General features: G+C 38.4%; 6 protein-coding genes across 12 annotated transcripts in view; 2 read left to right on the top strand and 4 right to left on the bottom strand.

Moving 5' to 3' along the window:
- The window catches only part of phf11 (PHD finger protein 11), a 19,209-nt gene extending 2,164 nt beyond the window's left edge, over positions 1-17,045 (bottom strand). The window contains exons 1-19 of one of the 4 annotated variants that reach the window (XM_079821664.1): positions 16,623-17,045; positions 16,388-16,492; positions 15,953-16,086; positions 15,829-15,869; positions 15,630-15,712; positions 14,668-14,690; positions 14,519-14,553; positions 14,181-14,254; positions 13,952-13,980; positions 13,787-13,818; positions 13,531-13,622; positions 10,509-10,531; positions 10,365-10,420; positions 10,155-10,240; positions 9,734-9,762; positions 9,537-9,568; positions 9,418-9,449; positions 8,395-8,485; positions 7,772-8,305 (exon numbers count right to left, since the gene is read on the bottom strand). In XM_079821664.1, coding sequence (XP_079677790.1) covers positions 7,772-8,305; positions 8,395-8,485; positions 9,418-9,449; positions 9,537-9,568; positions 9,734-9,762; positions 10,155-10,240; positions 10,365-10,420; positions 10,509-10,531; positions 13,531-13,622; positions 13,787-13,818; positions 13,952-13,980; positions 14,181-14,254; positions 14,519-14,553; positions 14,668-14,690; positions 15,630-15,712; positions 15,829-15,869; positions 15,953-16,086; positions 16,388-16,492; positions 16,623-16,781 — 1,690 coding nt within the window. In that variant the 5' untranslated portion in view covers positions 16,782-17,045. Of the gene's footprint in view, positions 1-7,771; positions 8,306-8,394; positions 8,486-9,417; positions 9,450-9,536; positions 9,569-9,733; positions 9,763-10,154; positions 10,241-10,364; positions 10,421-10,508; positions 10,532-13,530; positions 13,623-13,771; positions 13,819-13,951; positions 13,981-14,180; positions 14,255-14,518; positions 14,554-14,667; positions 14,691-15,629; positions 15,713-15,828; positions 15,870-15,952; positions 16,087-16,387; positions 16,493-16,622 lie in introns of all 4 variants that reach the window. The other 3 variants (XM_079821665.1, XM_079821666.1, XM_079821663.1) reach the window with 3 other exon arrangements.
- Positions 17,046-17,887: 842 nt separating this feature from the next.
- On the bottom strand, positions 17,888-37,214 carry mcf2lb (mcf.2 cell line derived transforming sequence-like b). Of its 2 annotated transcripts, XM_079821386.1 has the most exons (30): positions 37,037-37,205; positions 33,115-33,198; positions 30,927-31,041; positions 30,759-30,849; positions 30,504-30,617; positions 30,294-30,410; positions 29,389-29,538; positions 29,160-29,284; positions 28,282-28,396; positions 28,056-28,175; positions 27,721-27,915; positions 27,242-27,433; positions 26,545-26,689; positions 26,390-26,454; positions 26,160-26,239; positions 25,977-26,043; positions 25,753-25,868; positions 25,494-25,563; positions 25,287-25,379; positions 24,571-24,663; positions 23,757-23,882; positions 23,422-23,643; positions 20,659-20,751; positions 20,458-20,536; positions 20,299-20,356; positions 20,128-20,228; positions 19,954-20,019; positions 19,611-19,685; positions 18,944-19,053; positions 17,888-18,860 (listed from the first exon to the last, which is right to left on the bottom strand). In XM_079821386.1, the coding sequence occupies exons 1-30, from the start codon at positions 37,116-37,118 to the stop codon at positions 18,783-18,785; spliced, it is 3,237 nt and encodes a 1,078-aa protein (XP_079677512.1). In that variant the 5' UTR covers positions 37,119-37,205; the 3' UTR covers positions 17,888-18,782. The 2 variants fall into 2 exon arrangements, with proteins under 2 accessions (XP_079677512.1, XP_079677513.1); XM_079821387.1 differs by lacking the exon at positions 19,611-19,685 and having other exon boundaries at positions 37,037-37,214.
- Positions 37,215-38,315: 1,101 nt separating this feature from the next.
- cpap (centrosome assembly and centriole elongation protein) lies at positions 38,316-47,900 on the top strand. The gene is made up of 15 exons (XM_079821366.1): positions 38,316-38,418; positions 39,571-39,960; positions 40,275-40,389; positions 40,576-40,723; positions 40,821-40,902; positions 41,071-42,373; positions 43,102-43,225; positions 43,387-43,552; positions 43,656-43,910; positions 44,134-44,209; positions 46,491-46,681; positions 46,855-46,995; positions 47,199-47,283; positions 47,377-47,497; positions 47,592-47,900. Exons 2-15 carry the CDS (start codon positions 39,595-39,597, stop codon positions 47,782-47,784), a joined length of 3,366 nt encoding a protein of 1,121 aa, XP_079677492.1. The 5' UTR covers positions 38,316-38,418; positions 39,571-39,594; the 3' UTR covers positions 47,785-47,900.
- Positions 47,901-51,361: 3,461 nt separating this feature from the next.
- rnf17 (ring finger protein 17) lies at positions 51,362-116,553 on the bottom strand (the record flags this gene model as incomplete). Its single annotated transcript, XM_079820701.1, has 36 exons — positions 51,362-51,457; positions 52,327-52,513; positions 53,188-53,326; positions 53,551-53,674; positions 55,428-55,535; positions 55,636-55,692; positions 55,773-55,895; positions 56,031-56,111; positions 56,493-56,612; positions 56,726-56,889; positions 59,841-60,088; positions 60,181-60,293; positions 60,390-60,480; positions 73,095-73,207; positions 73,294-73,438; positions 73,530-73,754; positions 73,909-74,020; positions 77,850-77,964; positions 79,833-79,948; positions 80,051-80,204; positions 80,293-80,425; positions 89,861-90,027; positions 90,350-90,476; positions 92,274-92,445; positions 93,592-93,750; positions 93,878-93,985; positions 94,104-94,291; positions 94,370-94,444; positions 94,595-94,671; positions 103,274-103,442; positions 103,556-103,659; positions 103,936-104,016; positions 104,153-104,240; positions 104,426-104,523; positions 116,154-116,269; positions 116,499-116,553. 36 exons carry the CDS (start codon positions 116,551-116,553, stop codon positions 51,362-51,364), a joined length of 4,548 nt encoding a protein of 1,515 aa, XP_079676827.1.
- A 2,009-nt stretch (positions 116,554-118,562) lies between these two features.
- On the top strand, positions 118,563-131,252 carry arhgap20 (Rho GTPase activating protein 20). 2 transcript variants are annotated; one of them, XM_079821900.1, is made up of 15 exons: positions 118,570-118,874; positions 120,827-120,903; positions 121,498-121,665; positions 122,276-122,425; positions 122,849-122,890; positions 122,982-123,066; positions 123,156-123,233; positions 123,340-123,403; positions 123,532-123,684; positions 124,516-124,697; positions 124,996-125,160; positions 126,059-126,189; positions 126,432-126,612; positions 126,762-126,873; positions 129,082-131,252. In XM_079821900.1, exons 1-15 carry the CDS (start codon positions 118,800-118,802, stop codon positions 130,206-130,208), a joined length of 2,790 nt encoding a protein of 929 aa, XP_079678026.1. In that variant the 5' UTR covers positions 118,570-118,799; the 3' UTR covers positions 130,209-131,252. The 2 variants fall into 2 exon arrangements, with proteins under 2 accessions (XP_079678027.1, XP_079678026.1); XM_079821901.1 differs by lacking the exon at positions 126,762-126,873 and having other exon boundaries at positions 118,563-118,874; positions 129,082-130,925.
- On the bottom strand, positions 130,930-139,321 carry fdx1 (ferredoxin 1). Of its 2 annotated transcripts, XR_013816904.1 has the most exons (5): positions 139,037-139,321; positions 136,680-136,804; positions 136,078-136,207; positions 131,386-131,574; positions 131,138-131,248 (listed from the first exon to the last, which is right to left on the bottom strand). XR_013816904.1 is itself a non-coding variant. In XM_079821902.1 (4 exons), exons 1-4 carry the CDS (start codon positions 139,189-139,191, stop codon positions 131,445-131,447), a joined length of 540 nt encoding a protein of 179 aa, XP_079678028.1. In that variant the 5' UTR covers positions 139,192-139,321; the 3' UTR covers positions 130,930-131,444. The 2 variants fall into 2 exon arrangements, 1 of the variants encoding a protein (XP_079678028.1); XM_079821902.1 differs by having other exon boundaries at positions 130,930-131,574.
- Positions 139,322-144,179: the final 4,858 nt, after the last annotated feature.

Here is a 144,179-nt window from a genome sequence, read left to right as displayed (position 1 = left end):
CGAGAGTAACGATCCGATTCCCAAAACGATTCTTAACATACATTTTTGGTAACTAATTATCCTGCTGTGCAAATACATGAACTTTATATTTTAACCAAAATTGAAGCTAATATGTGTTTTGTTTTTAGTTAGAATATCTGTTCGACAGTATTGCCATATTAAAAATGATTATAAAGATTTCTTTCAATACTTTTATTTTATTAACAAAGTTATATTCAAGATTAACAAGCTCTAATGAAACATAGTAAGCCATATATACAATTGCAAAGAACAATCATTAAGAATAAACAGTTCTCTTACGAGAGGTTCTCTCGTATTACGTAAGTTCCTTACGCTACGGGAAAGTATTCTTTCTTCGAGATTTCTGAAAAACCCAAAATTATCCTTAATTTTGTAACATTGTCAACGCAGTGCGGCAGCCTGGCAGACCATAGCAGGCTATTCCAGCGTGCCATTGGCTGCTCTGCTGGCAACTGCAGCAGCCTATCGGTGAGCCCGCGTGACGTGGCGACCAATGAGGGCGCTTCGCGCCCACCTGGCTTCATTTGCCTACAGGTGGGGCGTGGCCACGTGTATATAAGCAGGGCTCACGGGCTGCATATTCGATTTTCTTTTCTTCAGCGAAGCCCTTCGCATCGCTGGATCTGGAACCCGCCGCCGTTGAACGTGCAGACGAGCAAGCAGAGGACAGCGCCTGAAGAAGCCGGCAGCATCGCGCCACCTTCAGCCATCCGTGCCTGCTCTGCTATCCGGCAGCATTATATCCTTTTATTGCTCAGTGTTGTCGCCGCTGCGTCACACTTTCACAAAAAGAGCCGAGCGTTTTTCTAAAAATGTCTCGTTCCACCTGCGGCTCGTGTCACGCGCAGCTCAGTTCCGGGGACCGCCATGTGATCTGCGCTCTCTGCCTGGGCCGTGATCACGCCGCCGCCGCACTTCTCGCCGGCGGATGCCCGGAGTGCGAAGAACTAACGATGTCGACCCTGCGGGCTCGACTCGATCAGTTCGAAGATGACATCCCTCCAGTCTCTGCTAAGCCGCGCAGGAAAAAGCGCCGCTCGCAGCGGACTCCGGAGTTGGCCGAGAGAAGCTCGCCGGAACCCTTCCCGCCCGCTTCACTCTCGCCTTCCCCGCCCCCACCCCAGGCCGCCATTTCTGTTGCCGCCTCTGGGGATGAGGCGGATGCGGCCGCGGAACGCGCCGACAGCTGCTCCATCATGGCTTCCGACAGCGAGGAATGGTCTTCCGCGACCTCTTCAGTCCGAGCCTCCGGACGCTCTCGAGCGGGTGAGGACGCCGAACTGTTGCGCCTTCTCACCCGGGCTGTCGAGCAGCTAGGCCTCGAATGGGCCCCGCCTAAGGTGGCAGCGCCGAATCGGCTCGACGGATGCTTCCTGAACAGTCGCCGCCGTGCGCCCACCGCCAGGACTGCACCCTTTCTGCCAGAGCTTCACGAGGAGCTCGCGAAGTCCTGGAACGCGCCATTCTCCGCGAGGGTCTCGTCTCAGGCTTCTTCGACGCTCTCACAAGTTGACGGCGCGGCTGAGAAAGGCTACAACGCTATCCCTCCGGTGGAAGAGGCGGTCGCAGCGCACCTTTGCCCGCCTTCTGGTTGGCGCTCAAAGGCTGCCCTCCCGTCTAAGGCCTGCAGAGTGACGTCATCGCTGATCGGCCGCGCTTTCGCTGCCTCCGGTCAAGCTGCGTCTGCTCTGCACTCTATGGCCGTGCTGCAAATCCTCCAAGCCAATCTCCTCCGTGATCTGGACGAGAGGAGCTGTGACGCTGAGCTGATCACGGATTTGCGAAGCGCGACGGATCTCTCCCTCCGCGCTACCAAGACCGCAGCACAGGCCCTCGGACGCTCTATGGCCTCCCTCACGGTAGCTGAGCGCCACCTCTGGCTCACGCTCGCGGACATGCGAGAAACAGAGCGCGCGGCCTTCTTAAACGCCCCGCTCTCTCCATCTGGGCTCTTCGGACCAGCGGTCAAGGGGATCGTCGACCGTTTCTCCGAAGTACAGAAGACGACGCAGGCCATGAACCTCTTCCTGCCTCGACGCCCAGGCGCCAGCGGTAGCTCCGTTGCTCGCCGTCCTCGCGACCAGCCAGCACCGAGCTCCGCGCAGCGCCCAGCGCGGCCCCCTTCGTCTCAGCGAAGACCGAGCGGCCGCCCCAGATCGCGCTCCTCCAGCCACGGTAAGCCGCCTCCCCCTCGGGGCCCCCGGCCTAGGATCGTGCTGAAGTCTGAGCCTCCAAAGCCCTCCTAGCCAGAGGCAAGAAACGACGGTTAAGTCCCGCTGCGGCCGGACCACCGTCAAAACTCTTTTTCCTGTCAGCCCCCACCACTGTGGCTGCTGCAGAGGAATTTCACGCAGCCAACGAGCCGGCAAAAACGCCCTCTCGCCTGTCAACCACCGCCGTTTTTACGGCGAACCAGAGAAATCACAAAAGTTGCATTATTTCTGGTTGCACGGCTCACGCCGTATGTGTTTCAAATGCAGTAAATGTGCCCACTTTTCTGTGTTCACCCCTGCACATAAGCACTATAAACCCCGTGTCCCCCACTCACATAAAGCGGCCTCCGGCCGCTCGAGTGCTAGAGTTAGGTCACGTGTCCGCTTGTCTGCGTCCACGCCTAGCCACCACACGCGCTGTCACACAGCCACTCTTAACCGGTCATGTTCCACGCGTAAGAGTTGTGCCCGCTCAAACGCGCTCACACATTTTCGCGAACATTATGCCCCAGGCGCTACGCGCCGCGCCACACACCATTTGTTTTCCGCCCAAGGTGGCCGAAGCGATGAGTGTAGGGCCACACACAAGACATTCCCCGCTCAAAGCGGTAGAGACACAGTGTGTAAGGCGGCCAGCCACCGAAAGCGAGCGGCTGGCCCACAGCACAGAGAGCGCGCGCACCGCGCCCGCCCCTCTTATACGGGCCGTCAAACCCGCGAAACGCGGCGTTTCGAGCCCAGAGGCCGTTCTGTCCCGTTTGGCACACGCGAAAGCGTGGGAAGCCATTCCAGGTGTATCAGAATGGGTGCTGAGAACAGTGAAGCACGGCTACACTCTGCAGTTCGCTCGCCGCCCTCCGCGCTTCTGTGCGCGTATAGAGACGAGAGTGAGCGAAGAAGTAGCACATCTACTTCGAGCGGAGATAGCCACGCTGCTGGGCAAAGGGGCTATAGAACCGGTTCCCCATTCTATGAGCGAGTCAGGCTTTTACAGCCGATATTTTCTCGTGCCAAAAAGGGACGGGTCGCTCAGACCGATTCTGGATCTGAGGCGTCTGAACAAAGCTCTTTTGAGGAGATCGTTCAAGATGCTTACGACCAAGCAGATCCTCGCGCATATTCGCCCGAGAGACTGGCTAATTTCCCTAGATTTGAAAGACGCATATTTTCAAATCAAGATAACGCCGCGTCACAGGCCATTCTTACGATTCGCCTTCGAGGACCAGGCTTATCAATACACCGTCCTTCCGTTCGGCCTGTCACTAGCACCCCGTACATTTACGAAGTGCATGGACGCGGCCCTCGCTCCCCTGAGAAACCGGGGGATGCGAATATTGAACTACTTGGACGACTGGCTCATCCTGGCGCAGTCAGAGGCCGAGCTCCTCGCCCACAGGGCAATGCTGCTCAGCCATTTGGACAGCCTGGGGCTCACGGTCAACTGGACCAAGAGCTCATTAGTGCCCACGCAATCAACCTCATTTCTGGGTTTGAATCTGGACACTGTGGCTATGTCTGCCCGCCTGTCACCACAACGCACACGCCAAGTTTGGCGCATGGCTGCGTACTTCCGGCCGGGCAAAATCGCACCTCTCAAGCTTTTTCAGAGGATGCTGGGACGTATGGCCTCAGCTGCAGCTGTGCTCCAGCTGGGCTTAATGCGCATGCGCCCGCTGCAACGCTGGTTAAACGCCCGAGTGCCTCACAGAGCCTGGGCTGCCGGAGGTTTCAGGATCAGAGTGACTCAGGGCTGTGTTGCAGCCCTAGAGCCCTGGTTAGTAGCCGACTGGTACCAGCGGGGAGTGACAATGGGAGCCATCTCACACCGCAAAGTCATCTCGACGGACGCCTCCACCTCGGGTTGGGGCGCCGTTTTCGAGGGCAGACCGGCCTCGGGCCTCTGGTCGAGCGGAGAAAAACTCCTACACATAAACTGTTTGGAGATGATAGCGGTAGAGAACGCGCTCAAGCAGTTTCTCCCGTTTATACGGGGACACCATGTGTTGGTCCGGTCGGACAATACCACGGTGGTGTCCTACGTGAACCGGCAGGGCGGTGTCAGGTCCAGGTGTCTGGGCAATCTGACGGAACGCCTGCTCGTGTGACAAGCTGTCCAGGGGCCTCATTCTCCCAGGAGAATGGTCCCTGCACCCCCAGACAGTCCAGCTGGTATGGCGCCTATTCGGCAGAGCGGAGCTCGACCTCTTTGCAACAAAAGAGAACGCCCGCTGCTCGACGTTCTTGTCCAAAAGCGAGGATGCGCTGTCCCAACTTTGGCCCAGCCTCCCGCTGTATGCTTTCCCGCCGATTTCCCTATTGACCCAGGTTATAGCGAAAATCAGGGAAACGCGCCGCCCGGTGCTCCTTATAGCGCCGCGCTGGGAGAACCAGATTTGGTACCCAGAGCTGGTGAAGCTGTCGCACTCACCCCCCTGGCCAGTTCCGCTGAGAGCAGACCTCCTCTCTCAAGCAGGAGGGTCAGTTTGGCATCCCCATCCAGAGCGATGGTCTCTGCATGTATGGGTGACCAACGGATACCCGTTGACCTGCCCGAAGGGGTTATGAATACGATCTCACACTCTAGAGCCCCCTCGACGAGGCGGTTATATAGTTCTAAGTGGTCGGTGTTCACTGAGTGGTGTGCTTCCAAGGGATTGGAACCGCAGCAATGTGGGGTCCAGCGGGTGCTCTCCTTCCTCCAGGAGCTCTTGGAACTGGGCAGGTCCCCTTCCACGCTCAAAGTGTATGTAGCGGCTATAGCAGCGTTCGCCCAGACGACGCTAGGCAGCACGCTAGGAAGGAACAAGCTCATCATCCGTTTCCTCAGAGGAGCTAGACGGATGAATCCCCCGCGGCTCCCATCGGTTCCTATTTGGGATCTGGCCTTGGTCCTAGAGGCCATGAAGGCTCATCCCTTTGAACCGCTCGAGACTGTGGAACCAAGGTTCCTTTCGCTAAAAACCGCGTTCCTGATAGCTCTGGCTTCAGTGAAACGCGTGGGGGATCTACACGCGCTCTCAGTGAGCCCGACGTGTATGGAGTTCGGTCCTAATGACTCTAAGGTCATTCTCAGAACGAGGCATGGTTATGTCCCCAAAGCGATCGGCACTCCTTTCAGGGCGCAGATTATCTCCCTCTCGGCTCTGCCAGCATCCGACGAGGGGGACGGTGGCAATATCCTCTGCCCTGTCAGGGCATTGAGGGTTTATGTCACACGCTCCGCCGCCTTCAGGCGTTCTGAGCAGCTATTTGTTTCGTTTGGAGGGCGCGCTAAAGGTCTCGCCTCCTCGAAACAGACCCTGTCCAGGTGGATAGTGGACGCAATTGCAACTGCATACGCTTCCAAACACCTGCAGTGCCCGCTAGGTGTCAGAGCACACTCCACCAGAGGCATGGCCTCTTCGTGGGCTTGGGCCAGAGGGATTTCCATCCACGATATTTGCGTGGCGGCAGGCTGGGCCTCCCCGTCTACGTTCGTGAGATTTTACAATCTGGAAGTTCCTGCCTTACAGGCGAAAGTGTTATCAGTTCAATAAGGCTGTTGGTTCTGCCCGGTGATTCTGCGCAGACATAGCTCACATACTGGTAGTAAGTTCGGTACAAGGCTTATGTAAATTTGAAGGAGACTGGCGGTACCGTTCCCTCATTTACGAAAAGAGCTATTGTGAGTTTGAAGGTGACCGGCGGTGCCGTTACCTCACTCATATGACAAGATATTGTGAATTTGAAGGCGACCGGCCTTGCCGTTCCCTCATTCATGAGACAAGGTGTGGTGAATTTGAAGGCGACCGGCAGGTGCCGTTCCCTCATTCATAAGGCAGGGTGTTGTAACCACCCGTTGTAACCACCCGTCAGTTCAAACGAAGTGTCCGTATATGTGGTGGCCCGTTTCCTTTACCGGCCACCCTGCCCGAGCAGTGTTATGGTCCCCGGTTCCCTGGGATACATATGCTGTATGCGAGGCGCGCACGGCGTTGACAATATGTTCCCGTAGCGTAAGGAACTTACGCAATACGAGAGAACCTCTCGTAAGAGAACGATACTCGGTTACTTAACGTAACCTCGGTTCTCTCTAGAAGAGGGAACGAGTATTGCGTTCCTTGCCGTGCGCCCCGCGGGCTTTTACGCTTCAGAACTACGAAAACCGAATATGCAGCCCGTGAGCCCTGCTTATATACACGTGGCCACGCCCCACCTGTAGGCAAATGAAGCCAGGTGGGCGCGAAGCGCCCTCATTGGTCGCCACGTCACGCGGGCTCACCGATAGGCTGCTGCAGTTGCCAGCAGAGCAGCCAATGGCACGCTGGAATAGCCTGCTATGGTCTGCCAGGCTGCCGCACTGCGTTGACAATGTTACAAAATTAAGGATAATTTTGGGTTTTTCAGAAATCTCGAAGAAAGAATACTTTCCCGTAGCGTAAGGAACTTACGCAATACTCGTTCCCTCTTCTAGAGAGAACCGAGGTTACGTTAAGTAACCGAGTATCGTTCTCAATTTACAACTGTGATAATTTTTCAGTTTCTTTAGAACATTTTAACAAAAAATGTCTTTAAAGCAAAAAAAAGTTTACTTTGGTTAGAGCCACAAAAAAATATTTAAAACATAGGCTAATGCAGAAGAAAAACAACTTTAGCGCTCGCTGAGAAGCCAAATTCAGTGTGTGCGCATAACATCTCACATGAGAAAACTTGCCGAGCTGCAACAGTCATGTTAGAGACATTTAACAAATCACTCACCAAAACGAAGTATTTGTTCAGAAATTTTCATTCGTTTGAAACATTGTGCAGTAGTTTAGCAATATTCGATAAGTCATTCCAAAAATTATGCCACAGATGTTGGCAGTTTTATGTCCCGGCCACCGCATCAGAATTTCGTTTGTTGGAAATATGAACTTAATTTAGAAATGCTTTTGAAATTAAAAACTTCATTTAATAAGCAAAATACATTTTTGAAATGGGGAGGCAGCCGCAGCGAGCGCAGACACAGAGCGGCTAGAGAAACGGAGGAGCGACTAATGCAAGGCGTTTGTGCAAAACTGCGGGAAAACTGCATAAAACGTGCGGGTGTTGAACCCTCTCACCGGGAAAAGTGTCCCACGGGTGCGACGCCCCTGAGCAGGTCGTAGTTTGTCTATTTTATCTTAAACAAAGCCAATTCACCAGCATACAAAAACGTTCGCCTCGGTTTTTCTGTTTGGCCGGTGATCGCGCGCGCACGCACAGTGGTGAAGTGGCCGTCTGAATTGAACACAGAATCGATTCTGAATTTTTGAGAATCGATTCTGAATCGTTGGATAACGAATCGCGGTGCATCGATGCACCTTTTCTCCCACCCCTAGTGGCTATACTATTGAAATGAATATTTTCATGTCTATGAAATTACCTTGTTCACTTGCAGATTTTTGCTTTCTTTTAAAAGGAGGGACAAGTGAAACTTAATGCTTGTGATAGTATGCCACAAATGCTGTTGATTGAGCTTAACTTGTATTGAACCTGGAATATTCCACAAAACCGGTCTGAATCAAGGCTGTTCTCACCCTGGTGGCTGGCTTCCTGTGATTGTACTCTTTCTCCCAAGCTGCTCAGCTGAGACGCGAGCTCCGAGAAGATTTCTTTAGTCCACCCGGCCTGATTGCATCTAGTCCAGAATATGCTGGCATTGGACTTGGAGTTTCCTGTGCTATTCACATCACAGGCATCTGATGCAGCAGCCTGATCTGGTGATGTAGACACCCCAGCCGGAGGAGAAGGTTTTCGTAGTTGTTCGATTTTGAAGTCAGATGCAGGGAGTGTTTGCACTGCGGATGTTATCATCATTGGAACGTCTACAGTGGGCCTTGAATGCTGAAGTAACCCTGGTTGACCTGAGGGACTTTTGCTGTCATGGTGCCTGCCTGGAATAGAGTCAACACCACCTGGTGAGACTGTGTCAGTAGTTGGAGCTCTAGGCACCGGGGAGGTTCTACTTGTGGATGGCGTTTCCTCATGTTCAGGGGCAGCGACAAACACAGGTGTGGGGCAAACAGCCTCTGGGGCAGCACCGACAGGTGAACCAAGTTCTAGACTGTACTCTGAAACACAGAGAGAATATATTGCTACAAAACATTCACACCTCATTGAAATGACTGCTGCAAGAACAACGGAAGAGAGATAAACGCACCTGATTCTGCTGAGGGTCCCGAGTCCATAATAACATTACAGGGGACAGTGATATGATACATTTCTGATGGTAACAAACTCTGAGACTCCTCCTGAGAGAGAGAGAGAGAGAGAGAGAGAGAGAGAGAGAGAGAGAGAGAGAGAGAGAGAGAGAGAGAGAGAGAGAGAGAGAGAGCACTGTAAGTAATCACACCGCTAACTAATCCAGGCTAGTTAAAAGTGATTGAGTATATTGTAGTTTCCACAAAAATATTAAGCTGTATTCAACACTTGTTTTTTGTGCAGAAAATCAGCATATTAGAATGATTTCTGAATGTGACACTGAAGACTGGAGATGATGCTGAAAATGCAAAGGATTAAATTAAAATGTTCAAATAGCATAATTGTTTTTTCTTATTACAGTTTTTACTGTATTTTTGAGCAAATAAATACAGCTTTGATGAGCATAACAGACTTTGTACAAAATCATCAAAACATCTCCAAAATCCCAAACATCTTAAAGATAGTGTAACTGTACTGTGATGGATTTGCCATACCGAACATACAACATTTTATATGGTATTGGATGTATGTATAAAGTTGTTTATTGTTATTGTTTGGAGCGTTTCATTTCACAGGAAAACAACCATTGTGGCGGCAAATATTAAAAATATAAAATTTTTGTTACTTTTGGTGGCAATTTTTCCTGAAATCCCTGGTCAATTTGTTACTCTATACTCAATGTACAGAGCTGGCCTGATGGTTTGTTACAATCCCAGGCTATGGAGAAGTTTTCCAAAAAGGTATAGGGGAACTTGGTCTCATTTATATATCTTCCTCAAACCTTCAATCTTTCTTGACATGTATCGGACTGATATGTATGTAGCAAACAATGCCTTTGTCCCAATGTGCCATTGAGGGTTTGTGTTGTTTTTGTTGTCATTCATTTTCCTGTCAAGTGACTACATAAACACCCTAACACGAACCCATCCAGACTTGTTTCTGGTGTGACGTGAGTGTGATGTATTCTTACAGATGTACTCACTGAGTCAATGTCAGTGTCATCATCGTCAGCTCCTGAAAATAATTAGATGTTTCTTTACAATAAGGAACAATAAATAATACTTCCTGTATATTTAATTTTAAAATCATAAGCAGTTGTACCTGTTGTTGATTGGTTGAGTTTTTCACAAGGCCTGCAGACAAATTGAAACTGTCAGGGAACTTTTCCCCACACAACTTTACTATAGTACGTTTTGCCAAAATACCATGGTAAACTGTAGTAACCTTGTATTTGTACTGCTTTAAAAAAATACAAATGTTGCCTATAGTAGATTCTGAACACATAATCCAAAACATACCTTGTATTTTCAGGCACAGGAGTGGAAAACTATTAAAAGTGAACAGAGGAACACTTTATTGCTATAATGTTACTCGTACTAAAACTGACAAATGCTTTTAAGATTCATATGCACTTAGCATGGTGTGATGCAAATACGATCTTAAAGGGATAGTTCACCCAAAAATGAAAATTCTGATCTTTACTCACCCTCATGTCTTTCCTCTCTTGAACAAAATAAAATATTTTTAATTTGTTTGTTCATATTAAAAGTCAATGGGGTCCAGTCTGACATGAGGCTGAACAAATGATGACAGAAATTTCATCTTTGGAGTAACAGTCTCTTTTAATTTTGCCTAGCAGTTTCAGTGAAGTTTAATTATGAAACTTTGTTTGTTTATAGACGCATATCAAACAGTGAGATTTTATGATGTGAGACTCACATTGGGCTGTGTTGGAAGCACAGACTCCTCCAGATCTGAAACAACAGGAGCTACTACAGGGTCAGTATGGATGGGACTTTCATCATCTAAATAGAGACATATTATTCAAATTGTTTTGATTTAATGACGTGTTTTATGCAGGTAAGGTAAATATCTTTAATTCATATTCTCATTTTTAAAAAACAGAGAAATAAAATAATCAATAAACACCTGAGTATACAATGTTTTTTGTTTTTTTCCTTCTGGGTGTTTCCACTTCTGGTGAGCTAAAAGAAACCAAACATAAGATAATCACAACAAGTTCGTGATTACTAACTAGACAATATTCTGTAATTACAATTTTATACTACTTACCATGTTGGTGAATTAGGTGCGCTCTGTTATTAAATAATACAAAATATAAGACAGAAAATAAGAATAAGCTATACATTTATGTTAATCAGCATTATTCTTTAGCTGAGTTTGTCTAATTGTCTTCAAAAGGCATTCTAATAGGACCCGATCTGTTTGATGGAATAATGCAATTAATGTCCATTGCTGCAAGTACAACTCTGCAGCTGCTCATCTCATATTCTGACACATTTATTATTGTTTTGTTTATTAATTTAAATTAATTAAGTTAAGTTAGGGTTATGAAGTGATATTTAGTGATATTAGTACGGATACATTTTAGATTTTTAAATTTTCTTGATGATGATGATGATGATGATGACTGCAATGAAGAAAACATCAATAGGTGTTTATGAGAAGGAAAGTTTAAAGGGTTAGTTCACTTAAAAAAAATGAAAATTGTGTCATGATTTACTCACTCTCATGTCGTTTCAAACCCGTTAGACCAGGGGTGTCAAACTCATTTTAGGCTGAGGGCCGGATGGGAAAAAATATAACCATGTGCGGGCTGAATTACCTTTATTTATTTATTTTTTTAAACCTTAGTGCGCTGACAGTTACATTACTAATATTAACCATACAAACTACAAAATAATTAGCAAGAAAACTAGAAAAACACTGCTATTTGTTTTACAGCTAAAAGACTATTATATATTTGTAAAATATTTGTTATTAGTGATGCAAGGATTTAGATTTTTCGTGGCCAATTCCAATTTACAGCATCATCAGCATGGTCTGACTTTGGCTTTGTGAAATTATGCTACATAAGACTAGTCTGGGTAAACCCAGCCTGATCTGCCGGTGATTTGATTTCGCCCTGCAGCTCAGTCTAGAAACCTGTACATTAATTTCTACTGCTTCTGTTACACTTTTGCGGGAACCAATCACAGACTGGCTTATCCACCTGGCGCGCTATTGGCGGGTTTAACACGATGACGGATAGAGAAGCGATGGATCGATGCCCGTTGATCACGCCTCTTGTGGTCTGATTGGTCGAAGGACTATCCAATTGCGTACAGAGTTTTTTTAAATTATGCTCGTTTATCACGCCTCTTGTGGTCTGATTGGTCGAAGGACTATCCAATTGCGTACAGAGTCTTTTGAATTATGCTGGTTTATCACACCTCTTGTGCTGTAGAAAATACATAGCAGACTAGTTGTTAGTGTTAAATCTTAACACCAGACCAATGTTAAATCTTAAATCGAGCTTGGTCTGGTGATAGCCAGACAAACATAAGACACCTGTCCTGCACAAAACAAAAATAGCAGACAGACTGAATGAATGAAAATGCGAATTCATTCTTTGCCATTAGGTGGCGTAGCGTTTCCTTGGTTACCACTGTACACAAAGCAGCACTGCACTTATTAACAGGCTACTATACGGAGGTAAAAGGAAAAGAAAATGCCATCAAAACTTTTCTGAAGACAGACAGTTCCCATCAGAGATACATTCATATAAACCCCAATTCAATATTTATATTTTTCTTTCTTGAACAGTGAGCTTGTTCCTGGTAGACTATAGTATTTTCTCTGCTGGCGCATCAGTGTTCTCATTTTTGCGTCCGTATTCAGCGTGTGGATGTGTTAATGTCCTCCTGTTTACAGACTTCGTTATATTTCCACAAACATGACATTTTGGAAAATGATTGCAAAGTAGTTTGTTTGCAAGTCCGGAATAGAGATCGACCAAAATAAAACTAAAAACTTTTCGAATGGCTGGTGCCTGTGGACTAGTCAGTGCATCTCTATTTTATATTATTGTTCAAATCATACCCCGGGCTAGCCTGACAAGCCAGACCCACATCAAGATGTTGGGTCGGTTGTCTTTCAAATTCCCTCTGCACGCAATAGGATAGAGCTACAACCAACAAGAGCAACGAAGGAGGTGAAGCAGAGTTAGTTGATAGATTAAACTTTTGCAGTATCCAGTCAGCAAAACTCAGTAGACATCTGCCTTTTTTTAAGAATGACTTAAGTCCCGTTCTTTGTTCTTTTCCCAAAGAAAAGCTTAATTTCAAGTCTTCCAGAGTTGCGGCCAAAGCCGATTTGAAAAACTGCTGTTCACCAGCTTCTTTGTTTTCAAGTAGCATGCGGAACCGCCGCAACTGTGTCATTATGTTAAGCCTGCCCACCGACTCTATACACGATGTGATTGGCCTGACTAGAGTTTGGTTTTTCCAGCTCGCAAGGCAACAGAGAATTGCTAGACGCCTTTGCTGCAAATTATATTTGCTGCCGCTAGGGTGCGTCTTGATTTCTAGGCTAACCCCGGGCACCTTATTGGGCTGTATTCGGCCCACAGGCCGTATGTTTGCACTCCAGCATTAGACCTTCATTCATCTTCGGAACACAAATTGAGATATGTGTGAGTCTATTCATGTGAGCACCACAATGCATATGTGTGGTGCTGACGCAGGAGCCGGCCAATACTGAGCTGTCATTCTGACCTAGAACCTGCACTTTGTTTAGAGACTGACAGGGGAAGAAAATACATTTTTGAATAAAGTAGTTATTTTTGTTGTTGTTTTTTGCGCACAAAAAGTATTCTAGTCGCTTCATAACATTAAGGTTGATGAACGAAGGTCTTACGGGTTTGGAACGACATTAGGGTGAGTAATTAATGAATTAATGAATTTTCATTTTGGGTGAACTAACCCTTTAAATGTGTGTGGTTCAGGTAAAACCTACATTATGGAGACAAAATGTCCCACACAAAGATGTCAATATCCGGAATCGTTGTCCTTGTGGGGACATTTTTCCAATTGTATTAAGGGTTAGGCCTCACTTTCATCTCACAGCAAGAAGGTCCTGGCTAAGCTTCTTTCTGTGTGGAGTTTCTCCGTGTCTGCATGGGTTTCCTCTGGGTGACCCCCCAATCCAAAAACATGCAGTATAGGTGAATTGGAGATGCTAAATTGTCTGTAGGTGTGAATGCGTGTCCCAAGCCATGTAATGGGGAGGGTTGGTTTAAGACCTTGCAACCTACCCCGTAAAAATCATTTGTGCCATGCAATTCTCCTGGATTGTCTGCTGATCCACAAGCCTTCTGATCAGACGTTAATTTCCCATTTAATGAACCTAACAAACACATAGAAGCATCTCATACTAGAAAATCAATTGTACCGATGAGCCACTGTAATATCAGTATCATCACTATCTCCTGAAAATAGTGAGCAAATGTTTCTTTACTGTAAGAAATTCAAAAATGATCCTTCTTTCACACACACCGTGGTCATTTGTACCTGTGGCTGATGGATTGAGTTCGTCACGTGGCCTACAAATAGATAGAGAAACTTGTTCAAGGAATTTATAGGCAAGGATTTTATTAGTACAATGGATGACTATAGTCCTAATCACATCTCATACTTTCGTTCTGTAGATTAAGGAGTGAATAATGGTCAACATACCTTTTTCTTTTAGGGTCAGGAGTTGACTGCTATTGAAAGAGAACAGAGAGTATTTACTACAACATTACTAACAACTACTATAACGTTACAAGACACTGAAACTGTCAAAGAACCATTTCTTTGTTAGAAACAACTGTTGTGAATTTGCAGTTTGAATTAAATGTTTATAAGATAATGTGCAATTAGAGATATTCACATGATACACACAGATTATGTCATGAAAACTCACATTGTGCTGTGTTGGAGGTGTATACTCTTCTACATCTGATTCTACTGGAGCAAACCCGTGATCAATGTCATCATCTAGGATAAAGTTGGACTTTTACACATCGTAATAGTCCAATTGTATTAATGTTTTACATTTAAATTACAATATCTGTCATCAACATGCCAAAAGCAAGCTATTATTCTCATGTTGATGAATAAACAGATGTAATGAACTGTGAATAAACACTCTATTACCCTGAACTGTATTGGGTTACAGAGTGTTAATGTAGTACTGTGTAATATAAAGCCATAATAAATTGTATAAACGAATACCAGATTCTAGGAAAACTAGTGACTTACTGTTCTTCTTTCGGGACAAACTCACTTCTGATGACCTGAAAAAGTGCAAACACAAGATAATCTGTAGTATTCACACTGTGATTATTAATATGACAATGTTCTGCGATTAAACCAGTTCAGATGAGGAGCAACACACACTGCACACTTACCCTGTAGATGAATTAGATTCACTCTGTTATTAAATGAAGAAAGAGAAGAAAATCACATCTAGACTTTCACATTGAAACCAAAATGAATGTGCCATAACTGTAGGGTGACCACCCGTCCCGCTTTGCGTTGTACCGCACAGCATTTTCACCCCTTGTCCCGCATGTCGCATATTGAGAAAATGTCCCGCATTTTCATCAGTCTGTTAGTTTTAATTATGATATTAAGAAAACATGCATGCGTTCCTTTGCCTTTTTAAGAAAGCATATTATTTATTCTTTTTGCGGCATCGTTTTTCACCTATATTTAACAGCGCTTCGTCAGAAGTAACATCCCGCCTTACACAAATACAACTGCCGTTTTTAAAGTCCTATCCAAGACCAATGGTTGAAAAGAAAGGAGTAAACACGGTCACTAGTAGGTTGTGGCGGCTGTCAATCAAAATGTGGAGTGGTGATTCGTTCCATGTGTTCCCTGTCAGAAAACGATTGGATAATTCGGTAAATTGGTTATATTCTTAATATATAATATAAATTAATATATAAGACTGTCAATTAACTAATTTCATGTTGTTTTATATATTATTTGTTCATTATTTATTTTTTGGGATTTTAGTTGGACTTGGTGAGAACTGTTTCGAAAATAGTTATCTGCATGATGCCTTTGGGCTCATTGATGTTGAATTTAAATGACAATAAAGATTATACAACAGTTTCAGGTTATGTTTTAGTGTTGGTAATGTGTCCCACATTGTCCCACACAAACTTAGTAATCGTCCCACATTTGGTTTGTTTGATGGTGGTCACCCTACATAACTGCCATAGCCATTCATTTGTCTTTATTTCAGTAGTGTGCAGTGAACTTTTAATATGAACTGTGGTTAAGTCAATGTGTGGGTTTATAAAGAGGAAATATGGGCTGTAAGTGTGCGTGTGTGTGTGTGTGTGTGTTTGTGCATGCTTACCCTTCGCCCATGACTGTCTGCTGACCTTTGTCTCTTAGAGCCATTAAGACCAGACGTTGAGGCCCCTTGAAAACTTACTAAACCTAAGAAACAAACATCAGAAAACATGACAATTTTCACTAAATAAAGTTGCTTACAGATTTGCATTAGATACAAATAAAATTGCAAAAATTTATAATTTCTTAAAATTTAAACTTACTTGTTTCTTTGGATTCTTGATCATGCCATTTACAGAGCAGTCTAAAAGGAAACGTTGGTTAAGCTAATTTTACAACATTTTCATTGTACGAAGACATCTAAAACAACAGATTAATTCATCTTACGTATAACGGCCTTTAGTAATGTCTTCAATGGCTCTGGCACTGGCCTCTATGGCGCAGGGATAATGGTACGAGCGCATACAACGCTTTAGATCACATCCTGCTGTAGCCCCATTTTTCTTGCAGTGGTGGCAAAGCTGAAAATAATGGCACAGAAACTATGCATCAACAGAGAAAAAACACCAGAATATGATGGTCACATTTTAAAATACTCTGCTGATGCTGAACAATATAAATTACTAGTACTGTACAGCATATTGTCATGTTTAATTAGTTTTGGAATATAACACATAAAATGCCCCTGACTAAAATTATTATGTTAATATCTATTGTATACATTGTGTATAGACACTATGTTATGTAAAGTGTTACACAAAGCTATTAAGATGTTATTAAGTATGTTTGTGATTGTGCAAATATTTATGCAACTATACGCACTAGTCTTTTTCCTCTCCGCTGCTCATCTTCTACATCTTGTACCGCGAATCCAAACAGGTCGTCATAGGTGGGCGAATTCTTGCAGTAGATCCCTGAAGAAAACAGCTGAGGACACAACAATATATAGTCTTTTGGAAACCCAATTACCCAAAATATAATCGACATTCAGCCTTACCGAACAGCACTAATAATACATTTATGTAAGGCTTACAATATGAAATCACAGGCTACTTACCAAACAGTTCTGGTGTGCGGAGATATTCTCTTTGGATGAGAGAGGTCCGGTGATATCGTTTTCGTCTGATTTCCTGCACAATGCACAAATAATTTTGCACGGTGATCGATATTGATCCGATCCCATTTTGAGCTCTGCGGGACGGGTAACGTTAGACATTCAAATGCGACTCATGATTTTATTGGATTGTTTCTTCCAGTAGTACTAAGTTTCGATTTCCGTTTATTGCGTCGAAGGCGGGTCACACCGTCGTCATATTCGACATGCATGAAACCAAACCAATCTTTGTTAACTTCCGCGAACAGACAGAAATCTCGACTATCTCTACGTTCAATCAAACATATCCCCAACTCGACAACTTTAAACCTCAATTTGACTGTAGCATTTGTTTTGTTGTTGTTGGTCTCCCTGCAGGGGGCGCTCGGATTCTCAGACAAAATTAAAATCTTGGTACCTAACAAACAAATCCGATAAAATAGAAATATAGATAAAATAATAATAAAATCCTGATCCTCTAATCACAAACGGTAGTGATTGGTCAATCCCGACTAACACTGTGAAAAGTAACAAGTGCCACGTAAACAGCTATTATACGATTTAGACTAAAGTCCCTTATCTGAAGTTGTTGTTTAGACCAATCCAATCATGTTTATGTTAATCAATACTTATCTACCATTGTCTTTCATAATATTACATTAGATAATACTTAATGGGTCATTATCAAATATTACCAAACATTATCATATCAAATAGTATCAATATAAATAATCAAAAAATTAGAAATGTAATTTGAAACACGATGCCTTAAGAGCCGGGGGTGGAAACTTATGAATAAGATAAAGATGTCCAAATATTTCTTATTTTTTTTAAAGATTTTTTATAAATTCAGTCATTTTGTTTGTCTTGTTGACTGTATGTAAACATCTTATTATCTAAAATATCTTATTCAGGACAGTACTAAATATATATATATATATATATATATATATATATATATATATATATATATATATATATATATATATATATATATATATATATATATATATATATATATATATATATATATATATATATATATATATATATATATATATATATATATATATATATATATATATATATATATATCTCAAGCATTTTGTATGATCCCTCTTATTTTGTTAAAAATTATTCACATTATCACAGATTCTGCAAGGGGCAGAATTTAGAGTCAAAATGTAGAATCCTAATACATTTAATGCCCAATCAAAATAGGCAAAACTCATTAGTCAACTATGGTTTTATTTTTTGATATGCATATATAAAACAATATTGATTTGTAAACATATTTAACATACAAATGGCACAGGGTGATCACAGTCACTTTGAGAAATAATATCTGCATATATGATATGCTTGTTTTACATGTATGTCCTAGTTTTCTGCACACAATGGTATAACAACTGTCACATGCATTCACATTGGAGATCACAGGACTTGACAACAGACATGCCATATCCCAGTATAGACACAATTACTGTGGCACAAATTACTACTAAGTTTTAAGGGATATGAAACATGTATCACAGCATACTATAAGACAGTGTGTAAAGAGACGGCTCAGGTATCTGAGGAAATGCATTATTTTGGTGGATTCTAAGACTACACTCTTGAAAATAAAGCTTCTTCAATGGGTCTTTGAGTTATGAGAACAAAAGTCATTTTCCATTGTATATAGTCAAAAAGTTCTTGCTGTTACATTATAGGTTTTTACATCTTAGTCTAGAGATGGTTTCTTATATATTTAAATAATAAAAAGCTCCATGTGAAGGCTGATAACCATTTTTTTTTTTACACTAACCTTTTGGTTTTTGAGTGGTTATTATGACCCCTGCTGGTAGATGTATGGTTCTAAAATGCATTTTTCTCCATTGACAACGATTTAAAATGTGTACTCTCAAAAAAGTTTTTTTTTGTCACATTAACATTTAAATGAATGTAAATGCTAATGGACAGCTTTCTCCAGGTATTCTAAACCACGCGGTTCTATCAGGAACCTTTATGTTTAAGAGTATGCAAAACTTCAAAGTTAATGTTTCCTCTTTTTCAGAGTTTTGCATGACACATAGTGTATATGCTGTACATTGATGGCATTACGGACACATTCACACTCAACTCTCATTCCTCAGGATCCTCAGTCTCTTCAGGAAGCTGGATTTCTTCCTCTATTCTCATAGACTGCAGCTCATCTTCACACTGAAATAAAGATGAGGACATGCTTAAAACATGACACCGTTTTTTAAAAGTCTAACAGTAAAAAAACAGACATGGTCTTGCACCAGTTTATCTTCCTTCTCCTCTTCAGGGTCAGAGTTCATCTGCTCCTCTGCACTAAAGTATCCATCATGCTCCACAGAGGCATCCAGCGAAAGAGATCCTTTTGACCAACCTGAGACAAACAGAAGAAAATGAAAGAAGTTAAAAGGATGGGGAACAGAGTTTGTATTGTAAGGGTGAACACATAAATGAGGGCCACGTAGAGATGACAGAGAAAGTACCAGCGAAGCCTCATTGTGACGTGATCGACAAGGGACAGACCAGTGACCGTTTCCCAAACCACACAAAGAGCATGCGTGGGTGTGTGTCAGTGGAATGTTCCGGGTTCAATACAAGTTGATGTCTATCAACAGCATAAATAAAAGGACTTTTGTTTTGAAACCCTCTGTAATGTCTTGCTCCATTAACTTCCGTTGTAAATCTATTACCATAAACACGTTTTTGTATGTTTTTACAAAAAGAGGGACTAGTCAAAATGATTTTTTTGTGTAACCGATGCTGTCGATAGAGCTTAACCCGAAACAATCTTGTATAGACAAAGATGTGGTCAGAACCACTCGGAAAGCATCAGATTAGACACACATACAACCTACAAGCACATGCCACTCTAGTAAGACCTCAGTGGAGTATGCATGAGTGTGCACATACGTGTGTACTCAGTATGTGTACCTCTCCTACGATTCTGAAACAGGCTTGATGTACTGAACCACCTGACTCCGCCCAAGTTAGGGTGTGGCCCTGTTTCTGGGAGGAAAATAACCAATCAGACTACATCTACGCATCTTCTTAATATGGCACATTGCCTGAAGTACACCTGACAGAGTTTTGAGTGAGCTATTCCTTTGAGGATCAGCTAATTTTCTGCCTTTACACTTTAGAGAGCTTGGTGGTAATGAATTAGCTGTTTTTAGCATCAGCCATTTTCCATTTTTATTTTTAAAATCTCTTGAAGAGAAGATATCAAGAACGTGTGAACTTCATGTCTGTTTTTCAGTCTGCTGAAATAGGTCACCTAGAGGTGTAGGGTCACTTCGGATATCCTGTCGTTTTGGTTTCGTCTCAAAGCTGAATGAAGACCCTGTAAACCACCAAAAGCAACAGAAAGAAGTTAAAGGGGAAGTTCAATCAATCACACTAATGACATGATGTATGCATGCATGTAGTAGAGTTGGATTTCTTCACTCACCTTTTGCTCTCTGTGTTGTTCCAGGTTCTAGAATGTTCTCAAGTTCTTTGCCTTCCTCTTCTGTCTTCTGTTTCTTCACTCCTCCACTCCTGAGGTTAGGTCTTAAGATGTGATGAATTTCATGTTATAAAATAAGATCCAATATAAATGTGATTGTGTGTGTAATCGTACCTGTTAGTTGAGCTGGTATCTGAGGTGAACTGTTCAGGTGCCCTCTGTTGACTTGCCTCTACATAACAAGAGCATGCATTTAATGCATCGTTGTGTTAAATCGGTCATCTGAGTGCATCACATATTTCTTTCCAAACAAACATAAAACCAGACCAATACCTTTGTAGGCCTCCAACTGTCCTGTTAAAAGTTTCCGGATTTCTGTCACCCAGATGGTCTTAACCTCCTCAGACACGGCCTACCGGATAACATACATCACAAAGCCACATATAAACCAGATATTTGATAAATCCAGACTTAACACATGTAACAATCTTTTTAATAGAAATATGAACTCAAGATGCACACTCTTGTGCTCACCTGTACTGTGTAGACCTCATCCCTCGAACTGGACCAGATCTCAAACTTCTTGCTGTCCCCTTTAGCATGCTCTGTTATTCCAATAGCAGCCATCTAATGAAGACAAAAAGAGACCATCAGGTAAATAGGCTATTAAAGTATGAAAAAATTATTTATACAGTGAGGAAAATAAGTATTTGAACACCCTGCTATTTTGCAAGTTCTCCCACTTAGAAATCATGGAGGGGTCTGAAATTGTCATTGTAGGTGCATGTTCACTGTGAGAGACATAATCTAAAAAAAAAAATCCAGAAATCACATGTATGATTTTTTAACTATTTATTTGTATGATACAGCTGAAAAAAAGTATTTGAACACCTGTCTATCAGCTAGAATTCTGACCCTCAAAGACCTGTTAGTCTGCCTTTAAAATGTCCACCTCCACTCCATTTATTATCCTAAATTAGATGCACCTGTTTGAGGTCGTTAGCTGCATAAAGACACCTGTCCACCCCATACAATCAGTAAGAATCCAACCCCTAACATGGCCAAGACCAAAGAGCCGTCCAAAGACACTAGAGACAAAATTGTACACCTCCACAAGGCTGGAAAGGGCTACAGGGAAATTGCCAAGCAGCTTGGTGAAAAAAGGTCCACTGTTGGAGCAATCATTAGAAAATGGAAGAAGCTAAACATGACTGTCAATCTCCCTCGGACTGGGGCTCCATGCAAGATCTCACCTCGTGGGGTCTCAATGATCCTAAGAAAGGTGAGAAATCAGCCCAGAACTACACGAGAGGAGCTGGTCAATGACCTGAAAAGAGCTGGGACCACCGTTTCCAAGGTTAATTTTGGGAATACACTAAGACATGGTTTGAAATCATGCATGGCACGGAAGGTTCCCCTGCTTAAACCAGAACATGTCCAGGCCCGTCTTAAGTTTGCCAATGACCATTTGGATGATCCAGAGGAGTCATGGGAGAAAGTCATGTGGTCAGATGAGACCAAAATAGAACTAATTCCACTAAACGTGTTTGGAGGAAGAAGAATGATGAGTACCATCCCAAGAAAACCATCCCTACTGTGAAGCATGGGGGTGGTAGCATCATGCTTTGGGGGTGTTTTTCTGCACATGGGACAGGGCGACTGCACTGTATTAAGGAGAGGATGACCGGGGCCATGTATTAAGAGATTTTGGGGAACAACCTCTAACCTTCCCTGAGTTAGAGCATTGAAGATGGGTCGAGGCTGGGTCTTCAAACATGACAATGACCTGAAGCACACAGCAAGGATAACCAAGGAGTGGCTCTGTAAGAAGCATTTCAAGGTTCTGGCGTGGCTAGCCAGTCTCCAGACCTAAACCCAATAGAGAATCTTTGGAGGGAGCTCAAACTCCATGTTTCTCAGCGACAGGCCAGAAACCTGACTGATCTAGAGAAGATCTGTGTGGAGGAGTGGGCCAAAATCCCTCCTGCAGTGTGTGCAAACCTGGTGAAAAACTACAGGAAACGTTTGACCTCTGTAATTGCAAACAAAGGCTACTGTACCAAATATTAACATTTATTTTCTCAGGTGTTCAAATACTTATTTGCAGCTGTATCATACAAATAAATAGTTAAAAAATACATTGTGATTTCTGGATATTTTTTTTTTTAGATTATGTCTCTCACAGTGGACATGCACCTACGATGAAAATTTCAGACCCCTCCATGATTTCTAAGTGGAACTTGCAAAATAGCAGGGTGTTCAAATACGTATTTTCCTCACTGTATATGTATATGTATATATATATATATATATATATATATATATATATATATATATATATATATATATATATATATATATATATATATATATATATATATATATATATATATATATATATATATATATATATATATATATATATATATATATATATATATATATACACACACACACATTTTTGTGACCTAGCACATTTTATTCTATAAATATGTAAATTAGGCACAATCTTATGCACAAATTGAATTATATAAAAAAGCACTTTATACAAAATGTTTTCTGCAGGGCATTTCACCAAAAAAGTTTAAATATTTGAGTTTGTCCATGTTATAAATGGTTCCTGCATTAAAAAAAATATATATAATAAATACATCAGTATTGCTGTACATGAAACGGTATGCAATAACAGTGTAAATTATTATATTTATAAAAAATGATGCCTTATTGAGAGAATAAAGCCCTCCCTACCCCTACCGCTAACAGATAAACACTTAATTATTAAACACACGTTAAATACTTTATTTCCACTTTTAGAGGTTTTTCTTTATTTTTATTAAAAATAATTGCCTTTCTGATCTGATATGTGTTGGGAAAAGGGAGTAGAGTGAGTTGAGCAGCAAAGGTAGATTTGAACTAAGGTCTAAAACTTTCTGCCATGCCTACTGCTACTGTCAACAATCCAACGTCTTCTGTAATTTTGTCTATCCCAACCAGACACCAGTGGGCGGAGTTAGAGTAAATAGCCTCTGCCAACAAGGCAGGCAATTTGCAGAGTGTAAATAGACACTCCGAAATAACATGCTAATGTCCCATAAAATATACCTGAAATATTGCATTTGCTATTTTAGAAAAACGTCAGATCTGGAAAAGGGCCTTTGAAAGATGCAACTCTGGTAGTCACAACATTTTTTCTATATAGAGATTTTCCTCAGCATGGGAGAAATGCTATGATTAATTGAACATCATAGAAGTGATGGCAATCTTTAGCTAAGCATTATTAAATGTTAATATACTCACGCTGAGCTCCTGTTTGAAGCTATATGAGGGGGCTTTCTCATATCCCTCTCCGCTCTCCTCTCGTCTCTTGCAGAAGAGCACAGCTTTCTCATGCAGGAACAGGTGTCTCTGCATGGGCTTAAACCTGGCCAACTCTATCACCTTCACATGACCCCTCTTATGCTCCGCCCACACACTGAATGACCCCTGCATCAGCAGGCGACCCAGGTCCCCAAGGTTACCCTGCATGGAATCAATATATATTGCTTGTAAATGTGGAATAAATAGGAGTGACAAAAAACATTAATGAATATTGATGAGCAAGATGAGAGTAAAGTGTGAGTATGTTTTTTTACCTCATATCCTGTGATGGCAATGAGATGCATTGAGTCATTTACAGCCTTCAGGATCCCTAGTATGGAGGAAAGAGCTGCCTGCAGCTCCACTGAGCCCTCGCAGCCTTTACTGTACTTAATCATCTCCTAAATCACACACAAACACACATTTAAAAGATTTTTTTTATTACATAATACATATAAATTTCACATCTTTCTCTCTTCTGACCAACTTAATCAATCTCTCTATATTTTTCCCTCATTTGGAAAGTCATGGAAACGGCATCACAGATGTTTTTCTTTTGCTACTGGAGCAAATGGAACTACAAAAATATTATATCCATTCACCAATAAAGAAATTTACCCAACTATGGCGACTTTGGCTTCTGAGAACCCTGGAAATGTGAAACAGATTATCGAAAAAAGAAAAAAAGTATGGCGGGGACTTGGTTCTTTCCTTTGGTTGTTGATTGGATGGAGGCAGATCTGAGGATGGAGGCAGATCTGAGTTTGCAGTCGATTGTAAGAAAGGAGTGGGGTTTAAACAGACTAAATTATAGGAAAAATCCAGCATACGTCACCAGAGAGAAGTTGTTTTCACCAGAAGATCGAGAAGACATTTATTATTGAAGATTACGAGGTAAAAACTAATTTAAAAAAAATGAAATGCAAGGAGGAATCGTTCAGAATAAGATCAATAACAAGTATTTAGAATACAGAGTAATTCATACTGAAATGCAGTGCTTACCATTTATCTCATATTCAGATGTCTAAAACAAACCCTTTAGTTAAAACATCTCCACACACACACACACACACACACACACTCTAGTACCTTCAGCAGGAGCTGGTATTTAGTGATCCTCTGCACAGGCTTTAGTAAGTATGAGTCCAGCCCCAGCTTGTGCTCTAGTTTCTTCTGACACTCCTGATGAACAAACACAATGTGGTAAAGTTGTTCAAATGGCACTCTTTCATAGAGAGGGCCTGATGTCAACAACAACTTGTGGTTAGTGTGTATGTGTGTGAGAGAGTGTGTGTTTGGAATAGAATACTAGAGTATGCAGTATGCACTGCGTGTTCCACAGTATTTAAAAAAACAAGCATGGAAAACAGTCTTCAATATTCACATATACATGTTTCAAACATTTCAACAGTGTTCATTTTGCATTTTAGTCCAATTTTGTAAAAATCTATTGGAAGTCCAATCAAATAATGAATGAAGAAGATGATGGTAAAAATCATATTACTTCCGGATTATTTGTCACTCTGAATATGGAAAGTCAGGTGTGGGACATTGGTTTGTGGTATATAGTGTTTCACACTGTGAACTACATTTTTGGCAAATGTAGGTCTTCCAAATTTTACATGCAAATTGAACATTGTATATTATATATATATATATATATATATATATATATATATATATATATATATATATATATATATATATATATATATATATATATATATATATATATATATATATATATATATATATAGTATGTAGCAGTAGTATGTTGTTTTAAATATGTATGTGTGCATGCATACCTGGAAGAAGGCGCAGTCTGAGCACTGCCTCCAGAGGCTCTCAGAACGAGGCTTGTTGTGACAGTATTTCTCATAGATCTGCAGCTCCCTCATCTAAACAACCACAATGACCAAAGGCCTGAGCATCACTGAGAAAAATAAACTTTAAAAAGTTTGTTTCATACGTCAAAAAAAAAAAGCTTTTCTTGCTAGTTTTATAAAACTCACCCAGTCTAAAAAGCAGCGGCCCACAAGCTCAGGACAGTCAGTGTAAGTCTCCAGCTCTTTGAGGAATATTCTGAAAGAGAGGAATTTAAAATGAATTGTGAAATTTATTTGATCTGGATTGGTTTAATCAGTGAAATCTGCGAACAAACAATTCTCAAAAAGGAATCAGGCTTTACATCCTAACTAATGATTCTACTAACTATTCTGCAAATACTGTTTACATTTCAATGTTGTCATTGCCATTTTCAATGGTGCTCACCTTTTGTGGAAATTATAAATCTCTTGCATGTTCCCAAATAACACATCCTTCTTGTTCTGCAGGGCTGCAGGGATGAGAGAAGCCATGGAGGGGTTGTCCATATCAGCAGCATATCCCTACAGCACACACACATTTAAAGGAATATGTCCTCCCACATAATACAATTTAGTTTCTTGATGTGAAGATGAATAAATATTAATGAAAGAACTGACAGATTCACTCACTTGCAAAACACACATAAGCTCTTCCACATATGCTCTCTCTGTTTCCAGTAACTCATTCATTACATGCCTGTGAACAAACACAGAACAAACGCACAATGAAAAACAGTTAATTACTACACTGTAGAGGGGTGTTGATGGTCTAAAAAGCCACATTCCCCCTTTCCCCTTTGACCCTGGACTGACCTGCGTAGGATAGCCAGCGTTTCCTCCTCCTCAGATACAGAAGCATTGCGACTGCTCCTGTCAACTTGATCAAAGCTTACCTACATAGTGAGGATCATTATTGAGTAACTTACATAGAGTTCACTACACAAGAGATAGAGTAAGAGGTTTATAGCATTTGTTTATACAAAGAGAGGGATTTAAAATGATTGAAAAATACACTGAGGGTATTATAGATTAATTAAACACACTTCTTTACAGGACACCCTGCTGTCTGAGTCCTCACTAAGACAGATGTTCTCATGATCCCTGTGAGCTGAAAGAGAGAAATAATCCAATTGCCTCAATTTTACACGACAGACAGGCAGATAGACAGACAGACAGGCAGGCAGATATACATACATACCAGGAGATGAGAGTGACTCTGGTCGAGGGGCCACAGGCTGGACAGGGCGTGTTTGCTTGGCTGCTAGTTTTTTTAGGCTAACCCTCCTCCTCTCAAACATCTCCTGTAGTGAGGCTTTCTTCTCAAATGCACGCTTCACCTGCTCCTGTATCATGACAGATTATGCAATATAATATAACACAATATATAACATTATATTATTTTACATTTACATACTATATACTTATATATTAATACTATTTGCTTATATACTAATTGACACATATATACTAATTGACACACACACACACACACACATACATATATATATATATATATATATATATATATATATACATACATACATACATACATACATACATACATACATACATACATACATACATACATACATACATACATACATACATACATACATACATACATACATACATACATACATACATACATACATATATATATATATATATATATATATATATATATATATATATATATATATAATTATTCATTATTTGTAAAAGATTTTAAAGGATTTCTTAATACATTTTTATTTATTTACATTAATAAAAACTGACTGGCAGTGGCAAACAATAATTTTTCCATTTACTTTTATGCTGTTGACTAAAAATGTAATTGAATTGAATCTGAATTATAAGCGAGTTGCACATATTGTTATGAATTCATATTGCCTCACCCTTAGCTCATTGTTCAGTATGCTCTCATATTCCAGCCAAACTGTGCTGATCTCCCACTGCTGTTTCTCATTGGCTGTCTCCAGGTAAAACTCCAGCTCTGACAGTGCTGACTCCGCCCCCTCCTGTGATTGGCACTTGTCAAGAGGCTGTGATGCTAGCATGTAAATCCCATCATCACACCATTTACACACCTAAAAGAGAAAAAGTACAGAAGAGGATGTGGTTGAAACAGATTTGCATATACAGTAAGAATGTGTGGTACACATGTCTGTGCGTGTGTGTAGAGAATTTGCATGTAGCTGAGTGAAGGTGAGGACTTTATGCACCATCACTCCAGATCTCCCCTGCTGGGAAATTAAACTAGTTCTGTCATAAAAGCTTTATGGGAGGTGTAAATTAATGGTTAAACTGGTAATTGAAAGATTTATATAAATATATTCAAATATAAATATGTGCATGTTTGTGTATTTCTAGTCACCGTGTCCAGTCTTCTATGTAGCTCCATAGCCTGTGTCAGCATGTTCCTCTTGTCTTTTAGCTCTTGGATGAGGTTATCTCTCGCTTTCTGTAGCTCACTGCATTTTACTGCAACACTGTCATCAACATTCTGAGAGCTGTCAATCAATCCTTGGCCTTCGGCAACCAGAGATTTTACTCTGTCTAGCACTTCCTGCTGAAAAAGGAGGTGTGTTAGAGAGGAGGTATTCATCACAAGGCTTACTGAAATCTTTCATATCAATTAGACTGACACATCCATGCATATATGTGTGGATGAATGATTACACAATAATTATTCTGTCGGTGGAGACTCACACAGACTTTCTTTTCGTGATTGGTCAGTTCTTGAAGGAGATGTTCTGTTTGGGCGGGGCTTATTCCAATATCTGAGAAAGTATTCAGCATTTCTGTTGCCTGCTCCAGCTCGGTTTGCAACTACAACACCATAGCATAAGAAAACAGAGTGCAAATATTATTAGTAAATGCTAATGTATTTCAGTAATAAGAATAAGCAGTAAATTATGTATTTTAAAAGCAAGACCTGTTGAAAGCTGTGCTCAAACTGGCAGAGTTTCAAACATAGCTCCAATTTATTTTGATGCTGAATCCAGAACTCATCAAATGCTGTAGAACTCTCATTCAACTGGGATAATAGCCTGCAAGTTGGCAGGGAACAAGAGAGAGAGGGACATATGAGTTGATTATCATTCAGAAATCTGATTGAGGAAATAATTGACAGTGCATACATTAAACAAAACAAATATTACATGTATATTGGATGAAATATGAAATTGTGTATAAACTTCCAGTGTTGTTATTGTTAACTAAAACTATTCAAAATTGTTGTCGGTATTTGAACTAAAATTGAAATGAAATAAAGCATGAATATTTAATGAAAAGTTTTCATTAGAAATGTTGCTTTGGAAACTAACTGAAACAGCCTAAATAGGTTTAAGTTAAAATACTAAAATGACTAATAAAATAATTAATAAAATAATAATAATTGATTAAATCTACATATAAAAAACTAATAAAAAGACAAAAAAGAACAAGTAAGTTCAAAATATTAATAAATACTAAATAGTATTATAGTCTATTATTATATAAATAATACTAAAATAACACTAATCTCAATTATGCTGTATATATTGAGGTCCTAAAGCATGAGGTAACGGTGAGATACAACCGTAAAATCATGTGAATCACTCTGCCAATGTGATAATGCTTGTCCATTATGTTTCCTGAATAGGTCAAACCATTAAAATTCAAATTATACATTGAGAATGAGCATGTCGGGATGATATACTGTGTATATATATAATATATATTTATACAGTATTTTTTTGAGATTCAGATGCAGAACAACAACTAATAACAAGAGAAAAAGTTATATCTACTAAGGAAGAGTCACAGATTTACCTGTGCACTGTAGCAAGATTCTCAAGCTGATCGGGGTTGAGACTGCTGTCCGGATCTCTGCGGACCGGTTCCCTGATGTTCTCCAAGAGTTTCCGTCCTTGGCTGAGAGCTCCTGCCATCTCTTCCTAAAGAGAAAACAATGAAGCAAAGAATAATTTTGTAAAACCCAAATGAATGTGTGAGGTGGCACATTTTGAAAACTGAACATATTGAATGCTTTTTTATATACTTTCAAACGGTCTTTTCTGCTGGTGTGTGTATTGAGCAGATTGCCGGCTGTTAGGTGGTTGTTAGGCAGCTCTGTTTCTGCCAGCTCTCTGCCGAACACTTGCAGTCTCTGAGCCATCCTCTTCACAAATGCAGCAAAGCTTTCTAGATCCTATGAGCACAAAGAAATCATAATTTCACATATGATGTATATCACTGGTGTAGCTTGATTGATTTTGTGTATGCAGTGAGGTTTTTAATGTTTTTAATGTACTCAAATTTTTCTCCAATTAAAAACATTACACATAAAACGTAATTAAATTCACTTTTACAATATTTCAATCATATTCAATGAAATGCCAGAAAGTTTTATTGATAGCCCAATGAAAGATGTTTTATGATTGTTCAGCAAATTTTTGCAGGCGAGATCCAGTCATTTCAATAGAAATCCACTTTTTCCCAACACAGATTTCGCAACAGCTTTAAGTTGGCCAAGTGAATTCACCATGTTGACCAACAGAAAGCTACTTGCTTTGAAAGTGACTTCTGTGAGAGCTGTGTTTCTTTGCTACACTATTGACGATAGACAATAGACCTTTTTGTACGCAGAATTTTGCTGTAATTACATTAATGTGAGCGTACCTTTACAGTACATGAAGCAGGTCATCTCATGGAGGCCGCAATGTTGCAATCACATAAAAAGCTGTACATTATTAACATTATGAATATGATTTCACTTTATCCCCCCGATTATTTGGCACTGTCACTCATTAAATAAATTAAATCAGGGTTGACTGCAAATTATGCATTTCTACAAATAAATTGGAAAGCAATTCGATTTCAAGTGATGCTGACACCACACCACACCACTAGGTATAAGTGTAAAAAAATACAGAGTGCAACTTTAAGATGTGTGTTTGGTCTTACAGTGCGATGAGAAATCCAGGTCTTGTGGCAGTAGTATTGAGAGCCATCCAGTTCTTGTGTCAGTTGACTCCGATCAATATAAGAGTGCAGATCAGCCACTGAACTTAGCATGATGACCTTCAATACACGCAGGCTTCGTTATTTACAACGACATGACACACACAAACAGATGTGGCCTGTACAAACATAACACACATTTGGGTTACTTACCGGTACTTTAAAGTCATCTCTGTGGAGTTTGAAGAACACATCAGATAACGTTCGCTGCAGGATAGCACTGGGTCTCAGCACCAGAACAAGCCGAAGATTAGCAGGAAACCAGCCCTACACACAGACACATAAGAAAGCACACATATATATTATAGACAATAAAACAAAATATCCAAATGTGTGTGAAGTATTTGCAAAAATATTATTGAAGACAATATTTATGTGCGTCTATGTGTGAGATTCAGTTAGACTTACTGAGATACGCAGTAATGTTGCCTTTAAACACGTCCACCGATCTCGACGCCTATCAATCACTACGATAAAGCCCACACCTGCTGCACTCAGACTGATGTAGACACATGAACATGTGATACTGCTGTCAGCATGTATGATATTCAAACGTGTGTTGATGTGTGCATTTACCTGGGAATACTTGTCAGGTAAGTAAGAACATTACGAAACTCTTGGTCTCCAATTTCACAAAAGGAAGAGAATTCTGGGAAGATAATGATAGGGCTTCCATCTTGTCCTCTCCCCCCTAAAATAGATAGACAGAAATATGAAGAATCAAAGAGGAAAATCCTGCTCCTATAATCTGTTCAACGAGCAAACAGCAGGGGGCAATACAAATCAGAAACTGTGCTGCGTCTGTGTTGGCATGCATCAGAGATCTTAAATTAGCACACAGGCAAGCCAATGAAAACCAATGCTCACACCACCTGTATGCTATGCCACAGTTTTCATATTGTGTGCTACTGCTATTGAACAACAGTGTTTGAGAGGTCTGTGATAGACAAACTGTGACATAATACCAGATCGGCTTGTTAGTGTTCTTATAATCTGTTTGGCAGCTAGCATCAAGAATTTTGGCTTTAAAACCCTATTTTATCCCTGCTGCACCATTGACAAGACTGAGCCTCAATTACCAAAAAAAAAAAAAAAATGTACAAGCCATATACACTACACCACCTGCCTTTGTAAAACTATAATGACGCTAGCTTGTTATGGGTGATAACCACGCTGTTGCTATGCAGTTGCTAAGGTGTTCTGTTGGTATTTTGCATGTAGCTACACTTAAGTTCAAAATTTTGAGGTCAAAGATTTTTTTAATGTTTTTGACCAAGGATTTGGTTGATTATTATATTATATATCTTTTGATGAAGTTGTTTTTTGTTTTTTGTTTTTGCAGTAATGTAAAAGTCTTTACCGTCACTTTTGACCAATTGAATGCATTTTTACTGAATGAAAAGTATTAATTTCTTAAAATAAAAGGATATCTTAAGGACCCCAAACCTTTGAACAATAGTGTACTTTGCTACTAACTTGTCATATTGTTAGTCAGTGTATATTGTTACTTACTATATTGTCAAAAGAGACTAAGTCTCATTGATATCCTGATTTCTAGGTTTGGGTTTGGGATTGTTTTGCCCATTTTACTGCTTAGAAAAGTGATTGAAAAGTAATTGGTCTAATATAGTGAACCTAGTATAGTATAGAGCCTCTCCTCACCAAGTCTCATTAATAAATATAATAATAAACAAGATAAAATGAAGAGATAAAGACACATAAGTGTTGTCAGTATTCCCTCAGGATAGAAACTATGATTATACCAATGTATAAAGCGAGTCTCAAAAACGTCACTTTATTCTTCCCAACTATTCGCTCCTTCAAATCAGGATGAATATACAAAGTGAAACATCGGTGATAAGACAGAGAGAAGACAGCGGTGATGGAATCGAAAGAGAAATAGAGAGACAGAGAAAGCCACTGGGTGAAGATCCCAATGTGACAAAAATATAAATTTGGCAAGTCATGCCTTCTTCTCCCTGTCTCCATGACAACAGGACAGAGATTGTGCAAGCATGTTGACTCAGTTCAGTTTCATGGTAACAACCTGTCATCAAAAACAACACATATTCAGATGAAATCCTTAAAGCTGCAGTCTATGTACATACCCACATCTCACAAAAGTGTTTTTAAACACCAGAATATATTTTTCATCTCCATCGTTTTTACTTGCTTTCCAGAGAAACACATTCAGTTCAAAGAAATTATCCAACCAGCGATTATAGACAGAAGCAGGAAATAATGGGAAGTGAATTTTGACTAACAAATCTACACATACGTACATGTGCACTAACGTTTATGCTGTTACATATTCAAATACATAATTTTGTGTGCTCTTATTGAAGAACTATTTTATACTACAATCTTTTTTTAAATGGATTGCTTACCCTCATTTAGATAAAGGAAAGTATTACTATTGCAATATACAATAAATGTGTTGTATGAGTAAGATTCCTCCTAAAATAAAAATGTGGCTGGCATAACTTTAGTCATGGAGGAATTTGATAAGAAATATTTGAGTTTGCATTGAAATATCTGACTCCAGATTTTAGTATGTTGACAACCTTGGAGACCTTGTTGAGATCTGATTTGAAGTTTTTTTTAGGAAACTTATCCAATAATTAAAAATGCATAAGCAAAAGTCTCCATCTGCTTTATATGACACACAATTGAGATATAATTTGTTTTAGTTTTTTCCTTGTGGGTCCTTACAGTAGGTCCCTGGATAATATTTCAGTTTCATGGATAAAGAAAGAATATTTACCTGACAGGAATGCAAACTGTCTCTTGAGCTCAGTGATGATGTCAGCAGCAAAGAGAGGACTGGACTCCTTCTGCATGATCTCATCTGTAACAAACACACAGAGACACACAAACATCTCATCAACAGTTGACCGGGACAGCATCGTTCATTATAACAGGAGTGTTCTAGTTCTCCCTGTAACCCAGGGCAAGACAATGATCCTGCAGTATCACCCTTTAAATTAAGTGTAAAACACTCTGCTGCAAATCTTTTACAGTGCCCTAACTTGAACAACAGCAAATAACACAATGAAAAATAGCACTTATCTTATTGTTGTTAATTGATAAGATGAAATAAACCACAGGTAAGAAGACCCTACAGAGTCTGGACACACACACTAATATATTACTGGCTGTCTTGAATGTATTGTGTCTTTGGCTGGTGTTTATTACCATCTGAGGGAGGTGAATCTTGCCCAAAGCAATTCCCATGCTCTGGTCAATGGCACATCAGATATGTTTAGAAAGAAAAGAGCAGGTGATTTCCTATCTCAACCAAAACCACCTCTGGATATAGTGCCACAAAGTGCATACAACTAATTATCTGCATGCCCACACCTTCTATTGTATATTATATCATGGTCTCAATGTTTTTTAACTTCATTTTTTTTTAAAACCTAGACGCCAATCAGATATTAGAAGCGGTACTTAAAAGTGAATGACAGAAGAGGCCTGAAAAGAGGGAGAATACATCCGTTGCCGTCTTTTGTTCTTCTAAAACAAGAGTGTGCTGTCCCATTGGAGTCAGATTTACCCCCTTAGGATATTCACACACACTGGACAGAAAATCAGCTGTCGCATTTCAAATGTGATTTTATGGTAGCCCTTGTTTGTTCTATCTCTCCTGCTCTCAGTTCTAATCAATTATAATCAATACTTTATTTGTATGACAAAACTGCAAAATTTGTCAGAAATCTTTGTCAGAAATAACAATAGTGCAAATGGAGTAAATAACAAATTAACAAATCAAATAATTGTATAAAATATTTAAAAACAATTCAAATAAAATATGTCCTCACTTACTTTCGAGCCAGTGGCAACATCTGGAAAATTGGTAATATTTCTCAACCTCTGTTAGAGGAATGCACACAGTTTTCCCTCTGTTCTGTACATCCATTCCTCTGTTTCTCTCTTCCTCTTGTTTTCCAATGTCTCACTAAATCCCCGGTTGTCTTGTAACCATATGCAGTGATCTCAGAATGAGCTACCTGGGACAGGTGCACCAGTTAATGACTTCCTGTTTCTCTCTCTCTCTCTCTCTCTCTCTCTCTCTCTCTCTATCTCCCTCTCTCTCCCCGCTCACTTCCAGACTTCCTGGAATGAACTGGTCCCCTGACGCACATACACAGGTTCCCTTCACCTGTAACATTTTTATAACTGATAACAGTGATGGATCACTGACTGTAAAGCACTGTACTTCCTTTGTTTTCACTCTTTCCATGTCTGTCTGTGTCGGCACAATCACCCCAAAAAGAGTCCGCCGCCCCCCCAGGAGCCCCTTCCCCCATCACATTGGTGTATGAATGAAACCCTGTGTGAGTCTGTGTTTGGTTGGTTTCTCCCCAGTATAAGAGGAATCTGAGTGCCATCTGATCTTGCTGAGGAGGGAAAGATAAAAGCTGAATTCAAAAGTCACTCAGTAGCCATTCAAACCAACAGATAACATTTAAAAGAAGAAAACAGAGTCTTTTTAGTCTGGTAAATCTCTCTAGCACTGGTAAACCTCTCTCTCTTTCAGACACACATACAAATGTAAATACACACTTTTCCTTAGGAGTCTGCGTGGGCAAAAATATTGCTCCAGTCCAGGGCTGTGTTTCCCAAAAGCATTATAAGCCTAGATCATACTCATAGAACTATTTCCACCAATGGTCTGGTCAACTTAGCTTGCAATGCTTTTGGGAAATGCAGCCCAAACTTAGTCAAACTAAAGTTCAGACGCACACATATATAATCTATTTCACAATAAATGGCTGTAACGTTTTAGTACACAATATTACGAATATCACTGCACACACTGTATAGCGGGGTCCAAAAGTCAAAGGCTATTTTGAAATATAAGATTCAAAATCTCAATTTAAACCTGTAAATAAACAAAGTTGTAGGATTTTGAAAAATGTAAAAGAAAATAAATAAAGATTTGAGACTATTTCTATAGGTTACAAATCAAATAAGCACATTTGTGACTTTACCACAGATAGTTAGATGTTCTTCTTGAAGCTCAAGATGTATTTAAATATAATATTTTAAAATATAAAATAGTTATTTTAATTTTTAATTTTTGATTAAATAAATGCAGCCTTGGTGAGCATGAGAGACTTCTACCAAATATGAAATATTTAATATTCTGAAAGGCATTGCGCTGTACAATCATCTAAATTGTGAATTTTTGACAGTGTAAGCATGCTTTCACTCACTCTGTCCTTGTGTCAGCGGGACCAGAGGAAGCTCTCCACAATCACTGCCTTGTTTGGGACGCCTTTTCCTGGATTTCCTCAGCATAACTCTCCCCTTTCTTGCCGTCTGATACCTGACCTCACAATGTTCTTTTAGTTATGCTTTACGATCCTAACACTACATGATACTAAACTCAAACGGTTGACTGCAATTGTTAAAGCATCAGCTACTAAACTTAATTTCAGAACAGCTCTTAGTTAAACGACATACATGCTTCTACCTACAGCCTGTGTAGTAACTACTGCAGCAAGCCGAGCTACTACTGTGGAAAACTGTGTTTTATGGTATCTGTTTTTGTACTCAGCAGTAACTCTGCCAAACACAAACTCACTTTGGTCAAGTCACCCCCCAGCATGAATCTCACAGGACAGTTTTTGGAATTCTCTTCCTGCCTTTGGCTTCTGAATATGTTCTGAATCCCTTTTGTATCATATTTGATACATTCATTACTAAGGCCTATAAATGATCAACATGATCAATCCTTTGCTGAAAAACATGTTGTACACAATCTTCTACATGCCTTCTGCCCTAGTTCACACTTTTTAGTTTTTAGCAGATTGCCCCCATAATCAAAACTACAGCATTTAAATATCATCTTACAACGACATATTATTGATACATATAGAGTGACATATTCTACTGATATTTATATTCATGTTACACCAGTAGTCTGTTATAAATTTTTTTTTATAAAAATCTATTTGAATTACATTGCAAGCAATCAGAATTTCATCATACTTTTTGGCCAAATAAATAAAAACAAATGTACCAAATTGCATATTTTTTTGCTCAGTTTGCACCTTTGAAAAGAATGAGGTGTTGTTTCCTCCTCAAGCGTGAGCACCATATTCTCACTATATGGGCCATACATGGATGTATCAAATTTGATACAACACAAAACATATATGCAAACTTTTTTAAGGTTTTCATTTATATTTTGTATAAAGGTTCAATAAACTGTTCCATTTAAAAAAAAAAAAAAGATTAAAATAATATCATAAAATAATATCATAAATATAATATAGTATAATTAATATAATATAATATAATATAATATAATATAATATAATATAATATAATATAATATAATATAGAAAATAAACTATTTTTTCACATGTCAGGGTAAATATTTTAACTAAACAATATCACACAAGCAGGAGTGTCGTTGTTCCAAACATCACCTCGGCTATGATTTGGCCGATACTTTGCCCATGAAGTGACCAAAATTTGTGGCTACGTATAAAATTATTCTGTAGTACTGCTGTAATATTCAAAAAGTGAATAATCCTTACCACTGAAAAACAGGACCGAAGATATCAATAAGCCACTCAATGTGTAGAGGCATTTAAACAGAAACAAGTAGCTCTTTAATAAATGGAAACTGACTAGCTGAGTGACAAACATACTCATTTTACAGTTCTTCTTACCAATGTTGTGAGAGGCATTGCTCAATCTGCGCTGTAGCTCTTGCACGACTGCCTTCTCTGTCTGCATCCAGATCATCGCCATCCTTCACTCCAGAGGGAAGAAGGACGGATAGAGTGGACGTTATGAGAAGAATATCACCCTCTGCCCTTCAGTGATGGGCAATTCGGCAGCAGCATCACAGAGAGAGACGGGGGAGGGGCTCTTCAATGACACCTACACAGTCAGACAGTCTATGAATATAAACAGTGGAAACCTTACACGCATGTGCACACAGAATGGCATGATGCTGCTCCAGTTAGGACTTTGGCGCCATCACTAGTACTGTTTCTGCTACTACAGCACATCACAGTGCACCTGGAGTGGAAGCAAGAGGGAAACATTGAAAGAAAGAATTGAATTAACTGTGATTGACTTGAATAGCATATACAGAAGTGAACAACAGTATAACAGAACAAAAAGATGCTCAGATGTTTTGTCACATTGATCAGAACTTATAAGAGTCAGTGATGCAGTGGGTTTGGGTTTAGAACTTTACAGGAAATAAACAGAAAAAAAAACTTCACAGCAGTATTACAGCAGAAATATAGAGATGGATTATTCAGTAAAACTTTTGCCTTTTTCAGTATATAAATCTGCTGTAGGTTATATAAGTGAGCATGTTTCATGGTTGTAATCATAGTAGCTGCTGCATATAATATAAAATGCATTTTTACATTTTCTGAGAGAAATGTGTGTGATGCTCACCATAGGGTAGTTTGTTACTTTCGCTGGTAAATGTGGTATCGGATATTGAAGGTAACGTTAGGCCTAATAGGCTAGCTCATGGATATTCATCCTCTGGTAACGTTAATCGTTTAACGTTACTAAATGAAAAATAATTAGCTAATATGGACGTCGCTTGGTTTTTTTCAAAGCTCGTGAATAATAACTGTCAAAGTATCTAATTGTTTCCACCACGGAATAAAAAAAGGGTAATTTGACTTTTTATGTCACAATTCTGACTTTTTTTCTGGCAATGTCGAGTTTATATCTCACAGTATCTCGCGATTCTGAGACCAAATTTGCAATTCTGAGGAAAAAAGTGAGATATAAACTTACAATTGTGAGAACAAACGTCGGAATTGTGGGATAAAAGTCACAAATACCTTTTTTTTTTTTAATTCCGTGGCGGAAACAAGCTTTCATAGCAGTCCTTTAAAACACGACGGAGGGGAGGAGCACAAGAAAAACATTCTGACTGCAGCTCCCATGATGCAACGGTGCTTTCGTTTTCATGTCTCGCGGGCTATGCTTTGTTATGGCGGTATCGTTCGAAACTTACCAAAGTTCAGACGTCAACTGCTGAAATCTTTAAATACCCGCTCTGGAAACCCAAACCAAGGTATGACATACTCATTCACAGCTCTTTAGCGACTTTTTAAAACTGGAATTATATAAGAAAATGCTTACAATCTCGCTGTGTCAAAATACTGTTTTATAACGTTAGTTGTCGAGCAGATTGAGTTCAAACTTAATGTGCTGCCTACCATACAGGATTTTGGTCGACACTGGCAGTTTCTTTAAGTAGTTTCCATTTATGTCAATTGCAGCTGCTTCAGAGGCACTGGCAGACAGACAGAGATTGTTTGATTGAGTGTGTTGTTTATCTTTGAGTGAAACTGAGAGCTTACAGAATTGGATAAAAGTCAGATGCTAATAGCCACTAACAATTGGTCATGCCCAGTAGTTAAATGACCTGGCTTAAGACAGTAGGACCAGTTATTCACTTAATGCAGAAACATTGAGGGCAGCTTTAATGAATATTTAAACATGCACATTTATAATGTAATTTTAAGTATACCTTATATAATAAATGCCATATCTGCTGCGTTCTAAATGTAATATGATTGTACTCTAAATGCAATAATAACTACATTAAAATGTCATGGGGTAAGATGTGTGCACATTTTGTCATAGGCTATTTCTATGGTGGCCACGTATACAGAGATGCTCATAGGAAAGTGGAGCTTTTCATGCTTGAACAAAGTACATTTTCCACATTGCAGGTAAAATGCATCTAAAATATGCAAAACAAATTTCATACAATGTAAAACATTATCCAAGCAAAAGACTAGCCATGAGTTACTTAATAATTTGTTTCCCCTAAAACCGTAAATGTAGGTTAAATCGAGCCATTTACTCAACTAATAGTGATACACCTTGCATTCAAATGCAGGAGATAATGTTATGAATACTCTTTGAAAAAGTCTAAATAACCCAAATATTAACCCTTTCCCAGGATGGTTTATGAAAAGTGTGCAGCAAAAGAATTCTATGAAATGGTACTATGCATTAGTTAATTGTATACATTTTTCTTTCTCTAGCCCCTAACCCTAAACTTAAGCAAAATATGCCACAGCTTACCCCACTACATGTAGAAATAAAAGTACTCTACTCTCTTATATTACTATCCCTCTCTTTCTGAATAACTGCACACAGTGGAGTTAACATGACCAACAGTTTAAACGTAAATCTGTGAACCCACCTTTTTTAGGGTTTGAGAGGGGCCAACACCATCATGATGTCATCTCCAGCTGGACTCCAGCAAGGGCAGTTTCACTTCCTCTCCCAGTGGATGCCGGACAGCTCCCGCGCTGGGGTGATATTAAACGGGTCCCCAGGAGAAGCCGGATCGGGGTCAGTCCGGAGCAGCGGCAGTCTGGTGGTTCGGGATCCCGATGACTCCTTTAGCTGTCAGTTTGCCCCGCTACCTATCTCCCGAAGCAGCAGCTGTGCCAGCGTGGATGTGTGCGGTCCAGGAGGAAGTGGCAAGACACTCGGGGAAACTGAGTTGTTTGATGCATCTTTAAACAGTGAGATGCAAAGTATCCAAGATGTTTTAAGAAACACACGGGATCTCCCATTAATAGCTAAGCTTGAACAGGTGAGTTATTGGTCCACAATTAATGTGAATTTTGCAGAGCTCTTGCTTTAATAAATGTGTCTGCTTCTTTTCTTCTTGGGTATTTTAATTAGATTAGATTTCATCTCATATGTCAAGATATAGGGATGTTCTGTTAGAATTGCTTGATGGTATTTTACCTTTTTCACAATTATATGTCAATTGATTTACATATAATTGCCCAATAATTTAGATTTCTTATTTAGAATGTGTTGCTTAGTCACAACATTTAAATCAACAATGTTTCAGGTTTAGTTTTGTAAATGATTTAATGGTTTGTTTGTTTATTTATCCAGCTGAAGCAAATGCAACATCGCATGCAGGAGCAACTAAAAGCCCATCAGCAGGGACAGCTGCTTAGATTACAACATGAACCACAAAGACTTCTGGGAAATCCACAGAATACTGCAGGTACATGATTTGTCATTCACCTATATTCCAAGAGCATTTAACCTGGGTTGAACTGCAAAATTGAGCCGAAGGCACTGCATCTCACTTTAAATACATAACACTGTGTGGTCTAAACTTCATTTTATATGGTCGATAACCATCAAGACGGGTTGAGCTTTGACCAACTTTCTTCATATGCTGCTCTAGAGACCAGTATGTTGAACCAGGAACAAAGTGAGGTGGAGTTGAACACTGGACACGATGACAGTGATCCTGATTATGAAGAATCACTTCAATCAATAATAGAAGATCAAACTCTGTATAGAAAAGAGTGCAACTCAGAGCCACAGGACAGGTAAACTTCAAAACTGTAAGATGGAATACATTGCTTTGACAATGGACAAATGTATTGTGTCAATCTGGTTAAAGTATTAAGTGTATATTTGTTTTAGACCTATCAAATCAGGTTTGAGAACATTTGAGGAAATACTGGAAGAGCAGCTAAAGATGGAAGACCAGAGACTGATGGGCAAGGTCAGTTACAGAAATGAGGTTACTTAGTGTACAAATTAATGTTCATGTTAAGAATGATGTGTTCAGCTAAAGACTGAGGAGAAAAGCATTTTTCCTGATGTAATGTGGATTGGCCTCATCTATCTTCATAACTCATCTTCTCATCTTTTTTCATTTTCACTTATGCAGAATGCTCCAGCTGAAAGCGTGAAGGTAAAGAGACCCTTTCTTAAACGAGGAGAAGGTCTGGTCAGGTTTACCATGGGAAAATCAGCTGTGCCATCACACAGAAACAGTCCACCTAACCGCAAGCCCTCCTCATGCCCTAATCCAAAACTTTCCCAAGGCCCAGACATGAAGTCCAAGAGGAAGTCCATGATAAACAAAACCGAAGGCTCAAAATCGACACACCATGTGATCCAACGCAAGACTGCTGTGCTCAACAAAGAGAACTTTCCTCAGAATAAAACCACAGCACCAGTAACCAAGATGACCGTTCAACCTCATGTTCTTTTTGCACACCAGGGTCAGAATATGGGCTCCATCTCGGCTCAGTTCCAGCGAAAACCTGATCCCTTATCCAAACAGAAGATCAACAGTGTCACCACAACAAACGGCAATAAAGAACGAGCAGGTAAACGTGTGGAGGACAAAGCTTGTAATGGAGAAAACTCATTTGAGGTGTGGTTTACAGAGCGGAGGCAGCACTGGGAACAAGATAACCAGCGTGAATGTGCCGAACTCGGAGAGTTTGAGTTGCTAGAAAGAGCAGCAGATGAAATATCCTTTTCCAGCAACTCGTCCTTCATCAGCACCCTCCTTCAGAGAGACCGTAGACGTCTCTCCTCCACACCCATCAAATCAACCCATCAATCTGCACAAGGGCCCACAGTAGCTCCTGGAACCTCATTGGGCCATAGTGTACCAGTGCCTCCTACGAACACTGCAAACTTCACAGGGCCGAATGAAGTAATTAGAGAGTTCTCTGAAAAGGAAACAGATGAAAAGTTGGATGACAACTCATTGTGCAGTAACTCAGAGTTGCAACCCCTTCCCAGCATGTCCAATCCACCCATAAGCCACTGCTTTCAAGTCCCCACCACTCTGCCTTATGATAAAAGCACCTATCAAGACAGGGACGGAGCCAGCAGTCCAGAGGAGGATGAAAGGAATTCGAGTAACAATGGAGACTCTACTCTTGTAGAATCAAGGGCCCAGTTAGAGTTTGATGACGATGATACCTGGAATGAACCTGAGGATGAGTCCTGCTGTCCTGCAGAGGGGTCCTTATCAGAAAGGACGCTGAAAAGGAAGGTTGCTTTCTCTAAGGGGGTAAAACCAGTAGGTGGTAGTCCACATGCAGTTGGAAATCAGGAAGAAGCCCCACCAACATGCCAGTTGGTATCAAAGCTTTTTCCAATGCTAAAGGCTAAACCTTCTCCTCCAGTAACTGTGCAGGAACCACAGTACATGCCCAGTGAAGAAGGAGCAGGTAACAGTCTGCATACAGCTACTGAATGTGCTTATTTGCTTACTGAAATTTTTTGAATATTTTAAATCATTGTCATCACAAACAACATATTAATTACATTCAAGATCTTCAAACCTGCATCCTAAAGGCCATTACATACTCCACAAGAACAGAGAAAAAAGTTCTCCCTTCCAGGGCTGCGAGAACAAAATTACGTCATTTTGTTCTCGCAGCCCTGGTTTGGGAGTTCTTGTAGCTAGTTCTCAACACATCGTCTGAGCAGAACTTATTTCTTGTGGGTGTCCGAGAACTATTGCGTGATTGGTCAGAAATTTAAACGTGTGCTGCAGTGGGCGGGGCCTCTGAGGACTCCCTAAAAGTTTGGCACCTGCTTTTCTCGTGAAGTATGGAATGTCCTGGCCAGAACGAACTTTGTTCTTGTTCTTGCCACCTCGAGAAAACGAACACATTTCTTTGTTCTTGCGGAGTATGTACCAAGCTTAATGAAGTAATGATCATAATCAATGCAGTGTAAAACTACAGATAAAACTAAATATTTTTGCTAGGGATGTCTTCAGTGTCACATGATCCTCCAGAAATGATTCTAACATGCTGATTTGGTGCTCAACATTTCTCATTATCATGTACGTTGAAAACAGTTTGATTAAATTTGGACAAGTTTGATCAATTTAATGCATCCTTTCTGAATCAAAGTATTTATTTATTTACAAAACATCTTCCTTTTTTAGCTCAATCGAGACTTCTTCGTGAGCGTTTGGTAGAGCTGGAAACAGAGATCGAAAGGTTCAAATCTGAGAATGCTGCACTGGCCAAACTAAAGCAGGAGAACCAGGAAACAAGAGATCATCTCAAGTATGGCCCTTTACCTTTCTTCTTTAAATTCTCTGTATATTTTGATATATTTTTCAATATTGCTCGCAACTAAATTGCAAATGCCTTTGGCAACATGAATGTACAGTTCATGCCAAAAAATAAATACAAAAATTAACTGAAAACGTAACTTTCCAATACAGGAAAGACCGGGCTGAATTTGAAAAGAAGAGGATGGAGGAAATTGCAAAGTGGGAGGAGATTAAAATGGAGGAAAATAAGAAACTGCAGCGTGAAAAGAAGCTTTTTGAAAAGCATGCAGCAACTGTGAGAGCAAGACCTGACAAACAAGAACGAGATGAGATCCAGGTCCGGTTTTATTATCGTCTATTGAAAAAGTATCATTTGGACACTATACTACTTGTTTAATTGTTTTATGTGTTTTAAATGTGATGGTTTATGTCTGTATCAGGCTCTAAAGCAGCAATTAAACGTGCTGCAGGAGGATCTGCGCAAACGAGAGGCTCGTTGGAGCAACACGCAGAGCCGTCTCCGGCAGCAGGTAGACTCTCTGAGGGCAGAGAACACGTCCCTCAGAGACCAAGTGCGGACACTGGAGAAACTGCGTCTCAGTGTGTGGAAGAGTGCTGAGAAAGAGAAAGAAAAAGGAAGGTTCTCTGCGTCCAGCAATAGAACGAGTTCTGGATCCAAATGTACAGATTCAAGGGTAAGTGTGGAGTGGCAGGTCTGAAATGTTTTTGCACCCTTCCCTTCATAGACATGCAGATTCAATGCTTTTCTTTTACATACATAACACTGAATTAACTGAATATACATTTTTCCAAAGGATTGCTTGTTTAAATAACTTAAAAATACCTATAAACATGTTCATTTGTGTAAGTTTTCACATTCTTACTAGGACAGTACGTCTGTTTTTTTTGTGTGTCTAGAGTCCCTCCCTGACTTCACAAAGCAACAGCAGCAGAAAGGGAAGTCCAGAGACACAGATTCCTCTCACAGACTCGGGTAGGTATTATTTATCAACATCAATAGCGCATATTTATAGTGATTTAGGGTTGGGCATCGTTTTAATTTGAACGATTCTGATTCTGCTTATCGTTTCCTAATATTGATTCCAATAAAGTAAAAAACATAGTTATCATTCACATTTATATTCACAAGTCTTATTGTAAAATGTTTCATTGTAAGCTGAATACCATGAACAAAAATCAACAGGCTAAAGAACACATACACGAAACTTTTGCCTATGGTTTTGCAGTAATCTAGTAATCCTAGATTACTGACACGAACAAAGTTATTTCATCATATTACACCTGTTTTAGCTTCTTTACATTGGTTACCTGTTTATTCAAGGACGATTTAAGATTTTATTGTTGACATATAAAGCTTTAAATGAGTTTATATATTTAACTGAGCTTCTGAGACCTTATGAATCAGGGAAATGTCTGAAGTCCTCTTTTAACAAGCTTCTGGATGTTACAAGAACTAGATATAAAACTAAAGGAGATTTGCAGTGAGGGCTCCGAAATTATGGAATAGTTTGCCAATTGATATTAGAACATCTGAATGTGTCTGTTTTTAAATGTTGTCTGAACTTACTTGTATAGACATGCTTTTAGTATTTGGTGATGTCTTTTGTGTAGTTTGGGTTTTGATACTTTATATTATATTTTGTTTCTTCATGTATTGTGTATAGCTCTTCATTAATGTATTTCAATGATTGTGTTTTTATTGTGTAAAGCACTTTGTGTTTGCACTTTGTCATTGTTGCGTTAGAAGTGCTATATAAATCAAATTGTACTTACTTTAAAAATACCATAGCAAAAACATCTAGCCTAAATAATATACATTTCAAGCATTATTAAAGACAAGTAAACAGCCAGTTATTTAAAAAAAATTGCATAAACAACTTAGCAAGCGCACATATAAATACAACTGGAAAAAAAACTGTTTTAAGCAGGGGCAATTCTAAGATTTTCATTTTAGTGAGGGTATGAAAAAAAAATTGGTAATTTACTAGTATGCATATTAGGATATTGGCTGTTTATTATTTCGTTTCGGGGCATGGCCCCTCGAGAAAATTTTGATTTCTATGATCTACATATGTGCATTTTAAGATGTTCTGAACGCCAAAAAAATAGATAACAATAGCTTGAAAACCATGTCAGTGGGCAGATATGACTGATAAAAGTTTTTCCATTTTTGTCAGTGAAGAAAGTAAACGTATGTTTAACTGATATTTATATGTTTTATGAATCATTTTCAAAGGCTAACAGGAAAGCTAGGTAACTCAATTTATTAAATTAATTCACAATCTGCACAAATTCATTACTATTAATCTTATGACTAATCTGAAGAAAACGGCTTTGTTAATATTTATTGTTTGTTAATTATTATAAATGAGATTACATAGGCCTATTTCAAATCAAAATGGCGAAATTAGACAAGTTTATTAATTTGGCTAATTAGTTTAACATTTCTGACTTGAAGAAGCAGCTGTCAAATATGAAACGTTTAGTTTAGCTACATATCTCGCACTTGACGTTGAGTCGTGCTGCTAAAATTCGTGCTCAGCCTCAGCAGCTTCTGCGTACATAAAGCCCGCCTAACGTTACTCTGATTTGATTGGTTTTGTCAAATATTTTGACATTGACGAGCGGTGACGGACCAATGAGGCTCAGATCAACGCACACACCTCTGCTTCTGACGTGCGCCACAGCGGATTGAAGTACATGCTGATTAACGCAGATTAAATAATGGGACGAAGCCGAAGCCTCCCGCCAGTTTCATATGTTTGAAAGGTTAATCACAATTTTTTTTAGGGGGGCTGCTGGACAGAATTTTAAGGGCTGAAGCCCCCCTAAAAAGGGCCTAGTGACGCCCATGGTTTTAAGATTTTCAGGTATTATGGTACAGAAACTGTAATCAAATGTAAAAACACTGCACTTTATAAATAACATGCAAACATATAAAAGTTATTTAGTTAAGAACAGTGACTGAATTTTCTCTTTTGTTGTTTAATTAACGTTATTATAGAGACGGCAGCACAGGAATATTAGGCTGATATCACTTTAAGAGCTGCACTGATCCAATATATGCATTTTTGGTTTAAATGGTTTAAAAACATTAAAATGCACACAAAGGAATCGATAAGAGAATCAAAATATTAATTGATTCCTGACCTTAAGTATCCGATTTCGGACTTGGAATCGATTTTCGATTCCCAACACTAGTGTGATTTACCATGTAGATTTACTCACAAATAATCAATCACATTTTGCCACAGCTTTTTTCCCTGAACAAATGAAAGAGGGCATCATCTTCAAAAGGCAGCACAGTCCAGTGGGAACTCAGTGTTCAGATGAACTGGTTATGTCTCAGAGGAACCATGATGCTGCACTGATTAACTCTCTCCCTAATAAAGCTGTCATTGGACAGCCAGAGGAGGAACAGGAAGAGATCACCCAGTCAGACAAGGTAATCTGTCTTGTTTAGTTCCAATAGTACTGGCATTGAGGGGAATGCTATTTCAAGCAAAACGGAAAAACACAGTTCCATTAAGGAAATGATGGTCACATTACTAAAGTTATCAAAATAGCCAATTTCAAATGGAATTCGGGGTCTAACTCAAATATTCATGTATGTTTCAGATTGAGAAGGTTCTTCCTGATGGAAGCCGACTTGTTGTTTTTCCAAATGGCACAAGGAAAGAGCTCTCTGCCGATGGACAGACTGTCAAAGTCATGTTTTTCAACGGGGATGTAAAACATACAATGCCTGATCAAAGAGTGGTGAGTTATGGACTCGGAAGAGTGTTGTTTCCATCTCTTATGAAGTTTACACTGTGTAATGCATCGATAATTTAAGTGTGAAAACATGTCCTGCCATTTTAAATGCTGTATTTAAATGTTTGGCATTTGTGCTAAGGTTTTTTGGTGTAATTTACAATTAAAACTAAGTTAATTTAATTTTAATTAATGTCATTCTCTTTCAGATTTATTACTACGCAGACGCTCAGACCACACACATCACCTACCCTGATGGGATGGAAGTGCTTCAGTTTCCTAACAATCAAACAGGTGGGCCTGAATTTCTTTGAAAATGAATACTTGCAGGTCCAGTATTATGTCCAGACTACATTAAGTCTAAATCTTCCCCCATGCCTATTTTAGAGAAACATTTCCCAGATGGTCGTAAGGAAATTACTTTTCCTGATCAGACGGTCAAGACTCTTTATCCCGAAGGAAGAGAGGAAAGTGTACTGACAGATGGAACAATAATACAGCTGAATCCGTGAGTACAACTTGTGGCCCTCCACCTCAGTGTGGCATGATAGAAACTCCTAACAATATTGAAGTTGGATCATTTTTATTCTGCTTTCTTTCAGGGATGGTAGTAAAGTGATCCAGTTTAACACAGGCCAGCGGGAGATCCACACTACAGATTTTAAAAGGCGTGAATATCCAGATGGTACGGTTAAAACTGTTTACTCAGATGGACGGCAGGAGACACAATACCCAACAGGACGTGTGCGGTTAAAAGATGCACAGGGTCATGTCATTATGGACACTAAGGCATGAATGAAGCAAAATTCTGTTTTTATGCCGTGAATGAATTCAAGTGAAATATGCGTGTATTTTGTAAATGTGTCTAGTATTTATTTCTGTAAAAAAATAAATCTTTGTATGTTGAGTTCAAACAGAGTTATGTGTGATTGGTATAGATCCAAATTATTCTTTTTAGGGAAATAAAATAGGCTTGATGCTATTGTTATTTGTAATAAACGATGATATATAGCCTGACAATGTGGGTATCAGTAGACCAGGGGAGTATTCCAGAAAGCAAGGTTAACTTACCGTCACATATACCTTGAACTCTCGGTTGATTGACCTAAATATTGCTTACTCGAGGTGTGCTGGTTACAAAATCGAATCTGTGATTACGTTCAAACAACCCAGAGTTCCCGGTTAACACAAGACATTCACCATGGAAACAGGAAAAAGCATGCCATTCTACTTCCATCTGAATACCTCAAGCAAACTAACCCTGGAACCTGCTCTGGAGCAGGTTATGTTCAGAGAGTGAGTTGCTATGGCTACTTGCATACCATGAAAAATACCTGTTTTTGGAACCAAAAGTTGAGGTTATCTGCTTACTTACCCAGATATGTCACAACTTGCTTTCTGGAATACCCCCTGGTCACTACAGTCATGGCCAAAAGTATTGGCAGTGACAAATTTTGTTATGCAAAGTTTGCTGCTTTAGGTCAACTATGATCATTTCTAAACCTACCATCATTTCACAAGTTTTAAAGGCTTTTATTGGCAAAAACATTTAATATGCAGAGTCACTATGTACAGTGTTGACCTTTTTTCTTCATAACCTGCAATTCCTTCAGCCAAATCCATGACTTATTTCTGCTTGTCTGGTGTGATTGGTCACAATTTGTGGACTTCTGCTTGTCCTCTTGCCTTTTGTGAATTGACCATAGGTTTCTATATGGTATTTAGATTCAGGGAGTTGCCTGGCCACGGATCCAAAATTTCAACGTGATGATCTTTGAGCCACTTAATTTTAACACTTACTTTGTGAAAGGGTGCTCCATCATGCTGGAAAATACACAGATCACCACCAAATTGCTCCTCGATCATTGGGAGAAGTTGCTCTTGCAGGACGTTTTGATATTATTCTTTATTCATAGCGGTAGCACTACTTGGAGTTTTTGGGCTGAATTGTGAGAGCCCATTCCTTTGGATGAAAAACAATGCCACACATCAATGGTCTCAGGATGGTACACAGGACTCATGGTAGCTTTCACCTTTTCTTCCCAGGATTATCAGTTTTCTAGAAGTCCCAAACAGCCGGAATGAGGTTACATCAGTAAAAATATATTTGCACCAGTCTTCTGCTGTCCAATCCCTTCCTGCAGAATTTCAGTCTTGATGGAGAAGTAGCTTTATGGAGAAGTAGCTTTTTTTGCTGCCTTTTGACACCAGGCCGTTGTCTAAAAGTCTTGGGCTCACGGTGCATGCCAATGCACTTGCATCCACCTCTGGTGCTTGCTGGACACTCCCAAAGCCTTCTTTACTGCAGTTGAACCTCTCTCCTTGAAGTTCTTGATGATCCAGTAAATAGTATTCCCGGGTGCAATATTTCTGCAGTAATTTCCTTGCAAATGAGGCCATTTTGATACAAAACGATGATGGCTGTCCATCTTTCTTTGGAGGTAACCATTGCTAATATAGGAACACAGTGATGATGTGCTGATGATATGAGTAGTGTAATGATATTAGCTGGTCATTTTGTGTAAGGGCCAAAAAACAGTGAAATTCATATTTTAGTCAAAGTAAAAAAAGAAAATATTGGCCAAAAAAAAGTACCATTATTTAAAATGCATCTTTGATCACTCAGCACAATAATCTAAAAACAATGGGAATAAACAATACAGTTCAGTTATTGTGGTGTTTAAAGCGCTATATAAAAGGTGACTTGACTGCGAAAATTGCCACTGCCAATACGTTTGGCCACAGTTGTATATAACAATTAGATAATTCAGCTAGTTTTAAATAATTAATGTAAAAATGTAGCTTAGTTATCTGTACTGGTACCGTTTTTACCAGACCAGCATCATTCTATGCAATTCCGCAGAAAGATAATGGACATATTTGGATCATAACATGTTTAAGGTACTGACACTGTAACTTTTGGCCCTCTACCGATTAAAAACAAAATAACAAACATGACCACATTGCTTTTACAAAATTTCAAATCCCTCAGTTTCTGCCATCTCCGAAAAGCCAAGCCAATGATGATTTGTTTCATTACAAACTCTACCTCGTTCTCTTTTTGCCAGCTGAGTGTCCTCTGTTCAGGGTTTTATTTTTATTTTTTAAATGGGTGATTCCCCAAAGGGTCAAGATTTTGTGTGCTCCATGACGTACTTTCTCGTTCGTTGTGACAACTAACCTATGCCACTCCCACACCATACATGCTTCAAAATAGCCGGAGCAACTTTTCTCTTTTTACGGATATGACGAGACACGCATGGGCGAGTGGTGCATGTCATAAAATATCAACACTTACAAAAAAAAAAAAAAAAGCATTTTGGAAGGAGGATCGATGGTGTATTGTATTTGTTAATTTAAGAAAATGTACATAGTGTACCTTTAAAGGACAACGATTTAAGATTATGTAATGTAAAGGTTCTTCAGGATGCTTCTGAATCCATGTATCATTCGTTCAGTCGATTTTTTATTTAATATTGAAAGTAGTCAGAAAGTAATATTGAAAGTAACCCGCCCGGTACGGGTTGTGTCGAGCCATTCGTTAGTCTGGTTGTTTGATGAGAAAAATATGAAATGTAGCTGCATTAAACGCGTTATGAATCCATACAGCTGTAGAAGCGCAGGACTTCTATTCTGCCGAGCGGAACTGAGGAAGAACCGATGACGGAATAGTTTGATCTTCGGCTGACCAATCAGCAGAAATGGGCGTATAATTACCACCCATGTGTAGAAATCGAATATTCAACCGGTTACTCATTTTTCGGCCTCTGAACGAAAAATCAAGTCGAAATCTCGTTTTTCTGGAAATCGACTGAACGAATGATACACGGATTCTTCTGGTAGTGGTCTGAAGATAAAAGTACATCAGCTGGTCAATTTAGTTGTTGACCATAAATGATGTGCAAAGATGAACAATTTGCAAAAATTGTCAGTTATGATTTAGTACAAACACTTGGGAGCCAATAAGTCACAATAAGACTTGAGAATCAACAAGAGTTTTACTTCAGCTCTGCTAACAGAGATCTTAAACATCAACAAAATCTTTATGCTACTTTGAAGCAGCCTTAAACTTGAATACAAATATTTAACATAAAATTATGCATGACTGCACAAACATAAAACAAGCCAAATATGTAAACGATTGCACAAATAAAGTAGCCTAAAACCCCAAATGTGTTAAAATAAAATAAGACTACACCAACATAAAACGTTTTGCAGTTTTAAAGCTTCAATGAAGGCTGACGATCAACAGCATCACTGCCACAACCTACAGAAACTGAAAATAAAACACAACAAACACACGTTTAGAGAAATGTCGTCCCCCCCCCCCCTTTGATTAATTTACTTTCAGTTTCATACTTACCTTTCTTAGTTATTCATAATCAGCAAGGCCTTTCTCCACCAGACGTGTGTGGACAAGTGATCCAACCGTATTATACAGAAAAACAGTCAGCCGTGGTTCAGTTTCCTGAAATACACAGAAAAGAGTTTACCCTGTTTACAACTAGTATTAAGATGCGTTTTGGTTGATCGGATCACAAGTGGACGACACTAAATACAGGTGTAAACAGGTCTAAAAAGCTGAGCTTGTCCTCTTTCGACCACTAGATTATTGAAAACGCATTGGACCGGATTGCTTTCATAGTGTAGACGCTCATGTGTTGGAATGCGTTCACACAGCCACAAAAGACCGCTTACTCTCTGTCTACTGACTTGATGCGTAAACATTATAGGAAGCGCTCTAACCAAATGGGATTTACACTGTCGGCTGAAGACCCAAGTTTGGTTTGAGGACGAAAAACACCAAGCACAATGTTCTCTCCCCGTTACTGACACGTACTCACAGCGCTCGGCATAGTCGTGTGGCGTTCAGAGCAGAAACAATCTTGCTCTCCGTATGTTTTTCCGCCATCTCCCTTCACGTTCATATGCAAGTTGCCTGAGCTTATTTTATCCATTAGATCAAAAGATCTGAAAAACCCTCCCCTCGAAGAAATCAGGACAGAAGTGGTTTAAAGTGGACAAAAGAGAAAGATTAAAACACCATGTGTAAACGGATATGTCTCCCTCGTCCACTAGTGATTTGATTGACTAAAACGCATCTTAACATTTAGGCCTTTTTTACACCGTGTATTATCACAATTTGGTTCCCTTTATACCTTTGCTTGTCTGATTAGTATGGGAACAACTTTAGCTTTTCATTTACACCATTAAATGTGATCAACTCCAATATTTAAACGTGGTCAAAAACGATCAGATCATGATGCCATCACCAAAAATGCATGTTATAACAGGTGTAAAAGGGGACACATTTCTGAAGCTATGAATGAGGCATACCGTGACCACTGCAGTGAGCTCTCCATTCAACAAGTCGATCATCTCCAGCATGGCTTTCATACTCCACTCGGGCTGATAAGGTATCCGCTCCATCTCCATGCTCACATTTGCCGGTTTGAAGCCTGCTAACTTGACACAGACAGCTGCACAGGGGAAATGATGGAGGGATGCGGGGAGCTGCCGCAATCTGTAGTGACAACACACGTGTATGTTTTTTGATTTGTTATTTGAGTTTGAATAGGGTTGTAATAAATTAATTCTTTAAATGCAGTGGTTCTCAACCGAGGGGATAGGACCCACTAGGAGGCTTCAAGCTGACATAATGATTTAAAACAAGACAAAACAAAATTAGCTAAATTTAATAAAATAAAAATTAAGAGCAAAAAACCTATAAAAAATATTTTAAAGTGTAATTTCTAGAACTGGAAAAGCCATGGGCAGTTTTATAATGTAAATAATGTCTAAAATAAAATCTACAAAAAAGTAGAAATGTCAATTTGTAAGTAAGAAAAACATTTTAAAACTCCCCAAGAACACCCTAGAAAAGTCATATAATTTAATTGGTAATAAAAAGTGTAAATCTTGAAGAACAGTCAGTTATTTAAACTTCTGGAATTATGAAATGTAACTTTTGCAAGTTTGTAGATGAGATTTTTCCATTAGAGCAAAAGTACTAGTAATATTTGGGGGGCCTTCAAATATGGTCTTGGAAAAAAAGGTTGAGAACTACTGATTTAATGTGAAGTGAATTAGGGTGAATAATTTTTTAACATTTCTACAAGAACGACACCTTAATGCAATTACAAAAATGACCTGCACAAAGTATTGCAATGCCAATAGTTGTATAATCCACAGTCTTACTTGTATATTGGTAAAATGTCATCCGAGCCAAAATCCACATGTCTCACAAGGAGCTTGACAGAGGGAGTGAGTTCAGAAAAGCCCAGTAGCTTCGCACGATAATATTTACCATCACTGTATTCGGCCAGACAGGGACACTCTGCATACACAAAATGAAAAACATCCATTCATCAATCCATTCTACAAATCGCTTGCTTTCTGTAGGGTCGCATGAATGCTGGAGCCTATCCCATTTTGGGCCACAGGCGAGGAATAAAAAAAACTTGATCTTAGATTTTATTTTTTAAAAATAAACGTATATAAAACCACTTAAGTCTTTGATCACATTGAAAAAAACCATAACCAATTGACAAACATAAGCACCAATGGGGAAGTCTGTCAGCATGCTCAGGTTTTCCACATTCTCATTCACATGCTCAAGAGCTTCCTCCAAACTCTCTGCGTGCTCCAGTTTTCTCAGAGTCTTATCCAGCACACACAGGAACACCTGCAAGCACACATCATATTCAATGAAAGCAATGTGCGGTGATTGGCCATCCGCAAAGGCAAAACAAACGTCATACCGTCACAGAATTGCGAAGACGTTGGCTCTTAGTACCTCACCGATGCGCTAATCCTAAACTTGACATCGTTTAACCAAAAATAGTCGTACAACAATAATCCATGTAGGAAAAACAAAACGAAATTTTTGACAGTTGAAAGTTGAGTGGACCTTGAATTAATGACTGACTGAATCTCTGAATGTTTTAAAAACGCTGTATCCAATGTTTAGATCTGTTGTGGTATTTATGCAAATTAGCACATCTGTAATTAGATTATGCACCGTTTGTCCATGTTAACAAACAATTGAAAAAAAAACTTGTAATACATTTTTTTGTTTGTCTTGATATAAGTAATCAATTCAGTAATTTTCATGGTGATATCTAAAGATTACATTATTCATATGAGAAAAATAATGAATAGGTGTATAAATAGGATATATTTGGGTCTTTTTCTGAACTTTCCCCTAATGGGATTCTTCGGGGCTTTTTTCCCCCTTACTCAGGACATATTAAGGATACAAAATCAGTTGAGTTTGATTCTGTTGCAATTTGTTCACCCTTTTTTCCTAAAACGCCTGCTTACTTCAATAAAAATTAATAGTTATGATGAAGCTAACTAGTTACTAGCAACCTAGATATAATGAAGCTAACTAGTTACTAGCTAGCTAGTTATTAGTTACCTAACATTAAAAATTAATGTACAGAAGTAGCTGCACTGCTTAAATACAAAATTCAAGTTTTTGAAGGAAAATATAAGTAAAGTCACTCTGATGACAATTTTTATATGAAATTTGCATATTTACCCCCAATTGTCATGGTATGGGGACAGTTTTTTTTTTTTAACTTGAAACCAATTTTATTGGATTCCCTGACCCCAAAAATGTACACTTTGACACCAAATTTGTCATTATAGCGATAACAGAAGCAAAGATATGGGCTCTAGCCCCCATTTTTGAAAAAACCTGTTTATTTCTGATACAAAGTGTGATCTCACTTGTGTCTTAGGATAAATTTATTTGTATGACCCTAAGGTACTTCAATACCAAAGGCGACCTTTGCATCATGACTTGAAGTCAAAGGCCTATTTTTTGGGCTTAACCTCCCTACGATCACTAAACATCTACATATTTGTTGGTGAAAAACACCAAACAGTCAACTTGACCTGCAGCGAGTGCGGAGCGTTTTTTGCTGAGGTATGATCAAGTATGTCTTTGCCAGCTGCGCAATATGTGGATACATATATACCGCATGATTTTTGCCACCAACTGAGAGGATTTTCATCTGCAGGTAGCGTATCTTCTCTTTCATTTATATCCATCTCATGCTCCAAAGCCCTGATTGCCTTCTTCTGCACTGCTCTGTGTCTGACTGAATACGCTGTTGAACAGGTTGCCTCTTTTTTACGCCTTTTTACAGCGCTGTACTGGATAAACAAACCGCGTCAGTTACGTCATCATCATGTCTCGCGTGCCTCTATCAAAAATTGGAATGCAAGTTTTTTTTGTAAATTTCGACGAATATTCGAAATTCCAATTTTTTTTTGACAGCCCTAGTGTGAGCTGTGTGGAACAATTTTTGCCTGCAAAATTTTAATATAATGTAACTGGTTCTTCTAATACATTTTTTCTACACAAATGAATGTCTGATATAAACATGTTACAGAAATTTTGAACATAGAACATAGATCAGCTCACATACCTCATTAGGGGTACGGATATGCTTGACCTTGGCGGGGAAATGTTTTCTTTCTTTAGGAATCTGGAGTTCTTTATAGACCCCTAAAACAGGCTGGGGCTCTTCCAGTCCCTGAAAACACAAAATCCTGCTACTAAACCGGCCTTGAAATTTAGAGTGATTGCTATGAAATTGAAGAACTGTACAACATCAACAGAAATAAAACTTCTACCTCTGTGTTTAAGTCCCAGTCATCCAAATCAAGAACAGGAGGCTTAACCACATAATCCTGCACATAAACACACTGTCAATATTAACACCTCGCACAAGAAAAACAAACCCCCTCCCGCTAATCTCCACTGATCAAACCTCCTGGCTGCTGATGGCAGGGTCAAAAGTGGCATATTGGTGGTGCACCATTATCTTGCTAAGTGCCATGCCATCCACCATTATCTCTACAGTAACACAGCCACATGGATCCTCTGGGTGTTCCTGCAAAAACAACAGGTTTACTGGGAGAGAGCGGACTGCTTGTAAACAATTTTTTTTACCTTTTAGTGATTAATACAATTCTGCTGATACATGCAGCGGTGTAGATGTAAACAAGTACATGTAAATTTACTTTACCATAATGTAGATATTGACTGAACGCCCAAGTAGCAACTCCTTCATAAGCGCCACAGCATCCCACTGCCATCCCTTCCCAATCTGTAACAGTTAAAGCCCAATGACTTGCTGAAAAATAGACTATTTAAAAATCACATTCAACTAATGAAAGGATTAATCTCAAAAAGAAATGTATGGGTCATATTTCACAAAAATCAATGTTTTTTGATTTCATAAAAATAAATAATATTTTGTATAATACATAAATGATATCCTGTTTATAGGATTTTTATATTTTTGCATTGAAAATTCTCATTAAAATAAATGTCAGATTGCAAAACCACTTTAATGGCTAAAAAAATTGCTTCATTTTCTTTATCTAAAATTACATTTTGCATTACATTTTTGCACTGCGAAGATGATCACATGTGGCCCAGTTTACATTCTAAGTGATCAAATACAAACTACCACACACACACACACCGGTATGACTCCATTTATCTGACAAGGCACACAGAGCTGTGGCACATCCTCACAGAGAACCACCGGGTACACGTGACAAACCGGGATGCTCTCCACAAGTCCCTGATCCACATATCGGACCTGTAACAATTGCATCACAAACTGGTCACAAAACAATATAACCCAAGGTGTTAAGCCAATTATATATGATCAGAATATTTGGGATTTTTAAATAAATTCACTAGCACACTGACCTTCACGTGTCCTCCAATCACCTCCTGCACCTGACCTCTGTACCAGAACATGTCGGTTCCCATGACAGCACAGCCCAAAACTCCTTTCCAGTTGTAGTTCTTCGGTCTTGGCAGAGTTTTAATGTGCTGTTGCAGTCGCTCCCGTAAGCGATCAAACTCACACACTAAACACAAAAGAAAAAATTAGTACTGGGAATTAGTTAGAGGACATCTGATGAGATGAGATGAGGGGTGTTAATATCATGAGAAACAAATGTTCCTTGCCCATCGTTAACCCTCTCGAGTCGGCGTTCCAAATAAGAAGAGTATTTTTTGCAGTGTAGTCAAATCTTTTGATCATTTCAAATATAATAGGCCTTTGTTGACTACATTCCAAATAAAATAAACTACAAAAAATATATTTCCTTTGCTCCGTTGCTCTCTGTCACATAGGCCTACCTGAAGCTCATTCATTATGCAGCTCATTATGTAAACTATTATGTTCTTTTGTTATCTCATCATTATTAATTAGCTATCGCGCCTCCTCGCATATTGGCTTTGTGAAGAGAAACTGTCTTACAAATTGTAAATGAATATATTGTTTTATGTGAATGAGTAGGCACAATGATTCTCACATCAGTTTAAAGGGAAAAACTCTATGCAAATACACACAGGGGTCAAAGGTCTTGTGAACACATCTGTTTGTTTTGAGGCTTTAATTAAAAAAAAAAAAATTTGGTTTTGTTTTTCAAAAACCGTGCATAAACATTTTTCTCTCAAAAATACAAGCATGTACATACACATTGCTCACATATTATGGTAGCCCAGTTTGTGCTGAATACAGTGTAATTACACATTGGCCATTAATGTGTTTATAAGCAACTGAAAAAAACACAAATGTCAGAGCATGTCAAAACTTCTAAAGGGCCCCAAAAGAGCTCAGACTTCAGAGGGTTAATAACATGACTGTGGCGAGCAGCGAGGCCGAGGGACCGTGAGGGCGGGACGAGGCGGCGCTCATCAGGGAGGATGAGCGCCAGCTGCGCGCCGCAGCGATCTCGGCCCTCGCAGAGGAGTGAGGGACTATAAAGGAGGAGCGACGACAGTGAGGGACGAGAGAGGACCAGGCCTGGATTTTATGTTGTATTTTATTTATGTTTTGTTATGTGTTGCTGCAGTCGACCGTGAGGGGCTGCAGCTTATTATTTTCATTTTGTGTTTATTTGTATGTAGGCGACAGTCGTCCGCGAGGGGCTGTCGCCGCCATTTTAGTTTGTGTTTGTTTAATTAAAAGTTATTTTGAATGTCCGCCGGTTCCCGCCTCCTTCTTCCCGTACAAACAACGTTTACTACAGTGGTGCCGAAGCCTGGGAGGAAGGAGGGACACGCTGTCGAAGAGCCCTCGCAGCTGAGGGGGATCGCGGTGCCGCGGAGTTCGGGCAGCGTGGAGGAGAGAAGTCCGCGAGCGGCTGCCCGAAGCGGTGGTGCTGGAGCGGATGAAGGTCGGTGGGACGGAGAGCTCGCTGCCGTGCCCCTGGGTCGAGGTGGGGTGGCTGCCGTCCGCGAGGGGGCGAAGGAGTCCCCAGCGCTTGCCCGGAGCCGAAGCCTGCTGCCGTCCGCCATATTGGGGTGGAGCCGGAGCGCTGCCGTCGGCCAGTTTGGGGAGGAGCAGGGAGCGCGGGACGGGGACTCGCTTCCGGCCGCCCTCAGAAGGAGGAGCCACCGCCGGCCGCCAGGGGGCGGAGGAGTGTCGAGCCGTCCACCGGCCGTCCAGTACCACCGCATGGCACCGCAAGGAAGAGCCTCTCGGCTGGCTAAGGACCGAGCGGCAGTGTGTCTGGGAACCGGACCAGAATTTTTTTTTTTTCTCCTCTCTCCACTCTCTCGTCTCTGTCGCTCCTCATGTTCCTCGCTCCGTTCTCTCACCTCGCTGTTCTTACCCCCAGGTCCCGCGGCCGCCGTGATCGCCCCCCCCCCGGGGAGGTATGTGGCGAGCAGCGAGGCCGAGGGACCGTGAGGGCGGGACGAGGCGGCGCTCATCAGGGAGGATGAGCGCCAGCTGCGCGCCGCAGCGATCTCGGCCCTCGCGGAGGAGTGAGGGACTATAAAGGAGGAGCGACGACAGTGAGGGACGAGAGAGGACCAGGCCTGGATTTTGTGTTATGTTTTATTTTGTGTTCGCTGCAGTCGTCCGTGAGGGGCTGCAGCTTTTTATTTTCATTTGTGTTTGTATGTAGGCGGCAGTCGACCGCGAGGGGCTGCCGCCGCCATTTTATTTTGTCTTTATTTTGATTAAACATTTTGAATGTCCGCCGGTTCCCGCCTCCTTCTTCCCGTACAAACAACCTTTACTACAATGACCATAGTCATCTTTTCCAACTTGAGAAATATGTCAATTGTCAGCATCACTTGGCCATTGAGTGTAGTTCGGCCTCCTTCTCATTCAAGCTATAACTAGTAGTAAAGAGATGATGATCTGTTCACGTGCCGCTTCAACTGATGCACTAGTGATCTGTCCCACAGCATTAAAAAAGCACCAAAACCATATTTACGGTTTGCATTTCATGATAAAACTGACAGAAGTTGAAAGCTGAGATTTTGTTTATTAAAAGTAACAAACTCATTAAAAGTAATATTTGAAGTTACAAAACAGTACAAATGACTGTTTGAAAAAGTCAGATATTTTTCAGTTTTTACATTTTTCTGTTGCGTAAAGCTGACCCTCGCTTTCCTTGTATGTATTTTGCTGCTCAAACTCAGCAAGTGAAACCGGTGCACAGTCTCCTTTGTATTACGGCAACACAACAAAGGATGTGATGGACTACTTATTACAGAACATGCAGATAAAAAGGCATTACATGCACATTTTTAAATCATAAGTAAATTTATATTGTAGCCAGTGGCAATCTCATAAAAAATATCCCTATCAAATTAATATTTTTGGTCGCAAATGCAACGGTTTTAAGCACAGCCCTGCACATAAATGGCTTTTCAGTATTCAGTAACTTTGGAGGGCAACTGCTACTCCTTTCACATGCAAAGAGATTAGCCAATCATAACAGAAGTCATTTATCTTGAAGGCTGAGAGAGATGCTGGAACGTTACTGTATTAGCTACAAATAAAAACTGCACACACCTGCTTGGTGTGTCATTGCGTAAATGACACCTTGTTCAGAGATGGCTGAGATGCTCATGAGCGTGTGTCCGCAGGGAGGCAGCTCTGGAGGGGGGTAAGAGCGTGTCTGCAATCTCTCTGGCGGTGGGTTAATGCGAGGGGTTGGTGTGGGCGGAGTCTGAGATGGGCTCACGATTCTCTGTGGCTCAGGAATTTCCTTGCTCAACACACACTCCTCTGAAAAGACCGTCTCAGGTGTGGAAGCAGGCCTAGGAACACAGTTTACTTCAGTATACGCAGGGCTTGGCATTAATGCTCGTCTGAATTATTACCGTACCCTGTAGAGACACATTTTTCTTACTTTCTCTCCTTTAGTGCAAGTCCTTCACTGATGAGAAAATCTGTGAAATTGACGTTTTGACCTGCCCGGTTTGAACAGAACAGAGAAACAAGCACTGGCCTGGCGGTTGGCTCCTGAGAGGGAAAATACACACGTAGAATCAGAGACAGGAACCGGCTCTAATAGAGTTAACTTCTATGGTTGAAGAATCCCTTTCCATTCATACTAACCTTTATGTTCATTACAGCCATGGCACCAGTTAAGTAGAGTGAGATAAAGTCACACGCTGTGGCTGTCCATGTAGAGCGACCACCAGCTGGCCTGAGAGTTAGAGAGAAAGAGAAAAATGTATGGGAAGGAAAGAAATCAATATGACAACGTGAAGAAGTTGTTTCTGCACTTTTATCATTTTATGTAATACTAAAAAACAAGAACAGTAATATATGTTACAAATGTGACTGGAGTCTTGGTTGAAGTAGTTGCGAAATAGCAAGTTTACATCAAGCTTGGCGAATCTGCAAAATGGTGATAAAAAAAAAGAAAAAAAAAAAAGAGAGAGATCGTAAAATTTGAGGGATTGTAATTTTTTTTGCATCTGCATCACTTTTCCTGCCGGGGCTGAGTGGCAGAAGTGCAGCTGTGTGACTGGAGTTAATAGGGGAAAACGCGAGTAAAGCAAATGATTATCAGTTTAGTGCTACTTACAACTTACCAAAGATCCAGTGATCCATGGATAATGACATGCACCCAGGAATCATGTTTTCCTGACATTTATATGAGCCTGATTTCGATACATAAATATTTATCACGGTCAGTCATCACAATTTCGAAAGTGAATCCCACATGTATAATGCGGATGGGTCTATGTAGTGCAGCATGTATGTGGCCGCTTGTCAAGAATGGAAAACAAAAGTTTTATTCAAATTCTGAATACATTATAGACTTATATCTATATTGCCTAAACAGCGCGCAAAGATGCTCCCTTTATAATCACTGAAAGCGGTCACTCATTCAATTACCGCAATCTCACAGAGTTTCGTTACATTCATCCGTGAAGCTGACGACACAATGAATCTCTGATTTACATTAATCCTCTCTAAGTGTGGATATTGTGCACGTGCAGAACTCAGCACTGGACCAACACTTGAGCGGTGAGTGGATTCTAACTTCAACACCTGTGATTGGCCAATTGCGTTGTAGAAATCAACAAACATGTCTGTGATTGGCTACATTACACACCAAAGAGAAAACATGCTGGAAATTGAATCATTTGACGAGTGCAAATACAGATACGCACTTGATATTTTGCCAACTACTTTTCGCTAATAATATGCTATTATTACGAATTCTTACAGAGGGTTACAGATCCTAGGCCAGCAGTTATGGGCAGCTTTTCCCTCTAAAAGCCATCAGTAGCAGAAGCAGCAGCTGGGGGAAGTGGTTTGAGTAAGAAAATGACACGCTATTATCAAGTCCGTCTCCCTCGGTCCAGAGGGGGGAACAGGGATGTCAATGGGGTCCATGGCGAGCCTCCCCCGACCCCCCCTCTGGACCCGGGCCTGGTTTAGTGCGTTTTCGCTGCATTTATGCTGTAAACCAATGCTGCCTCGCAGTCTTTTTACCACTCAGTGGGTCGTAATCGCAGTCACTCCAGCTGACGGCGACATCACGTTCATACCCTTTATAATCAAAAAGACAAAATCATTCAAAATAAATAAAAATTATTAACCGTACATAAGACAAATAATAGCTGATTTTTTTTGTTACATATGCTAAATTATCACAAAACAAGACACTTTTTCATGGATCGAGTCCCTTGTCTGTTCTGATCAGTTAACTGCCCACTGTTCTTCAGAAAAATCCACCAAGTTCTTTGGTTTTTCCAGCATATTTGAACCCTCCAACAGTGACTGTATGGTTTTTAGATCCATCTTTTCCTACTAAGAACAATTGAGAGATTCCAACGTAACTATTAAAAAAGGTGCAAACATTCACTGATGCTCAAGAACACAACTAAATGTATTAACCCCTAGACGTCGGAGCTGTTTTGGGGCCCTTTAGAAGTTGACATGCTCTGACATTTGAGCTTTTTTTCAGTTGCTTATAAACATATTAATGGCAAAAGTGTAATTACACTGTATTCAGCACAAACTGGGCTACCATAATATGTGAGCAACATGCATGTATATGCTTGTATTTTTCAGAGAATAATGTTTATGCATGGTTTTTGAAAATACAAAATAAAATGTTTTAAAATTAAGGCCTTAAAACACACAATAGATATCGGTCACAAGACTTTTGACTAATGGGTGTTGTTGTCTAGAGTTTTTGCTTCAAACTGATGTGAGAATCATTGGATTCTGTAAATGATCAGATACACACAATACTCAAATATAATTTCGAGCTTCAGTTAATTTATGAGACCTGCGTTAGGGCTGTGCAATTAATTGAATTTCGATTTCGGCTCCCAACGATCACCAAAATAGTACAATCTAGAAAAAAACGATTATTTTGCCATGTTCAGTTTGGCAAGAACACTCTTATTTTGTCTTGCGTTCTGAATGAAACGCGCACGCGCACATCCGCCCCTCCCGAAGCCACAAACTCTCTCAGGTCGTGAGTCTCGTGACTCGTGTGCATATCATCCACTGGAATTAAAAAATTTGGCGCGAGTAAAGATGGCAGAAGGAGGGTAGTTACAGCAGCGTTTGGTGAGCAAAAAAGGCAAAACCAACTCCGTTGTCTGGGAACAGTTTGGCTTCGAGGAATCAGACGACGAGCAGAAACATGCTACGTGCAAGATTTGCTACATGGTAGTGGCTGCAACGCAAGGGAACACCACAAATTTGTTTAAAGGGTTAGTTCACCCAAAAATGAAAATTCTGTCATTAATTACTTACCCTCATGTCTTTACACCCGTCAGACCTCCGTTCATCTTCGGAACAGAAATTAAGATATTTTAGTTTAAATCTGATGGCTCTGAAAGTCCTCCATTGGTTCACTCTCAAGACCCTTAAAAGGTACTAAAGACGTTGTTACAAAGTCCATCTCACTACAGTGGTTCTAAAATAACTTTATGAATCGGCGACAATAGTTTTTGTGTACAAAAAAACCCTAAATAACGACTTACATAGTGATGACGATTTCAAAACAAAGCATCATGAAGCTTCGAAGCGTTATGAATCACTGAGTCGATTCAGTGGTTTGAATCGCCAAATTTCAGCAGTTTGGCGGTTTGACACGCGATCCGAATCATCATTCGGCTCAGTGATTCATAACGCTTCTAAGCTTCATGATGCTTTGTTTTGAAATCGTCATCACTATGTAAGTCGTTATTTAGGGTTTTTTTGCGCACAAAAACTATTCTCGCCGATTCATAAAGTTATTTTAGAACCACTGTAGTGAGATGGACTTCGTAACGACGTCTTTAGTACCTTTTAAGGGTCTTGAGAGTGAACCGTGCATTGTGCCAATGGAGGCTTTTCAGAGCCATCAGATTTCAACTAAAATATCTTCATTTGTGTTCTGAAGATGAACGGAGGTCTGACGGGTGTCGAACGACATGAGGGTAAGTAATTAATGACAGAATTTTCATTTTTGGGTGAACTAACCCTTTAACCACTTGAAAATTAAACACAGAGTGACCTATGACAATCTAATAAAGAAACAAAAACTGACGAGAGCAGGGGTGCTGTGTAAACGTCATTTATTTTCGTTCATATTTTTCAAATAATTCTCTCTTTGTAAACTTTGTTCAATGCATGCGAGTGCTGCCATATTTTCGAATATGACCAGTCATTTTTGCTGTCATCACCCGGGTTTAGTGCCAGAAGACGCGAATGAGAAGTCGCACGCTGTGAGAAAATGTGTCTCTGTGCACTCATCCGAGAGCGGGCACACGTCTCACAGCGCGCAAATATTGAGTTCTCTTTCAAGTCTTGCTCTTGAACGGACAAACTCACACAAAACGTATGTCAACGTCCATCTTGATGAATATCCTAGCAGACATAGTCTATATATGCCTTAAGTAAACTCTATACAGTCGAGAAAGACGACGCATATCCGAGCATTAGGTCTTAAAGGGGCAGTAGCCTTTACTGCTGTCTGTTTAATGTCAAACAACAAAAGACAAGGACATCACTCACTGCTCTAGATTGAATAGCTTTTGTAAGTTTAATAGGATTAATCTTTCATTTATGCACTCAAATATGCAATGTTATTTTACATTTGATACATTTCTGTACCTGAAAACTAATGTTAGACGTACCTGAAAAACCTGAAAAGCATATCTAGCCGAACCATATTGTTGATCTTATTTATTTGTGGTTAGCATTTTTACTTGAATACTTTTATACTTTGATTTGAATATATGTTATATTATTTATCTTAATAGTTCAAAAAGTACAACAAATGTTACAACTTCAATTGAATTGTTGAAAGGTGTCTTTTTAATAAATGCAACACATTCCCAAAGTCATGTGAAATAATCGTGTTACATAATCGTGATTTCAATATTGACCAAAATAATCGTGATTATGATTTTTTCCATAATCGAGCAGCCCTAACATGCGTGCAATGCATGATCGCCAGCGCTAAGGCTATTGTCTGTTATAATGGCTTCTTATTAAATAAGAAGCAAATATAATAAAAACATTGATTAAAATTAAGATACAATTTATACAAAATTAAATTCCCTTTAAAGAAAGGCTTTCAACAAAACTCCAGAATCATTTCTGACAAACTTTGATATTAAATAAAATAAAATAAAATATAAACATTAGGCTATAATATTTAAACATCAATATGATGCCAAATACATTTTAATTGTTGGCTATTGAACACAAAACATTTGACTGGTACTATATTTACAGCATCTGAGCAGACATTTGCGAATAAAAGCTTTATTAATGTGACACTAGTAGGGTTGGGTATCGTTTGGGTTTTTGTCGATTCCGGTGCCAAACCGATACTTTTAAAACGGTTCCGGTGCCTAAACGGTGCCTGAACCGATACTTTTTTTTTTTTTTAAAGGCCACCAAACGAGGTGGATGACATTAAATGGCTTTTTATTTATTTATTTATTATTTAAATTGAACCATTTATTAAAAGTTTAATGTATACTTAAATGTATGAATATAAATAAATACAAAACACAATTTACTTATTTACAAATTATAATTGACATATTTACAAATTCACAGTAAAACCTAAGCCACCCAACTACAACAAGCCTAATATAACTCTAAACAGTTACAGTAATAACAGCAGTAGTCTGTATTCTTGCTCTGCTACAAACCAGCTTCGAGCTTCAGCTTTATTTTGAAATATGATCATATTCTCTGGCTAAATATTTTTGAACGCATCGCCTTAATGTTTCCATGGTGACGCGTCATGTTTCAGCAGCCAATAGCGCTGACAGCTCAGCTGTATCGGGTTTATTTAGTTTTTTCTTTTTATTCAAAATATTCACAAACTTCTTAACTGTGTCACGAACTATCTGATGTTCAAATGTGTGAGTGAATGTGTGTTAGTTGATCTATAAAGCGCAATGGGCGGCGCCATGTTAGTTTGCGCCTCAGAATCGGATCTGTCGGATTTAACGTTACAACACTTGAGATCATTCTCGTCTCACGAAATACATGAAAGTAAGTGACCAGTGAACTGGAAGAAGAATAGAGTAAACGATATAGTTACTATATAATGTGCATTTATCTTATGTGAATAAAACACGTAACGTTAGTCAAATTATAACCGTCTGAAAGGATTGTCATTGCCGCTTTCATAGACATCAGTGTGTGTTTTTTGCTAGTAGCCTACTTATGAACATTTAAATGTCTGAAACCTGAAATAAACATGATGTCGTTGAAAACACTGAATAGTTGTCATGAGTTGTGATGTGACCAGCGCTGAGCGTCTGTCTCTGGCTCGGTGCAGCCAAAGCGCGAAAGCACGTTTGAATTTTGGCACCGAAATGAGGAACCGAAATCTGCGTTCTGATTCGGTCCGGTACATACCGGTTATATAAGTACCGGTGCCATATTGGAACCGGATTTCGGTACCCAACCCTAAACACTAGGCTCTTTTACAATAAACACGTTATAATCTGTCCAAAACAGGCCAAATAAATCTTGTCTAAACAGTCTTGCATCTATGACATTTTATGTTGCAGCAGGATTCATATTTAAAGGTCTTTTTGCATTTAATATTCACAGATGCTAACAGAATAAACTTAACCTACCACACTCAGCGGCTGAATCCGTTGCTCTGAACATATTTTCATGAGGAGAATTATTCCAGGATTATTCCTCAACGCGTCTCAAAACGATGTAGCTGTAGCACTACACTTGATGTGTTTGTTTGAGTTGATGTGTGGGCGTTGATGCATGGATCGCTTCAGTATTTGAATCTCAAAGAACGCACACTCCGTGGGCGCATTAGCGAATAATGAGACGCCTGGGAACGACTGACACCTCTCTCTTTTCAAACTGATTACATAAACAGAATATTTGTTTTTGATTTGCATTACTTAAAGGGGTCATAGAATGCCATTTTTGTACAAGTTAATATGTTTCTTTAGTGTCTAAATGAAAAGTTTGTAATATACTTTAATTAAAAATTCTCATTAGTATTTTAAGAAAACAAATTTTACCTGGTCAAAAACAGCTCTGTTTTCAGCAAGCCATTTCAGTGCATGTGACTTTAAATGATAATGAGCTTTGCTCACCTCTGCTCTGTGGGGCGTTCGGTTCGACCCGACACAACACCACAACACACGTGGAGTGTTGCCTTGACAACAGTTAAGGGTATATTTTCGAGAAATAATGGCAACGGGAGTCTCTGAGGACACATCTGAGCAACCGTATCATTTTTAACCGGAGTCGGACCAGGAACAAGATGACAAACCCAACGAAGTTCGAACAGGACGTTTCTGAATGGTTGGTTAACGTCATGTCCCTTTGATCTATCTTTGTACTGGCAGAGTAGCCTAGTGAGATACGAATGCTATGTGTTTACTGATGTATACGTTAGTTCATTGACAGATTGATGTTATAAGATTTTTTTTTTGACATTACTTCTTAATCAGTAACAGACACCGTTATAAACCATCTACAAAAGTAAGCTTAGTGTAGTGTTACCAGGTTAACTTTATCACCCGCGTACACAGTTTGTAATAACAACCATAACGCGTTGTTCATTATAAACGTGGGATTATTAATTATATTGAGAACGTCATACACAGAAAGCATGCCGTAATGTAACTTACCCTGTAAACTTTAGCCTCATTCATCGTGAAGCGTACAAGCGATTTGCAAAGATTAATATAAAGGTTAATAAAACGTTACACTCACATCTTCTGAAGGTGCAGCAGGAACACAATCCTTTTTTCAAGAGCAGCTTATTAGCAAAACCTGCTTTATACTGACCCTCGTTTATAAAGCAGAAATGATTTGCGCAAACATTGACGTTGATCGTGGGGAATATTCCCTTCGAAAACAAAACTCATTTTCTGAAGAGAATCAGATTAGACATCATTGAGAGAGAGGCTGCAGATGGCGCATCATGTTTGTTTTCTTTATTTTGCAAAAAGCACAACATTTTGTTTTTATTGTGACTGTACACTATTTTTTTTAAACTTAACAGATTATAATGATGTATAACACTTGCCTGAATGATAAAAAACGACAAAGTTATTTGAGTCTCTTTGGCACTGATAAGAAAAAAAGCAAGTCGATCGCACCGGCGCGACCGCCGACTCGAAGGGGGTTAAAGAGCCAGGGGTGTTAATTTTTAAGATATTTTCCCATTTAACACTGCTCATCAGAAGATAAATACAACACTTCCATGTAGGGTTGTAACGGTTTGAGATTTTCACGGTATGATAATCTCAGAAAATATCACCATTTCACAGTATACGATATTAAAGCTACACTGTGTAACTTTTTTAGTTTATTCTGAGCTAAAAACACTTAGTTCTTTCAAAAATATGTGTGCTCATTAATGTATATTTACTTCTTTCAAGTAATAAAGTATTCTCGTAAGTTTATAATATGCCATTGAAAATACATACGGGTAATGGGTAGGGTTGGGCATCGTTTTGATTTGAACGATTCTGATTCCGATTCTTAGTTTCGATTACGGTTCTTTTCGATTCTCGATTCCGATTCTTTGAGGGGTGGAGTCACAACATGTCACAGGCTCATTTCACAGAGGAAAATTGTATTTTGATTCAATAATGAGTTTTAATTTTGGGACTTTCTCCGCTGGCATTTTCACTTGCTTTGCTGCAAAGGTGAATGGAGTTCCACACCGAGTCCCGGTTTAACAATAGCATTAACAGCAGTCATTAGGACTGCTACTAGCGTGGGCAATTTGCGTATAGCTACATTTATCTACGAGGGGGAAAAATAATTTCAGTAACGTTGTTGTTCACCACAATTCGCAATTTGGTCAAGGGGTTTACACTACAATCACTTACCTGATTATGATGAGGTGGGATAATGTTAGTTCACCCTGAAATGAAAATAAAGCCATCTTTTACTCACCCAGCTGTTGTTCAAATGCGCGTGTTCCAGTGTGTGCGCACTCCAAGCCGCAGTAGCCTCGTGCAATATTGTCATGACAACCGGTACACAATATTCACTTAAGGAGGTTATATTATTAGTATTATTTCTTATCATATACGTTATAGAAAAGACGAGAATCGCGTTTTTTTCTATTGAGCTTGATTTCTCAAAATGGTGCGCGCGCGCGCGTGTGTGTGTGTGTGCTTATCGTGGGTGCAATGACAACAGTGCGAGTTATTATAGTAGGCATGAGCGCCTCATAGTGTACACAGAGGAGCGCGCTCAGAATAACGGCCGAGCTCAGTGTTTTGACTGAATAATACGGTTTCTTTCTCGCAAAACCTATAGTGTGCCCACTGAACACTATCCATATGGCGCGCGTCTCCCTGTATCGTTGCGTGATACATTTGTTTACTTTTTGTAATGTTTTAGCTGATCGCCATTCACTGCCATAATAGGAAGGCGCGCGTGCAGGAACAGTATTTTAAATGTCATAGGACATAGGGCACTGGGACAACATCAGGGTAAGTAAAAGAAGGCTTTATTTTCATTTCAGGGTGAACTATCCCGTTAATAACGTTGGTTAGCGCAGGGTTGCCCGAGGGACAGACCTGCGCAGCATTTCAAACACGCTACACTCGTTAATTTATAGCTACACCACATATTTGTAGTGCATCCTCCCGTGCAAGAAATAAGTTTGTCATGTGTTGCACTGTGCCGACCCAGGTTTTTTTTTTTTGTGAAATAAAGCCACACTTTTGAGCGCTGCTTACCGTGCTCCATGGCTGCAACAGAACAAACGGGCGCGGCAAGCACTTCCGAAAACTTGCGCGTTTGGAACCGATGATCGGAATCGAAAACAAAATTTCTAAACGATTCCAATGGCATCGTTATTTTTTAAACGGTTCCAAGTTGGAACCGGTTCTCGATGCCCAACCCTAGTAATGGGTTCGAATGCGGGTCGCCATGTTGCCCCTCCATCTTGAAAGTATATCAGCCAAAGAGGGACATACCCGTGAATTCGCCTTTCGCATTTTAACACTCGATGGCACCGTGTTCGAATTTGGACGAGGTCGAACTGGAAGCCATATTAATCTTGGACTAAATCGGCCACCGTAGGAGTTAAAACGAAATCGGAATTGAGAGGAAGAGAAACTAATATTCACTGGATGGTCATATACCTTTTAACCGCTAGATGGGGGAAAATATCACACAGTGTAGCTTTAAACAATCAAATTTTTCTTCTTCAAATTTCATTAATCTAAAACATAAAAAAATTATAGATTAGTTTAACTTAAATTTATCATTAAATAATTTATAATTTTTTGAAAGAAATTCTGGTTCTACTGTTTTAATTCTTCTGGATTCTGTACTGATTTAATACAAACATACTATCAAAGATGGTGGTAATGAAATTAAAGCATAACATTTTAATATAAATAATGTTTTAAAATGTAATCAAATGAAAGTAACTTATACGTTCATGTTTGGCTGCACAACAGATATTTACTAAATGAAAATATGGGGGAGAAATACATTCCTTAATGTTTAAATAAATTGTAGTAGCCTACTGTTGATGATGATTATTATCATTTTGATAATTCTATTCATTCTATTGTACAATCGTAATTTCTTCGCATTAAAAAGCAGACTTATTTTGATGGGTTGAGGTGAAGAGCTTTGAGTTTCATGGTGTATTTGACAGTAGTTTCTCAAATAAAATAATAAAATTATTTTTAAGCGTTCTCTTAGAGCAGGTCTGGAGATGTGTTCATGTCCTTGTATAGTGAGACGGCAGATGCTGTAACACACAGAGCATCGCGCATACTTGAGTATGTAGTACATGAAGCGGCGCCGCTCATTCACAGAGAATCTCCATGTATCCCCTGTAATGTTAGTATCGTGTTGTCACGAACGCTCTCTGACTGTCACATAACAAATGGGTGCTAGAGGTAATTCGGCCTCTTGTCTATCAGCTTCCAAAGTTTGTAGCTCCTAGTCTGTGTATTCTGGCTCAAAACGATATGGTTCTGGATTTTGGTTTGATACAAAGTAAAAATCCTCTGACAATTCCTCAAAGTCAGCCATGCAACAGTCACGTTTGCTACTATCTTCCTAGTTATGTTGGTTTTGTTGACAGACGTAACAGCGGGGCTTCTCCGGTCCTGCGAGCAAATCACTCCGCAGAAGTAGAGCAGTGCTGCGCCTTCTGAGAATATAGTCCCCAGTGTGTATAAGTTTATAATACAGTCCTTCCAGAAAAATGCGGCTTTTTTTTGTGATTGTTGCGGGCAAAAATCCTTGATTATGCGGCACGTTTTCTTAAAAAATGCGATGAAAAATGCGGGATATTTATGCAATTTTATGCGATAAAATTGCGGGAACTTGCAAAAACTGCGGTTTGATGAGAGAGAAAAAAAGCACTACATCACAGAAAGTGCTGGAATATTTAAGTTCTCATCTTGTTTTATTGAAGACCTTAATAATGGCTCAAATTTACAAAACATTTAATCAATCAAGTTCTGTAGCTTTACAAAAGGAATATGCTACAACTTCTGAAAAAATTAATAAATAACTTCCTGTTTTACAGATGTCGCTATACAAAACAGACATTTGAGTGCTTCCAATGCACAAAGTGCAATCTCTTAAAGGGTTAGTTCACCTAAAAATGAAAATTCTGTCATTAATGACTTCCCTTTATGTTGTTGGACACAAATTAAGATATTTTAGTTGAATTCCGATGGCTCAGAAAGGCCTCCATTGGCACAATGTACACTCTCAAGACCCATAAAAGGTAGCCTACTAAAGACGTCGTTACAAAGTCCATCTCACTACAGTGGTTCTACAATAACTTTATGAAGCGACGATAATAGTTATTGTGTGCAAAAAAAACTAAATAACGACTTATATAGTGATGACTGATTTCAAAACACAGCATCATGATGCTATGAATCATCGAGTCGATTCATGATTCGGATCGCGTGTCAAACTGCTGAAATACGTGACTTTGGCGATCCAACCCGCTGAATCGACTCATTGATTCATAACGCTTCAAACCGCTGTATCGACTCATTGATTCATAACGCTTCAAAGCTTCATGATGCTGTGTTTTGAAATCAGTCAGCACACAGGGAAACTGCTTTGCTCTTTTGCTGTTATTTTTGTTGGCCAATGGGAGTTTGTGCTTCATCATGGTTTCACCGGTATCTATGGTTTCTCCACGGGGTTTGAAGCTTTTCGATGACGTTCGCGTCGGGTAATCACGTCACTTCAAAACGTTCCCATGGCAATAGGCGGAAATGGCGGCTCTTGTGTGAAGTAAACGAAAATTTTTCAACTTTCTGCTAATATATATGACTTTTTTTGCAACGAAAATGCGGGGATTATGAAATCATGATAGCCCCGCATATTTTGCACGCGGAAATAGGCAATTTATGCGGCGAAAGTGCGGCGTATTTGAAAAAATGCGGCCCCCGCATGAATATGCAGACTTTGGCTGATTATGCATTAAATCACGCGATCGCATAATCGCGTTTTTCTGGAGGGACTGATAATATGGCTGTGTCTCATGTAACCTTGTTATTTGTACACACTGTGACTATACACTACACATCACAACATGTAAATAGGAAAATGTTGGTGTTATTTTGTCACTTTTTGAGCAGTAGGCTAGATGGAGCCTTATACCTCCAGTCTTTGTGCTAAGCTAGGCTAACGGTGGGTGAATCAGACAGAGTTATGGGATACACGGAGATGAGAATGGTATGTATGGACTTATTTAACTCTGGGGGATACAGTGAATAAGCTTAAGTCCCAAAAAAGTGGAGTGTTCCTTTAATTTTCGACGTGGGATAGAGATTAGACTGTCTGATTTATTTCCCTCAAAACCATTAGAGGTTGAACGATAGTGGATTTTACCGATACCGCTAACTAGGTTTTTTTCGCCTCTAGAGGCCGCTCTCGTGCTATATCATGACAACAGACCCTTCTCAGAGCTCTTGTACAGTGTAATAACAGTGCAAGTGCACCAGTCTCAGCCGCTCCAGCAGTGGACGCAACGCGGGAAAAGTATCGGTGAGGATTTTTTGCCGATAACCGATTTTTCCACCAATCAACTATCGGTGCCGATTAATCGGCAAAACCAATGAATCGGTTGACCTCTAAATACCATAGTTATGCAAATGTACACAGTATGATAATCATGTGTTTTATACTGTGGTATATCACACGGTATATCGTTACAACCCTACTTCCATGATTCCCAGAAGACAAAATAGGTTTATAATGTATTATGCATTATGTTTCTGCAAAGTTTAAGTAAACTTATGATTGCAACTGTATATGCATAACTGTGGGAAAAAGACCATTTACCTTACACCACTGAGGTTACATTCCAATAAGAAAGATCCAGTCAGATCCGGACGGAGGGCTCGGAGATTGTCCACATGGAGATTAACTTTATTACCAAAGTCACAACGCAAAACCTATCAACACACACAAACACACCAGTCCAATTAAACAGCAGATTCTCACTCTTTCCATTTTATTCACCAAGTGTGTGCACAAATACCTCTGCAACACCACTAATGGACACGCTGCACACTTTTCCTCTTTCCCAAACCCCAGTGTTATTAGCAGCACAAAACATCTCTGCTTCCCAGTGCATCTCCTGCGGCTCTGACTTGGAGAAGAGACTCTTTAGCGTGTCGTGGATTCTGAAAACATTGCAAGCAAAATGGCAGCATTACAACTTCAAATGATGCTGATGATATATAGAATATGGACTGAGGAAATCAAAGCAGGCACCTTTTCAGCTGGCTGTCAAACTGCAGCATCTGCACAAAGATGTTTCCAGGGGAGGTGACGTGTGTCACACGAACTCTAATGTCTTTGAGACAGGTGGGCAGACTCAGGCTGGGCATCAGCTCTTCAGAAGCAGGAGGGGGAGTTGGCTCAACAGACATAACTTCCTCTTCAAATGGAGGGTCCCAAACAGTCGTCTCCAAGGGCTGGGTGTCTTTAACCTGGATCCTGATAAAGCAGGAGAAAAAGAACATGGAAAAGAATGAATTTTACAGCTTAGCTTGAATGAGCAAGCAAGAGGAAGAAAAAAAAAGACAAAAAGAAAGAACAAAAAAACAAAGAAAGATGGTCCAGATGTTTCTTTGGTCTTTTTACAACTTACTGTTGACTGGAAACAGCAACGGCATTTCTGACCAGTACATCCTCAATACTGGTTCCAGGGAAATCATCGCCAATCTCATAGAGGCACACAGGCACAGGTGTAATGTCGGACTCTGAATAAACGTGAGTGACAAGCAAAAAATATACAGTGTACCACATTATCCTCAAGTTTATTATCAAAAATGTATATAAAAATGACAGAAATGTAAACATTAAACTTGCTTAAAGCAGTAATGTATTTAATAAAAAAAATTATTAAATTAATATGATTGTCAATTTAAACATTCAAGTGCAAGATGCGAAAGAACTTGCGAGGCTGTGAGAATAGTTGTGTGTGCACTCATCTGAAGCTCGCACTAGGGATTGAACGACGAGATTTTTTTAAAGTCGACATGCACGTGACGAAAGTAGAGTCGACGTCAACTAGTCGCTGATGACGTCATTAATTAACAAATAACCCTGAACCTTGCGCTGAGACGCGAACGCGGGTTCTTGTGCACAGGACAGCTATAGCATATGACATAGTACTGCCCATAAGGATATTGCTCCTACACATCAATTCTACCTGGCAGCGTCTTTACTTATAGTGAAGCTGTGAGTTTTAGTCATCAAGAAATATGCTAGAAATATTCAGTTTCTGAGCTATTTTATTGATAAATAAATGGCAGAGCATTAAAGGGGTGGTTGATTAGGATTTCACTTTTTTAACTTTAGTTAGTGTGTAATGTAACTTTGCAGATGTTGTTTGCACAAACAGCAACAACACTCAAAAGTTCAAAGAAAAGGGAGACATTTTCTTTTAAAGAAATTGCTTTTTAACGACTAAAACAAACGGCTGGTAGGGACTACAGCAAGCTTCTCGTGGGTTAGTGACATCTCAAACCAGTCCTGCACGGTTCCTATTTTGTAAACCCGTACCCCCAGCAGTGCTTAAAACCGCATCAGACCCATTTTCCGACAGCAGCACTAATTAAAATCCACACCCGACCCGACTAAAATAGAATCGACACCCGAACCGCACCCAAAATAAAATCAGTTTAGCATTTCACATTATAGACACATTAAAATGTTTATTGCCAGCATACAGATGTTATTACACGACCATTAACACAAGGACAACTTCAGCCGAAGCTGTCAAAAGGTTACATCATGAAGAACATGGTTGTGTGTCCTTATCATCTCTACGAGGCACCTTCAGTTCTGTCCCCTTTTGAAAAATACTTTTCGATAGAACTGCTTGTGCTTGGCTTGTTACCAGTTATCTGCGTGCTTCCTCAGCCATGAAGTTCCACATTTGCGGCGATCCAATATGATCTTTTCTTCAACTCCTCAGGAGTGCAGGCAGATCACGCGGGTGTGGCTGATATGGATTTGAAATTATTTTATCAACTTGAAATACAGGCAAGGCATATTTTTGTAGATGTGTTCCTAAAAATATATATATATTTTTTTATATACATGCATATATGTTTAAATATATTAGTTTGCGCGCGATTGTTTTAAACCCGTGTTTAGACCAGTGTTTCTCCCTTGTCCGACCCGACCCGCACCCGTATCCGACACAGTTAGGATGTTTTTCACCCGTTTCAGCAATATTCGCGGCTCACCCGTCGGGTACCCGCATCCGTGCAGGACTCTATCCCAAACCATAAATGTACATAAACCCCTCCCCCGGAACACACAACAAAGGTCATGTTGAGAAGAGCAAGGGTTATGTAGCAGTATCGTTGTTCAATCCTCTTCACTAATATTCTCTGGGTATGATTCGGGCTCTTCAAAGTCTTGCACTTGAACGGACAAATTTACACAAAAATGTCAAAATGCCCGTCTTGGCGAGTATCCTAGCAAACATAGGTTATGTCTTAATTGAATAAAAGATGCATGTGTTCAGTATCATTGTACTGGATCTGTGAATTAGGTTTGTGACAGCAGCCTAATATTCCTGCTAGGGATGGTCCAGTATCCGATCCAGTATCGGGACCGATACCAGCTTAATTCAAGTATCGGATTTTCCCAATCCAACCTGCGGAGAAATCCGATATCCATGAGCCATGTCTGCGCTTTAACGTTGTCTGCTGAAATGACTCCAAAAGTGATTCCCACCGGCTTGTCTGCTATCTGGCTGCAAACTATGGAATAGATTTCCTGAACGGAGGCGCGGCTCAATGAGACACAAAGTTATGAGACACGCCCCCGCTCAGGAAATCCATTCCGCAGTTTGCAGATAGGATAGCATTGAGCAGCATTATGGCTAGCCAACATGTCAGCTGTGTGGAATTACTTCACACTGAAAACACCGCAGAGCAAGACAATGTTTGCAAAACCGTATTTCAGAGAGGTGGAAGCTCCCTCGCGTCGTATAACACAACGAACGCAATCAAAAATTTAAAAAAGCAGATAAGTTCAAGACTAGGGTGACATTTAAGAGATAATCAGGGTTAGACATTAACAATCGCCATCTGCATGTGTATTTCGGCTGTGGCGTGTAACACTCACACCAGCCACTTTGCACTTATTATGTTCTTCTCAAAAGCCATCTGTTATAATCGCGTTGCGCATTATAACCAATCACACGTTTTTCTATTGAGTTTATGAATATAATAATCAGAGGCGTTCAGATTAGCTGAGTTTTGTTCAGAGCGCGCACCGCTCTCACTCTCGCTGAAATCTACACTCAAAGCAGAGATGAACGTGCGATGCACGCGAGATTCATTCATCATACAGTGCTGGACTGTTTTTGTTATATATTTCAGCACCGAAAATAGTTTCAAACAAACACAGCAGAACCATAGCGCATCTTGTATGACTGGCATTAGGTTGGCTTGACATTCGCGAATCTAGGGACCGTCTCTAAAGTTACATACAACATTGGTATACACGTTTCTAACTTAAATGGCATTTGAAGAGAATGACTTCGTCATAAAACTGACTGTAAAGTGTTCATCTAGGTGTCAGGTATGATGCACACCTTTTGGATTATTGATGTTTAATAAAATTAGCTGTCAAATCATATGAAAATATATGCTTTATTTCACTAGGATATATGTGTCATAGCTGATAGAACACTGTAAATATATTCTCAAACAATATTCTCATCAGAGATAATATTAGAGATTTATGTGTTATGCGTTGCCATTGACGACAGCCATTATAAGGAAGGAAATCCAACAGAATCTAGCTTAAAAAAGTGCTTAGAGCTGCTTGATTTATTTTTTGTCTGTTTATTTTCAAATATAAAACTTGTTGAAATGTATTAAATGTGTGCATCTGTTCTTTTAGAACACTCATCTTATTTGAACAAAGCGTGATAATATTGATAACGTGATAATTTGGGTTACTATTATCGTGATGTGAAATTTCCATACCATTTCATCCCTAATACGTACATATCATACTTGCCTGTTGAGAGTTAATTTCAGCATCATATAAAATAAACAATAATGATAATAATAATATTAAAGCAAACGCAGCTCTGGTATCGGAATAGTATCGTATCGGCCGATATCCAAATTCAGGTATCGGGATCGGAAGTGAAAAAATGTGGATTGGTGCATCCCTTATTCCTGCTGTCTATTTTTAATGTTAATCAAAGAAAAGACAAGGAAATCACTCATTGGTCTTAATCTAGCTTTTGTAACTTAAATTAAGGATTCATCTTAATTTATACAGTGAAGATTATATGCAATCTTTTACATGAAAATTCAATTTCTGTACCTGAAAACTACTCTTAGATACCTGAAAACATGGTTTATTTTATTTGTGCCGTTTCTTGTTGTTTCATTATTTGCTCTTATTTTCTATATATATTTTTTGACAGTAGTCCTTTCATCCCCTGAACATAGCACATACAGAACTGAAACCGTGAACCTAAAACCGTGATGAAAACCGAACCATGAGTAATTTGAACACCCCTGGTGTTTATGCATGTAGGTGTAAACTTACTTTTAGCCACAACAGTGACAAGTTTACGCTCCACGAGTTCCTTAAACATATCACAGGCTTCATCACTCCACGTTTTCTGCAAACTGACCACATCATTCAGACGGCACCACAAGGCCTGAAAATAGATGGGCAGACAGGCTTCCTTAAGTTTGTTATTTATCAGAGGTCTCATGCCGATGATTCAGGTGTGCTTGAAAGACCTTGGACCGGTACCATGATGGTAGCTGAACAAAGGGCTACAGGGATTAGTTTTGAGTTGACAAAACCAAACCAATCCAATCAGGCTTTGCTGGTATCATGACGCTGATCATCAACTTTCTCTGTCAACTCGGGATAGAGAACAGCCAAATACATGCTGTGGAACAGTAAATTGCGATTCACTTCTCGCGAGAGAAGCAGCGGGATTCACTTCTCTCTTCTGCAGAATATTGCAATTTGATTGAAAAGTTAAGAATCTAAACAAATTTACACAGAAAGTAAAGAGCGGTCTATGAAAGCCGACAACTAAAATAAAACATCTTGCTATTTTAGTGTACGTAAAAGTTTATAAAGTATAGAAAAAAATTAAACATTTAATAATGTATTCATTTTTATAGCTTTCTGTTAAATCTTAACTTAGTTAAAATATAAATATATAAAAGGTAATATAAATAAGTGCTTAATTGATAAACTAAAATTGTACATGTGTAATGGATTAATGGTATAATAATTACATAAATAATATCTAAATCAAACAATTATTATTATTATAATAAATAAGCATTGCTAAAAGCCAGACTATTTGTCTTTAAAAATAATTTGCTATATGTAGTGACCTCTAATTTGGAGTAGAAACAGGGGTACTTTGCTCATAGCTGATTGGTTCAATTTTGGTTTGCGATCTCTTAACTGGAACATAACCTGCACTGAAGCAGGTTAGCCGTGGTGTGTAAGTTACAATGACAATGAACACTGCTAAAAGCCAAACCACTTTCATGGTGCCTAAAACTAGAGGTCAACCGATTAATCGGTTTTACCGATTAATCGGCACAGATAGTTGATTGGTGGAGCAATCGGTTATCGGCAAAAATCCACACCGATAGTTTTTCCGGTTGCGTCTGTTGCTGGAGCGACTGAGACTGTCATTACACAGTGCAAGAGCTCAGAGAAGGATCTGCTGGCAGTATATAGCACGAGAGCTGCTTCTAGAGGTGAGAAAAAAAACTATCACTGACGCCTTGTGTTTACATTCACACGTGAGGCTTCATGTTCGCTGCACATCATATGAGAGCGCTGACACATCATATGCGCGTATAGGCGTGAAAAATGTATGCATTATGCATATAGTTCATGTGAGCTAATACATCCTTGTTGCACAGGGACTTGCTTAGTGTTACCTATGAAATGTACATGCATGTTTCTAGGTTATAGGTAAAGAAACAAATTTGACCTATAATATTTTAATGTTTAAATTATTTTCAGAAGAATTTGTTCGTAAGAACTTCTGTGTTTTATGTTAGAATTTATATGTTTTTAATTTAGCACATTTTCATGGATCAGTACTGTTTTTTTTATTTTATTATTGTTATAAAGTTCAGCACTGTTTTACTTATGTTTTTTTTTTAAAATCCAGTATCCATTTTAAAAACTATCGGTCGATTAATTGGTTATCGGCAAGTGCAGTCCAACCTAGTTATCGGTATCGGTAAAATCCACTATCGGTCGACCTCTACCTAAAACCCAGCAAACTAAACTGAAACATACCTGGCTAGCCACCTAAACCAGATATTTGCACTCTCAGGTATATTTGTTACCATGGATATAAAGTACGTAAATATGAAAAGTACTTGTACACTTGCAGCACGATCGCAAGAAATCTTGCCATGCACCGGCAATAAATTATTATTAAAGACTATTCTATTCATTTGGATATTGATGTAGGAACTGGAGTTGTCAAGTAAGTTTCATTCATATTTTAACCCTTTAAACCAGCTTAAATCTTACCATTTCTGGCAAAGCAAAGAACTCATCCTTTATCTGTCTCAGATCTTTCACAGAGAGAGTTTTTCGGTAGCCAAAGTCCACATACCGAACCTCTACCATCCGACCACCAGGGAAACCTGAGAGAGATAAACAGAGGCCTTAAACTTCATACATTGTATCAAAGTGACACTGACTTTTACTTCATGTTTATATGTTTGATATTCTGTACATCAACGCACCGGTGACCTGAACCCTGCACCATTCTCCGTCATAGCTAGCGACGCAGGCCTGTGAGACAGAAGGGCAGTAGATCTGGAACTCACTGTTTGCCTTGGGATGATTGTAACAGTCTTGAAGCTTCGAATGCAACAGCAGGTACTCCATATTTTCAACCTACATTCACCAAGGTTGAGTAAATCACATTTTACAAATCATACATTTAATTTCATTATTATTTAATAATGTTTGTTTTTACACCCACTTGTTGTACATAGAAGTCTGACGGTGAGTTTACATGAGCAACCATAGCGTTGAACTCAACATTGATTTTAGGGGGAACTGGAGGGTAGAAGAGCAGGGGCACTCTGCCAGGAGCTACTATAGGAGCATAGAATCTGTACACACAAATTTCATATCAGAATTGTTAATATTAACAATAATAGCAAAACAATAACAAAAAAAAGAGGTGACAATCTAATTGTGTTTACTAGGGTCGGCAAAAGTTAGTGTTATTTTTGAGATTAATGTTTCGGTAACACTATTCTAAGGTGACGTAGTTACACGTTACTACATGTACTTAGTATAGTAATAAGAGTAAATTATGCAAAATTACAGAGTTCACCAATAGGGGGTATGACGATATCTTGTGCCACGTGATATTAAAATGTGATGAGATTTCTCGTTGAGGTGAAAAGCTGTCTTACAATACCACATGACGAAGCGTGAGGGTGAAATTAGCATAGAATATGCCACCGCTAGGTTTCCATGACATTACATTAACATTACATAAGTAGAGTACTTTGATTATGGTACTTTAATGATGGTTGCACTTATTGTTTACATTGAACAACATTTTTGTTATTTATACTGTTTTTATTTCTATGTTCAATACAGTTTCACGAGAAGAAATGGCAGAAGGCAGTGACAGCACTTGGGGGATTGTTCAGCCTTCTAAAAGGACCAAATCTGAGGTGTGGTCATATTTTGGCTTTTACAAAAGTCCTGAGTGAAACTTAAATCGAAGATGGTCACCCTGTCTGCAGAACATGCAAGAAGAAGGTCGCTGCAATAGGGGGAAACACTTCAAATCTACAAACGCAAGGCAAGTGGACTTTGACCTCAATAACAAAACTACGTCTGGGAAATAATAACGTGAAGCTTGAGCCAAAGACGAACAAACAAGTTCAGACAAGACAAGGGTGAGATTTAAGGGATAATCAGGGCCCGCCATTTGCGGGTGTATTTTGGCTGTGGCCTGTAACACAGTTACTCCCACTAGCCACTTTGGCGGTTGAACTTATTATGGTCTTCTCAAAAGCCATCTGTTATAATCGCGTTGCGCATTATAACCAATCACACGTGTTTCTATTGAGTTTATGAATGCAATGTCTAATAATCAGAGGCGTTCAGATCAGCCGGAGTTTTGTTCAGAGCGCGCTCTCACTCACTGAAATCTGCACTCAAAGCAGAGATGAATGTGGATGTATGCAGGAGATTCATTCATCATACAGTGATTGACAGTTTTTGTTCTATTTCAGCAGCGAAAATTGTTTCAAACAAATACAACAGAACCACAGCGCATCTGATATGACTGGCATAAAGTTGGCTTGACGTTCGATATTCCCGAATTTAGGGACCGTCTTTAAAGTTACATACAACATTGATATACATGTTTCTAACTTCAATAGCATTTGAAGAGAATGACTTCTGAAAGTGTTCATCTAGGTGTCAGGTAGGGCTGCACGATATGAGGAAAAGCTGTGATGTGCGATAACATTGTTTAATATTGCGATGACGATATGACTTGCGATAAATATTCGAATGTGAATGTTAGCTATACTGTTCCCATGTCTTAGTGCTTTAATAGGTCGTGTTCAGTGTTGGGCAGTAATGGAATACATGTACCGGCATTACGTATTCAGAATACATATTATGAGTAACTGTATTCCGTTACACTCTCTAAATAAATGAAGGCAACTTAATGCATTTCTCAGAACAGAAGAGGTGCAGCGGGAGCTAGAGGTAGAGATGGAGCCAGAACAACAGAGCCAGGGCAAGAATGCGTTTCTATATTGGAAATTCAAGCAACATTTCATATTAAAGAAAGAGAAGGGAGAACGAAATATAACACTGCAGTGCAACGGCGTGGTGGTTGGGGGTGGCGACTACACATGCATGCACGCCTATATTTTTTATATAGCCTATATTATATATATATATATATAAATTCGTTAAATATTATTTGTTTATATTTTTTATTTTCAAAATGTAGGCTATTTAATAATAATATATATATATATATATATATTTTTTTATTTTTTTATTTATTTATTTATTTATTTATTTATTTATTTATTTATTTATTTATTTATTTATTTATTTATTTATTTATTTATTTATTTATTTATTTATTTATTTATATATATATATATATATATATATATATATATATATATATATATATATATATATATATATATATATATATATATATATATATATATATATATATATATATATATATATATATTATCTCAATTAAATAGCCTACATTTTGAAAATAAAAAACATAAAAAAAAATATAAGGCTCAAACATGCGTGTTTGTTTTAGTAGGCCACCTTCTGTCAGTGAAACAACATAGCCTACTACAGCCTGTAAAACATTTAAATAAATATCTGTAAATAATCGAAATATAAATTATATAACTTAAATATTAGTTAAAGAAAAAATGTGTTTATATTTCCCCACAGATGTGCGTCATATGCCTCTTTGCGCTGAAAGGGATGACACGAGCAGGAAAGAAGCATCGTTTTCGAATATCTTCATGTTTTCTCCTGATGTTCCAAAACTGATAGACAACTTGTAGTAAAATGTGAAGAACGAAATTATCTTCCGTGGTCAAGAACTTAGGCTTTGTTTGATTATGCAATGTGAGAGAAAGCGAAACTAAAAATCTCTGGCGTGTATGAAATACGCTATAAACATAAACTTGACAAAGTCTAATAGCAAGCACAAACTGTGTTAAAATAAAGTAAAGTTTGAAGTAAAATGTATTTGTCCTACTCGGTTTTCTACTTTACCACAGTAAATGCGAATATAGCCTACTCCTAAATAAATCAAACAAGGAAGAAACGTTTAATCCCCTGTGAGAGACGTAAATGAGGATTTGGGAAAATAAATAAGAGATCCCATGTCCAGTAGAATAAAATGGCGTAAGCCTATTGTTAAATTTGTGGAAAATCGTGTGACCAGATAGCAAAACGCAAGCAAACTTAAATTTGGCTCACCACACAAAGCTTCCTCTCTCGTTCGGCATGAATCCATACGTTTCCATGGCTGTGATGTAACATTTAATTGCGAACCTATTATTTATTTTGTAAATAAAGCTTTGTGCTTCACTCGTGTCATAATATTCACGTAAAACAGCTTCACATACAAAAAAAAAGTGTTTTGGCCGACCACCGCCGGTGCTCCCTGCTTAGTTGACGTGCGACTTTACAGGTGCTGGTCATATAATTAGAATATAATCAAAAAGTTGATTTATTTAACTAATTCCTTTCAAAAAGTGAAACTTGCAAATGTGCATTCGTTACACACAGACTGATATATTTCAAACGTTTATTTCTTTCAATTTTGATGATTAACAGACAACTAAGGAAAATCCCAAATTCAGTATCTCAGAAAATTAGAATATTGTGAAAAGGTTCAATATTGAAGACCCCTGGTGCCACACTCTAATCAGCTAATTAACTCAAAACACCTGCAAAGGTCTTTAATGGTCTCTCAGTCTAGTTCTGTAGGCTACACACTCATGGGGAAGACTGCTGACTTGACAGTTGTCCAAAAGACGGCAATTGACACCTTGCACAAGGAGGGCAAGACACAAAAGGTCATTGCAAAAATGGCTGGCTGTTCACAGAGCTCTGTGTCCAAGCACATTAATAGAGAGGCGAAGGGAAGGAAAAGATGTGGTAGAAAAAAAGTGTATAAGCAATAGGGATAATCGCACCCTGGAGAGGATTGTGAAACAAAACCCATTCAAAAATGTGGGGGAGATTCACAAAGAGTGGACTGGAGCTGGAGTCAGTGCTTCAAGAACCACTACGCACAGACGCATGCAAGACATGGGTTTCAGCTGTCGCATTCCTTGTGTCAAGCCACTCTTGAACAACAGACAGCGTCAGAAGCGTCTCGCCTGTGCTAAAGACAAAAAGGAAAAAAAGTGGTCCAAAGTTATGTTCTCTGATGAAAGTAAATTTAGCATTTCCTTCGGAAATCAGGGTCCCAGAGTCTGGAGGAAGAGAGGAGAGGCACACAATCCACGTTGCTTGAGGTCCAGTGTAAAGTTTCCACAGTCAGTGATGGTTTGGGGTGCCATGTCATCTGCTGGTGTTGGTCCACTGTGTTTTCTGAGGTCCAAGGTCAACGCAGCCGTATACCAGGAAGTTTTAGAGCACTTCATGCTTCCTACTGCCAACCAACTTTATGGAGATGCAGATTTCATTTTCCAACAGGACTTGGCACCTGCACACCGTGCCAAAGCAACCAGTACCTGGTTTAAGGACCATGGTATCCCTGTTCTTAATTGGCCAGCAAACTCGCCTGACCGTAACCCCATAGAAAATCTATGGGGTATTGTGAAGAGGAAGATGTGATATCCCAGACCCAACAATGCAGAAGAGCTGAAGGCCACTATCAGAGCAACCTGGGCTCTCATAACACCTGAGCAGTGCCACAGACTGATCGACTCCATGCCACGCCGCATTGCTGCAGTAATTTAGGCAAAAGGAGCCCCAACTAAGTATTGATTGCTGTACATGCTCATACTTTTCATGTTCATACTTTTCAGTTGGCCAAGATTTCAAAAAAATCCTTTCTTTGTATTGGTCTTGTAAGGTGGAAAATAATCAAAGATATTTGAAATAGGACAAAATCATCTGCTTTGCTGTTAACTGCCATCGTCGTGATCAAGATATTGAAATTGACTCAACCCCCTCCCCCTTAACGCCATGAGAGGGGCCAGTTGGGGTTTGAAGAACAAAAGGCTGGCTGGTCAAAAGGTTTTCGCACCTGTGATACAATGGGGGAAGGTTTGGTCTGATTGGTTATTTTCAAATGTCTCACGGTTTGGTCTGATTGGTCAGTTTTACAAGAGTCAGGTTTGAATTTGGTGACATCAGGAAAGAGGATAAAAGAGAATTTCAACTGTAGCTCGCTCTCTTTGGTTTCTCTGGCTTTCTCTGGAGAGAGCTGTTCTTTAGCTCTCTCTCTCTTTTTCTCTCTCTCTCTCTCTTTCTCTCTCTCTCTCTTTCTCTCTCTCTCTCTTTCTTTTTCTTTCTCTCTCTCTCTCTCTCTCTCTCTCACAGGTAACATTCTAGGCAGAGGCCTAAAGAGCATAATTAAGGGTTTATGTTTTACATTTATTTGAAACGATTTTAAGTGTAACCATAACCAGTATTTGTGTTTCCTTTTAGAAGAGATTTATGTCTATGATGTAATTGACATTTTACATTTACTTGATTGTTAATAAATTGTTACATTTTGATCCTTTCTGAATTAATCTGTAATTATTAACTATCTCCAATGTGGAACGGTATAATTGCAACAAAGGGTTAAAACGGAACGATCAAATGTATGATTAACTACCAAATATAGATGACCAAACAATCGGTTGGGATTCTCTTCTAAATGCGACCACTAAATGAAATGGAGTCAGATAAAGAATATTATAATCAAATCCATTCTTCCAGCTGAGACACTGAACGCGTAAGGCCTTCACCGCGGTTCGCTACCGATCATTGGAGCGAATTCATGCGGTCCTACAGTCTTAAGTAATATTCTAATTTAATGAGATACTGAATTTGGGATTTTCCTTAGTTGTCTGTTATAAATCATCAAAATTTAAAAAAAAAATGTACATTTAAAATATATCAATGTGTGTAATGAATGAATATAATATACAAGTTTCACTTTTTGAATGGAAAGTGAAATAAATAAACTTTTTGATGATATTCTAATTATATGACCAGCACCTGTACATTCTCCTTTGTGCTGATTTACCAGCCCAAGAGCCGATGGCCACGTTTGATGTTAGCTAAATATTTTATAATATATGTTTAGTAAGCAGGATTTGATGGCCGCATTCCTACACTTATAAAATGCAATTCAATGTGGAAGTAATCCAAGTATTTAGAATACGTTACTCAGATAGGCGCATGTGTCAGGCTGTCTGTTGTAGGGATGGGCATTTTTGTCAATTTCTCATTTCGATCATCGATAGGTCTCAAAAAACGAGTACTCGAGTACTCGGGGGCGGGGCATGTGCAGGGGGCGGGGCTTGTCGTCAATGAGATAATGAAAACTGTTATGAAAATGGTTGTTGACAAATACAAGTGACATGAAAACAGGTATATGAAAACATGAACATATAAAACAAAAAATAACTGCTAGATTATGATGCATAAATGTCTTTGAAAAAGAAACATCTTTATAAAATGACCGTCTCAAATAACCAAGTCAGTAATATCGAGCATTGCCTTTGAGCTGAAACTGTGAAATAACACCACCCTGCAGAGCTTGCTAGCTGGTTAATAAACTCAACCAAACGCACCCTATATCAATATTAATATGAAGATTATTATGAACCTATTACGACATAAATCAACACAAAAGGACGTGAATGCGCACGTGAACTTCAGCGAGCTAGATTTGACAGGCTATGGTTTGAAACGGAACATTTTGAATGCGCTCTTCCCTTAACAACGCTGATACACGGACAACGAAAGCACACAGAAACAACATTTTATTAAAATCGTGTTCTTATTATAATGCTATGACAGATTGACTCTGCACATCATGCACTTCATTTTATTATTCATGATCGAAGTGTTTACAGACATCACTGCGCGTTTTCGAACTCATAACGAAAAACAACTTTAAATAAACTAGGTCTACTGTTAAAAAATATGAGACCAGTATAGCACTGCTGCATTACTAATATCAATGATTCTGAGAAAGAAATAGCCTATCTAAAAATAATATGACGGTCTCTAAACCATCATGTCGAGCATGAAATGCGTTTGAGCTGAAACAACTGAAGAGAATGAACAACAGCCGGTATAACGGCAGCGCTTTGCTAGCTTAAGCTCAACCAAACGCTTCTTATATTAGATTAATCAGATAGACAACATAAAAGTAATCTTACAACGTGCATCTGCAGAAAAGGACGCGAATGCGCACATGAACTTCACGCGCTAGTGTTCTCGCTAGTTTCTCTGTGGAAGCTGATACACGGGGAACTAAGCACAGATAATTTACAGCATTCTAATTTCCATCGTGTTCTCATTATAATGCTATGTAGGCTATGACAGATTGGCGCTGCACATCTTGCACTAACCATTCAATGATCACAGTGATTCCAGACATCACTGCAGTGCACGCCTAAGTTTATTTCGCCGCTGTCTGGAGGCGCTGTATAACGCTAACCAATCAGACCTCCGGTACCGCGCAAAACGACGCAATAACCAATAAAAAAAGAGACAAATATTTTTTTTTCAGGGCAATCATCGTTCTCATGATCGATGATCGCTGTCACGTTCGAGTACTCGATTACTCGACCACTGTTGCGCATCCCTAGTCTGTTGCGATGTGTTCATCGCGCGAGTTCATATCGCGATGACGATGAAAATTCGATGTATCGTTCAGCCCTAGTGTCAGGTATGATGCACACCTTTTGGATTTCTGATATTTAATCAAATAAACGGTCAAATCATGAAAATATGGATATGCATTATTTTACAAGCATACTGTTTGGGCTCATACACAAAATATGCTAGATTTAAATGCGTCATAGCTGATAGAACACTGATGAGAATACTGCTTGAATATATTTACAGAGATTATATTTACACCAAATGATTTTGATTTTAATGTTTCTCTGTCTAGATCAAGGAGCTTTACACATAACCTTATCAGAGCTAAATAGGCCTATTTGAGGACCTGTCATGGTATACATTGCATGTAGACTTGATTTGGGTGTGTACAATGCTCATTTACATATAACCAACAACAAAATTTGCTTTCAGTGTGTGCATCTGTTCTTTTTGAACACTTTAATCTCATTTGAACAAAACCGTGATAATATTGATAACCGTGATAATTTGAGTCACTATAAACGTGATGTGAAATGTCCATTCCGTTTCATCACTAATGTACAGTAAGGTCTGAAGAAACTCATGTGAAATCGAGGAGAGAAGTTGAGTTTGTGGCAAAACCTTTTACAGTGCTTGTATATTGTTGCCTTTCAATGCACATGATAATTCATACTCAAAACATAGAACTGAAATGACATTGATTACAAGATGATTAGTTAAAACATTTCAAAATGCACCAGCAGACTATTTTTCCACTCATGAATTCTGTCATTGATAATTTCTTAAAAATACGGTGCAAAAATCTCAACTAATTGTCTCATCATACCCCTATTCACCGATAAGCAGTTTTTTCTGTGGGCAATGTCTACCAAATTTGTATCAGACGATGTTTACAGTAAAACATTGTGATGGACAATACTTATGTTAAGTAACTGGCTGCATTGAAATTGAAAGCATGCATTGCACTGGGCGATATAGTGTGATTAATTAAGATGTTTTTTTGTGGGCGGGTTGCGGGGAGGTGGGTGGTCTGGCTCAACATCTTGATGTCTGTCAGCAATCGGCCCAACCTGATTATGTTTGGATCAGTCATTTCTTATTTTCGCTAGCATTTACAATTATTTATTTGCAGATACTTTGTCAGTGTTTCCTGGGATTCAACCCTTTGTTACCGGTGTTCAGGCGAACCACCGGTTACATCACTTGCCCATCGTGGCAACTTGATTTTTATAGCAATAAAATAATTTAGTTCAGATACTACAATTAAAAACTAAATGTGTCTGCTTAATACAGCGTAAGCCGAATGAGAGTCGCAGCACAAACTAGCAGCAGGAGTCAGATTTAATTTATCACAACAGTGAAGAGCTGAATGAATGACAAGATGATCACGGAAGATTTGGTTTCAAAGCGAAATGCAAAAGCGTCTATTTAAGTGAGTTTGTCATTGTACTGTTTTGTTGTTGTGATTTTGGCTAATGAACCCGCCCCGAATTGGCGATAATTCTAAACCGAAAGTAAAATGCGCACGGCTGCACTGTCATTCATGGTGCGTGTCCACTGGCATGTTTTTGGTAGCTTAACTTCCAAAGGAATTCCTTGAAAAGCCTTGCTTTGTTATGAATGTCCGAGCGGCTGTGCGCATTTTACTTTCGGTTTAGAATTAGCGATTTAAAAGCCCCGGAATAGCGACTTTATAATATTTTTGAGTATAACGCAATTCTGACTTTATAACACACAATTGTGAGTTTATATAAAAAATTATGTGATTAGGTAGCTGCTTACCAGTTCATTTGAGCAGTTAATAACATTATCAAACTGTGGCAAGTGGCAACACAACACTAAACACTCCTCTCACGTGTTAAAACTCACCATCTCTGAACATCGCACTTTCTGCAACTAGCGGTAATTGTTTGGGCCAGTGATAAACTCTTTGTACTTGCGCTACAGAAAAACAAAGAACTTAAAATAAAATAAAAATTCCAGGACAACAAGATTTTCCAGGACATTTGCTCTAATCTTCCATGTGTTTTCCGGGACTGGAAATGTTTTCATCAATTTTGCAGGTTTTCCAGGACGAGTGGGAACCCTGTGGATCATGAGGTACCTAAAGATTCCCAAACAAGTAGTGTGCTGTAAAGATGATGAAGTTAACAGCCACAGATGTGACTATTACACACCTGGCCAGTTCCATGAAAACCAGATGCTCCCGCAGAGACACCATCGTCGTTTTCTTCAGATCCACTAACAGCGCGTCTCCATCCTCACCGAACACCTGCATCTCCACAGCCTCAGAGCCCAGCAGCCTTCTCATCTCGTCAACTGACTCTGAAGTCCACCCTTTCACCTGATACACATAAAAACACAAACAACTCATCACTGTCCATGTCTTTTCAGTTATCAATTGTGCATAGACACAAGCCATGCTCAAACGCTTCATATTCTAGCATTCATAAAACAGAAATAGATCTGAAACAGAAGTTCTTTTTGCACCCCTAGATGGCAGCCATAGGCCAGAATATTTCCTTTGAATAAATACAGAACTTCCTGCAGTTATTGGTTAAAATATGATAAAACCCGTTTTAACATGCATTGCATTTTGGTGCACTCAATTACAACACTAATAACTGCTTGTGTAGTTAGAGTAAATACATCTCCACAACTCTTACCAGGTCTGAAGGTACAATATCTTTAAGGGAACATTTGATGGCCAGAGGAGCCCACCCATTTACATCCACCAGAGCAGCTGCATCAGGTCTCCGCAGACACTCATTCAATGAGCTTAAACCTCCATCACTGAGATACACAAAAAGAATACGCGATTTGAAAACAGATCAAGTCTAATGCCATGAGCAGATTCACTATTTGAAGATATGACGATGTTCAGGTGCAGATCCAGAAATTATGCACACAACCAATGTTCCCTCTAAGCTGCGCGCATACGAGGCACAAGAATGCTGCGCAGACGACAGACATGAAATGTGGGGAGAAATCCATTTGATTGTAGTTTAAATGAGAAATAATTGCAGTGCTCTGTTCAACCGCTATAGAGTTAGTATCGCTTTAGTGTTAGAACCGGTGAATGTGGTTTACAGGTTTCATAGAAAGAGAAAGATGTCGTCTGAAGTCATGTTTGCGGTCCAAATAGCTCAATATGAGAGGCAACGTGAAACGCAAAGACCCCCACCGTTAGCCATCTTCTAACATTACACTTTGACACACCGTATTTCTTGGCTGCTTAATGAGTTGTTTGAGGACTGTTACGTTTATCACCATTAGGGATGCTCAAAACGGTTAATTTTCCCGACCGACAACCGCCGCTCATTATCCGATTATTAACCGTTAACTGATAAGATTATAATATTGATTTGGCATTAAATAAATATACAATTGAAGAGTGCCTGTGACCCGTTAAAAAAGACACTTTTTTCCACGGGTTTATTTTACTGTGCAAACCGCAGCATACAGAACAGATCAACAACAACATCAGAACCTGGATTCACATTATCAAATGTTCACGCACCTGCAGTGTTTCTGACAACAGAGGAAAAACTGAATAAAATATTTAAAAGCTTCCGTTTGAAGCTTTGAAGAACCGGAATATTTTTTTTCCCGTCAAACTATTTTTTTTCATCATATAAAAAAATTGCGGGCCTACCTCAATCCACACCTTGACTGGTTTTACATTTTTTTTAAAGTAGCATGTCTAAGTGGTGCAGGAAGTGGGGGTGCTGCAAAGGATTTCACAGAATTGCAAATGCATTGCACATTTTTGTTCATTTTTAAAATGTAATAATTTATTTGTAATAGACATTTTAAGTGGCCCATTAAAAAGTATTATTTATTTGTTGAATTATGTTCTTAAAACGATTCCGTTCATTTATGAAGTTCATTCCGCTCAGCACCGCACGCTCAACCCAGAACTCAATTTGTGCCATGCTGGATAAAATATAGGTCTATCTGAAATAAATAGTTAGGGCTGCCCCTGACTAAAGTTTTTTTTCTTTTCTAGTTGTTAATTTAAGCCGTTGTTCACGCTGCGCCGCCGCCTCCATGTCATTGTCTGTTATAGGCTATACTATTTGCTTATTATTTATTAAATCCGGGCAATTTGATTGATTAAACATAGATTAAAATTAAGATACAATTTATACAAAACGAAATTCACTTTAAAGAACATTTTTGTTTTGTTGAAAGCCTATTGAAGTGTTATTGAACTTATTGAAGACCCCCGTCTTCTGACATTATGCATCTTATGTGTCCTGTTCACTTTTCAACGTGAATGAAATTAAAAAATAACATTATAATATTTAAACTGAAACTAATTACGTGTTTTAATGGCTACAGGTATAGTAGGCTACAGTACAGAGAAATGTCATGTCCGGTGTCATTACCGGTGAGCAGTTCATGAGTGACGCTCCGCTTTGCTGACATGCTCTGGTAAGTTAGTCAGGTTTTTTGCGTTATTTTTATTTCCTGTCGCGGTGCAAGCTTGTTTATTCTATATGATTGTGTAAACCTTTTATTTAAAGGTTTAAATGTAAGACCATATCATATTTTAGATGTATTTTCATGAAAAAAACAAATTTTCACCTAGGGATTGAGAAGCCCTTTGAGAAGCCATAGTCCTGAAAGTGAACACGCAGACGGGAGACTTCTGAAGCAAGGCATTTGGTCACACTCTGGAAACACTCTTTCTGAAAGAGCTCAGTCACTGTTACTCTACACCACACATTCTCCTTCCAATAGACAAAGAGCACAGAGCCTGTTAACACACATACACACATCATCATCATCAAATGCAAGTTCCCTTGCATTCATTTATGGTTTCATCAACCAATGATCAATAAACTGGGTTCAAATATATATTGTTTTAACACAAAACCTTCTGAAAACAATTTTAAAGGGTTAGTTCACCCAAAAATTAAAATTCTTTCATTAATTACTTACCCTCATGTTGTTCGACACCCTAAAGACCTTTGTTCATCTTCGGAACCCAAATTAAGATATTTTTCTCAGAAAGGCCTCCATTTGCAGCAATGTAACTTGCACTCACAAGACATTGTTACAAAGTCCATCTCACTACAGTGGTTCTACAATAATTTTTTGAAGCGATGAGAATAGTTTGTGCGCAAAAAAAAAAATCTAAATACACGTCTTCCGCCTGGGCCTTTGACATGAACTCACGAAGCACCACGACGCAAGCGCGAGAATATGATTTTCATTTCCCGTTTTCATTTACGTGCACCTGTTCGTTTCTCACGGTTCGGGCATCCAGAAAATGCACACTTCAGCCCCATTTTGACCACTACGCCAAGACCTAAAGCACGATCAATGTAGAATTCAACAGCTTAGATATGGCGCGTCTTCCTCTGCTTCTAAACAAAGCTCCTCGCTTCCGGGTCATGTGTCAGAACGCCGGCTCTACATCATATTCTCGCACATGCGTCGTGGTGCTTCATGAGTTCACGTCAAAGGCCCAGGCGGAAGACAGAAAGTTGTTGAATATAACTGTTATTTTGATTTTTTTTTTGCACACAAAAACTATTCTTGTTGCTTCATAAAATTATTGTAGAACCACTGTAGTGAGATGGACTTTGTAATGATGTCTTGTGAGTGCAAGTTACATTGCTGTCAATGGAGGCCTTTCGAAGCCATCGTATTTCAACAAAAACATCTTAATTTGTGTTCCGAAGATGAACAAAAGTCTTACGGGTGTCGAACAACATGAGGGTAAGTAATTAATGACAGAATTTTCATTTTTGGGTGAACTAACCCTTTAAAGTGCACATTTTAAATTGTAGCAGAAAAATTATTTCTTATGAAGTAATCACAGTGTAATCAATGGCTCCTTACAAAAAAATTATAAATACACAACCATCGTTAACATTAAGGGATAACATGCACATACCCGTCTTGATTTCATCCTTTAATGTGAAGTGGCTACTCTCTCCTGAGCAGAACTCGTTGATCTTTTTGGTCAACTTTTGGCCTGTCTTGTGTTCGAGCATATAGCGTACATAGAAATGTCCTGGGTTCACAATGTGTGTCGTCAGTACGTAGAACACCACTACAAAAGAAAAACAAACAAAACACACTCATGCACGGTTGGCACAAAGTGCACTTCAATAACAAAAAGAAAAGGGAATTTTCTTGTTTGTTCATTCATCTGATTAACCAACAAATGTGGTACATACTTTTAGGGTTTTGGGCAGTCGGGGACTTTTCAAAATGCTGCCTGCGATATTTTCTAAGTGTTCTGTTACGTTCATTGCATCTTGGTTCAGCAACTGGGTAACTGTGTGCTAAAAACACATGAGTTCAGCATATTAAACATATTATAAAAACATTAGAAAATGCTCAGTCAGACACAAATTATTCACATCACTATCAATATTTTTACCCAGTGCTGCAAACACACACCTGTTTCCACTATCTTTGTACAAGCATTTGCATCTCCTCTATCTCCATCCTCCATGAAACTTGGGCTGCGTGTGCTTTGCTTTTTGGGAAGGGGATCTGCATTTCTCGGAACAGACTGACTGGAGCCGTCCCAGACTTCCACAGCGCTCTTTACATGTTTGAAAGGCTCCATAGTAACTTCTCTGATACTGGCATAATAAAATGATCACAAATCAAATCACTAGGTTTTACACAAATTCAATGAAGGACATTCTATAAACACTTACCAGCTATCATCGTCATCTGTGATTTTAAGACAGTTTCTTATAGTTTCAGCAAAATTGTCTACTTGAAGACTGCAGCTATAAATAAAACAAAGGAAGGGAAGAATTTACTCGCTCATTTTGTTTTAGTAAGCATGTAAAAACAGCAGAGTTGTGTGCTTTCATTTTTGTGACAATATTAATTGCCTTCTGGAGCTCTTAAACTAATTGTGTACGATGATCATCTACCTGAGTCCTGAACGCAATGACAGACAACTCATGTCATATGACTCAACATCCACTGGAATTTGTAGAGTCTCCAAAACCTTAAAACAATTTTTTAAAAATAGCAAAAATTTAAGAGAAAGCACAAGATACTACAAAGAGTGTTGCCTAAGAAACAAATAATTTATTATTTTAAGATGTGTAGTAAACACAAATAAATGATATATACATCAAGGCTCGACATTAAGCCTGTTCACATGCTTTTCCTTCGGACAAGTAAATCTGTCATTCACTTGTCCGAGTAAAAAATTAGCTTGTCCGGATTTCTTTTTTTTTGTAAATATAATCTATTCTGAAGCAATATTCTCACCAGTGTTCAATCAGCTTTGACATATTTAAATATGTATATTTGTGATATTTTTACCTTTTTATAAAGGGCATTTTTCTATAATCTAATTAAATATAGGCTATGCTTCAGCTTTCATTTTATATTTTATAATTTGATCTATAAATTAAATTAGAATAAGACACTATAGGCTGTTACCAATCAAATTATAAATTATTTACACTGAAAAATTACAACTGCATTAAATAATGGTGTGAGATTATTTTTGAATTTACAAATAAATGTTGGAAAGATGAAACTAAACCACCAGTAGGTGGCAGCATGTGACCGTCTTAATGAGTGAGTCATTGAGTCGATTCATTCAAACGGCTGATTCAATCAAGATTTTGTTTACGAATAGGTCATTGAATCTTTGATTCAACCGATTCATTCAAAACGCTGAATCATTCAGTAACACGCTGTTGCTGTGAGATGCATTACGGTTCTGTTGTGATCTTTGTTTGGAACTATTTTTGCTGCTGAAATACAGTGTTAATTTTGATAGCATATTTTGATTTAGTTTTAGTCATAGTCTTTTGACTAAAATGCCATTTAGTTTTAGTCATATTTTAGTCACCTAAATTGTTTTTAGTTTTAGTCTAGTTTTAGTCGACTAAATCTACAGTAGATTTAGTCTCCTAAAATCTAATTAAGTTTAGTTAAATTGTAATACATTAAGCATTTAAGTATTACATAACCAACTGTCACTTTAACTGACATTTTGACATCATTTTGTTTTTGACATTAAAAATACACGAAAAAGAGCTCAATTCACTTTGTTTTTAAAAACATCTATATAGTTTTTATAACTTTGTATTTCTGTTTTAGTTAGTATATCATGTTAAGCTTCAAATAAGTTCGTTTATTTATTTTTTAAATTTCAGTTAACATTTATTTAATTTCAAGTAAAAAAGATTTTTTTGAATGGTTTTAGTTAACCATAATAACCCTGATAATTTATTTAATATGTGTCAAATACTGGTCTTTCCTCCTGACTATGAATTAAATGGGAATGAAATTAAATACAGTTTATTGTGTTGTGAGTGAGCCTGTAGAACATGCAACAGCGCAGTGTTCTCCAGCGGTTAGATCAGTTCAACTCAAATGTGCTCATCTGTTACACAGGATATCAGTTCTGACTGGATCTCTTCCCTAATCGTCCCTCCCCAACATTTTCGTCTCGTTTTTATTTGTTGACGAAAATGACAGTTGATTTTCGTTATAGTTTTTGTCATCCAACACTAGTTTTTATTTAGTTATCGTCTCATTTTCGTCAGTGAAAAAAGGTAGTTGACGAAAATTATGACGAAAATTATTCGTCAACCAAATTAACACTGCTGAAATAGAACAAAAACAGTCCATATTGCATCTAAAATGTAAGTGACTTAATGTTAATTAATTGTTTATGGAACTGGTGTATGAAATCAGTGTCATTTTTAGTCGTGATGGTATTAAGGAAAACAACACTCTTGTTTGTGTGATGTTGCTTAACTGTATCATATGTTATAAAAGCTACACAAATTTAACCATGTATGTTAACTGAGTTTCTTTGTATGAGCGGCACTCATTTATTTATTTTTCTCAAAAGCACAACCTTGTTAACGTCAGTTCTTTTTATATTATTATCCACTATCGATCTCCACTTACACTAACTGAATGCTGAATCATTATTGCACTTTGGTGATTCCCTAGTTATTTTTTGTTTTGACGTTTTAACCAGGATACTTGTCCGTCGGGCAAGTAAAATAATTTTTCACTTGCCCCTTCAAAAAATCCTCTTGTCCCGGACAAGTGTTAATGTCGAGCCCTGTACATACAGTATCTGAAATAAATCTGATGTAAATGAGGTGAAATGTGGAATGGATAAAAAAGGGAAATCATTTTGAAATGGGTCTGTTATTGAAAAACATTTAAAGGGGTGATATAATGCCATTTTTGTACAAGTTAATATGATTCTTTAGTGTCTAAATGAAAAGTTTGTAATATACTTTAATTAAAAATTCTCATTAGTATTGTAAGAAAACACTCAATTTACCTGGTCAAAAACAGCTCTGTTTTCACAAAGACATTTCAGTGCATGTGACTTTAAATGATAATGAGCTTTAATCACCTCTGCTCTGTGGGGCGTTCGGTTCGACAACACCACAACACACGTGGAGTGTTGCCTTGACAACAGTTAAGGGTATATTTTCGAGAAATAATGGCAACGGGAGTCTCTGAGGACACATCTGAGCAACCGTATCATTTTGAACCGGAGTCGGACCAGGAACAAGATGACAAACCCAACGAAGTTCGAACAGGACGTTTCTGAATGGTTGGTTAACGTCATGTCACTTTGATCTATCTTTGTACTGGCAGAGTAGCCTAGTGAGATACGAATGCTATGTGTTTACTGATGTATACGTTAGTTCACTGACAGATTGATGTTATGTTATAAGATTTTTTTTTTTACATTACTTCTTAATCAGTAACAGACACCGTTATAAACCATCTACAAAAGTAAGCCTAGTGTAGTGTTACCAGGTTAACTTTATCACCCGCGTACACAGTTTGTAATAACAACCATAACGCGTTGTTCATTATAAACGTGGGATTATTAATTATATTGAGAACGTCATACACAGAAAGCATGCCGTAATGTAACTTACCCTGTAAACTTTAGCCTCATTCATCGTGAAGCGTGCAAGCGATTTGCAAAGATTAATATAAAGGTTAATAAAACGTTACACTCACTTCTTCTGAAGGTGCAGCAGGAACACGATCCTTTTTTCAAGAGCAGCTTATTAGCAAAACCTGCTTTATACTGACCCTCGTTTATAAAGCAGTCTGCTGAGAAATGATTCGCGCAAACATTGACATTGATCGGGGGGAATATTCCCTTCGAAAACTAAACTCAGCAGCCACTGTGTCTTCAGCAGTTCGGATTTAGGAACATCAAAATGACTGCTGTGTTCGTTATTACACCCAAGAACAGAACACCACAATCGCTTAGACGCCATTCTGCTCCAGAGTATCAACAATGGCGGACTGATGACAGCTCGCTCAGGGCAGGTCTGAGTTGAAACGCTGCTGTCAATCAACAATCGTGGGATGGGCGTACACCGTGTAACGTCACACGGTCAGACGGCTCGATTTGAGACAGGGGAAAACATATAAGGAGATTAAAAAAAAACGCTGGATGGATTTTTATCATTATAGGATGGTTGTGTATAGGCACTGCCAACACACATTTCCGTATAATCAACTTGTAAAAGTGCACGTACCATTATATGACCCCTTTAAGAACAAGAAAAGCACACTAAGTAACAATGATTATAATAAAATCACACTTCACACACACAAGAGCAGTTGGAGCTTTCACAAAGTTCAGAGTTTCTAACTAGTAACTAATAGGGATGGGCATTTCAAGCAAAAATTATATTCGACGATCGCTGGGAATTATTCGATTTTTATTCGAAAATCGCAACTCCTCCCCCGCATGCACGCATGTAAAGGCTACACGCGTATAAACAGAGGGGGAGAGAGACCATTCACGCTCTCAATCTGTTTAATTCATTAGGGAATAGGCTATATCAACTCAAGCCATATATTTATTGTAACATGCTGAAACATATGACTGTAATGTGACATCGCCCGCAACCGATAAATGCCACAAGTCTACAGCGTGCGCGTGAGACGATGTGTTATTCTTCTGTTGTCTCAGGGCGTTTTAACTCTGGCATTTTAGTTCGGAATGGGGCACGGTTAGCATGAAAAATTGCTAATGTGAAAGCTTACCTACAGAGCTTGGTGTGCACTGAGGTACCGAACCCGAGAACACACAACCGGAGTTCGGTTGCTCTCGGAGCTGTGCCACGATTCACGTGAATGTGCAAACAGCACTCGGGTAGTAACCAGCACATGCGTTTTAGCCGATTACAATGTCATTAGTTCAATAACATACACGTAAGAGATGATAGTGTTGATGATTTAGCTGATATACGATCGCGAGAGCGAGCCTGCAGTCTATTCGCGCATAGTGCAATCAGGGCAGCAAATGAATGGCAATTCACCGTCTCCTCAAAAGAGTCTGTTTGCAAGCAGCAAAGCCGCCTTCAAGCGACACACATACGGTTAACCCAAGTGTCGTTTACTCAGCTGCACATAATAGCACCAAATTAATTTAAAAAAGCCCATATTGACCCGCGTTCTGTTTTCTATCACGCCCGTGCACGTTTGTGATGACGTAAGATGAACGCAAACGCACCAGGGTTCAAGTTGAGTGTGAAACCAGACCAACACTGCGGAGGTGGAGGGAACAATCAGACTCGGACCGCAGCAAACGTGTCCAGTATAACACACCCTGAGAGCTGACTGGCAGCTTTTAGGAGCGTTATTGGCAGCGCCTCTGGTTACATGAACGCGTCAGCACATCAGCACCGACAACATGGGGATTTTTTTTGGACGATAATCGCACATACTATTCGATATTCTATAATTAAATAACTAATCGAATATTCGAAAATCGCGACCCATCCCTAGTAACTAACTAATCTTACTGCCCTAGTTCCTTCCTAAAATTAACTAAACTTAAAGGAACACGCCAACTTTTTGGGACTTTGGCTTATTAACTGTATTCCCCAGAGTTAAATAAGTCCATACATACCATTCTCATCTCTGTGCATGCCATAACTATCTGACGCACCCACTGTTAGCCTAAGCTTAGCACAAAGACTGGAGGTATATGGCTCCAGCTAGCCTACTGCACAATAAGTGACAAAATAACACCAACATTTTCTTATTTACATGTTGTGATGTGTATAGTCACAGTGTATACAAATAACAAAGTTACATGAGACACAGCCATATTATAAACTTATACACACTGGGGACTATATTCTCAGAAGGCGAAGGGCGGAGTGATTTGCTCGCAGGACTGGAGAAGCCCGCTGTTACGTCTGTCAACAAAACCAACGTGACTAGGAAGATGGTAGCGAACGTGACTGTTCAGGGCTCGACATTAACGCTTGTCCGCTTGTCCGGGACAAGTGGATTTTTTGAAGTGGCAAGTGAAAAATAATTGTACTTGCCCGACGGACAAGTATCCTGGTTAAAACGTCAAAACAAAAAATAACTAGGGAATCACCAAAGTGCAATAATGATTTTGCATTCAGTTAGTGCAAGTGGCGATCGATAGTGGATAATAATATAAAACGAACTGACAAGGTTGCGCTGTTGAGGCTTGCGCAGCCTCTCGAGGAGAAAATCAAAACCAAATGAGCGCCGCTCTTACAAAGAAACTCAGTTAACATACATGGTTAAAATTGTGTAACGTTAGTTTATAACATATACAGTTAAGCAACATTACACAAACAAGAGTGTTGTTTTCCTGAATACCATCACGACTGAAAATGAGACTGATTTCATACGCCAGTTCCAGAAACAATTATTTAACATTAAGTCACTTACATTTTAGATGCAATATGGACTGTTTTTGTTCTATTTCAGCAGCGAAAATAGTTCCAAACAAATATCACAGCAGAACCGTAACGCATGTCACAGCAACAGCGTGTTACTGAATGATTCAGCGTTTTAATGAATCGGTTGAATCAAAGATTCAATTACCTATTCGTAAACGACCGCCTAATTCTTGAATGAATCAGCCGTTTGAACGAATCGACTCAATGACTCACTCATTAAGACGGTCACCTGCTGCCACCTACTGGCAGTTTAGTTTCATCTTTCCAACGTTTCTTATTTGTATATACAATTTTTTTTAAATAATCTAATAATATTATTTAATGCAGTTGTAATTTTTCTGTGTAAATGATTTAATTTGATTGGTAACAGTGTCTTATTCTAATTTAATTTATAGATCAAATTAAAGAATATAAAAGGAAATCTGAAGCATATCCTATATTTAATAAGATTATGAAAAAATGCCCTTTATAAAAAGGTACAAATATGACAAATGGGCATATTTAAATATGTCAAAGCTGATTAAACACTGGTGAGAATATTGCTTCAGAATAGATTATATTTACAAAAAAAATCCGGACAAGCAAATGTTTTACTCGGACAAGTGAATGACAGATTCACTTGTCCGTGGGACAAACGTGTGAACAGGCTTAATGTCGAGCCCTGCTGTTGCATGGCTGACTGAGGAATTGTCAGAGGATTTTTACTTTGTATCAAACCAAAATCCAGAACCATATCGTTTTGAGCCAGAATACACCGACAAGGAGTTACAAACTTTGGAAGCTGATAGACAAGACGCCAAATTACCTCTGGCACCACTCATTTGTTACTGTGACAGTCAGAGCGCGTTCGTGACAACATAATAGCCTACTAACATTACAGGGGATACATGGAGCACGGGAACAACTGCAATACAGTAGTGATCAGCCTATTCATGTAATAGTGTCACTAACGTTACATTATGTATAGCTAATGACACTGTTACAGTAGGCTAGTCATCTAAAAACATAAAGGAAGTACTTACCGCAGCTGCTTGCTCTGGATATGGATCCAAACACACCTGTAGCCATCATCAAGTAGCCTACCCTCGAGTTTGCTCAGAACATTTAACCGAGGACGACTATTTTGAAAAAATTGAATTTGCCACACGGATCATAAAACGTGGGCCGAAGGATACAGCCATCCCATCGGTAGTGACAGACAAGACAAAGTGTTCCGTTATGTTTTTAGATGACTAGCCTACTGTAACAGTGTCATTAGCTATACATAATGTAACTTTAGTGACACTATTACATGAATAGTGTGGTCACTACTGTATTGCAGTTGTTCCCGTGCTCCATGTATCCCCTGTAATGTTAGTATCGTGTTGTCACGAACACGCTCTGACTGTCACAGTAACAAATGAGCGGTGCCAGAGGTAATTCGGCATCTTGTCTATCAGCTTCCAAAGTTTGTAACTCCTTGTCTGTGTATTCTGGCTCAAAACGATATGTCTATCAGCTTCCAAAGTTTGTAACTCCTTGTCTGTGTATTCTGGCTCAAAACGATATGGTTCTGGATTTTGGTTTGATATAAAGTAAAAATCCTCAGACAATTCCTCAAAGTCAGCCATGCAACAGTCACGTTCGCTACTATCTTCCTAGTCACGTTGGTTTTGTTGACAGACGTAACAACGGGGCTTCTCCGGTCCTGCGAGCAAATCACTCCGCCCTTCGCAGAAAGTGTGTAAACGTTTATAATATGGCTGTGTCTCATGTAACTTTGTTATTTGTATACACTGTGACTATACACATCACAACATGTAAATAGGAAAATGTTGGTGTTATTTTGTCACTTATTGAGCAGTAGGCTGGCTGGAGCCATATACCTCCAGTCTTTGTGCTAAGCTAGGCTAACAGTGGGTGCGTCAGACAGTTATGGCACGCACAGAGATGAGAATGGTATGTATGGACTTATCTAACTCTGGGGAATATTGATTTGGTAGGGGGATGGGGGACACACAAAATTACTTATTTTCGATATAAAAAGTGATTGTGGACTGGATATTTTTTTAACCCTTTATCACAGTCTTGGGCATGTCAAAGATTAGCAACAGCATTGGCTTTGATGCATTGTTAGTTTTTGTGCAGCATCAGATTTGAATTTTTTCTCCCTCATTTACTGTTTGTGGCTGTTTTTGCCGCATTGAATTCCATTATTACAATTTTTTTTGCTTGCAAAGCCATGACACCATACAATCATGCATTCTGATAGTGATAGATGAATCAGGTTTTCCCTGTTGGGAAAAGGTAAAATTTTTAATTTTTACTGTTGATCACCAGGATGCACCATTAACCCTTTAGATAGGCCTGTGCAAAAAAAAGGTTAGTTTCTGGCTTTTATATGGAGTATAACAGCACATAAATGAGGGAGAAAAAATTCAAATCTGATGCTGCACAAAAACTAACAATGCATCAAAGCCAATGTAGTTACTAATCTTTCACATATCCAAGATTGTGATAAAAGAAAAAAAAAAATCCAGTCCACGATCACTTTATATATTGAAAATAAGTCATTTTGTGTGTTTTTTTTCTCCAAATAAGTGATATCATTTATGAACTTGGAAAATAAAGAGTTAAAATTTTATTTTTTAACATTTAGTAGTTTATTTAGGTATTATTTAGGTTGATTAACAGATTTATGCAAAACAAATGGAAAAAATAAAAAAATTATCTGATACATTTTCAGCAGTTTAATTTAATTTCATCCTGAACATAACGAAAGGGTAGTGAATTTGAACAATACACAAGGGTTAATAAATTGAGTCATTGAGATTATTTAACATTAAGCAGAACTCTGTATGGCATCTAGTACAGCGTTACCTTGTCGAGGTTGCAATAGGTCTCCAGAGAAGGAAACTGACGAACATGTCGAGCTTTCTTTATGGCTGTGCTCAACTCCTTTACCCTCTCTTCTATCCTCTTACACTCCTTCCAACCATCCGAGAAGAGAAGATCCACAGACTTCAATTTTGACATCAACATACTCCGTCTACAAATTCCACAAAATTCATAATGAGAAGCATTATTTTCCAAGTATGTGACCTATAAAACACCACAGAATGTTTCACCTTAGTTTGTGCCTCTAAAATTCTGTCCACATACCTTTTCTGCAGAATGCTCTTTGCTTTTTCTAGGGCCTCTTCAATTTCTCTGACAATTCGAGTTCTTTCTTTTCTCAGCTGAGCATGAATACCATTGGTAAGAGTCTTAAACACACAAAACATAAGCTTCACAAATCAGCAATATCAAATATACTGTTCAAGAGGTTTAAAATCACCATTAAATCAAAATTACATTGTTTATTATAAAATGATCTCTGCACATTTTTTTTTTTTTAATTGTAATCTTTATTCAAAAACATAACTGTCTTTTGTAACATCTCTTGACAAAAATCATTTGCCCAGGCAACTGATTCCAACATAAGAATACATATTCCTACAAATTAAGCCTACATAAGATTTTTGTGCGGTTTCTCATTTTACCTGGTGAAGTGTATCAAGTTGATTCAGGTTTTCTGTTGCTTTTATGAGAGCTTCATCCAAAACTTTAACCACATCTGGCCTCTACACAAACATAAAACACACACAACTGAGCTCTAACCTTGAGCTGAGAGTGAGAATATTAATTTAACCTGATCTTAATGAAAGGATGAGACTATATACTACAATTCAAAGTCATACAAGTAGAAAGTGTCTGTACCCCTTCAGCATTCTCCTGTGGGGGGGCGGCTGCATATGAGGGTGGTGGGCTCTTAAACCTTTGAGGGTTCCGCCGGTCTCCATTGTGTCTGCTGACAATAACATTTATTTTGCAATTGCAACTTATTGAACCAATGTTTCATTAAAATATAGTTCTAAAAATGTGTCTCATGGTTTGCATAAATGTACGAAAAAAATACATTTGAAAAAATATAAAGATATTGGACTGAGAAATCAGCACTAAAACTCAGTTTGCTGTCACTCTTTTTGTTACTCTTTCTTTGCGTTCATCCGTGCTGTATAGATGAGGCCAATGATTCTGCTGTCCACCTCTAAACCATCAACTCCTTCCTCACCAATTAGGGTTTCCATCTATATGAAAACAAAAAAAAAACACTCCCATAAATAACACCACCAATTTCAAATTCAGGGCTCTTGTATTCCCTACCTACTGTGCATAAATTGGACATATTAAAGCTTACTCCAGTTTTATATAGAGATGCTCCGATCAGCATTTTTGGGGCCGATCACCGATCACCAAGATCATGATCTGCCGATGGCCGATCACAGAATGGCAGGGGAATGGCAATCTTTTATCTACAATCTTGCAGAGTTTGCACCATTTGTAGAAATGAAACCAACTCTAAATTAACTGAGTCAAGATCTTGAAGAACCACCAAGTGTTTATTTTAGAAAATGAGATAACTTAAGGCTACTGTAGGCCATCTTTCCCAAATAAATGTATATAATTATCTCACCTAAATATTTGATCATGCAGTGCATTTTTGTTTTTAAAAACAATTTTTCAGGTAGGTCTAACATTAGTATTGAGGTAAGAAATACTAAAGACATTTAATAAGAAATCAAATGTAAATTAATATTGGTCTTCCCTGAATAAATTAAATTAGATTAATCCTTACACTTAAGGTTGCAAAAGTTAGTCATTCAAGAGCAGTGAGTGTCATAAAGGTTAATCAAACAACACAGGACAAAGAGAAACTCAGAGACAGCAGCAGTTTATTCGACAGCTGTCACTTTAAGAGCGAACACGGATACGGTTACATGCAGTGTAGTCACGACGGGGTTTACGTGCATACTCGTCAAGACGGTCATTTAGTACATACATTTGTGTGTATCTGACCATTTCAGCGCAATTTGTACTCGCAAGCTTTTTGTGAGATGGCCTGTGTGTGTGTGTGTGTGTGTGTGTGTGTGTGTGTGTGTGTGTGTGTGTGTGTGTGTGTGTGTGCGTGTGTGTGACACACACGCACACACACACACAGGCCATCTCACAAAAAGCTTGCGAGTACAAATTGCGCGCGAGTGCGGTTTGAACACTGGCAAGACTTAAAAATAAATGCAAATGATAAACTTTAGTGACAATGCGACACTGCCTCGATTGTGCAAAGTGACAAATCCTGTGTCAACTGTGCAGTTCGATTTTAGAGCACATGCGATGCGCTGATGTGAAGCCATTTGAGCATTTTGAAAGGGAGAGAGAGAGAGCGCGCACGCGGTGATTCACGCGCGCTGTTTGTGAACTTAAGTTACGTCCCACAGAACGTTTTCAAATGACTGCGTAAGTTATTTAATATAGAAATATGAATTGTACCTCACCTTCAGCATTATAATTATTTTACCCGCGCTGGAAAGAGAATGAGACGGTGTCGCTGCGTATCATGCCCTAGCTCTCACGGCAGGTGCGGGTTTTATGTGTCGTCAGCATGCGATCGGTTCATGAGATCTGCCTTTTTGGAGACCGCCGATCAAATCATCCCAAAGCGATTATCGACCGATCAAGATCGGTTGCCGATCGATCGGAGCACCCCTAGTTTTATATTACTATTTTTAACATTTACAATTAAAAAACAATTTCTCTGGTATTTCTTAGTTGAATACTATTTTCTTTTTCCTTTTTAATTTATTTTTTATTGTTACTTCATTCTTTGATCATATTTAATTATTGTTTAATTGAATAATTTTTTGGGAACTTCTTATTTTTTATAACTTCTGATGGGGTATCGACATTTATATATCAGATTGCCTAGACTGAGAATATGTTTGTTTGTAAATTATTGATTAATAACAATACAAAAAACTATAAGCATATTAATAAAAGAATAAAACTATAAGAACAGCTGTATGTAATACTTTGTCATCGAGACTGAGAGGACGCTAACACTAGCAGTACCTCAAGCAGTTAAAACTAGGGCTGTAATCAACCAAAGAAAATCTTGGTCGACTGAAGTCCTGAAATTTTAGACTAAAAATGACGTTACAGAAAAAAGGTTGCATCACGTGCACCTGTGCAATATCATAGCCTATGATTTCCGAAAATATAGTACTATGTTGTCAACTAGTGATGTCATCACAAGAAACTTTTGAGGAATATACAACATAATTTAGACAATTGTTTTTGTCATATATGTAATATAATAACTGACAGACACTATCATTTCAGCCGCTCTGTGCAGCTCGAACGACAGCCCTGCACGGGCCTCAAATCTAGGCCCTAGCCCGGCCCGAGACGCTGAGGCCCTAGCCCGGCCCTGGCCTGAGACGCTGAGGCCCTAGCCCGGCCCGTGTCCGACAGCTTATCAAAATTTTCGACCCGAGTCCGACTGGAGCCTGTGTTTTTTTCCCCTATTTTTTATCCTCCCTATTACAAATTTGTTGCAGCCATTAAAATAGTTCAGTTTTGATTTTAATGTCAAAGTAGCTATATTTCGTTTCGTTTCTTTATTGAGTTAATTTAGAAAAACTTTGAAGCATTTTTTTGTTTGTTAAATTAAAGTTTTTGTTTTTTAAAGTAACGACCAAGCAGCCGACAGTGAGTTAACCACGTTTGATCAATTTAGCCTTTCAAATCAACACAAGACTTGACTTGCTTATAATAAAATCCATAGATATAAAACATTTCAAGCATCACAATGTTAGTTTAAACGTTTAGCCTAAAAAAAAAGGCATTTTTGACAAGCTGAGGCAGGCTGATGATGCTCACAACGGCGCACGCAAACATAACGGGCTACACAATCAAAAAACATGTTGGTTGTCTTACCTTACACCTCTCTACAAAATGAATATAAATTTGATCTTCAATTCCAGACCCGCGCTATATGCACATTTAACGGATGTTAAAAATGTGTTGTGAAAGCAACAAATATGAGCTGCATCATCAGCTCATTTCAAGATCAAAGACCGCAATATGAGAGAGTGACCTAAGCACTGGTAAGAGCATTTAGTCTCATTAATTTTAATGAAGATGATTGTGTTTTTGAGCATCTAAGACGTAGCATATTTTCAGTTTCACTTGCGGCCGTTTGCGTGTTGGCTTGCTTTACTCATTTGCGGCAATGCACTGCATAGCGCCACGCCCGCGTCGTATCTAACCACTGTGCGAGCCGTAGTGCTGGGCGGTATACCGGTTCATACCGAATACCGGTATTTATTTATTTTATTATACGAATTATGATACCGCAATACCGGTATATGTCGCTTAAAGTTCGGAACGCGGCGCAGCGCGTCATTGTTTTAAGAGGGGACCCATTACATTGATGCACAGTAGTGAGAGCAGTCAGAGCACAGCTGAGATCGCATTACAGCCTACAGCCTTTGGCTGAATCCTATACTCTCATTCACTGTTCCCTACGTTATCACTTTATTTGAAGGAGTGAATGAAAATGTGCGTGAAGTCGGACAGCGTTGTGTGTACATCAGCTGTACACTCGTTATTGCAGTGCGATGTGGGATAGAATGAGTGCACTCAATAACTTCCACTATGGTTTCGGACACCACTACAAAGCGCTGTCCCCTCTAAATAATGCTATATTTGAGGTTATAGGGGGGCAATTTCGGAACCAGAACCGTGTATGCGCGCATATTTCATCATGTCTTATTAAAATGAAATGTATGCACTGGTTACACTGATACAACCGTATGTCTAATCACGAACGCGCTGACACGATGGATTATTCTGCTACACAAAAGACAATGATGTAAGTTAATAAATAAACTGACAATTCAAAGAAGAATGGGCAAAAAAGTAACTGCTTTATTCTTTCTGTGTTAAACTGATGTGTGTAATTCGTTCAGAGAGTGCTCTTAAATGTATTGCAAATATCCGCGTTTCTCCTCGTTTTGGCAGTTTGTTGTTATATAGGGTTAGATTTTTAAAATGCTTTAGGTGCCCTCTTTTAATATTCAGGTGTCTGTAAGTGTGACAAAGCGTGTTGCAGGTCTGTGTTTTATTGGTTGTTGTCTCTCCACAGCATCATTTTGTGGGGCTTTGTAAACCTGTATTAACTCTATTGTGGAGTTTTTCTACAACATTCACTCGTCATGACAGTAAAACAGGGCATTCTAGTCAATCTACTGCAGTATTTACTCTCAATCAGTAGAAAATGTGATTAACACCCTGTCATGCATAGGGGAAAAAAATACCGTCATATACCGTGAAACCAATATAATTTAGAAAAATACTGTGATATACCAGGGATTTTCCTACATTGAACATTTTTTGGCAGCTGCCAAAACAAATTTTTGTCCCGCCAAAGCTTTATTTGATGAGTTATTGTGATTTATGAATGATGTAGAATAGATGCTGCGCTTGTGACTGAGTGTCAGAGAGAACGAGCAGAGAGCTCCTCCCCCGCTCGCACTCTCTCTGTCTTCAAAATAAGCGTTCTTAGCTTTCTAATATTTCACATATTACGTTAATTAAAATCAAAAGGTCGGAAGACCGAATCCATGTTGCATGTGGCGCTATCAGACAATGTTTTCCTTTAATTACCGCTGGGTGTGAATTGCGCTCAAAAACATTGACTGATTCTCTGACCAGCTGACATAAACCATACTTTCAATAAACGGGAAACAAATCCTATCCGGTTATGAAGTGTTTTCTGTGTGTTGACAAAAGTTTCGCGAAGTTCTAACAGACGGGATTCGCACACAAAGCGTCTGCTAATGTCCGATTCGCCATAATGACTCCTTTGAACCGAATCATTTTAACGACTGGTTAGATTAGAACAACTGATCTGTTCAACACTGAACTCATGAATCAGTTTAATCATTTACTCAGAACACCTGAAATGAGAACACAAGTGTGCTTACCCAATTTAGCAAGAGTGGGTGTAAGAGTTAGTTTTAATTATCCACAGTCTTTCAGCTTATTTATGTTCACAATGTGTAGTAAAATAAATAGCCTATAAATCACTTAGTTTAGACTGGAGTGAGGTGAACCCAGAACAAAGTTGTTGTTAGCTAGCTAATAATTTTATGAAGTTGTACCTATATGGCAGAAAATTAGGCTATTTGTTCATTTTTTTAATATTGATATGATTATATACCAAAACAATTATCAGTAAATAGTGTAAAAACGAGGAACAAAAACAAACATCAAGGTATCCCACATGAAAAAATACTATAGTATATTATAGTAAAATTACTATAGTGTTTTGAACCATACTATAGTAGATACTACAGTAAATTGTAGTATATTGTAGTATATTATAGTATTTACTATACTTTGTTAATTTACTGTAGTATATTTACTATAGTACGGTTCAAAAACACTATAGTATTTACTAGAGTAATTTTACTATAATATACTATAGTATTTTTTCATGTGGGATCAAAATAAGATAAGCAAAAGTTACAAACTTTCTTTGAATTTATTTAAAATGTATTGTCAGTATTGCGCTTGCAGATCACGTGGGTAGGGTACTTTTTTACTGTGCGTGCGTGTGCATGTGTGTATGGATGACCATGTCTGTCAGCCACCACTGAAGACCATTTTTGACCCAGGAAAAACCCTGTATACATTTTTGGTCATACCGTCCAGCTCTAGCGAGCCGTCTTGACAGAAAAAATGAAAGGAATGAAGTAAAAATGAAGGAAAAAGGCCCGAAACCCAGCCCGCGTTTGAGGTATGATGTGAAAATTGGCCCGAAGCCCGAACCTAGGGGAGTAAAAAAGTCGGGGCCCTTCTGGCTCGGGCAGAAATGCAGGGCTCTAGCTCGAACATAGGAGCTCAGCTCAGCTTCGTGGCAGAGACACGAATAGACTATTAACGTAAAGCTTTTACTCTTAAACACAAAAGGTGCCTTTTGTGTTTAAGAGTAAAATCTTTATGTTAATAGTCCACTTTAATAAAAAAGGAATATTTATTAAACAAGCCAGATCAAGAACACAAACTAAATAAAGTGCATAAATGAAAAATAAAGCATAGGCTCAAAACTAATACAAACATTTAGTGGGCACAGCGCATTAGGTTCCAAATAAAAAAATAAAATAGTAAAGTGCCCAAATCCAATAAATAATACTACAAATAAATTTGCAGTTTGCACAATAATAAAAGGATACTCGCAGTCACACAACACAAGTGTAGCTGTTTTTTCTCATGTGTTCTACTGCGTCGTTTTACAATGCCAAAGAGGTCTAAAGTGTGGCTACACTTTATAAAAGTGGATGTCGAGCCAGCAAAGTGCAACTTAGTTAACTCAGTTCAGTGTTTCCCCTAGGTTTACAGCTTTGGGGGGGGGGGGGGGTGTTACGGATACGTGGTGTTGCCATAGACAATTAATTTGGTAAATAAATATAAACAACGTTTATTTATACATCACACAACTATTTACAACACAACAGAGGTTGGCTTTGCTTGAGTTGTTGCTCTGGATTTTGTTGCTTTTAAGAAAAAAAAACTAATTTTTGCCTTTTTAGGTTCGTCACCTTCTCCATTGCATTTTTACATTTTTACCATTACAGTTACTACACGCAAATCCGTGTTTTTTTTTTGTTGTTGTTTTTTTGGGGGGGAATATATTTCAGGGCTCAATGCTAAGGATTTTTTTTCGGGGGTTCAAATTTTTACTTGCCCTGTCAGAATTTTCACTGACCCCACCACAAAAAAAAACGACAAATAAAATAAAATAGGCCTAGTATTGTTTTTGAGCCATATAAGCTTAATAAATAAGGTTATGACTCTAAAAACTAATATCCTAACTCATATATTTTTTTTATATTGTTAAAGACCATCAGTAATAAAATAAGAACAAATAATCAAATTATGAGCAAATGCACAAATAAATACAGCAGAACAAACATATACAAATTAAATAAACAGTTATTTTCATGTAGGTCTAAACTAGATTGTCAGGTACAAAAATAGTAATCAAATGTAAAATATCACTGCATAGTCTGCATAAAATGATATGCCACTGCATATAAATACAGATTAACCCTTATTAAAAGTTATTCAGTCAAGAGCAGTGAGTGAATTTTTTTTTTTTTGTCTTTTGATATCTCAATATTTATATAGCCAATGACGATATTTTCCGGCTTTCCATGTGTGTTCAATGTTATACGGTAGGGGGCGCTGTAGCAAATTTCCTGCACGAGAACAGAATCTCCTGATCAAAACAGCCGAAGAAGAAGGAACGTGCGCTAACATAAGCAGATGCATTATGTAAAATAACGCGATCATCACCATTAAACAGCATATAAATCACAACTGCCTAATGTTATTGAATGAAATGTCAACCCAGGACGAGACTGTCAAGCTTTGGGGTGTTGATGGACTCGATCTACAACATCTGTGTTTTGTTCATCGTTCGGACGTAACGTTAGTCTTTTACAAAAACGTGATTTTTTTTCAGCTTTATGCTCAAAATGTTGCTTTTTCATGAAACTTGCAACATTCAAGTGTTGATTAAAAAAATAATATATGAAGCTGGAATAAAACAGTGGGTCTGTTCTTTCTTTTGATATATTGCATGTTTAGATATTCTGTGGACCATTAAAACTTGTGAAAATGAGCATAAATGCTGGCGGTGACTGGCAAATTTCATGTTTACGTTCATTTAAAAGACCTAACCGACTATGTTTACGATGATACTAAACAAGACAGTCATTTTGATATAATTTTGTGTGAATATTCGCGCGCTGTGAGACGCGTGGCCGTGTGTGTGGTGTGTTGTTGCCCTTCGCGAGTATCAAACTGAGAGACACTTTCTCGTCTATGAGCGCTTGAATATTTAAATTGCCAAGGCTTAAAAATGCGCAAATGATCAGTTTCCGTGAAGATGCAGCTCTGGGAGTGTCTTTCACGCTGGCACTAAACCATCGGGCAATTCTTATTGTCGACCGTTATGACAAATATTTTTTTGTCATTCATTCAGGGGGGGCGGGGGGTCGTTTTGGGAGGGCGGGGCGCCCCCCCAAAACAATGGTAGGGGAAACACTGCAGTTAGTGAAGGCGGGATAGGCAGAATCACGCTGAATGACACACAACAGAAGCGCTCTCTCGTGTGCTCTCTCTCTCTCTCTCTGTGTCGCACGCGCGATCAGTTCTCCTTGCGCCTGAATAGTCAAATACACACGCACACAGATGTCAAAATGTCCATCGTGTGGAGTAGTATCTTGCATGAACACAGTCGGTTATGGCTTAAGTGTATGTAAACAGGTGGTTAACTGGATATGTGTCAGAATATTACATCCATGCATTAAATACCTGTCTGTCATTAATGTTAATCAAACAACTACAGATGTTAAATAAATGTATACATATTAAATAAACCTGACAAAAGATTTTTTTAAATGAACTATTGTTTTTGTAATTTGCTTCTTTGTTCTTTTATATAGCCTAATAGTGTTGTCAAAAATATATATATTTCGATATGTATCGATACTGAAATATCTGAAACGATACGATACTCCTTTTCTACAGTATCGATACCAGCTGCGCTCTCCTCTCCGACCGACAGTGAGTTGACACGCACCCGCCTCCTCTCATTCAGTCCGGTTAACCCTTTGAATACGGCGAGCACGTCGGCGCGTTCTGCTGGATTTTTCCTTAGTGTTGGTGTGACCGGTCTGAATTTCGCGCGGGATTGCACATAATTCTACTCATTCCCGCAGATTTCACGCTGGCATCTGAAGCGCACACACAAACCGTAATAAAGCCGCCTCTGACATACAAGTGCAAAAAATGAGCTCCTTTTTCCAGCTTATTAATGGTCAAATACTCTCAAAAAATATATCAATGCCCATCTAAGTGAGTATAAACATAAACACAGTCGTAAACAGTTCAGAAGAATGTGTAACAGGAACAGTGTTTGGGATCCATGCACGTCAGATCCTAAAGGGACAGCAGTTATTTTTTATTCAAACTACAAAAAGACAAACGACCACTTACTGCTCTTGACTGATTAACTTGTGGAACTCTAGTCTAATGGATTACTCTGTATTTAATTTTTAACAATGAAGATTAACCAATGTTATTTTAAATTTGCTTACTTTGTTTTTTTTATATTCAGTTTCTTACCTGAATACTGTTAGACCTAGGCCTACCAGAAAAAATAAAGCAGTCTATTTCATTTGTATCTTTATTCTGTTGTATTTATTTGTGCTATTGTTTGTAATTTGTTTATTTGTTCTTATTTTACTACTGTTTACTCGTCTTTATAAATTCAATTTAACATTTGAAATCAAGCCTCCTTGTGTTGTATGTAAGCTATTGCAACACAATTAGTTAGCAAATATGTGTAAGATAATTGTAATGGTAATTGATCAAAGTTTATATATGAGAAAAAGCTTAAAAGCTTTATCATATAACGTGTTTCTTCAGAATGCATTTTTAATTGCCTTGACTTTCATTAGACGGACAAAAAAAAAGCGAGTATCGAATATCGATACTTTTTTTTAGGTATCGTATCGAAGTTAGAAATTCCAGTATCGTGACAACACTATAGCCTAACAAAAATAACTCATATCATATTCAATTTCTCATATGAAATGCTCATATTGCCCACCCCTTGCCAACCTGCACATACCAGCTGATAAACAATGTAGTCTTGATTAGGGGTGCACCGATCCGATATTAGGATCGGATATCGGCCGCGATACTGACAAAATAGCTGGATCGGGGATCGGAAAAATTAACAGATCCACAAGCCGATCCAGGTGTTTTTTTCCGTCGCAGCAGAACCTACGTCATTCGTCAGCTTCACGTGTGTCGCATGCTAGAAGGGAGCGAGCCAGAGAGTCGGCTGTGTGGAGGAGATATTTCACGCTTGCCACGCCAACTAGTTCGTCGCTGTTTCGAGGGTATTACTGCAAAGTCAGGGTCTTTCCTGCATTGACATTTTTTTGACGGCCAAAGCCTAATTTGATGAGTTATTGTGATTTACGAGTGATGTAGAACAGATGCTGCGCTCGTGACTGAGTGACAGAGAGACCGATCTGAGAGCTCCTCCCCCGCGCGCGCTCTCTGGGTCTTCAAAATAATCAGTGTTCGCTCTCATATTTCACATATTAATCCAAATCAAAAGCTCGGAAGACCGAAACCATGTTGCACGTGACACATTCGGACAATTTTGTCCTTGAATTATCACTGGGTGTGAATTGCGCTCAAAAAACATTGACTCTTCTCTGACCAGCTGACATAAAGCATACTTTCAATAAGCGGGAGACAAATTATATCCAGTTATGAAGTGTTTTCTGTGTGTTGACATCTTTCGCGATGTTCTAACAGACGGGATTCGCACACAACGCGTCTGCTAATGTCCGATTCGTGACCTAATGACTCCTTTGAACCGAATCATTTTAACGACTGGCCAGAACAACTGATCTGTCCAACACTGAACTCATGAACTCAGTTTATTAATTTACTCAGAACGCAACTGAAATGAGAACACAAGTGTGCTTACCCATTTTAGCAAGAGTGGGTAAGAATTATTTTTAATTATCAACAGTATTTCATCTTATTTCTGTTGACAATGTGTAGTAAAATAAATAGGCCTAGCCTACAATCATTTAATCTGGAGTGAGGTGAAACCAGAACAAAGTTGTTATTAGCTAGCTGAACATTTTTATTAAATTGCATATGGTAGAAAATTAGACTATTTGTTAATTTGTAATGCTACTTTTTAATATTGATATGATTATATACCAAAACAATTATCTGTAGTGTAAAAAATGTTTGGTAACTGTCAGATTACTATTGTATGTTTGACTGTTTTTTGTTTCCACTGCTACATTTTATTTATTTAAAGAAGTTAGATTACATTCTATTTTAGATTTGAATGCACAATTGTTTTTTAAATAAATAAGAATTCAACACCTTACATACATCTGTTATTTTGTCTTAGTTATGTTTAGTTAGTAAAGTCTGGTGCCTTTAGTCTCTTCAAGGAAGGTATAAGGTGGAAGATATACAGTTAATTATTAATTCAACAATATATCGGATCGGTATCGGGTATCGACAGATACACAAAGCCCAGGCATCGGTATCGGTATCGGGACTGAAAAAGTCGGATCGGTGCACCCCTAGTCTTGATTTGGGTGGTCACTGCATTTGAAAGTTTAAAAGGGTTTTAAATCTTATAAATCAAGTAAAATGACTCAAAATCAAGTAATTTAAGCATGCCGAAGTCAACTTTAATAATATAAAATGTAATTTCCAAACGGCAAAATTGTGGCCAGTGAAAATGCTGAGTGGCTAGTAACTTTGGAAAACCACTAGCCACAGTGGCTGATGAGCAAAAAAGTTAATGTCAAACCCTGGTAGCAGGTAAGAAAGATCACCTTTTTAAGCACCCCTATCCAAAAAGCACAACCAGATGTATTAATAATGTTACCCTGAGTGAGAAGTGTTACCAGAATTTGTTTTAATTAAGGTGAAAAATAAAAGTTTTGAGTTTAATGTATTTTTCAGGAGTTTTTTAATGTATTTTGAATGTACATTTCCCCAAACCGCAAGTGTCTCCCATAATCTAACATGCAGTAGGTTGGGAAAATGTGAATACACTGCTCTTTTACAAACGATTAAAGCATGCAGTCAGAGACTGGGGACTGTCAAGCCAAATACAAGAACATTATAAAAATGCAAGGGGCCCGTATAACGCTAAAATGTCTGTAGTCATACAACTTTGGGAGAGGAACAGGCTGAAATATCAGTTATTCACAGACAGGTTTCCCCTGGCCTTTTTCTCATTTAAGTAAATCACCTGACATTCCGGACACGTGATGATGTTCTGCGGGGACTCGAGCGCGCGCAGGCATGTGTTGCAAAAGATATGACCGCACAACAGCACGTGCGGGAGATTCCCCACAGCTTCATCTTCTGGAGAGAGAAAAAACAATGCACCAGATTAATAAACTCACAATATTTACATTAGGTTTTCTAAACCATGACAAATACATAAATGTTAATTATAGCGCGTTTCTGGAACCTTCATTCAGTCACGTGTTTTCAAATTTACGCTTGTAGGATTAGATAGAATAAAAAAAAGTGTAGTAACGTAAAATACATTTTCGAGTTATCATAACATTTAAGTTTTGGTGTTTGTTACCGGGTAATGCGTAGGATGAGCCACAGATATTACAGGCAACCGCCGTCTCCGACATTTTCCACAGAATTACTGCGAGTCAGTGACCTGTTTCAGTAACTGATGAGCTCGCTCGCCAATCGACCAATCAGAATTTGTCATTCCTAGGTTTATGTCCAATCAGAACCTTCGTTACTTTCACATTGCTTGCGTCGACGTGTTACAATCCAATCAGAAGTTCCCTTTTTAATTGAGTGCGATATATGAAGATATCACCTGTTCGATTAATTTGTATTGCATAATTTACTGTAAAATAAAACGTTTTATTTTTAGTTAATATTTTGTTTGTTAATATTGTTATTCCCATAGTTTCCATTCGTCTGACGATATCAGTTTATTTATGAAGCACATTTAAAAACAACAGCTGTGGCCAGAGTAGTTAAATAATTAAAATAGCGTAATAATTAAAATTTGTTCAGTTTATTCCAGAATTCCACGCGCGTGCTTTTCTGCCGCTTTAAATGCTCGAGCTCTTTACGGCAGGATGGAATGGATTCTGACTGTCAATGTTTTTGTCTGGATTAAATCATTCTGAAAGTGAGTCCAACGATATCGTTATAGCTGTAGTGTGAACTATGCTATTCTTTAATATTGAGAACAATTTTTAGAACAATATCTTTATCGTTATCTTTATAGTTATCGTCCTTGGTGTTAACGGGCCTTTAGGATTTTTCTGTTTCAAATTTGTACCCCAAAGCAACCTACTTAACAAAACGTCCAACTTCTCCTTTTAGTACTCGTTTATAAAAACGGCATCAACATAAAGTAATTGCAGAGTTTATTTTGTAACAATGCAGAAGGTTTTGGTCTTGAGGCCCAACCTGGCCCAACCCAATCCCCCATCACCATCACAATTCATAAGCTTTTATTTACCCTGTGCATATTATATAGCCCTAAATATTAGATATTAGTGGATGCATGCGCCCTGTCTTGTGAACTGAGGTTTTTTATGATAACTTTGTGTTGCATTCTCTGTGTACATGACTATCAATTTAGTCACACTTAAACTAATATTGCACACTAGAAAATGTTATAGTGCTAATATGCAATTCTCAGGTACAAACTGTCACGTACAAGTGTGAACACCTTATATCCTGGACCTACCCTTTTAGATAGACACGTGAAATTCTCTCCACATTCTTTCTTCATCTGTTCTTTATCTTGGTACAAAATCCCTGACAACTCCCTCTTTTCTTTGCTCTTTCTGTCTGATTACATATTTACTTTAATACATTCTAGGAGTGAGTGAAATATCTTACATGTGTCTATATCTGCTGATTTCAGAAGAATTTTTTGATGATAAATGTTAATGATTTTCACCAACAATGAGAATAGGTCGATAACTCTATTGTTTATTAATCTGACAAATGAAAACACTCTAATTTAGCTGTTTCTGCCCACAGTCAAAAATAAGTAACTACATTTTTGTGACAGACATGTCTATCTTAAATTCTCAGATTATGAATAAAAAAAATGTTCCCCTCAGTTTTGATGTTGGCATAGTTACTGCATTTTCAACTTCATAGTTCAGAGGGCTGTGTTTTACTTTATTAGGTTAGCAGTATGAAGGCCTCATTTATGACATTTTTCTTTTCTTTTCAATGCAAAAGTCAGACTTACTAAATGCAGCAGTATGAAATGTAGCTGGACAACAATCAGAATATATAAATCTGAACAGTGAGGACATGATGATTACAGATTGAGCAACCGTCAATCAAACTGGCTATACATCTGGTGAGAAAAGAGGCTTAGGTTTGTCTGACCATTTACTCATCCAAATAAGGAGGGGGCAGGGTATGAGGATAAACTGGCTTAGGAATTATTATAGAGAAATATTCAATAGATTCTTCTGAAAATATTTGTCAAAATATCTTATTTCCCAAAGACAAACAGCTATAACAGCAGAAAGTTGTTCAACAAAGGACAAATATGATCTTCTCTGTCAAAACTAAAGCCATATGTTGTATAGACAGACCTATCTCATTATGGTTCAAGATCCCGCCTCTTAAATCCTCCCCCTGCTGCTCTGAGACACAGACATAATCTTCCATCTTTCAGAGAGGAAAGACAAATACATTGCACTGATAAATCAAAGTGTGGAGCTTGTGAGGAGAACGGGATAGGTGAAAACACCCCTGGATTTTGTATTTTTTACTGAAAGGAGAGCATTAAGCGAGGATTACCCAGAGGCAGGTGATAATATGGAAGCATTGATCTGATCAGTCCTCTAAATCACCTCCACAATCTTTTACTGGGATTTTGACTATGGGACCTCTGCATGAGCCAGGATGGCAGAAGAGAAGCCGAATCAAAAGTTGTGGGGAATACCAGCACTCCAACGTAAGTAAAGCAATAAACTGTAAGCAGGTGTTTAATGGCTGGTATGCAACACACAATCATATTCCGATATTGCAATAGTTTTAAATGAAGGGAAACTATACCATTTAAATGCAACCGTTAGTATGGCACACTCTTCCTTCCATTCAGCATAATGAAATCTTATTACACATTTTTTGCCAGATCCATACACAGTGGTGCACAGCTGATTCTCCAGATTTCTATGATAATGAAGATTAACAAAACACATACACAGCTGTGATTTTGATAGATAAAAGATGCAGCCAGCACATTTCTTTTTACCTGTAATTACAAGACTATAATGTCACCAACTTCAAAAGAATATTTTGAAGAATTAAGTTGGTCATTAACTTAATAAAACAGCAAAATAAAATAATATAAAAAATATTTAAAATGGTTGTTTATTTAGTCAGGGACAATACACATAATAATACATGGAAAAAGATGTCAAAGTGCCAGATTTGGCCAGCTAATTTTCATCCATATTCCCATTTCCCAGGTAACCATAGTAATAATAATAATAATAATAATAATAATAATAATATCAGAGCCATAGCCTTTTAGTGCTTCGACATAGTATATGATTCAGCAGTGCCTTGGGCGACTCAAATTCAAGTGCACTTCTGTTCTGTTTCCTTCTCACCCCTCCCAATGCTTCCTGTCTCTCTGTTATATATATATATATATATACATATATACATATATGTATATATATATATATATATATATATATATATATATATATATATATATATATATATATATATATATATATATATATATATATATATATATATATATAACATTATATATATAACATTGGCATAACATTATGACCTAATATTGTGTTGGTCCCCTTTTGCTGCCAAAACAGCCCTGACCTGTTGAGGCATGGACTCCACTAGACCCCTGAAGGTGTGCTGTGGTATCTAGCACCAAGATGTTAGCAGCAAGTCCTGTAAGTTGTGAGGTGGGGCCTCCATGGTTTGTTCAGCACATCCCACAGATGCTCGATTGGATTGAGATCTGGGGAATTTGGAGGCCAAGTCAACACCTCAAACTCGTTGTTGTCATCTAGCCATCACAATTTGGCTCTAGTCAAACCCGCTCAAATCTTTACACTTGCCCATTTTTCCTGCTTCTAACACATCAACTTTGAGGACAAAATGTCCACTTGCTGCCTAATATATCCCACCCACTAACAGGTGCCGTGATGAAGAGATAATTAGTGTTATTCACTTCACCTGTCAGTGGTCATAATGTTACGCCTGATCGGTATATATATATATGTATATATATATATATATATATATATATATATATATATATATATATATATATATATATATATATATATATAACAGAAATACAGTATTTACAGTAATAACAGGAAAATTATGCAAAATTTGTTTTGGCTGTACATCAGCTCTAGAAGAAAATAGTGTCATTGTCCGGCTTAAGCAAGTTCAGTGTTGATTCATTTCTGTTGTAAAAAAAGTAATTTAGTTAATTTATCTATGGAGAAAACAATGATGTCATTGTCCAGCTCAGTTCAGTTCTCATACAGTGGTGTCAATGCAGGCAGATCAATAATATTGTTGAATATTAGTGTCCCCAACTAAGCAAGCCAGAGGCGACAGTGGCAAGGAACATAAAACTCCATCAGGTGACAGAATAGGGGGGAAAAAACCTTCGGAGAAACCAGGCTCAGTCAAATGAACAGTGTATAATTATGATTCAGTATTACAGACCAGAAGTCAGATTGGATCGGAACATTCAAAATATTTATTTATCCAGTTCCATCTGGTTGAAGAATCAACACCTTTTTAAAATTGGGCTGTTAAAATGAACAGCATGGCTGTGTGTTATGCGATGCTGGTTATCCCTCTTTTTCTTTTATTGTATTACGTTGCTCTTTCTTATTCTTTCTTTAGAAATCCTCGCAGCGCAGACAGTCGGCTCCCTCAATTATTCTCAGCAAAGCCCTTACAAAGGCAAAACCTGTCTCCAGGTATGATACTATTCAACTCCTGAACTTCTTTCTCACAATCTTTGAAAACTAAAAATACGTATATAAAATAATGCTTATGATTTTAGTAAACATAAATATCAGACTGCATGGCCATTGATTACTTTACAGTCTGTTTCAGTCTCAGTGAGCAGTTTATTTCCCACTTCACAATGTCACAGTCAGCGCTTGTGTGCATGCAAGAGGCTTCTGAATATATTTGCATTTTACTGAAAGGACACAATGAAGTGATGCTACCAAAACCAGACTGTGTGTGGTCTCACAACCAGCATCTGCACGTTTGTGAAAGAGAGACAGAGAGATATGGAGTTGTCTGCTGTCAGACAGACTGTCAGAAGAGTATGTATACCTTCTGAAGTGTACTGTTGTCTGATGTTCAGCTGTAACACTAGAACTAATTTATCAATGAAGCATGTGAAAGAGCGATCAAGTCAGAAGCCATGATTAATTACAGATGGGTCAATAAACTGGACGTGTTTTCTTTAGCAAACATTCACGGGAAGATGCCTGGCCATGGGAAAATGTCTGTATTTTGTGTGCATTTTCTGATCTCTTTTTCTCTCATGTGTGTGCCAGGGATTGTGTATCTCAGGTTAGCCATGACACTTGGGCCCTGATCCAGTCTCTGCTCAGCCCAACGAGGAAACTAATTTCCCAAAGCAATGTACTACTGCAGACAGGCCTTCAAACCCAGGAGAGATTCCTCATCCTCTTCACAGATCTTCTCATCATCACCAAGGCCAAGTATGGAGGAGGAAATACTGAGGAGAAATAAATGTTTTGTTGAAATGCACTACTTTTCCAAAGTTTGGGGTCAGTAAGATAAGAAATCATATGCTTACCAAGGCTGCAATTATTGCACTGTAAACACAATAATATTGTGAAACAACCGTTTTCTATTTGAATGTATTTTAAAATGTAATTTATTTATGTGATGGCAAAGCTGAATTCTCAGCATTATTACTGCAGTCTTCAGTGTCACATGATCCTTCAGAAATCATTCTGATATGCTGATTTGGTGCATAAGAATATTTTTTTTTCTTATTTTCAATGTTGAAAACACTGCTTAATATTTTTGTGGAAACCACGATACATTTTTTCCAGAATTCACAAGTTCAAAATAACAGCATTATTTGAAACAGAAATTATACATTGTACGATGCCTTTACAGTCACTTTTGATTCGTTTCTTTGCTGGATAAAAGTATTAATTTCTTAAAAAAACAAAAACAAAAAAAAAGGTACTGACCCCAAACTTTTGAACGGTAGTTAACAGAGGTATAAAATGAATGTGGATGGTATAGTTCTAATAATTTGGTCTTGGAATAATTTGATGGGTTTTTTTTTTCTTTCAGGTCAGTAATGCAGGTGAAGCAGAAGGCGTGTGTGCGTGTGAGTGAGATGTGGACAGCCAGCTGTGTGGAAGAGGTGTGTGAGGCCAGTACATTTTCAGAGAGGAGCTTCGTCATGGGCTGGCCAACTTACAACTGTGTGGCTACCTTTAGGTACACACACACACACACACACACACACACACACACACACACACACACACACACACACACACGTCTGGTTTACTATCTTTGTGGGGACTCTCCATAGGCGTAATGGTTTTTACACTGTACAAACTGTATACTATATCCCCTACACTAAACCTACCCATCACACAAAACTTTCTGCATTTTTACATTTTCAAAAAAACTCATTCTGTATGATTTATAAGCTTGTTTCCTCATGGGGACCTCAATTTAAGTCCCCACTGTGACACGAGTCTTTGTGAGTCAGTGTGTATTCAGCTTGAAGTACCCACCGGGATAGAAAAACATGTACACATGCACACACAGTTACAGTATACTGTAAATAGCCATCTAAAGGGACCCACTGATGTCACTAGTTAAAATTATGTTTTTGTGTGTGTGCTTGTAAAGCTCTTCAGAAGAGAAAGACAGGTGGCTGTCTCTCATCGAAAGGTCAGTTATTTTACTTATTGAAATAAAATAATGAATTATAATACAAAAAAAGAAATAAACACTACATTTCTCTCCTCTCTTTTTAAATAAGTTGTATACAAGAAGAGAAAAAGTATGACGATCCAAAGATGATTCCACTCAAGATATTTGCAAAGGATGTTGGGAATTGTGCCTATGTAAGAAGAACTGATTGTCTTATACTTTTAAAATGATGTATTGTAGCTTTGACGTGTAAATGAATGAGAATTAGATGTTGTCTCTCTAGGCAAAGACTATTTTTATCAGCAACACAGAATGTACCTCTGATGTCATTAGCACAGCATTGCAACAGTTTGGTCTTTCGGTAAGTTAACACTGCACTGCACTACATTTACACTTATAATAATAATTAAATGAATGAATAAATAAATAATTAGAATTATTTGTATTGCTTTTGTCTTTATACACAGGGTGGAATAAAAGATTATAAGTTGTGGGTATGTTCCAAACAAGATACTCCATACCCTTTAATTGGTAAGAGTTTATCAGTAATTCTCATATTATCAAAGCAATCACATATTTGAACTAGATTAAAGTACTGTGGTATTACAATGAGATACTTTCCCTGTACAGTAGGCCTACCTGGTCTTTTGTTTCACCAGGTCACGAGTTTCCTTACAGCATAAAGATGAGCCACATTCGCCTTCTGCAGCAAGATGTAGTGACATCATCCTACAGCCAGATGGCGCTTTTACCGATTGATGCTCACTGCCAGTTCTTCCTGAGGCCCAGTCAAATGAGAAACACCCTTACAGGTGAGAGAGACCATAGATATCCATAATAAAGGCTAGATATCTTACGGCGGAGTCTCTAACGTCATAACCAGCGGCCATCTTGTCACAGACAGGGCTCTGTTGTACCTGATGATCTGCATGAACACAAATACTCTTATCTCACTGAAATCTTGACGGATTTACAAATGGTTTGGTTTCTTAAAAACATTATTAACGTGGCTATAATTATGGAAGCTTGAACAAATCATGAATAATTTTTCATAAGTATGCAGTGTCATAACTACATCTCTGACGTTTATAACAAACCAAACCGTTTGAAAATCGGTAGAAAATTTAGCAAGTTATGGTTATTTAAAAAGTGCAAGCACCCATGAAAACAATGTTACGAGTGAGCGAGCTGACTGTGACAAGATGGCCGCCAGGTGCGGACGTCGACCTCCATTGGCCAGCAGCGTGCACGAGACATCAAGCCTTTATTATGGATATCTATGAGAGAGACTACCATACTTCTTGTTCTGTTTTTTTTGTAGTATGCTGCATACTGAATGCTATTTCTTATATGCATGACATATCCAACTGTATTTTACCTAATGAAAACAGTATTTCTGTGAGGATTTCCCTCTGCAATAATGGCAGTCTACATCAGCCCACACTGACATCTGTCAGAACAGACACACACAAAATAAAGTCTGACCATTAACATTAAGCCATATATTCTACAAATACCTACTTTATGGAATAGTTTTAGTTTCAAAGCTTGTTTCCAATCCCATACTCAAATACCTTCACCCACAAAACTAACACATATACACTTTTCTTGCTGACCTCTCTTGCATATATTTCTCCTAGCAGAGCAGAAAAGCAGCAGGCGGAGGATGTCTCTTATTAGCTGGGCTTTTAAACGAGGCTCCAGTGTTGAACAGGTTGTCCAATCGGAATCTCCTGGCCTCACCATTGCACCAGCTTCTGGTCATCTATTTGGTCGGCCGCTCAGTGATGTAATAATTGACAATACCCTGCCATCACCCATTGTGGTAGGTGCTGTATGTACTGAAAACCCTCACATTTTAGGCAGTTAAAAAGGTGAAGGGTGAATCTGATTATATCAATAATATGCTTTAATAATCAATTCTCAATGTTATGAAGTTTAAGTGAACTGAAAAGCTGTGCATCATCATTATTAATTAATGTTGAAAAGAACTAAAATAAGAAAAGTTATTAGCTTATAAAAAATCTATGTATGTTAAAATATCATATAATTACAATAATTTACAATAACAGTATTAAAATAATAGTATTAATAGTAATAAAACCACCTGCTTTTTTTTAAAGGACATGCTAAAGTGTTTGTGCAGCGAGGGGGCCGTGACGTGTGGTATATTCCGGCGCTCTGCCGGAGTGAAGGCCTGTCGAGAATTGAGGAAAAAACTGGATTCTGGTCACTATGGAGAGCCACTGAGTGGAGAATCTGTACTTGTTACCGCTGCAGTGTTTAAGGTAAATAAGGGGAAAATGTGAAATGTGTTCAAATGTTTTGTTCCAATTTTCACTATTAACTAGTTGCTTATGTATTAGCATGCATGTTACTAAGATTTTTGCTGTTTATTAGAACTCATAAAGCATATTTTAATTCCTTATTCTACATCCCTTAATCTTAGCCAATACCTAAACTGAACAACTACCTTACTAAATATTAATAAGCAGTAATTAAGAGTTTATTGAGGCAAAAGTCATAGTTAATAGTTGGTTAATAGTGAGAAGTGGACCCTAATGTTGGTTAAAAGTGGAGAAGTGTGACCAAAATGTTTAATCTTTTTGAGACATAATTTATGCTCACATTTATTTTAAGCTGCATTTATTTGATTAAAAATATAATTAAAACAACAATGTTGTGAAATATTATTACAATTTACTATTAAATTTTTCTATTTTACTACAATATGTTATGAATCAGTATACATAAATGTATATATAGTAAATGTAATGTATTCCTGTGATGGCAAAACTTAAATTTCAGCAGTCGTTACTCCAGTCTTCTGTGTCACATGATCCATTAGAAATCATTCTAATATGCTGATTTGGTGCTCAGCAAACGGTTCTTATAATTGTTAATGTTAAAAACAGTTGTGCTACTGTTATGCATTTTTTTCAGGATTCTTTGATGAACAGCATTTCAAAAGAACAGCAATTTGAAATAGAAATATTTTGTAAAATTATAAATAAATGACTTTACTGTCATGTTTGATGAATTTAATGCATCCTTGCTGAATAATTTATTTCTTAAAAAAAAAAAAACTACTGACCCCAAACTTTTGAAGAGTAGAGTAACTCAGGAATGAACATTGATTGTATGATAGCAACTCTGTGTTTTCATATGTGTGTTTCTGATTGATAGGATTTCTTACGCAATATACCTGGCAGCCTGTTGTGTGAGGAGCTCTATGAACAATGGCTTCAAGCAGTGGAGCAAAATGAAGAAAGAGATGGTCACTTGACGGAAAAGAACATGGTACAAGAAGTTCAGAGGTAACACTTGGATGTTCTAGTAACACTGAGATTAGTTTTGTAATTCTAGTGTACTCAGTAAAGGATAAAACCTTGATAATGATGGATCAGTGCTATGATATTACTGCACAGCTAAAGCGGATTAAGATTAATAGCAAATTTCCTGTAGGTATGGGTTATATTAGCTCATCATGAAGAATGTTTTATGAGCTGATTTGTGCTGGGGTTTTATTTAGATGTCTTGATTCTGCCCACATTCACAGGCTTGTTGAGATTTTGCCTAAAGAGAACGTACTGCTGCTGAGAAACATCATAGCGATGCTGCACCATATACAGCTCAATGCTGAGTACAACCAGATGAACTCTTTTAATCTGGCTGTGTGTATAGCACATAGCTGTCTGTGGAACAGCAATCTACAATCTCAGGAAAAAGATGCCAAACAGGTGAGTGTGCACATGCTTTAATACCATTTTTTAAATAAAATCTGCTGAATACAGGATTATCCACTTAAGTAATCATCATTATTAAATTTCAAAGCACATGAAAATAACATAGGAAAGGAAATGTAATAGCAAATGTAATCTGTACACAGGTGTGTGACCTTGTGCGTGTCTTGATTGACAACTGCTGTGCGTTGTTTGGGGATGAAATTATAACCCTCTTAAAGGATTTGACTGAAGACAATAGAAGCAACCACGGATCAGGTTACTATAAATACAATCATAAATACAATCATAAATACACACACACACACACACACACACACACACACACACACACACACACACACACACACACACACACACACACACACACACACACACACACACACACACACACACACACACACACACACACACACACACACACACACACACACACACACACACACACACACACACACACACACACACACACACACACACACACACACACACACACACACACACACACAGTATAATATTTTGTCAGCCTTAAAAAGTGCTTTAGCTAAAAGAACTGCTTTTTAAGTTAAAAATATTAGTTAATATGACTAAATAATTAAAAAAAATATTTAAGTTATATAAAACTTTATTTATTTTTATTACGTTTTCTTGCATTTGTTTTGATGTTCTTCATCAATGTCATAAATCCTGGATCCAATGTCAAATACAATGTGGTGTTTATAGCATATTCTTTACCCAGTGCTATTTTAGTATTATTTATTAATAATATTAGTTTAGGTAAAACTATTTTTTACCTTTGACATCTTTATTTTTTTTATATTTCTATTTAGCTTTATTTTTATTACAGTTTTAGATTTAGTAATTTTAGTACTTCAACACCTTATTCTACATCAGTTAGCTGCTAACATTTCTTTTTAAAGGGTTAGTTCAGCCGAAAATGAAAATTAGCCCATGATTTACTCACCCTTAAGTCATCATAGGTGTATATGAGATTCTTCTTTCAGACAAATACAATCGGAGTTATATTAAAAAAGTCCTGGCTAATCCAAGAATTATAATGGCAGTTAATTGTTTCCTCGTTTATGAAGTCCATAAAAGTGCATATATCCATCATATAACTGCTCCACACGGCTCCGGGGGTTAATAAAGGCCTTTTGAAGTGAAGTGGCACGTTTGTGTAAGAAAAATATCCATATTTAAAACTTTATAGACTAAAATAACTAGCTTCCGGTGGTCAGCGGTGCACAAGTCGACTTGCGCTAAAAGAGTAACCCCCTACGCTACGTTTTGCTTTGCTCTATCCTCTGTATTTCTGCGTTCGTCATTACGCATGTGTCAAGGGTCAAGAGTTAATCTAATGCATATGGCAATCCGCCGGATGTAAGCTATTTTAGTCTATAAAGTTTTAAATATAAAGTTTTAAATATGGATATTTTTCTTACACAAACGCACCACTTCGGAGCCCCCGGAGCCGTGTGGAGCAGTTATATGACTTGAGGGTGAGTAAATCATGGGCTAATGTTCACCCAAAAATGAAAATTCTGTCATTAATTACTTACCCTCATGTCGTTCGACACCCGTAAGACCTTGGTTCATCTTCTGAACACAAATGAAGATATTTTAGTTGAAATCTGATGGCTCAGAAAGGCCTCCATTGGCACAATGGCACTTTACACTCTCAAGACCCATAAAAGGAACTAAAGACGTCGTTACAAAGTCCATCTCACTACAGTGGCTCTACAATAACTTTATGAATCAACGAGAATAGTTTTTGTGCGAAAAAAAACCTAAATAACGACTTAGTATATAGTGATGACCGATTTCAAAACAATGCATCACGAAGCTTCTAAGCGTTATGAATCAGCGAGTCGAATCATGATTCGGATCGCGTGTCAAACCGCCAAACTGCTGAAATCACGTGACTTTGGCGATCCAAACCACTGAATCGACTCACTGATTCATAACGCTTCGAAGCTTCATGATGCAATGTTTTGAAATCGGTCATCACTATATAAGTCGTTATTTAGGTTTTTTTTCACACAAAAACGAATTCTCGTTGCTTCATAAAGTTATTGTAGAACCACTGTAGTGAGATGGACTTTGTAACGATGTCTTTAGGACCTTTTACGGGTCTTGAGAGTGTAAAGTGCATTGTGCCAATGGAGGCCTTTCTGAGCCATCAGATTTCAACTAAAATATCTTCATTTGTGTTCCGAAGATGAACGGAGGTAAGTAATTAATGGCAGAATTTTTTTGGGGGGGTGAACTAACCCTTTAAGTTTTTTAAATTTGTATTTTATTTAAGCTTTCAATTAACACATTTTTAAAAATAGTTTTAGTTAACATTAACAACATTGTCTTTACCTAAAACGACCTGAATAAGGGTCATATCAGTTCAAAATAACTTCTTAAAGAAAGAACGGCACATTTTCACTTTTTACATTTCTCTTCTCTTTCCGCCTCTAGTTGGGTCCCTGCTGCAGATGTCAGACTCGGGTTATGAGAGTCTAAAGAATGAGGTAAATACTGACACGGAGGAAATTTCTAAGACCCGTCCTCTTAAAGACAGTCGTAGTATGGACTCACTCATGTCACTGAGTGATTGTGACCTCGAATGTCCAGAAAACAACCTGCTGTCTTCCAGCCCACTGGCACAAATAAGAAACTTTACACCAGCTGTGCGTCAACCACGATCCCTTAAATTACAAAGACACTCTATGCCTACCATTGCTTTGACTACTCATGAGCAGAAAGAAAGCTCAGAAAGTGGAAATTATCAAGAGGTTGAGAGACCTGATGAGGCAAATGATAATGTGTTTTTGGAACACAGCTTTCAACATATGCATTTCATGAGAGAAAAACAAACTTCACCGACCTCCAATGTATCATCCCCAGTAACTTCACCAACAGTCTCATCTGTGAGTTCAATGGACAGTCCCTTTTCTCCTCAGAACTCTCCAGCAAGGGGACAATCTGATTGGCTTGCTCGAAACAACACAGATAACCAACACCCAATCACCTTGCTGAATGAGAAACCGTGTCTAGCACATCATCAGAGGAACGTTGCTGATATTGAAGGGGGTTTACAGCCTAAAGTGACCAGAAATCCTCCTTCTTATCAGCAGGCCTTACAACAGCTAAACAGAAAAATGTTCTCACAGAGTCCCACTCGAACGCCAGTGAAATCCACAGAGCAGCTACATAAAGGAAAAGGCCTTTTCTATAGGGGGTCCGGGGGCCCCACACACAGCCCTTTAGGAGACCACCAGATGTCCCAAGCTCCTCAGACCTTCATGTTTACCAGTCAAACCAAGACAGAAGAGGAGGTCAGGCTACCACAGAGTGTGTTTTATGGACAGAGCAGCAAGTTGACGGTGCACAGGTTTAAGGGACAGAATGCAGGTTCGAATTCTAGCAAATCTTCTGGGCAGCAGTTGAGGTTTAAAGCACTTGATTTGCACCCCTCCTCTAGGAAAATAGTTGGGGACTACTTTATGGATGCTTCCACTCTCGGAGAGGGGTTGACAGAGAACCAAGCTATTGGCAGACGCCGCAGGCTCAGTTGTTGTAGTAGCAGCCAGTGGGTTGTGTGAAGCCAATGGGAACAGTTATGTTTAAAAACAGCACATAAACACTGAGATACCAATTAACCTGCAGTTTCTAATAATTAACAATTACATGCTCCATATTATAGAATTATTACATTTTAGGGATATTTAGGCTAATTTTAGTTATTTAAATCTTGAGTAAAGTAAAATGCCATCTTATTAAAATCCAAAAACATTTTTTGACCATTTTTGAGCCTTTTTTTGTTGTAAATATTCATGAGCATAAGAACAATATGCATTCGTTTGTATATACTTAAAAAAAAATTCAACATATTTACCTTATAAAAGGGAAACTGTTTGAGGATTTAAACGCAGAACACATACAAAATCTCCTTTTCAGGATTACGTAGGGATATATAAGCTTTTTTGATCCTAAAACTCTGTATATATATCTGTTACGTCCCCAGGGACGTTTGGAGTATTTTGGGTTTTTTTCCTGTTTCCTATAAATATTCTGATGTTTAAAGAGGAATGCCACACTTCTGAGGTCCAAGATGATTTTATATAAGATGATATTTGTGAGCATTGTAATGCCTTGTAAAATATAATCATTTTTTTGTCTGTAATAAAAATACTGTAGATTGTAAATACAATATTTTACTGTTCTTTACAGAATGCTATTTCTTATAGGCCTAAGTACTTTTCATTTTTGTAATTTTTTGAATAAGTACAACTGTAAATCTTATTAAAACTAGTAATCCCATTTAAGTGTGACCTTGTTTATTTTTCAACATGAGTGTAGAACATATTTCGGCTTGATTCTCAATGTGCTCATGTCAACATTTTTTAACACACAAATATAACTTTAGACAATGACAAAACAGCAAAAATGATTTCAGTTTAAGATATAATAATGCTATTATGCTTATACTTGCTTGAGGATGGTGTTCAAATACAAAAACAAATAAGACAACTTAAAAAGTTAAACATTTATTGTAACAAATCAGTTACAAATATATCTGCATTTAAAATGTATACCAACAAGATGCTCCCAGCTCTCATTGTCACACAAAGAATTGCAGAATCTGCACAATTAAAAAAAAAATACAATCACCAAAATTATAAAAACTACTTACGGCAGCAATGTAAATAACATTAAACGATAAATGTTATCAATTAAATTGTAGGTTTCTATTAAAATAGTACATATTAAAATACCTACTATTAAAGATATCTCCATAATGCAGTGTTTATGAGATACGCTGGGCTTTATTTAATAGATTATACTTTGGGTGGGGCTGTGGAGGACTCTTTTTCACTGTCAACTCGAGCATCGGATATCACGTCTGGCACACTCAGAATCATCCCGTCCAGTTCCTTCCTCAAACAGACCTGGCAGCCCAGACGAGATCTGAAAGACATGCATGCAAAATAGAAAATGATGTGAAGATTTCCCATGAATATTCAAATTTAGCCAAATTATGAATGAGCATGGAGAAAATGAGGGTTGGTAAAACACCAAAAATTAGAGACATTTCAATGCATGTGCACCTTTTAAGGTATAGTCTGTAATTAATAATGCGACAATAGCGTTGTGTGTTTCAAACTCAAACGCTCCAAATCACTCCATTGGTTACACCAATGTTAACGTTACAGGCTGGTCGGGATGCTCAAACAAACAGACCTATGATAGTGAGCTGTTGCCCCTTAATAGTTTGCCAAATCATTGACCAAACGTTAGTAGATGAGAAGAGGCTTGGTTGGCCAAATTTTAATAGGTCAGTTGGTTGCAGAAAAAACCCCCACAAAAAAACCCTGCTTGCCTATCATTCATTGACCGCATGGATAATCATTTTGATACATGCAAGTACTAGCCTACATTAGCCACTCACTCTAATATTAACCTAGATAAATGTGAACCATTATATCCAAGTGTTTGAGTGGAGTATGGAAGCTAAATTAGTACCGCGCTTATTGCATAACGTTTAAAGGGCATATTGCAGGTAAAAATTCTCTCAAAATGAATGTACAACATTGTATGCAAATACCATATGAAAAGCTAATGCAGGATTTAAAATGTTTTAAAAAGACATACGAGCACAAATTCAGTAGATAAAGTGGCCGTTTCATTGACTGTTTGTAAAAAGCATTTTTTTTTTTCAACATCGCGTCATATTACGTCACGAGAGGGAGTCGTTTGCCGGGCTCTGTGTTGGCTCAGTGCAGAATAGGTTGGTATTCAGTAGGAGTCAGTGTATTTTTAGTAGTTTTTCTATTTCAATTTATCATCGTCATGGTAAATTATAGGTTTCCTAAAAAAAAAAAAGTTAGGAAACCTGCATGGTGCAGTTTTGTGCAGGTGAAGAGACGGGACTTCACTACTGCATCTGCTTCGAAACACACGGTGGTGTGTATAGCGTTCACGACCGGAGGATTATCAACCCGGCGATATGACGGAGTTCAACATTGTAATACTCATGTAAAGGATGATGTTAAATGAATAAACATCCACACGCGATGCTTCTTTGCCGTTGTTTTTACATGAATCAATTTCAACATTGATGATTACAAAGTATGTACATTAACACAAATGCATACAGTTTCACACTTTTCAAAAGTTTTGAATTATGTGCTGGTAATGTAAATATTTGATTCATGCCATGTACATTCAAGTTCACTCAAATACATACTCATAACAGGGTTCCCACTCTTTCATGAACACCAGATTCAAGGACTTTCAAGCACCATTTATTTTATTTCAAGCACCTATCAGATTCATAACCCAGCATATGTAGCATCAAGAAAGACCTATTTTGCTGCGTTCACACCAAACGCGAATAGAGCGTCAAAATCGCGTCTACCGCGTCTATTTTGACGTGTGAACATTTTGAATCCATTCGCGCATCCACGGCGTATTGGAAGCGCGTAGAAATCAAGTGTTGCAAGCGAAAATAGACGCGCGTTCAAGGCCGGAAGGCACTCCAGGGGAAATATGTCATAAAACACCACTCTGCCTCTTTTCATTTTCATTAAAAAAATATATTAAACATTATTAGCCACACAAATGTGGTCCAGGCAACGCACTACCTGGATGATCTTCACTGCATGTATATTTAAATATCCTTAAAAATAAAGTTATGAAACTTCCCTTTGCCCTCAGTCAAAACCATTTGGCAGCAAACAATAGATTCATGAGACCAAGTATCGCTCATTAGATCTACACAAGACAAATTAAATCTCATGTTTAACCACTACAGAGACATCCGAGCCAGCGGCAGACGCCAGAAGGACTGGCCGAGGAAAGGCTGCTCTCGCCCGGGTTAAACGACCGCTGAGCAGCCGGTGATCGCCTGGATCTCACAACTCCAAAAACACAAGAATAATTTTTTTTAAATAGGAGCTCTCTTTATAAATAAACCACAGAATTGAGCTTTAAACAACTACATTATCAACTGAAAGCATTAAAACTACATTTAGTGACACAATAACAGTATTTTTAAATTATGCAGGGTGTCTCATCACGTCACCTTATCACGTGACAGCAGCAAGCAGGCTCCTGATTGGTTAACGCGGCGCGAATTGATGCCAAAGTTCAGATATTTCAACTCGGGCGTCAGACGCGAATTCGCTTCAAATGCCTGAATGCACAAAAACAACCACTCGCCGCGCATATAGCGCAAGACGATCAATTCGCGTCATACTCGAGAATGAGGCGGAATTGCGTCCATCGCGCCGCGCGAAACACGTCTTCCGCGCCGCCGGACCTCCAGACGCGCGTCAACGCGCCTTTCCATTGACTTAACATGGAAATCACAAGCGCCAGACGCTCTATTCGCGTTCGGTGTGAACGCAGCATTAAAGTAGGCTACTTAAAGGAACACGCCGACTTTTTGGGACTTAAGTTTATTCACCGTATCCCCCAGAGTTATACAAGTCCATACATACCAGTCTCATCTCCGTGTCTGGTTGTGTCTCAACTCTGTCTGACGCACCCACCGCTAACCTAGCTTAGCACAAAGACTGGAGATAAACGGCTCCAGCTAGCCTACTGCTCAACAAGTGACAAAATAACACCAACATTTTCCTATTTACCTGCTGTGATGTGTAGTTACATTGTGTACTAAGACCGACAGAAATGAAAAGTTGTGATTTTCTAGAATATGTCTAGGAACCATACTCTCATTCCTGCATAATAATCAAGGAACTTTGAGCCGTCCCATGAGTGCAGCGGCACAATGATATTACACATCGCCTGAAAACAGTCCCAAGCACTCTCTCTGTGTAAGCAGGTTGTCACGTTGGTTATGTTGACAGAAGTTAGCCTATTTTCAGGCGCTGTGTAATATCATTGCGCCGCTGCACCCATGGTACGGCAGCAAAGTTCCTTGATTATTACGCAGGAATGAGAGTATAGTTCCTAGGCTAGCCATATCAGCCAAGAAAATCACAACTTATCATTTTCAGGAAGGATATGTACTGCTATCCATCGGTTCAAGTTTTTTTTCCCTGCTACCCCTCCATCCCCCGAATATAAGCAACAAATAACACCATTCTAAACAAAATTTATTTCAAATTTACTTTTAGGACCTATATTTGTTTTCAAGTACTTTCCAGGCCTTGAATCCATGTGTCTGAAATTCAAGTACTTTCAAGAAGCGTGGGGAACCCTGTCATAACGTCATATACATCCTCACACTATCGGTGAATCTGCATGAAATAAACTCATAACAGAATTAATGAATAAAGGATAACATGAAACACATACAATAACACCATACTGTCTGTGGTTCGGCCGCGGGCGGGAGATGTGACGGTCACGGATCCGTCAGAGATGCAGCTCGAAGAAAACGTGTGCAGTGCGCAAGTCTTGTTTTTTAAACAATTTGCTAACTACAAATGCCGTAAGCATTTTGAACTGTGAGAGGCACTACACTTTTTCCATCAGTTGAATACAATCGGCCGAAGCAAGATCATTTACTTTATAAAGTTTTAAATATGGATATTTTTCTTACACAAACACATCGATTCGCTTCAGAAGGCCTTTATTAAACCCCTGGATCCGTGTGGAGCAGTTATATGATGGATAGATGCACTTTTATAGACTTAAAAAATGAGACAACAATTCACTGCCATTATAATGTTTGGATTAGCCAGGACTTTTTTAATATGACTTCAGAAAATCATGGGCTAATTTTCATTTTTGGATGAACTAACCCTTTAAGCGTGCATCTCAGAACACTGACTGTTTCAACCAGAGCTTCTAAAGGCAGCTGCAGTGACACAATGACTTATACCTGCTAATTGCCGATTGGCTGTATTATTTAGAAGGCAGAACTTATTCCACCATATTGGGCATTGCACTTTCTCCCTTTTATAGTAATAGGAGTGCAGTCTTTGTATATCTAGACTAGAGTCTTTAACTATACTGTGGAGATGACGAGGCAGCCGACACTGACTCGGAAAACAGTTTATTGATAAATTATTAAAATGTTCAGACAGTCTCCTTTGTGTTATTTTCAGCCAAATTCATAATTGTTACTTTTGCTGGTGTCGCTGCAGCAAACTTAATGTGTGCTCTTGAATGCTTAATTTATATTTAAAGGCTCATTATTATGGTTAAATGTTAGCAATGTTACATATAATATTCTTTCTCAGCCCTGAAACTCAAACCAATTGCGGATGGTTGGGGGAAGCCCTAGTGTTTACATTTACAGGGGAAATGTAACCTATGAATGGCTTACTAATTGTTTTCTCTGCATATATGCAATAGGAGAGCATTTCAACATAAAAAAAACTGACACACTTTTTCACCTTTACATTTCAGTCTTTTACCAATACAAAACTATCATTTTAAAATATACCTATTGTTCATCAATTTTAAGTTTCACAGCAGAAATGCCTGGGGTTCACTCACGTGTCTGTAAGCCCATAAGCCAAGTCCAGCATGTCCATTTCCTCATCAGAAACAGGTCCAAGCTTCTTATAAACAGCCTCATCAAAAATAAGGTGGCATGTAGAACAGGCCAAAGTTCCCTCACATGCACCTAGTTCAAAAACCCAAAACAGACACACATATTAGCCTACAAGCTAGTAAGACTCACAGTCTGCTTAAATTTATCAGGTGACAAGCATTAAAATACTTTTCTAAGCTAAATGAGTAGCTGTTGACCTCGTTTTACCTTTGGATTACATACACAAAGCCAACACAGCCCTGTTTACACTGACCAAATTTGCTCACATATGCTCACTTTGCTATTTTTCAGTTAATCTACAGTAATAATATATACATATGCACATGTAAAAGTGCTTAATGTAGTAACATTAAGTTAGTTACCTAGATTTATTAAAACCAAAAATAGTATTTAATATAACAATAAACTCAACTATATTAGGTTACACTAAGTTATTAAAGGGTCAGAGCAGGTAGAAACTGCACATTTTCACTTTTTTATAGTGTGTGAAAGAGATATGAATATCTGCAATATCTAGGTGCAATATTCTTCTTTAATAACTTACCAAATCCATCAATATCTAGATCATGGTTGACAACGACATCAAGTAGTGAATCTCCAGTTAATGCATTCACCGTCATCCTTTTTCCATCACGATTTACGAAGTGGACTGTCACCTTTTCTTCAGCCCTGCACAGAGACATTTTTATGCCTTAAAGTGGAAAGATCACCATTATCATTATTAGAAGTACTATATGAAAAATCTACAACAATGATTTCTAGCATCATTAAGCACCTTTCGCAAAAAAATTGGGATAAACCATTTGTTGTAATTAAACAGACCATTGTTAAACAAGCCAAGGGATTTCCCTTAAAAATCGGCCTTAGACAACCTACATTAGGATTGCTTTCGTTATTCTGTAAAATGAACAAATATTAAAACCAAAAAACATTGTTGTAGTTTCATTTCATTCATACTTTCCTGTCATAGCGCTGTTCTTCATATTCAATTCCAGCAATAGTTTCTAAGCTAAATGTAATAAAGAAAAGTAATCTATGGTTCAATACACAACTACAACACCTCAGTGACCTCACTGAGCATGAATTTACCTAAGCCCTGATAAAATCCTCCTGAGAAAAGACGATTTATGCATGGAGGCTTAAACAAAAAGAGGGAGGATAGAGGGGGTTTAGATGCACTGGTCTTCAGCAGGCAAAAGATGATATTTTGAAAAAATGTGTTTATATTGTCCATATACAGTGAAATGTTTTGGAGTAATACAGAAGTCTTCATACAATGGAGTCATTATACAAATTTGTGTCCTCATAAATGATTTAAACAAGCACACACATACATATACACAAATACGTTTACATGGCATAGGTTATTTTTCCATTAAGAATGCCATACACAATTAAATATTTTCACACACATTTCTCGCTCAATTAAAATGTTCTGTAATATTTAACTTGATGTTTCTTAACATATCACATGTCAGACATGCAGGTTAAAATGTCCTTTTCATTTGTGATGAAAAACTTGTGATTTATAGACAAGTAGACTATACTGTTCAAAAGTTTGGGGCCAGTAAGAATTTGTAACTTTATTTATCAAAACCACACAGTAAAAATAAAACTTACATTATGATATAACAATTCAATTTGAATACATTTTAAAATGCAACTCATTCCTGTGAGGGTAAAAGTCCTATGAGTTTTCAGTATCATTACTCCAGCTCCAGGCTTCAATGTAACATGATCCTTTATAAATCATTATAATATCCTGATTTGGTGCTCAAGAAACATTTTTTATTCTTATCAATGTTGAAAACAGTTGCTGCTTAATATTGTTGTGAAAACATTCTGTGGCAACATTTGTTTTTGCACAGGTATGAATGATTGTTTTATAGCGTTGCCCTGAACTACAGTCAAGATTGTGAAATATTTGACAGCTCAATGTCATAATTGACCAATCAAGAATCAAGTACTCCAAAGAGCGGTTAATAAAAATCAGCTATAAAATCAGAGAGTAGATAAACTGAACAGAATCCAATATCCCCATAATACACCTGTGATTAGTTGTTGAATTGGGCATTTTTTGGTGAGACCACTAAAAACTTTTGCCATCTTTAGTTACAAATGCACCAACCACAACAATAGTCTGCATTCTTAAGCACCAGATCCAAAGATAAAAATGAAATAACGATAGATAACATAAAAAGTAAAGGCAAGTATAAGGTAAAATAAAGAGGAACACACCATTACCAATGCACACATGATCAATTTACTAGAAACCCAATAGCCTTGACCTACAAACAAAAAACACCTAACCAACAAGATGTTCAACCTATTGCATAACTGGAAAATACAGTAAATCCAAAAAATATCTGGACACTTAAGCTACACTTAAAATAAATGAATGTCAATGTATAAGATAATAAAACATCAAACCAAGTGTCAATGCAAACAGATTATTCTAGACCACTCAAAGCTTATCTGAACCCTGTTACCCAACTGATCTCAAGGTCATTTTAGTGATTGTATGTAATCAGTTCTTCTCACGTTCGCACAGCTGTCCTAACAGACTAACCATTGGTGTAGTTAGTAGTTCACATTAACTATGAACATGTCCTATCACAGTCGACAACCACTGCACGTTATATTTACCATTTTATCATCTGATCCTTAAGAATCTGTGTTTGGTGACATGTTTTGCTTGACAGATGTGTTTAAGTCTTTCTTTAAAAAATAAATGCTACTCGTTTTGATATTATCTAAGGACGTTTAAACATTTTACGCAAGCAAGTCACACTTTTCGGGACACTATGTATGAAGGCTACACTAAACATCATTGCTGGCAAAATAACAAAGATAGGTCCTTATGACTCAATTCTTGTGTCATTTGAAAAGCCAGTTTCTTACCTTAGTGAACTGGTGAGTGTGTTTATTCCTCTACAGTGTGTGTTGCTCTCGGTCACGCATAGAGGAAACACTCTCGTTTTACTAAACGTTTGTTGCGCCGCTTTACGCATAACAGCCGCTCGCTGGAGAAACACTCTTAAAACACATGCCGACATTGTAATATATTTTGTTGACAGACCGCTGAATAAGTTACTACCACCGTTGCATGTGTGATGGACTTAAACTTTCGACTCTTTATATGCGGCGGAAATAGAGCTGTTCAGTCGTGACGTCAATTTGTTTGCCAACCCGGAAATAATTCGTCGTGTGTTCCTGCTGGAATAGCGCATCTGGATTTGAGGAAAATAAGGTCTGTGTTAGTTATTGTAATATTTTTTATATAAATATCTGAATACATTTTAATACATTTTTATTTGAAATATGGAATGCTATCTAAATAAAGTCTTCTTCCACATAACATGTATTTATAAACTGTTTTATTTGATGGGTTTTCAGTTAAACAGTAAAATAATGATGAAATAGTAAACAATCAATGCAACATTGCAAAGGCAACATACATAAATATAAAACCATTGTTTTGAACTGCAGATTAAATTAATTTATTAATTAATTAAAAAATATAAAACATATGACAGTATAAAAAATATACAGTAATACGTTTATTTTGGTTTAAATGACCTTCTGAGTGGATCTATTTTTTATTTCTCCATTGTGTTTTTTCTCCTATAGCCTACTTCTCTTAAATATACCTGAATTTTCCCTGAACAAGATCAGTGTTTGCAATTAATACATTTTTCACTATGAACATTGTAAAGAAAAAAGAAAGAACAGAAAAAAAAGTGCGTGTGTGTTCATGTTTTTCTATACCGGTGGGGACTTCAACCTGGGGACTTGTGTCACCGTGGGGACCTAAATTGAGGTCCCCATGAAGAAACAAGCTTATAAATCAAACAGAATCAGTTTTTTTTTAAACGTAAAAATGCAGAATGTTTTGTGTGATGGGTAGGCATAGGGGCAGGGTGAGTGTGTGTAAGGGGATAGAATATACAGTTTGTACAGTAGCCTATAAAAACCATTACGTCTATGAATAGTCCCCACAAAAATAGCGAAAAGACGTGTGTGTGTATCAATATTTTGTTTGCCATCTATTTTCACAGACTCAAAATGGTAACATGACAGGACAACGACAAATAGCAACTCTAGAACTCCAGAAAGGCATGAAACTTTAACCATGCAGTGTTGCCATTGGCCTTGTCATCTGGTTACTGGTGATTTTCTACGTAGTTGGATACATACAGCTGCGGCTGATATGAAGGTCTCCGTCATTTTCAGAAATGTCATTGCTAGACACCAGAAAGAACAAGAAACAGAGAACTTTCCAAACATCATCACCATACAATTACAATTTACAATCTCATAGATTTTACATTCTGCGATTGTGAAATGTAATTTGCTCAATTTTGCTTATTATTGTGTAATGACTTGTTCAGACACCAGAGGTGTGCCGTTTCATCTAGGGCCTCTTGAAGAAAATTGATTAAACTGGCTCATATCATGTATATCATTCTCTAAAGTAAAATAAATTCTCAAAAGCAGTTTTTACAACAATTAAAGCTTTCACTGTCAGCATCAGAAAACAAGATATTTGTTCCCCCTCAAATTACATTCACATTTAATCATTTAGCAGACACTTTTATCCAAAGTGCCTTGGAAAATTGCATGTTGGATGCGTATTTAGCATTCTAAATGTATTTCATGTCTTGAGACTCAAGATGGCCATGCATCCCACTCAGATTTCATATCGGACGTCCAACAATAAGCAATGCATGCACTCATATAGCAATTTATCACCCACATTCCCATGAGGCAAATTATGGCCACAAATTACAGAAAGTATGACTGTTTTGTGGGCAGTGAGGCTGAGCCAGGAGTCCTTTCTGTGTCGAGTTTGTATGTTCTCCCTGTGTCAGCATGGGCTTCCTCTAGGTGTGCTGGTTTCCCCCACACAGTCCAAAGACATGCATGCCAAATTGGCCGTAGGTGTGAATGTCTGCGCGTGTGTGTGTGTGTGTGTGTGTGTAAGTCCCAAGCCATGTAATGGGGAGGTTTGGGAAAAGGCCTGGCAACCTACCCTGGGAAAAAAAACATTGGCAAGAAAATCCATGCATATGGTGAGAGATGGCCATATATTCACCAAGAGTCGAATACAACTGAAAAGCTATCCACTTGTAAATGGTGTTTAACATTGATGCACGAGAAGTTGATCCATATATAAGTATGGAAATACACATGAAAATGAAAAGACAGAAAGGACAAAAAGTCTAAATTTCTTTTGGGAAATATCCCAACAGAAAAATGCAAACAAAGATTTCACAACCACTTCAAAACTATACTTCCAAAATATGAAGATACTTGTTAGCGTACTGTATATAATACTGCTATTGTATGAGTGTTGGTAGTGGTTGTGTAGGATTCTGGTGAGCTGCAACAGTAGTAAAGAGACTTCATTATGTTGTTAGCGTCAGTCCTCATGAACAAGTACAATAAACAGTCAGCAAGTGGGTTGAGATACATGAGACAGTGACAAAACAGATAAACCTTAAGAGCGAAAGGAGAATGGTGCTCCAAAAACATCAAACAAAAACTTGTAATTGAGAGGGGGAGGATAAGAAATGTGTAGTTCAAGAGCACAAGAGACAGACTTCCCAAAATTAATTTCCGCTTATGAGCAGTAAGTGATATTGCATGGGAAAGACCCCTCCAAGTACCAACAAAACATAGGAGGATTACTGAATAAGGGATAAAAGATGCTAAAGATTGGGAAAACAAGGTAAAAATGTCTTGCTTTTTAATGTTTGTAAAGGTCAAAGGCACTAACCAGACGATGAAAGAAAGAAAACAGGACATTTTTACTGAATGGTGTGATCTGTACCAGTGAGGATGGGCAACTAAAATGTATCTTTCAATAGCAATACATGCCATGAAAAACAAGCCTACAATCACACAATACTTATATGAACTCCATAATGTGGCACTTGCTAACTCGGTTGTTAATATGAATATAAAACCAATCTGTAACAGATCTGAAAGAATCAAATGTATCACATAAACCGAAGCAGCACGTTGAGACTTGATGAGAAAACACAATGCAAACAGGGTTAAGAGGACGACTGGAATCTCAATGATACATAAAATCCAGATGAACACTGCTTCTGCATGCTCTACTTTATTAAGACTGTTAATTATAAGCGACTTGTTCAATCCATCAAAGCCAGTGGTGTTGAATTGTGTCATGGCCTCACAAAATCTTGGCAGTCAGCCCTAAAATAACAACAAACCCGAGATTAGTTTTACTGTTTAAAAGGTCTGAAACTGAATCACACATCTATTTCTGACTGAAACTGATTCATTCTGTTTAAGTAATTGAATCATTCAAAAACACGGATTCATTCAGGATTTGCTACTACTGTGTGTTGCTCAGAGACACATAGCCTAATGATAAATTCTGCACTATTCTTTGTTGGCTCAGCAAAAATACACAAAAGTAACTGAAAATTCTGTGTCTAAAATGTAACGGCTGATTTATTCTTCTGCATCGGTGTGGTGTGGGGTTGTTTCTCAGTGGTTGGGCTTGGCCCCTTAATTCCAGTGAAAGGAACACTTAATGCTTCAGCATACCAAGGCATTTTGGACAATGTCATGCTCCCAACTCAAGTGGAGGAACTTGACTGGCCTGCACAGAATCCTGACCTCAACCCAATAGAGCACCTTTGGGATGAATTAGTGTGGAGACTGCGAGCCAGGCCAACATCAGTGCCTGACCTCACAAATGCGCTTCTAGAAGAATGGTCAAAAATTCCCATTAACACACTCCAAAACCTTATGGAAAGCCTTCCCAGAAGAGTTGAAGCTGTTATAGCTGCAAAGGGTGGGCCAACTCCATATTAAACCCTACGGATTAAGAATGGGATGTCATTAAAGTTCGAGAGCATATAAAGGCAGGCGTCCCAAAACTTTTGGCAATATAGTGTACGTTTATACTACACACATTTATACTATATAGAACCTACTTTTTAGCAGCCGTGAAGTAATTACTTATTCAAAATAAGTACTTACTTATAAGAGTATGCGATTTCAGATGCAGCCATAATTTATAATTCGCATAAAAATAATTTATGTGACGCTATCGCAGATTTTTTTTTATCTGAGGGAGGGGTTCTAGCAGACTAATCACAGTGCTTTGGGCTCCACGTAGAATTGATACATGCAAGACACAGCCTACTACGTAGCTACGACAAAGTTACTCAATATTAACTTCTTGTTTATTGCATTGTTGTATAAAAGCATATCACACTCACTATCATGTTCTTGGTCTAAATATCAGCAAGGCTGTGTGATTTTGCATAAATATCATATTGACTCGCAAAGCACTTTCTCAAATGTTCTCTTTTATCCAAATAAGAGCTGAATTAAGATACTCAACAGCGTTCACTTTACATAGGCCTATTCATGAATCAAGAAAATATAGATAACCTTGATTAAAAACAATGTATTTGTGCATATCTGAATTTTAATACAGATGATTTAGCATGATTTATGCATTCACATTTAATCATACTGTCTATAATGAAGCCAGTAATACAAAATAAACAATAAAGTTCACATACAGTATGGTCTTACCTGGAATCAATGGAATCAAACTGTAGATCCATTTACTTATAAGCTTTTCATGGTAATCACATGTTTTAAACACATCTAAATAAACAAAGAACCAATAAAACGCACAGTGGTTATGTCAGATAATAAAATAACTGGTAAAACTTCACAAAAAGGTCTCATTTGTTAGCAGTAGTTAATGCATTTGTTAACATGAACAATGAGCAATGTATTATTACAACATTTTGTTAGTTAATAAAAATTTTCATATTAGTTCACATTGCATTAACTAATGTTAACAGATACAACTTTTGATTTAAAAAAATGTATTAGTTAATATTGAATTTAACATTAACTAAGATTAATAAATGCTGTAGTTCATTGTTAGTTCATGTTAACTAATGAAACCATATTGTAAAGTATTACCAATGTATTTCTTTCATAAGCAATGCATGTCATAAAATACATACCCACGTGCAAACAGGAC

The sequence above is a fragment of the Gobio gobio genome, assembly GCF_949357685.1.
Source record: "Gobio gobio genome assembly, chromosome: 7".
Lineage (NCBI taxonomy): Eukaryota > Metazoa > Chordata > Actinopteri > Cypriniformes > Gobionidae > Gobio > Gobio gobio.
This window is presented reverse-complemented; position numbering and strand designations above follow the sequence as displayed.

Bases quoted from the DNA above. Each gene is read 5' to 3' on its own strand.
- fdx1 (XM_079821902.1), bottom strand. From the start codon at position 139,191: ATGTCGGCATGTGTTTTAAGAGTGTTTCTCCAGCGAGCGGCTGTTATG. The intron at 136,805-139,036 runs GTAAGAAACTGG...GTCTCTGTGCAG, and splicing joins ACACTCACCAGTTCACTAAG to GGCTGAAGAAAAGGTGACAG. The intron at 136,208-136,679 runs GTAAGTTATTAA...TTTTTGAACTAG, and splicing joins TCTAGATATTGATGGATTTG to GTGCATGTGAGGGAACTTTG.
- mcf2lb (XM_079821386.1), bottom strand. From the start codon at position 37,118: ATGGCGATGATCTGGATGCAGACAGAGAAGGCAGTCGTGCAAGAGCTA. The intron at 25,869-25,976 runs GTGAGTGAATCT...TGTGTGCTGTAG, and splicing joins AGCTTATGTGTGTTTTGCAA to GGATATGCTGCTGATATGGA. The intron at 20,020-20,127 runs GTGAGTGAAGAA...GGTGGTTTACAG, and splicing joins AACAACACAGAGAGCAAAAG to GGTCTTCATTCAGCTTTGAG.
- cpap (XM_079821366.1), top strand. From the start codon at position 39,595: ATGATGTCATCTCCAGCTGGACTCCAGCAAGGGCAGTTTCACTTCCTC. The intron at 40,390-40,575 runs GTACATGATTTG...ATGCTGCTCTAG, and splicing joins AAATCCACAGAATACTGCAG to AGACCAGTATGTTGAACCAG. The intron at 44,210-46,490 runs GTAGGTATTATT...ATTTTGCCACAG, and splicing joins GATTCCTCTCACAGACTCGG to CTTTTTTCCCTGAACAAATG.
- arhgap20 (XM_079821900.1), top strand. From the start codon at position 118,800: ATGGGACCTCTGCATGAGCCAGGATGGCAGAAGAGAAGCCGAATCAAA. The intron at 122,891-122,981 runs GTCAGTTATTTT...TTTTTAAATAAG, and splicing joins TGGCTGTCTCTCATCGAAAG to TTGTATACAAGAAGAGAAAA. The intron at 123,234-123,339 runs GTAAGTTAACAC...CTTTATACACAG, and splicing joins TGCAACAGTTTGGTCTTTCG to GGTGGAATAAAAGATTATAA.